Source organism: Dendrobates tinctorius, unplaced genomic scaffold (assembly GCF_039654945.1).
Source record: "Dendrobates tinctorius isolate UK_male_01 unplaced genomic scaffold, ASM3965494v1 ptg000044l, whole genome shotgun sequence".
Classification (NCBI taxonomy): domain Eukaryota; kingdom Metazoa; phylum Chordata; class Amphibia; order Anura; family Dendrobatidae; genus Dendrobates; species Dendrobates tinctorius.
The window spans coordinates 7,293,427-7,437,605 of NW_027361712.1; the positions used below are offsets into that span (position 1 = coordinate 7,293,427).

Genomic DNA, 144,179 nt, shown 5'->3' on the forward strand with positions numbered 1-144,179 from the left:
ATGGCCACAAGCGCAAGAATCTCAAAACTGTGCATTGCCTTTTAGCTGCTCAAAAGAAAAATTTGGGGAGTGTATGATCAACTCTACAGCTTATATTGACTAAAAATAATCACACAGAAAAATAGATATATAAAAAAACCTGTGCAAAACAAAGCAGAAAGGAGAGATCAGGTCAAAAAGGCATTAGTAACAGAAGTGTTTTTATCCCATATAAACCTGCTATTTTAGAATCCCTTTCTATTAGAGCAGAACACAATCTAAACAGTAGTGTGTAAAATCAATTACTCTCTAGCCATTTCTTCATAAGAGAAAAAAAAAAAAATGATTTCAAGATGTAATTTGCATGTAACAACTTGGCATAAAAAAATAAAAATCAAGTACTGCCAAAATTTATAGGTTTTTTTCTATTTTACTACTAACTTCATGAAACTCGCATGCTTGTCTAAGGCTGTAGATTGAAATTCTGTTTTAGGAGTGTGGGAAAAAAAACACGCAGCGGTAACTGGAATAATGTCATGTCATAAGAGCCACCTATTTTAATTTCAAAGAAGTTTTTTTTCCTTTTAGGATTATGGATTAAAAAAAAAAAAATTAAGAGGTCACAATGATCATAGCACTTGAAATGGAAGTCAAACAGCAGCAAGTGACAACAAAAAAAAAAAAAAAAAATCTATAGCCAAACAGATAAAGTGGAGGTAAAAAAACATAAAAGTTAAAGAAAGAAAAAAATAGTGGGAAGCCGTGACACTTCTCACTCACAAGACAGACGTAACACTGGAAATATATTTTCAACGCACTTCAACTAGGTGCAGAATTGCCTAACGACCTAAGACAACATGTCCAGGGTAATGCCAAAAGTTAGGAAATGTTATGTCTTTATTGTTGTATCAATACATTTTTCTCTCATACACAGCTGCACCAGTGTTGCCATATTTGATGTGGCGTTTCAGGCCAACTTACAGCCCATGAACATCCCACAGATACTCAACTGAATTGCGCCAAATGCTTGGCAAAATGTTGGTGTGAACCGTAAGTCAATACTTCACAGTGCAATGTTTTGCTGAAACTCACAGCACAAGTATCACTTACCCCTACTGCCTTTAACAAAGACACTGGAAGCTAAAATAATGGACACCTATTTTACGGAAGTTAGACATACCAAACAGTTCTCGGTAGAGTAAGGAATGGGTGCTTAAGAAGTACAATTGTCCCAATATTTCTCATTCTGCGTGGCTGGCCTTATCTTTGCGCTGTGATACCTCCTGCTTTAAAAGATTTGTATTCAAAAACTTAAGTTTGCCCAAATCCAAACGCGTCAATAATGGAGAGTGGTTTGTTCCTTTGTCAGAGAAGAGACGGATAAGCAGGTTGTTCAGACAAAATAACTTTTCCCTTTCTTTTGGATGCAACACCAGGGATTGTGGGTTCGCTGGAATATCTGAAAGCAATGAGTCTTTCTACAAATTTTACATTTATTTAGATCCACAAGTTTGGCAAGGGTGTCCACAATCCCACTTAGGATGTCTTCACCAAATCGTAGACATAAATATGGAAATCGTCATCAAACTTTATGAAGTAAACAGATGGTTTGGCCTCAACTTGATGGATAACCATGCCAGTCCTTTTTGAGCCATCTTCTTTGGCATATTCCACTTGTTTCCCCACCAGACTGTCAACAACCTCGCCTGGTTCTCTTTCAGCTGGAGGAGAATCATCTAATAGCAAGCATAAATGGAGAGGAAAAAAAAACAGAAAAAAAACAAAAAAAAAAAAACCAAAATTAGTGCAACAAGATTTTTGCTTTCCGAAAGTACATTGAAACCTTATAAGTCATTTAAGCTGATAAGCCATATCTAAACGTCCCATTATTATCAATTGAAGCAGGGGTGTTCAGCCTCTTAGTCAATGGTCTCTAAAGGCCTTAATAAAACTTAAAAGGGTGTTACCTTTTGAAATGTTTAAGGCATATCAACAGTACAGCTCGGGCAAAAATTAAGAGACCACCACATCAAAACCCTGTCATGGGCAGCCCATTCGCCAGATCTGAACCCCATTGAAAACCTCTGGAATGTAATCAAGAGGATGATGGGTTGTCACAAGCCATCAAATAACTACTTAAATTTTTGTGCCAGAAGCTGTGTGAAAGACTGGTGGCAAGCATGCCAAGGTGCATGAAAGCTGTGATTAAAAATCATGGTTATTCCACAAAATATTGATTTCTGAACTCTTCCTGAGTTAAAACATTATCGTTGTTGCTAAAGGATTACAAACTTGTTTTCTTTGCATTATTTGAGGTCTGTCTTTTTTTTTTTTTTTTTTTTTAATATGACCATTTTTCTTAGTCAGAAAAAAAATACAAAATTTATTGCTTGGAAATTCAGAGACATGTCAGAATATTGTAGGCTAAAAGAACAATTTACATTTTATTCAGAGAAAAATCAGACAAACTGAACATTTGAAAGTGGTCTCTTAATTTTTTCCAGAACTGTAAATGCCATAAATGTCTAAAAGACACAGGTTCCATTAGCAAGACTCATACCTGTAGAATGGGGGATAGTCTACCCACAATTAGCACCCATATAACTCTCTATTAATGGTGTATGGGTGTTGTAGTTGGCTGCATTTCATGTTTCCCTCAATATACAGTAGTGGGAGCTACTGCTGAACTCCTATATGCCCTTCTGGGGTGCTAAACAGCAGCAGCAAGAAAGACTAGGACTCAAGTCTAGTTACAGAGTTTGTGCTTTGCCATCCACGCACATTAACAGTGGGTTAGGGCCATTTCACGGAGTTTTCTCCTACGTTCAGTGGCCCCATCAGAATTTGGGTCACACCTCTCGCAAACTGGGATTGGGGCGTATGTGTCAACAGGCCATTGACTATAATGGTACAGATGGAGTCATTGTGCGCGCTGTTGTGCAGAATTTTCAGCTGTATAGGGCAAATACTCTTCTTCCCTCTGACATTGAAAGTACTGTACCGAGAAGGTTGGGGGCCGCACAAAATGGCATGATGGGACCTGTAGCCACCCAGCTTTAAGTTGTGCATCCCTGATCTACAGAATTATTAAGCCTTAGATCCGTTTCCTTCTCTAGAAAATACATTATATTACTAAATATGGAGGAAAAAAAAAAAAACACAAGCGATTTTTGTTAGATTGACTCAAGACACAAAATCACATTCTTAAGCAGAACAAAATTCAAGAGGCTTTCATTAGATAAAGAATGACTGACTGAGATGATGAGGAAGAGGTTAATAAAAGCACAAAGTTAAAACCGCCAATCATCTGTGTAAATATAAGGCATAATGCACCCCAAGGAGAGGAGTTCTAGAAAAGCATGAAATATAAAGGCCACCATCCATTACCTTCTAGTAAAGCTGCATACACCTGAAGTGCACAATTCCTTATAATACATGAGTAGTAGTTGTTGGACAAAGAAATAACAGCAATAAGTGTGTCATATATTTCTCTCTCAAATGATGTATTATATTGTAGGAAATATAATCAAGTTAACACCCAGCTTTTCGGCAGATGGGACACTGCTGACTCTGGGTGCATTTCTCAGTGTAGCACAAATACACAAAATATATAGCTTATAAAGAGCCTTAATAATGTATAGAAATAGGAACAAATGTAAAATGTATTACCTTTGTTTTTCTTTGTCATGGATGAAGACTGTCCTAATAGGTATAATGATATAATTAATATATATTGGCAAAGGAGAACAAAGAAATAAGATTGTCATCCAGTGATGGTGACAGACTGAAGCAAGGATGCAGGTCATGGCTGCTTATGGATTTGCACCACTCATGTATTATACCAGGAATAAAAGGAGATCCAGACATACAAATCAAATGACAAAATTAAAATAGGCGATTTATTCCCTTCCGATATAAAACAAAATATCATATACATATAGGTTCTATTTTCCACATTGTTAAAGCGCAACTATGGTCTCAGGAGCACTTGCAGCAGAGTGTGTGTCTGCCTCTAGCGCCTCCCCTTCTCCATAGACTATGAGGAGCAGCAACTCATCTTCTACCTCAGTAATGGGAAAGGCTGCATTCACTGATGTTTGCTCCTGAATTGAATTATCAGGCCAAGTGGAGAGAAACAATCTCCCTGATAAGATAATATCAACTGTGTCATTTTATAAATATGAAAAAAAATAAAAGTTGCAAATCTATCAATATATTGCAATCATGTTATATAGTAAACTGTGCCGCTAACTATAGACCTGTCTCTAATCTTCCCTTCATCTCTAAACTCCTGGAACGCCTGGTCCACTCCCGTCTTATCCGCTATCTCTCAGAAAACTCTGTTCTCGACCCTCTCCAATCCGGTTTCCGCTCTTTACACTCCACTGAAACTGCCCTCACTAAAGTCTCTAATGATCTGCTAACAGCTAAATCAAATGGTCATTACTCCATGCTAATTCTCTTGGATCTCTCTGCAGCATTCGACACTGTGGATCATCAGCTCCTCCTCACTATGCTCCATTCCATTGGCCTCAAGGACACCGTTCTCTCCTGGTCCTCCTCCTATCTCTCCGACCGCTCCTTTACTGTTTCTTTTGCCGGTTCCTCCTCCTCTCACCTTCCCCTTACTGTTGGGGTTCCTCAAGGATCGGTTCTAGGCCCCCTCCTCTTCTTGTACACTGCCCCTATTGGTCAAACAATCAGTAGATTTGGTTTCCATTACCATCTCTATGCTGATGACACCCAATTATACGCTTCTTCTCCTGACATCACGCCAGCCTTTCTAGAAAACACTGGCGATTGTCTAAACGCTGTGTCTAATATCATGTCCTCACTATATCTGAAACTGGACCTGTCAAAGACTGAACTCCTTGTGTTTCCTCCCGCTACTAATGTACCTACACCCGACATTGCCATTTCCGTCTGTGGTTCCACTATTACTCCCCAGCAACATGCCCGCTGTCTTGGGGTCATACTTGATTCCGAGCTTTCCTTTGCCCCCCACATTCGATCACTGGCTCGCTCTTGTCATCTGCACCTCAAAAACATTTCTAGAATTCGACCTTTTCTTACTTTTGACTCTGCAAAAACTCTTACTGTTTCTCTTATTCATTCTCGCCTCGACTATTGTAACTCTCTTCTAAACGGTCTCCCTCTTACAAAACTCTCCCCTCTCCAATCTGTCTTGAATGCTGCAGCCAGGATCATATTCCTCACCAATCGTTACACCGATGCCTCTACCTTGTGCCAGTCAATACACTGGCTACCCATCCACTCCAGAATTCAGTATAAACTTATTACCCTCACCCACAAAGCCCTCCATGGCTCAGCACCACCCTACATCTCCTCCCTTGTTTCAGTATACCACCCTACCCGCGCCCTCCGTTCTGCTGATGACCTGAGGTTAGTATCCTCAATAGTCAGAACCTCCCACTCCCGTCTCCAAGACTTTACACGTGCCGCGCCAATTCTTTGGAATGCACTTCCCAGGTCAATACGATTAGTCCCCAATCCCCACAATTTTAAGCGTGTCCTGAAAACGCATTTATTCAGACTGGCCTATCGCCTCAACACATTAACCTAACCTATCCCTGTGTGGCAGAGCCAAAAGTTTTACCATAACCAGGTTCCCAGCATCATGTTCCCACATGCTTTATGCATCCATTAGCCCTCTGTGTCTGTACTGTTACACACTTAACATTATGGCTGGTCCATACAATCAGGGCAACTGTTACCACCCACCTTTCGTGTCTACCTCTTTCCTCATAGACTGTAAGCTTGCGAGCAGGGCCCTCACTCCTCTTGGTATTTGTAATAATCTACTGTATGTGATTGTTATGCTGTAATGTCTATTGTCTGTACAAATCCCCTCTGAAATGTAAAGTGCTGCGGAATATGTCGGCGCTATAAAAATAAAATTTATTATTATTATTATTATTATTATTATTATTATTATTATTATTAGTACTGTGAGAGCAGCATGATTATGGATCAGGGACCCGGATTACAGTGTTGTGTCACTTACTGGGCTGTGTTTTGCCATTTTAAAGGTTTTACCAGAAGGAGATCACCATTATAGGACAACTGGTCTTGTGCCTCCCGGTCCTCACCCCCATCCCAGCACTCATTAGTAGCTGTCAGAAGACCATGTACACACAGAATGCTGTGATGTGGGGTTGAGTTATACAGAGCTCAATAACGGAGCTCTGCAGCAGAGAAAACTACGACTATCATAAGTGTTGCACCCGATAAAGTAAGCAATACACAGCTGAAATCAGAGTCTTTCCCTACCTCATCGTCCTGTCAGATTACTTACCAAAAACCTGCTGACATTCCTTATAGTTATGTTTAATAATGAGATTACTTCATTTCAACATACAAAAGAACAAAACTAAAAATTTGAACTATGAATTTGATCCTAATCACATGACTCGGGCCAACTTCTTTAAAAAGACCAAAAAAAAAAAAAAAAAAAAAAAAAAAAATCGGGGTATATTTATCTTCCGACGTCCCGCGCTGTATTCCCGGGCCACAGCGTTCCCAGTAATGCCTTGCGGCAAGGTCCTGTGATGACGTGGTCTCGCAAGATCGCTATAGTAACGCGAGACCAACGTCATCACAGGTCTCGCAAGGCATTACTGGGAACGCTGTGGCCCGGGATGGCAGCGCGAGGCGTCAGAAGGTAAATATACCCCGATTTTTTATTTTTTTTATCATTTTTAACATTTTACTATTGATGCCGCATAGGCGGCCTCAATAGTAAAAAGCTGCTCACACTTGTCAAACACTGTTTGACGAGTGTGACCAACCTGTCAATCACTTTCCAAGCGATGCTACAAATCGCTTGGAAAGTGCTTGAGAAAATTGCAGCAAAATCGCGAACAGAATCGCGGTAAAATCGCGGTGAAAAACTGCGCGATTTCTGGGAAGGAGTCCGGTTTTAAAACGCTACGTGGGCCCATAGCCTTAAAGTTTTTAAGACAGAACACTACAGCTGATGTCATGTCAAGAAAGTGCTCTGGGGAGCAGCGGCGTCAATAGGTGTCTGGGCAAGCAATGTTTATATTGAAGGTCTTTCAAGCATTACCGACTTGTGGCTATTCCCCCCCTTTTCATTTTAAGTGGACAAGCTCTAGGCCCATTAAGAAATATGCTTACATTAACCACCTAGGCATATGGCACAATAGAGTTGAGAGAGCTTTTCATGAGTTTTCGGAGAGTGTGCGTTTTAAATGGGCTCTGTCTCCTATATGTAGTGACAAAATTTGGAGCCACACCAAATTTGCAAGCCAATTTTCCAAAGGGATAGTCACAAAGACAGTTTTATTCATGGCAGAACTTTGTAAATGGAAAGCCAGGCACAGATTTCAATTTCTGACACATTGACAAACAAAGATGCACCAAATTTAAGAGCTGTGCACATATTACTCAAGGGCTGCTCAGTTTGAGAATGGCTCACAAGACGACAGGCTTCATATACTCCACTGCTCTCCTCTATATAGCCAATACCGGTCTGTTCTGCTTATAAAAAACTGAATAAATAGGACTTACTTGAATCCGGCATAATGCGAAGATCCCCTTCTTTGTAGTCATCTAAAAGCTGATACATGTACAAGACCGGGTCCTTTTCATAGGTTATATAAAACCACGTGTTCATTATGGGCGCTCGTGCCAAAACCATCCCTCTCCATTCATCCTTGGAGCCATCTTCTGTTTCAAACATATGCTCTACAGCTTTACCAATCATTGTGTCTGCTAAATGAGCATCGCTGATTCGGGTTGATGCTTTAGTAGAAAAATACAAAAGTCATTTCACAGAGATGTTTTAAGCCATAAGACCACAAAGTAAAAATATAAAACCAGTTTGTAAATGATAAAGCCAAAACCAGAAAAGGTCACTGAAAAGGTTTTTAAAATTTCTGGTTGGGAGTTACACCACTTACAGCTATAAGACGTACACTCCTAGTTACTCTTTGTGTGAGGGGAGAGCCTGTGCTCCTTTAGATTCACAATATGTAAGGAGAATGAAACCATTGATTGAGGTGACACAGGCAACCTTAGCTGTATGCACCAGAAGCTAAAATGGCCCTCCAAACCCCATTTGGAAAGTAATAAGATAGCTCACCTCAAATTACTCAACTTTTTCAGACTAAAAAGATGCACCATAAAACACAATTAGTAGTATAATAAAAACAAAGCCCATGGAAAAAATCAGTTGCTCTGAAACAAAACCATGTGGTAGGACCAGAAGACCTTACCGCGAAGCCTGCCACAACGCCATATTTTACAGCAATCTGTAACGTGGCTGACCAGCGAGCAGACGAGTCACACAACACAATAATTCTGCTGTCCGACAACGTCACAAAGATCTTTGATCACAGAAGCTCAGATTCACCTGCTTGTGAACATCGGCAGCTACCTGCTACTGATCGATTAGGCAAACCCCAACACTGCTGGACCATTTATGAGGAAGCAACTACTGGTATTTAAAATAATATACACAGCGTTTAGATTGCGAGTGTCTTGTGGAGAGACCCACCATCTCGGGTTTTTTTATTCTTACATTTAGATTTTTTTTTTTCATCATTGGAATACATCACATACCAAGTAATTACCTTGTCATTTCAAGCTGCCATATGCAAATAGCATTAGTTCACAAGGTCTCTTGTCCAGTAAAAGCAAAAGATTCACTAGTGGAGTTGGTGAAAACTGACTAAGAAGCCGGTCCAACAGCCTAGTCCGCAATCAATGGCCGCTGGATGGGAGCCCTGAGGAATGCCTCTTAACTGACTAAGGCTCTACTTTTGATTAGTCGGCCTGGTGGAGTGTCACATGTGGGTCATGCTGCAACAATTATGTAACACCAGGCTGGCTAATCAAATGAGGAGTCGGTGACGCCATCAGCTACAGGGTACCTGTTATTTTGGATAACTTAACTTACAGATTCATTGTTAATTAAGTCGGGAAAATACATTGAAGAGCGAGCAGTCAAAGTGCAATGGCGAGCTTTCAGTCACTACTTTCAGTGTTGTGAGCGGTGACTGTAGCAGCATTGACCCCTGCATAACCAAAAGCCGTCAGCTCCTGGCAGGAATAAAGTAAATTTTCTCCCGGCTGTTGCACTTTCCTTTCTGATGTGGCACGTGACGTGGAATCTGAGGATCGATTCACACCAAATCTATTGACCAGACATTTTACTGCACTTACCAACTCTATCTGGTAGAACTTCGAGAGCAGACACCCTTTCATCTTTGTGAAGCTCAAGTCCATACACACAGTCAAATCCATCATATTTTATAAGATAAAGTGAAGGGTTGACTGGTACTTGATCCAAAACAGTTCCTTTCCATTGAGTTATTGGACCACTGCCCTCTTTCCAGCCATGCTGTATCCTGCATCCTACAATATTTCTTCTTGGTTGAGAGATTGGTTTACTGGGTCCCATATTACTTCGATGTTTCCTAAAAATGATAGAGGCTATTACAACATGGCACAATATTCTGTGAAGCACCATGCATTTAAAACCCTGCCACCATGGCCGGTTTTGGTGCTTTCATTATTTTCCACAATATCTTCCAAAAGTCATAACTTTTTTCCTTGACAACATAGCTTGTTGTGGAATCAGCTGTGGCTGTGAATGACACCACACACTATTATGTAATGTATGGGGGAATTAAAAATTCACCAAGTTTGGTTTGTGTTGCTAATTCGAGACTAGTAAATTTATTTTGCCATTGATGGGGACGTATGAGGGCTTGTTTTTATGCAGGGCACTTGTGAAGGATGACATCAGAGAGATCCCGCAGAATCCCTCCGCTGCCACCACACGTGACGAACCTGCACCTCGCCTGACGTCACTATTACACCAGCAAGATCATGTGGCAGGGTCTCCTCACTTGAAAGGTGACGTTCTGCACGACTTGGGGACACGTAAAGTCAGCTTGGCGCAGTTTTACGTACATGCACGCATCCAGGGAGGCACAGGGAGTGAGGGGTTGTGGCCCACGCAGTCACTGACATGGCACCACACTCACAACCATGACAGGCTGAGAGGCCCATTCCACTACCACCAATGAAATAGAACACTGCCAGCCTGGTAGGACTGCCACCAGTTCCTCGTTAGATATAAGCCCAGTCTGTTAAAATTAAATTGGGTCAGAAACCAGTCACGGTATCATAGAAAGTTAAACCGAGAAACGGACAAGTGGATCGAGATGAAAACAGCCCAGGGTTAACCTATTTAATCACCTTAAGGGCACACTGGTTACACATAAACAATAGTCAGATATGCATTCAAGATAGTGGTAGGACAAAAAACAAGCAGACTATATACCAATTATCGGGTGCGCAGGGCGACAGGGGGGCATGGGCTGTCAGCTGTCTCCTTGGTCTCTTCTCAGCACGTGACTCGATGCAGTCCGCACTTCTGAAGTGGATCACATGTCTCACAGAGAGAAGGACCGCACTAGCCTTTGTCCCCTTTGGGTCACCTCCTGCCCCCTGGACTGATCCTAAATACCCTTGCTTCCTCCAACTACAAAACCTTTGAAAGCTCATAACTCCTTTCTGGTCGGTCCTAGGGCAGCAGTTCTGGCACTATCGGATAGAGCCAGGCCCCTGATACGTGTTAGACCAAACAGAGCTATACTATATGGTTTCTACTGGCTGTTCTATGTAACTCTTTACCCCTGGGTGCTAGAATGGGTCGAGACCCATCCGGGCCCTTGTCAGGTTATGGAAACCTCAGAAATATACAAGATATATGGCTAGGACGTAGCATATCTTCATAACTCCTTATGCAATCATAGCTAACTCAATCAAGCAGTTTAGACCGTATGGTATCCACATGGCCAGCAAGACTTGTTCTGCTCTGAACTGACTCAAGGTGTGAGACCTGTCACTCATAGCTTTTGAGGCTTGACCCCCCAACCCCCACTGAGCTAGCTAGTTTTATAATCCCATGCCACCAAGGATACAAACTGTTGGCAGGAAATTCTCTAATATTCTTCACAGCACTTTTCATAGTTTTATTTTTTTAATGAGGGAGATTTGAACTTTTTTTTATTCAGATTTTTCATTACATTTTTTATGTTTTTCCAGTCTCCCTAAAGTACTTGAATTGCTGAACACACTGAAATGCATTACTTCATAGGAGTAACATGGCAACCACAAAGCCTGCAGTAAGCCACCAGTTTTCATGACAATACTATTGCACCCGGTGATAGGGTTTTATAATGTGTCAGTCAATGGGCCACTCACCCATTCCTCAAACCTAATCAACCTAGCTGTCACCAGGTAGGTTGCATTAAATCTGAAGCTCTGCAAGAAAAGAAAAAAGTAATCACAAATATTCCACTCTTAGTGTATATACTCACTTGTGAGAAGTCCTTTTCTTCATCATATTTGCAGAGACGCCTGCATGTGCTGGCAGACAAGAAAAACAAGGACGAAGATTTGAGCAATGAAACATGAATAAGTACATTTGCAATTATTCATCAGATCATATTAAAACAAATTGTTAGAGAACTAAAAAATAAACCCCATGTGTACTATTATTAGTCAAGGTTAAAGGGTGTTTGTGGGATCTAACACACAAAAAAGTGTCCAGAACGATAGAACAGTAAACATCTTAATATAGTCCGTTCTATAAAACGTCAAGATCCCACTGCCACAGCAAGGTCAGACATTGACACCTATGTACTCACATAAGCATGTGCCCAAAACCACAGGCCACTGTAGAGATCCACCAAACAGATGTCACTACAGACCAGTGCCTAAACAAATGCAAGGGAATGGCTAACCAAACAGCAAGTACGTACATAATGTAATATTTATTGTGCATTAGTTTATTATTTAACATACTTAAAATACTTTAATAATTTTCTGGGCTCAACATAAATATTTACGCTCAGTATATAATAAGCACACAGTCAGGATTTCCCTCTCCAGCTTCAGCAGGCGGTCATGTGACATTAATGCAAATCGCACACTATCATGTGTCAACTAGCAACTGTTTCTCAATCTATGGTCTATTGAGAGAAGAGGATGACAAAAACAGTTGTCATGTCACAAGCATGCGAATAGTGTACTTTTGGTCTTGTGATCGCCTGTCGAGCTTAATAAAGGGACTCCCGAGAGGGTGACTATTGCACATTGGCAGGTGATGGCAATCTGCCGTCACACACTGCAGAAATGTATTCTGTATTACGATCCCAGAAAACGCATTTTAAATCTGAATTTGAAGACTACCAACTCCATCCACAACTATGTCCACAGCTCAGGCTAGGAGGCAACTAGATAGAAAATCAAAAATTGGCTGCCTGTTTTAAAGGTGTTAAAAACTTGTGGCTACATCTTTTCCTGCTCTTCTCCAAAGCCATGCGAGGGCTTGTTTTTCATGTGGCCAAGTAAAGAAAGTGTAGTCAGCTTACCCGTCTGCAATGCAATCCCCAAGCCTGCCAATGCCCATCATGGACTGTGGGGAGCATCCACATCAATTAGGAACAAGAGGGAACAAAAAAAATGATCCAGCTTGAGACGGAGGCGGCTGCAATTTTACAAAGCTTTATTGGACAATTTAAAGATATGCTGGTTCTTTAAAAATCTCTGATAGCAAACACCAAGCACACCAGTGAGGAGGATCAACAATGATCTGACTAAGACTTTAGCTGAAACACGTTGATCCTCCTCACTGGTGTGCTTGGCGTTTGCTATGAGAGATTTTTAAAGAACCAACAAATTTTTAAATTGTCCAATAAAGCTTTGTAAAATTGCAGCCGCCTCCGTCTCAAGCTGGATCGTTTTTTTGTTCCCTCTTGTTCCTTTGTTTTTCATGTGGTGTAGTTTTCAATGTCACCATTTTACCTTGTACCATCCAGAAAAACCAAGGAAGGGGGGGGTTAAGTGTAGACAAAATAAATAAGCAGGCAAAATTATACTCCAAGTCAGTATTAGGCCTCGCTCACACTGGCGTATAACAGTGTTATACAATGTTTTATCAGATGGCACTCGGCCCAGTGTTGTCCGATGGGACAGTGAAGATCTCGGATTCTCTTCTCTTGCCCATTCAGCATAAGAAAACAATTGCTGCATGCTACGACTGCATCAGAGAATCGGATCACACCCACCCATATAGTCTTTGGATACATGTGAAATATCGGACTGCACTCTGATGTCATCGCAGTGCAGTGAGATTCCCGAAGATGCCAGCAATAGAGAAATGACTTTCTCAGTCTCCTCCGTACCTGTGCTGTGATTCTCTCACCGAGAGAACTGGATCACAGCAAGACGACACTCGGCTCACACACTGACAGACTGAGCAGAACGTCATCTGCATAACCAGCACGATTCTCTCGCATGACCTCGGCCTTACAGTGATACCAAAACTATTTTAGCTCTGAACATCGTAAAATAAAAATATATAAAAAGAAAGTTTGTCACAAATTTTTAGATACAACTTTTTATTTCTCTACCAGTGGAGCTGTATGAGGGCTCGTGTGTTCTGGCGCCAGATGAGGTATTTTATCATTTTGGGATACATACAAGGTTTTATTCACTTTGGATTACATTTTGGAGGAAGCAGTTTACCATTATTGGTTACATTTAAATATTATAATTTCTGGATAACTGGTTTAAAGGGAATCTGTCACCACATTTGACCTAACTATTAATATAGGTTATAGACTGTATAGCGCAATGCCTGTGCGCCTCATAGGAAATGCCTGGTTGCGAATAAGTCATCTTTTATCACTATATGTAAATGACCTCTTCCCGGCTCTAGGCAGGACGTTGCCTGGAAGAGAACTCTGCCTCCAGAGATTATTGTACATGAAGGGGGAGTTACCAGTGTGATGGCTGCTCTCTGCTCCCCTGATCTAACTGCAGAGCTGTGTGTGGTCATACCGGAGACATCTGCAGGTTCCTCTCAGCTTCCATCTAACAGGCAGACAAGGCTGCAGTACTGTTGCAATACAACAGAGCTCAAGGAGCTGCAAAAAAATGTGTGTGCAGGAAGATAAAGTTAATTTCTCCTGTTCTGTGTTAGTTCTTTGTCTCACACTGGTAACTCCCCCTTCGTGTACATATAAGCATATGGAGTGAGGCTGCGCCCTCTAGAAGGGCTCTGGCTGGGAGTATGTATACAGCATACACATCCTCCGATCACAGCTCAGAAACAGTTGAATCCTGCAGCGCTTAACAAGCGAGCAAGGGTGTGGGGGCATTCCAAAGTCTGCAGTCTCACAAGCTGCAGACTTATGGATTTGGACCGGACAACCCCTTTAATAGTTGGAAGTCTAATTATTACACAGCCACCTTAAACGACTAGGAATCCTCTAGTATCACTACAGCTCCAAGGGAAGCAAAGGTGTGAGACGGATCAAAGAAAGGGATACGGAAACTTAATCTACAGCCCACAAACTTTTACCTGCATCAGCTCTTGATCGCTGAGCTGCGGCCTTTCCAAATGGAGTCTTCATTCATCTGTGTATGCAAGGGCAGCAATGCTGCCAAACTAGGGTGAAAATTAGTCACTCCAAGTTTGAGGATGTAGTTGCAGTCTACATGAAAAAGATACCCTTCCTTTCCACCTCACGCACAAAGATATTTTCAACCGTGAAGTGCCAAACGGCAGGTTTTCTACAAAACAAAACCAACATATTCATAAGTTGGCTGAGAATAGAGGGAAACAAAGAACAAAACAAAAAAGAACACATGAGGAAAAGTGACAGGAGATAATGGAAGAACAACCCAGTGATTAACAAGGTAGGATGCCATTATAAGAGTGTCACTTTGACAAGTCTTTAAAGATATGGGAAAAATGGGATAAAATACCATACTCCTAAGTAAAACATTTAAAGAACATTTCTGTTAGTAGGATCAACCCTCCTAAGTCATCTGTCTATATGGACATGTAGCTGAATAAAATGATTATCTGTGACCTGATGTCTTAAAGAAATCCATGTTGTTCTTATATATAAATGAGCTTTTCATGACTATGGGATGGACACTGACCTGCACGAGATCATTTTAAATACAAGGGACATTAGCAGTGTAAGACATGTAATGACTGATATTTTGCTTTCATAATCACACACAGCTCTGCAATGAGATCAGAACTAACACAAAAGCAGAAGTGAAATTTATCACAAAAACTTAGTTTTACCTTCATAGTACCGACAGCTCTTCTGCAGAGCCGTGCAATTATAACAGTACAGCAGAGTTTAACCTTGTCATTATAAACACTCCACTGCCTGCGAGATGGAAGCTGAAACACCAGGAGAGGACAATTGTGGCGGTCACTGCAGAGCTGTGTGTAATTAGGAGAGAAAAGTGTCAGTCATTACATGTCTCACACTGGTAATGACCCCTTACATTTAACATAAATAAGCTCTAGAGGAAGATTGTCATGCAGATCAGAGTCAGGCCCACAGATCTTAACAGCTCATTTACATAACTGCATAATATCAAGGTATATTCAGCTTATATGGCTTGTGTGCCCATATCGACATCTTAGGAGGGTTAATCCTACTGACCGACTGCCTTTAAAATCTGCAATTTCATAATTTTGACGATCGAGTGTTTTATACAAGTAGGGGACTTACACATGAGCAATCACACTATTTTGGCCACAGATATGAGTTATAGGTTAAGTTCACACGTTACATTTTTGCGTCTTTTGCGGTGTTTAAAAATTAAAAGCTTTATTTACAGGACCAGCAAAAGCTATAAGAATTCAGAAAGCTCAGGTCCATCCACACTTGTTCTTTTTTTCCCTGACCAAATTGGAAAACTGCAGCAAATCAGTTCTTTCAGTGTTTTTGCATCAGTTTGTCCTCTATAGAAAGCAATGGGTAAATACAAGAACACAGCAAACATGTTCCTTTGAGTAATTGCAGCTTTTTGGTGTGGAGGGGGGGGAAAAAAAAAAAAAAAAAAAAAAAAAAAAAAAAGGTACAGCACAGCAGGATGTGAAACCCATGGTTTCCTCACATGATCATGTATGATAGTATGAGTACAGTGTAATCAAATTAGGCTGGTTTCACATTTGTGCATGGAGGAGCTGCCGAGGGATGTGGACTTCCTCCGTGAAGCTCCGCCTCCGTCGGCATGCGTACCTTATCTTTAGCATTGGGTACGCAGGCCGTGCCGCTGTATATGGATGCGTCCACATGCGTCTTTTTGACGATGCGGCGACTCGCACTAAAACGCGGTACAAGTCACTGGACCGTCAAAACGACGCATGCGGAGGCATCCGCATATAGCGGCACAGCCTGCGTACCCAATGCTAAAGATGGGTACACAGGCCGCATGCTGACGGAGCTTCACGGAGGAAGTCTGCATCCCTCCGCAGCTCCTCCATAAGCAAATGTGAAACCAGCCTTAGCGATATATGTGCAAGTAGACAAGGCCTGACCAATGTGTTAAAGTGAGCAAAGCCCTACTAATGTGTTCAGTAATGCCCAACCAATTGAACTTCCCCTTGCTGATTTAAAAAAAAAAAAAAAAAAAAAAAAAAGGTATGGTTTCACATACATCTTGCAATGATGGCCTAAAACCTTGCAAGGAGTAAGCAAAGCTGAACTTTGGTAACCTGAAAAACAGAGCAAAAAATGTAACAAAACCTGCGACTTGTCTAGAGATTTTTATACTGCTAAGGCCTCTTTCACACATCAGGTTTTCGCCGTCAGGCGCGATCCGGCACTTTTGACAAAAACCGGATCCGGTGAAATGCAATGCCGGATCCGGTTTCCCCCCCATTGACTTGCATCAGCGCCGGATCGGGCCGGATGGCCATGCGTTTCATCTGGTTTTCGCTGGATCCGGCAGTGTGTCGCAATCCTGCATCTGAAAAAAACGGCTACTGTAACGTTTTTTGTCTCCGGCGAAAAAGCCGGACACGCCGGATCCGGCGTGTCCGGCTTTTTCACACAATGAAAGCCTATGAGCGCCGCAATGCGCCGGATCCGTTTTTTTGGGTCTGAGCATGCTCAGTAGCTCTGCCCACAAGACATATATAAAAGCATGAAAGTGGGACCCTCAGCCACACCCAACATGCCACCCAAGACAGCAACCAGGCGCAGAAGGCAGGAGACCACTGCAGCACCATCAGCACCACCACCACCACCCCAAATGGAGCAGCATGCTGAACAACGGGAGGGGAGTACAGCAGCAGATGAGAGAAGGTAATTATCAAATCCCCCATTCCTCAAAACTAGGGCCATGGAATATCAAGATATTCATTGGCCCTTTGTTTCTCTTTATTCAACAGCAGCCCAAGAGATGCAGCAGCAGCAGTGGCAGCAGCAACAGCACCACCCACAGCCATGGAGTCTGGCCAGCAAGAGGACAGCACATCTTCTGGGAGCCCTCCCTCGCATCGTCAGCGTTTGACGGTAAGTTTTTATTTCCAAAATACATCATCTCTGTAATATATGTCTATTCATTGCCTTTTATTTCAAAACAGGAATCACAAGCTGAAGAGGAGCTCCCAGAAGAAGGAAGGGGTGGACAGACACCTGGAGTGGGCTCACAATTGGTAAGTTTTTTGCATCAAACGCAGAAACACAACATCACACTACACACAACACATAGAAAACAATGTTCTGCAGACCACACACAGCAAATAAATGCCAACATCCAAACACAAATTTTTTTCTTTTCTGCTCTAGTCTTCCCAATCTGGTGCTCGGCCAAGAGGTCCTCGCAGTGCCTCCCAGGGTCGTCGGCGACAGCAACGCGGCGGTCACCAGCGTGTAAGTATAATATTTAAGTGAAATTTTGGTACACTTTTTATTTCATGTCTTAAGTGTGGTGCCTAATTTTGCTATTTTTCTCTTTTACTTTAACAGCCTTCACAGCGTGCTCCCGACTCAGACAGTGAGGATGGAGGAATTGATATTGACCATCTCATCGATCTCGTCAGAGAAAGGGAGCCGCTATGGAATATGGCTGACCGCCGCCATGCTGACCTGATCGTTACCCGACAACTCTGGGAGGAAATCTGTTCGCTCCTTGTGGCCCGCTGGGAGGACCTTGATGCTCAGGCCCAGATTAAAGAGCGTAAGTATATACAGTACCGGTTGCTTGATGTAAACCAGTGTTTCCCGAACTCCAGTCTTCGTGGTCTCCACGGATCATGTGTTCAGGATTTCTATTTACTATGGAAATCCTGAAAACATGACCCCTGGGGACCATGAGGACTGGAGTTTGGGAAACACTAATGTTGTATACTAACCACTTTGTCCTTTCTCGTTTCAGGGACAGAATTGTGAAGCGGTGGCGGTCTGTGAGGGATCGTTTCAAGCAGGGCTGTGGAGTCGGTAAGCCAAACCTGCGACTCAGACTCCTCAATTTCCCTTACACCGACTCCAACTCCACCTCCCACACATATTGCTTATATTTAAGTGAAAAATTTATTGTAGTACAATGTGAACCTCAGACATTTAATCATTTTTATGATCCAATAATCAAGATATTTAGATAGAACAGAATATATATTGGTGTACTACCCGGTTTTCATTCTTTTTGGTACAGATACGATATGGATAGACAGATATGGATAAATGGATAGATAGAGCAGATTTCTAATCTGCTTTTGCCATTGAAAACATTATCTATGAGCTCAAAAACCTTTCAGGTGATGCAGTTTTTTTAAAAAGATGATCAGCTTTTGCAGCTGAGAAACGTATCCTCAAAAAACGCTGTGTGTGAATGTAGCCTTAGATCAGGAATATAACAGCCATTTATAGGACATTTCATAACTTTCCCAAACTCCTATGAAAAAATATTCAGCACATCCTGCATTGAACTACTGTACCCAATTTATTATATATTTTAGGAGTCGGTCCATTTTATACCGACTCCAACTCCACCAAAATGAGCTCCGACTCCGACTCCACGACTCCGACTCCACAGCCCTGGTTTCAAGAAGGAGTTCAATAAAGAGATGCAGGCCTCGAGTGGATCTGGAGGACGCAGGAGCAAGTACAAGTACGCACGAGCCCTGTCGTTCCTCCGGGAAACAATGCTCACCAGAAGGTAAATATTACACACATGTGAAAAAGATGTAACTTTTTTTTTTCAGCCAGGGCCATGCCATGTCACTATTTTAATTGTTTTTTTTTCTCTTTATTCCACAGCACGGTGAGCAGTACTCGGGAGCCTGCACGATTGGACCCTTCTGAGGCGATCCCTGTGGAGACCGGCACCGAGGGACACTTCGACCGCCCCGGTACATCTGCACCTTCCCACACATTCGACCCATCTGTCCCATCCACCAGCACAGGAGCCTCGTGGCCGCCTACATTACATGAAGCTGCTGGTGAGGAGATCGCTTTCCCTTTACCCCACCCTTCTGCCCCTGCCACCTCTAGTACACCTGCGGGTACTGGGCGGCAGAGGGGTCAGGAAAAGACTTATGCGCCAGAGTTCTTACATCTGAATGCATCTTTCCAGAACTGTCTAAAAGTCTTGTCAGAGCAAATCTCCGCAGGCTTTCAGCAGATCAACTCCAGCATTCTGGAGGTGAAGACACTTCTGCAAACCATGCATTCAGAAGATCTTCGCCAAACCACACCTTTTTCAGGTCTGTTGTGGAGCGCATGGAAACGCTCTCTCCTACCCAGCAGATGCATGTAATGCATTCATGCCACGGTGCTCTCCAGCACGTTACCTCCCAACCTCCTCCTCCCACCCCAGTAGTTCCTCCACCTGCACCCCCTCCAGCCACTTTACATCCTCCCTCTCCTATTACATACCAGTCACCTCCCCAGTACCAGGAACCTCCCCAGTACCAGACATTTCCCCACTTCCAGCAACCTGCCCCATACCAAACTCCTTCCCCGTACCAAACCTCTTCCCCATACAACTTTCCATCAACATCATCTGCTCCTACAGTCCCTGCCCAACCCTCCACTCCACCGCCCACCACCTCTTCTGCCTCCCACATGTCCACCCATTCTGTAGCTTTTTCCACACCTTCACCTCTAACTGTTCCTTCCCCACCACAATCCCAGTCCTCTCTCCACACTCCCAGTGTCGAAGTGTCCCGCAGCCCCTCCAGCAGTATTTCCACCCCACACTACACAGATTTGTAATGTGTGTTTTTTAATAAAAATGCCCATTGGGTTTAAAACCTTTATTAAAAAAGTTTTTTGCACTTTAAAAACATTTTACAAAAAAAAAAAAAAAATTTAAATAAAAGTTAAATTATCGTTTTACAATGGTTGTCTGTCTTTTCTTTCTGCGGCGAAATATGTTTAAAAAAAAGGTTAAATACAGGGTATTTCAAAGGTAAAAAGGTATTCAAAACCAGGTATATAACTGTGGGTAAATTTTAGCTTTTTGCCACAGTTGTGTTCCTGGTTGTGTTTGAAGCAAAGTATTTCACCTAAAAAGTTGTTTATTGTTGGTGATTTCCTAACAATGTACACAACTTTTGTTAAAAGGTGAAATACTTTGCATAAAACACAACCAGGTACACACCTGTGGCCTAAAGGTAAAAATAGTAAGACCATGACAAGATAGCCAACTTTGGTGGGCAAAGGTATATACTGTTGGTACAGAAGGTACACAAGTTTGGTTAAGGACACAAATCTTTCACACTGTCATCCTGCCAGTGTACTCTGCCTTGAGGTGACAAAGTATAGTGCAAAATTGTCCCTCATTACTGAAACCGTCACAGAACTTCTAGTGGTAATGTCATGGTAATCTTGCAAGGTGGTTTCTTCAGAGGTGTCCTCAATGGAAATGGGTTCCTTGCAGATAACAAAATTGTGGAGTACCACGCAAGCTTTGATCACCTTGTCCACAGTTTCTGTCTTGAGGTTGATCGCAGTCAATAGGACCCGCCATTTGGCTGTCAGAATACCAAAGGTACATTCAACCATTCTTCTTGCTCTTGTGAGGCGGTAATTAAAAATGCGTTTTGTTCTTGACAATCCTCTGCTACCGTACGGTTTCAAAAGGTGTTCTGACAGCTGGAAGGCTTCATTCCCTACACAGACAAATGGCATAGGTGGACCAGATGTTTGCGGCAGCGGTCTAGGGGGGTGGGAACTGGAAGGTGTTTCCGTACAGTTTACGCCCCATGGCAGACAGTTTGAAAACTTGAGTCATTGGAGCGGCCATAGGACCCAATATCAACAGCAATAAATTTGTATTCCACGTCAGCGATTGCCATGAGGACAATGGAAAAATATTTCTTGTAATTGAAATATTCCGATCCGGCTGGCTTTACAATGCGGATATGTTTCCCGTCCACAGCGCCCAAGCAGTTCGGAAACTGAAATCTGTAGAAACTTTTCTGAAATTTCAATCCACCTCTCTGTTGTGGGCTCTGGTAAAAACTCTTCAGCTAAGGAGTCCCACAGTGCACGGCATGTGTACTTCACTATTCCAGATATGGTGGAAATCCCGAGTCTGTACTGGAAATGCAGTGACGAAAGGGATTCTCCAGTTGCAAGAAATCTGTGGGGAATTAAAAAACAATTAGTTTAAAATCACAGCATTACATACCAAAACTCAGCTATAACACTTGGAGATACAAACTACCACCACCAAGATTGCAGTGAAAGTGTGCTCTGATGCGAGGATATCCAATAAATGTGGCTTACCTTAAAGTCACCAGCAGACGCTCTGCGGGTGAAACAGAGAAGCGGCAATAGGTGTCCGATTTTCTTATGAGGTGTGCAATGCGCTCCACCAAGTAATCAAAATTCTCCATTTTCATCCGAACATATCCAAAAAATTTATCCGGGTTTCGTCTAAGGTCCATGCAGAGTGTAGAATAAAACCCACGCGTCATTCTCTTGGCTGTGATGGGGTGGATCCACAAACGTAGTCTACGATGCCTGATGCGCTGCTGTCTCGCTCTCTCCTTCTCCAGAACAATCACCCTCAAACGATTCGCCTCCGCTGTAAAATCCGCCAAATTCTTCAAAATATTTCCATCTTCTTCAACATCCATCTTTGCCAGTAACTTGCTCTTCTCTCCAACCTGCACTTTCTCCTTTACAACCTGTCAAAGAAGGGCTGTAGGAACACGCTATATATAGTTTTTCAGTAGCCAATCCCTTTCGGAAGGCCACAAGGGGCGATTTTAAAAACCGGATCCGGCGTAATCCGTCAAAAAACGGATCGAAAACCGGATGAGACGGATCCGGTTTTGGCTGTCAAGAGCAAGACGAATCCGGCAGAAAACCGGATCCGTCACATCCGGTTTTACTTAACATTTGCCGGATCCGGCGCGACGCCGGAACGCGCCTGACGCCGAAAACCTGATGTGTGAAATTAGCCTTAGAGATCAGCTTTTTTCTGCAGAAAAACAAAAATAAAGAACAGGTGAACATAGCCTTATGCTGGGTAATCAATTATAATATATATCCTGCTAAGGCAACCAGAAATTGTAATACTTAATCAGATTTCAAAAGTTAGGCCTCATTCAGATGTCAGTTTCTCATATACATGAAAAACAGAAGGATTATTTTTGAACAGGACTTTAATCAGACTGTTGTTTGAGTGTCAGTTTCTCTTACTTGGAGAAAAAAAAAAAAATAATTCACCACTTTCTCCTAATGCGACAGTCCGTGAAAATCATGGACATGTGTCTTTCCTCAGCCATTGCTTGCAGACTAATCCTTCATGGGCAGGGTCCTCTCCTCCTGTACCAGTGGCTTGTATTGTTTAACCCCTTACTGCCAGCTGACGGAATAGTATGTCAGCTGGCAGTATCACTCGCTTTGAGGTGGGATCCGGCGGTAAGCCCACCTCAAAGCCGCAACATGTCAGCTGTTTTAAAGGGAATCTGTCACCCTTTTTTTTGCCTATTAGCTGCCGGAATAGACCGAGGGCTTATCTACAGCATGACGCATGAATATGACTGCATAGAACTGATGAGTCAGGAGACAGTGGGTTTTGCACACGTTCATGGAAAAAAAACAAAAAAACAAAAAAAAAGAAAAACCTGTTCCTAATGCGGATTTTGAGTTTTTTGTAGATGGCTCCAGATACCACCAGGATGGACGATTCTACACTGGATATGCAGTATCATCCTCACATGAGGTAATCCGAGCGGAACCACTCTCTCCTCACATGTCGGCGCAGGAGGCAGAGTTGAAGGCACTCACTGAGGCGTGTAGAGCCGCTGCAGGTAAAGTCGCTAATATTTTCACAGATTCAAAGCCCATTAAAAATGCAGAGCTGGTGAAACAATTGATGGAGACATTGATGTTACCAGTCCAGGTTGGCCTTGTCAAGGTAAAAGCACACACAAAGGTGACTCCGTGGAGGTAGAGGGCAACAGAAAGGCGGATGAGGCTGCTAAAGTAGCAGCAAGGCGGCCTAGTGAGCAGTGGACGGTGGCGGGGAGTCAGCGTATTCCAGCCACATTGAGCCTAGATGTCCTGAAACCTCCCAATTCTAAGGCTGAGTTCACACGTGGCGTTTTTTTCGCGTTTCCGCGGCGAAAACGCGAAAAATAAGCATCCCATGCATTCCTATGGGATTCCGCAATGTTGTGCTAATGCTGCGGTTTTTACCGCGGCGGAATCGCTTCGCGGTAAAAACTGCAGAATGCTCATTAATTTGCGGAATCGCGGCGATCCCGCACCCATAGGAATGCATTATTCCGCTGACTTCCCGCATGTGGCTGTGGGTACCATATCCCTGTAAAAAAATAGAATTTAAAAATAAAAAAATATTGTTATTCTCACCCTCCGACGTCCCGCGCAGACTTCCCGCCTCTCTCCACGATCTCGTTCCCAGTAATCCTTTGCGAAAATGCCCGCGATGGCATCCGTTCTCGCGGGATCGCGAAGTCGCGCGACGTCATCGCGAATTACCGCGAGACTTCGCGATCCCGCGAGAACGGACGTCTTCGCGGGCATTTTCGCAAAGGATTACTGGGAACGGATGCGCGGGACGTCGGAGGGTAAGAACACCATTTTTTTATTTTTTTTTATATTCTTTTACTACTGATGCTGCATAGGCGGCCTCAGTAGTAAAAAGTTGGTCACACTCGTCAAACACTGATGAGTGTGACCAACCTGTCAATCAGTTCTCCAAGCGATGCTACAGATCGCTTTGAAAACGCTAGCATTTTGCAGGCTATTTACGCTTGCAAAATGCTAGTTTTTCCGTGGGATAATCTCGGGAATTTAAAATGCGATTTTCCCGCGGACTGGAATTCCGGAATTCTCGCGGTAATTTCCGCGAGAGTTCCGGTACGTGTGCACAGCCTAACTCCAACCCTAACCCCAACACACCCCTAACCCTAATCGGAGCCCTAACAGGAAAATTGAAATACTTTTATTTTTCCCTAACTAAGGGGGTGATAAAGGGGGGTTTGATTTACTATTTATGGCGGTTTTTAGGTTTGGCAGCTGTCACACGTTAAAAGACGCTTTTTATTGTAAAAATAGTTTCTGTATCACCACATTTTGAGAGCTATAATTTTTCCGTATTTTGACCCATAGAGTCATGTGAGGTCTTATTTTTCGCGGGACAAGTTGACGTTTTTATTGGTACCATTTTTGGGCACGTAACTGTTTTGATCGCTTTTTATTCCGATCTTTGGGACGCAAATGAACAAAACCCAGCATTTCATTAATTTCTTTGGGGGGAGGGGGGGTGGTGTTGTTTACACCGTTCCGCGTGTGGTAAAATTGATAACGCGGTTTTACTCTTCGGGTCAGTACGATTACAGCAATACCTCAATTATATCTTTTATGTTTTTGGCGCTTTTATACAATAAGAACAATTTTATATAAAAATAATTATTTTTGCATCGCTTTATTTTGCGAGCTATAACTTATTTTTTCGCTGATGACGCTGTGTGGCAGCTCGTTTTTTGAGGGACAAGATGACGATTTCAGCGGTACCATGGTTACTTATAGCCGTCTTTTTGATAGCATGTTATTGCACTTTTTGTTCGGCGGTATGATAAAGCATTGTTTTTTTAAGGGGTTCACTAAAGGGGTTAACTAGTGGGACAGTTTTATAGGGTGGGTTGTTACGGATGCGGCGATACTAAATTTGTACTTTTGTTTGTTTTTTTATTTACAAAAAAAGAATTAGGGAACTTTTTTTAAAAAAAATTTTTTATTTAGGAATTTAAATAGCAATCTGACAGGCACGGAGGAAGCCGCCACCCTACAGGACCCCAAAGGCCCCCGCAGCCGTATTGGATCCGGGGGCCTGCAGGGAGGAGGCCCTTGGAACAGCGCAATCACATTGCACTGTTCCCAGGGAAGCACGCAGGGAGCCCCCTGTGTGATTCTTCCCTATGCCCCCAGTACACTGTGATCATATTTGATCGCAGTGTACCAGGGGTTAATGTGCCGGGGGCGGTCCATGACCACTCTTCACATAGTGCCGAGTGTCAGCTGACACCCGGTCGCGATCAGCGGCGCTCCCATGAGCGCCGCTGATCGCAGTGACATACTATCCCATCCTCGGTCATACGGGCCCGAGTACCGTGGACAGGATGGTACGTCAGATGTCAGAAATGGGTTAATAGTACGCCCACGTCGGAATCCCTCCCTTTGATGTGGGTTCCAGCCCTGATCCCACATCTTTCCCAGGTACATGTCAGCTATTTTGAACAGCTGACATGTGCCTCTAACAACCGCGTGTGGAATCTCGATCCACCAGCGGCTGTTAACCTGTTAAATGCCACTATCAATCTTTAACAGTGGCATTTAACCTGTGCTTCTGGTAAGTGCGCCGCAAATCCTGCCCATCGGTGACCCAGTCACGTGATCGCGGGTCATCAATGTGTTGTCATGTCAACCAGAGGTCTCCAGCAGACCTCTATGGTTGTCATAGCCGGATTGCTGAGCGCCACCCGGTGGTCAGAACTCATGGAGTGTAAGCATTTCTGCAACATACAGGCGATCTGATCGCCTGTATTTTTTCTTACCACTTAAAAAAAAGAACCTAGACATGTTTGGTGTCATAATGACCTGGAGAATCATAATGGTTGGTCAGTTTTAGCATTTGGTGAACATGGAAAAAAAAAAAAAAAAAAATTGCACTTTTGCAATTTCACAACACTCGGAATTTTTTTTCCCCGTTTTCCAGTAAACGATATGTTAAAACAAATCATGCCATTCAAAAATACAACTTGTCCTGCAATAAAAAAAAAAAAAAAAAAAAAAAAAAAAAAAAAAAAAAAAAAAAAAACACACAAGCCCTCGCATGGCCATTTTAATTGAAAATAGAATTAGACTTACCAGCAATTCGGTTTCTAGTAACCCAACACGACAGCACACCGGAGCATGTTATCCCTTTCCAAATAGCGACATGAAATACCAAAGCTGTTTAATAACCCCTCCCACACCCTCCACTCAGTGTTCTTATAAAAAGGACCTCAGGAGTAAAGGCCCCGTCTCACTAAGCGATCTCTGTAGCGAGATCGCTGCTGAGTCACAACTTTTGTGACAACAGTGATCTCACCAGCGAGATCGCTATGTGTGACAGCGATCAGCCCCCCTGCCGGTATCGCTGATCGCTGGAAGAAACCTCTGGACATTTCTTTGGTCGCTGGTCTCCCGCTGGCCAGCACGCATCGCTGCGTGTGACAGGCGGGAGACCAGCGATCAGGTGTAAAAAATATTGTTATTCTCACCTTCCGACGTCCTGTTCAGCCATCCTGCCTCTCTCCACGCTCCGGTCCCAGTGATCCTTTGCACGAATGACCGCGAGACTTTGTTATCCCTCGAGACCGTGACATCTCACGGTCATTCTCGCAAAGGATCACTGGGACGGGAGCGTGAAAAGGCGCAGGATGGCTCAACGGGACGTCGGAAGGTGAGAATAACTATTTTTTATTTTGATTCTATTTTTTACAGCGATGGCCAGTGATGCCGGGCGCTCGGCATCGCTGTGCTGATCGCTGGTGAAGCTGTCTGTGTGACAGCTCACCAGCGATCACATAGCGACTTACTAGCGATCCTGACACCTTGATATTGGTGTCGGGATCGCTGGTAAGTCGCTTAGTGTGACGGGGCCTTAAGTTATTCTCCTTATCTGACAAAATGCAAAAATTAAGCAAAGTGAGGGAATTACCCGTGCTGTCGTGGGTTATTAGAAACCAAATTACCGGCAAGTCTAATCCTATTTTCTCTAGTAACCCCCCACGACAACATTCCGGAGCAGTACTCAAGAGTAATGTTAGGGATGGACTATAGCCTGGATGACTTTTCTCCCAAAGGCCAAGTCTTTGACAGACATCAGGTCTAGCTAGACTGTAATGCTTGGAAAATGAACGGACCGAAGACCAGATAGCAGCTCTGCATATCTGCTCGATGGAAGCACTGGTTCTCGGCCCACAGGAGACAATACTGTTCTGATAGAATGAGCCATAAATGTATTTGAAGGTAGGAGGCTCTGGATGTGATATGCCTCAACGAGATTGCCCTCTTGATCCAGTTGGCGATCGTGGATCTGGAAGTCTTCACCTTATACTGACTTCGAAGTTAACAAAACAGGTTTTGGTCCTTCCTAGTTTGTTCTGTCTCCTGGATAGTGGAGCACCGCTCTCCGAATGTCCAGAGTGTGCAAATCTTCTTCCTTATGTCTTGATAGAAGGAGGGAAGAATTATCTCTGGGGACCTGTGGAACTTGGAGACCACTTTAGGAAGAAATGAAAGGTCCAGTTGCAGAATAAGTCAGTCCTCTAGGATTCTCATGTATGATTCATTGATTGAGAGAGCCTGTAACTCGCCCACTCTCCTGGCTGTAGTTATGGCTACAACGAAGGCTGTTTTCCAGGAGAGTCCGACTAGGTCTATAGATAAGGGCTCAAAGGGTGGTAGTGTGAGCCCTTTTAGGACAACATTGGAGGTCCCAAAAAGGTCCTAAATCTGTAATTCTTGGACGTAGGCGAGATGCTGCTGTCAAATCTTGTAACCCAGGGTTCCTCAACTCTGGTCCTCAAGGCCCACCAACTGGTCAGGTTTTCATGATTTCCTTCGTACTGCCCAGATGATAATGGTATCACCTGTACAATACATGGGAAATCCTGTAAACATGACCTGTTGGTGGGCCTTGAGGACCGGAGTTGGAGGAACCCTGTTGTAACCCATCGGAGGTTGGCTAACGTCTGGACAAAGTAGGAACTTAGTCCTAGTCCTCTCAAAGTCCAGATGGTGGCTCTGAGACCCTTTTCTAGTCTTCCTTGTATGAAATCCAGGATCCGTGCCATGTTTGGTTGGTGCAGGTCAGGTTGTTCGATTACATTCCATGAGATGAGAAGGCCTTCCATATCTTCTGGAATATAGCATTTGTCAATGGTTTCCTGCTTTTCTGTAGCGTCCCAATAACCCTTTCTGACAATCCTCTGGTCTTCAGAATTGAGAATTCAGAAACAAGGCACTCAGATGTACCATCTTGGGATCCGGATGATGGATTGGTCCTTGGTGGAGGAGGCTTCTGATCGGGGTAGTGATACAGGTCCATCTATACTTGTTGGTCAGGGTACCAAACTAGGCTCCTTTTGGGCCAGAATGGTGACAAATATTTTGATCCCTTCCAATCTTGCTTAGAACTCTTGACAGGATTGGCATTGAAGGAAAAGCGTATACTAGTTTGAATCTCCATGGATGGGCTAACATCTACACGTAAGGATCAGCTGGATCCAGAGAGAAATATTGATCCACCTTGGCTTTCTGACCACTTGAGAAGGGATCTACTTCTGGACAGCCCCACCTACTGGTCAGTATGTGAAAAACTTTGGGGTCTATACTCAATTTCCCCCGGAAGAATCTCTGTTCTGCTGAGAAAGTCGGCTTGTACGATTACTGCCCCTTTTATGTGCAGAGTGGACAGGGAGAGAAAATGTTCTTCTGACCACAAGAACATTCTGGCTAAAATAGGCTTCAGGTCCTCGTGTCTTGTACTTCCCAGGTGACGAAGGTGGGCTACTGTTGTAATGCTGTCGGGAGTAGATCCTGACATGGGTGTTCTGGACTAGGGCTTCTGCGGTTCTGAGTACCTCTTCTACTGCCTTCAGTTCTCTGAAGTTTGAGGATCGTTGGCTTATCTTGTCTGACCAGCAGCTCAGGAATACGTGTTGGGAAACAATGGTTCACCATCCTTTCCCGCTGATGTCTCCTTTTATAGTGATCACGGGCGTTGTGTACAGGGGACCATTATGTGTCTAAATTCTTTTTTAGCCACCAAGTCAACAAGGCTTTTACCCGAGGTGGTATTGGGATTTTTCTGTCTAAGGATTCTGGGGATTCATCCCAGTCTATCAGAATGTGTGTCTGTAGCGTTCTGGTATGTGCTTGGGCCCATGTTACCATCTGGATGCAGGATGTCATGGATCCGAGAACTGACATGGCCCATCTTATTGACACTACATTCTTGCTTTGTAGTATCTTTATTTTTAATTTTAACAGGATTTGTTTTTGTTTTGGGCAAAAAGGATGTTTGACTGTGCGAGTCTAGTAAAACTCTCAGAAATGTCTGTTGTCGTCGCAGGAACCATATCTGATATTTTGTGGTTCACCATCCAGCCTAGTGATAAGTTCCAAGTCGTTATCTGTAGATGTTCCTGGAGTAAGGGCCCTTTTACATTTAGCGATGCACCAGCGATCCGACCCGGTCAGGATCGCTGGTGCATCGCTAAATAATCGCTAGTGAGATGCCACAAAGGCAGACCTCACAGCGATGCAGCAGCGACGCAGAGCACGATACTCACGTTTCACACAGCGATCCTGACGTCCTCCCGCCCGCCTCCACGTGTCACCACAGCAGGAAGCCCCAGCAGGAAGCCGACGACGAGAAATGGAGCCGGACATTCTCGCGCGATCAGTGATGGACAGCCGGGGAGCCGTTCGGAGGCAAGTATCACACATAGCGATATCACTATAACGTCACAAAATCGATGACGTTATAGCGATATCGCTATGTGTAAAACCCCCTTTAGGGTACTGAAGGATCCACCAGCAGAAAATCGTTTAGGTATGGAACCATGTTGACCTCTCATGTATGCAATGACTTTGGACATTATCTTTTTGAGGAATCATGGTGAAGATGATATCCCGAATAGGAGGACATTTAATTGATAATGTACTGTCTTGTTTTCCCTGGACAAATCACAAACCTTAGGAATTTTTGATAAGTTGGATGAATCGGAATGTGGTAGTAAGCATCCTGTAGGTAGATTGGGTAAGATATCGTCATGGTGACAATCAGAGGTACCATTGATCTGACGTATTCCATCTTGAATCTCCTGTATACTACGTATCGGTTCAGGGGTTTCAAGTTGATTATAACCCGAGACAAGTTTTTTTTTTTTTTAATCAGCAACAGATTGGAATAGAATACTCCGGGTCTTTCCCATTTTGGGACTATGGAGACTACTTTTGCAGATAATAGGTCTCACTCCCGCTTTCAAGGTGGACTGTAGCTTCAGAGAGGAGAGTTGCGTCGTTTTTAGTTTCTTTGGAGGATATGCGGCTATTTTTATTCTTTCCCTGACTGAAGTTAGAGTCCATGGGTCTGAACAGATCTTGTGCCACTGAGGTTGGAAGTTTGAGATACAACCTCCTACCGTGTTGGTGTCATGGCTTATTGTGTGAGTGGGGAAGAAAAAGATTCCTGCCTTTTCTCCCCTTTTGTGTAGCTCCAGCAACTTGACTTGCCCTTCCGTTTGTATTGAGGCATAGGTTCCTGTGGAGGGGGCCAAAAGGGTTTCTTCCTAGTATTCGTAGGTTCTGGCAAGGTCTTTAACTTATCTGAAGCTTTCTAGCAGATCGTCAAGGGCAAGACCGAACATGTACTTCCCTTTAAAGGGGATAGAGAATAACTTAATCTTCGAAGTCATGTCCCCGCTCCAAGATCTTAGCCAGAGTGCTAGTCTTACAGAGTTCGATAATCCTGATGATCTTGCTGCTACTCTTACGGATTCTGCAGAGGCATCTAAGAACTCTGTTGCTTTCTGGAGAGGTAGAGAAGCCAAAATGTCTTCCCTAGGAGTACCTGTAGAAAGGTGTTTTTCCCTAGCCAGTGGTACATAGATCGGGCCACACAGGTAGATATGGCAGTGGCATATAATAAGGCCGCCAAAGTCTCCCATGATTTCCTTGGCAGACCATCCATTTTGTTTTCCAGAGGGTCCTTAAACTGTGAAGCATCCTCAAATTGGTAATGTAGCATTTTTGGCTACCCGCACAATCTGGACATCAACCTTCGAAATCTCTGACCAGCATGCCGCTATTTCGTCGTCCACGGGAACCTGTGCATCTCTGTGGGAGTGGTGAGCCTCTTTTCTGGGGATTCCAACTCCTCTAGCACCAGGTCTCAAATTTTGTCATGAATGGGAAACACCTGTTTCTTCCTAGATCAGAGACTCAAACATTTCTTCCTGCACCATCTGAGCAGTTCTCTCCTCAACCTCCATAGTCCTCCTCCTTACTTCCATATTCCCTGAGGAGAAATACTCTCTCCTGTTGGGTGGCCTCTGGGTCTAGAGATAATTCGCTTTCCTCCAGAAGTTCTACTGCAATTGACATTCCATCATAAAAGTCATCATCCACTTCCTCCTCCAGATTAACCTCTTTTTAGCTTCTGTAGGGATAGTGGGAGAGGGTGTGGGCTGGGAAAGGCAGCCAGGGAGGTTTTTATTTCCTGGCAAATTAGGCATTTAATCTCTTCTATTAAGGAAGGTTGTTCTTCCCTGATGAACTTCTCAGTGCACTCTTTACATAATTTTTTTTTATATGAAGGCGCCAGTTATTTTGTACAGACTGCACATTTTCTGGTGTCTTGGACATGTTTCCTAATGCAGGTTTCATGCTCCCCTAAAAGAAAGGGGAGAAGGAATAACAGCGCTATGAACTTGAATGGACATCCAGTGCCAGAGTACTTACTGGGACCGGGAGGGTGCTGGGATCTGCATAGCGAAAGGAAATTTACATCTCCATGCTACCACATACAAGGTTAGCCCTACCTTAACACTAGAACTACTGTACTCGTGACACCTACTAGAACTACTGAATGTAGTCATTTTGACTACTGACTTGTTTTCGTTTATTAGAGTTTCATTTGTGGTTATTTATTATATTTTTTTAATTTATTATTGTGAGAACCAACAGTAATGCTTTGGAATGTTTTTTTTCTGATTTTTCGTATTTTTCTACAGGAAATAACAAAAGTAAACTAAGTAAAACAATAATAGACGTTTTAAAATAATTATTAAAGTGCACACATATAAACAACAACTCAAGATGTTATTGTCATGCCTATTTCTTACATATTTCATTTTTTGTTCATATTTGTTCTATTTAAAAAAAAAAAAAACTTTTTAGGTACAGTAGTTTACATATTTGAGAAGACAAAAATCCTATAGTTCAAAAACTTGACGTGATAGAGAAAAACTGAGATCATTTCTGGATTCAGCATCCAAAAATTAAGGACAGTTGTCTGACCTAACTCCTAAAAAATTGCGTTCCCCAGTGTTATTTATTGCCACAAAATCTTTTTTAACATCCTATTTGAGGAAAAGTCACCGAGTCTCAAGCAGGAATTCCAAAAAATGTAGTCACAGAGGAGAAATACATAGTGCGAAGTAGTCAAAATGACTACATCAGTAGTTCTAGTGTTAAGATGTGTTCCTCATTCAGGGCTCTTATACAGGTAACTGGATCAGCACCTGTCCTCTACTTGAAAAATTGTGTGCATGTGTAACCAAGTGAATTGGTGCTTTGATGGTTTTGAAGACAGAAGGTAGTACCAAGTATTGTAAGTTTCTCTTTTGTTCACTTGCTATCAATTTAAAAAATAAAAAAAAAAAAATAGAGTAATATTTTTCATTTTAAGTACGCAAACGGTTTTAGGGTACGTTTCCACAGTCCGTATTGGCAGCGCTTTGGACGCAGCTAACATTCAATTTAGATACTCAAAAAAAAATTGAAAAAAATCTCTAACTTACAGTAGTAGATTAAAATGAAGGTTGGCCAATTCATTTATGCCCATCAACCACGGCAAGGTGACCTCCCCTTTGATGGGTCCCTGCTCTACTGTATATGCCTTTCTTGGGCCATCAGCCTACAATTATGGACACTCATGTCACTCCCAGGCTAAGCCTACAATTTATGGCGGATTACGGAACCAGATATGCTGCGGATATGATTACGGAACCAGATATGCGGCATCAATAGTAAAAGATAAAATGTTAATGATAAAAAAAAAACAAAAAAAATCGGGGTATATTTACCTTCCGACGTCCCGCGCTGCCATCCCGGGCCTCAGTGTTCCCAGTAATGCCTTGCGAGTCCTGTGATGACGTTGGTCTCGTGTTACTATAGCGATCTCACGAGACCACTAGAGTCACGCGAGACTACGTCATCACAGGACCTTGCCGCAAGGCATTACTGGGAACGCTTAGGCCGGGAATGCAGCGTGGGACGTCGGAAGGTAAATATACCCCGAGTTTTTATTTTTCACAGGGGTATGGTACCCAGGGCCTGGAGGACAGTCTCCTCTCCTCCACACCGTGGGTACCAACCGCACATGAGACGCTTACTTCCCGCATGGTGGGCATAGCCACATGCGGGAAGTAAGCGATTCTCATGCATTCCTATGGGTGCGGAATCGCGGCAATTCTTTGCGATTCCGCACAAAAGAATGATCATGCTGCGATTTTTTCGCGATGCGGTTCCGCCGCGGAAAAAAGCGCAGCATTAGCACAGCATGTGCGGAATGCCATAGGAATGCATGGGGGCGTTCCGTACACGATTTTTAAACGTTTTTGCGCCGAAAATCGCGGCAAAAACGCTTAAAAATCGCATCGTGGGCACACGGCCTTAGGCAGCAAGGTTTTTATTAAGGGGATTTGCAAATGTCAACGTTTTGGACTGAATTTTGGTCCGGTTCAGAAAAAAAGAAAAAAAAAATGAAATGGGATGTTGGAAACCCTGGCTGCAATGTAGGATCTTTCATCCAGCTATTTAGACTACAAAACAGACTCTGGCATTTGCACAGTCTTGAAATATATCCAACATATACAAAGAAAAACAACAAATATTAGACCAAAATGCCTTCTTTCTTTGAGTAGAAGTTGGGCAATAGTGGCAACTAAGGTAAGGAAATTCTGGGGAGAATAGGGCATAGAGATGCTTGATCATTCCCATTATACGCTGCAAGTTAGTCCAGTTACACACATCAGCGCGCTGTCACTTTGAAAGAACAGGCACCTTACTTACTGCCTAGTACTGGCTGTCAGTAGGGAGTATTACTGGATGCTGAGGCAGACTACTAGGTTGCAGCACTTTACTGCTACTAAATTAGTGCGCCAAGCTAAAATGGCATTCGCAGGTATTACTACCATGTAAATATGGCCATGATTCAAAGTGATATCGCCAGTAGCTGGTATAAAACACTTAAATGAATCAGATGGCAATTCCAATGTGCCTAATCAAGACCAGTGTGAACAGCAGCAGTCTTGGTTAATCGGGACCTATAATTTAGTTGTATTAAAAATAGCCCTGTTTTTGCAAGATACTTGGGGGGGGGGACGTCCAGGGAAACGCAGTTAGGGAATACCGACTGTTCCTCCAGTATTATATTTCACATAGTAGCTATAATAACATTTTTATTCCAGCATAAGATTCTAGATCTCTGCCTCAGGGTTTTCAGAAAAGAAAGGACAAATGAAATAGAAGAATGAGAACAAAAGTGTCACTGACTATACCTATATGGTTTCATGTAAAGATAAAAAAATATATATATTTTTTCCTATCTCCATATCCACCAATACTACTATTGGTCACATATACAATACTGTCAATTGGAGCAATGTTTTTTGTGTGGTTATTTTATTTCAACTGCTGTCCCAAGAAATCAGTTTTTTGTTAATTCATCATTCATTCCACATCGGCCTTTGTATGTCACACACCTGGGGAATCCTGTGAGCCACATCTCCATAGAAGAGCCCAGAAACATTACCACCATCTAAAAAGGGGAAAATCTCTGGAACAGTACGGTGGATTTTTAGACACCAGAAATCTCCCGGGAGCAGTGGGAATAAAACAAGACGGCCAGTATGTCTTTTTACTGAACTGAGATACAAGAGAATAGCATCCACCCCACCCCTCCTCGTCAGGAGAAAATGCAGCACCGGTCCATTCTAGCCGACACCCTACTGCATCTGCCACGATTGGTTTGGGCACCAGCGATGGCCTTTTAACCCGTTAGATGCTGCTGTTAATAGTGAATGGTATCTAGATGGTTAATGTCCACCTCATTATCCCCATCAGCATCCTGAGATCACGATTGTAGTCCTGATGGTTGTCATGGAAATTCACAGCCTTAGAGTCTGCCGTTCATAGTGATCTGTTCGGAAGTTACCAACATTTAAATGGTAAAAAACATTTTTTCCCCGTCATGCCACTTTACATTAATTCCAGAAAATCATAAGGATTAATAAACTGACGGCAGTTTTCAATATACTTAGGGAGATGTTTTTAGATGGGGTCACTTTTGGGGGGTTTCCCCAATATACAAATTCCTGAAAATCACTTCAAAGCTGAATAGGTCCCTAAAAAATAAAAAGAAATTGAAAAGAAAAAAATGCCTTGTAAATTTCCTTGACAAAATGAAAAGTTACTTATAAAGTTTTAAAACCTTCCAAGATACCAACACAATAATAAAAAAAAAGGGTACAGATGGTGTTGATGTCAAAGCGGACCTGAGATAATTAAATATAATTTAACTATTTTGTGTGGCATGACTGTCTGGATTAAAAAGGGATCAAAAAGTTTGAAAAATGCTAAATTTTTAGAAATGGCAAATTTCTGATTTTTTTTTTTTATAAATAAACGCAAAACCTATGAACCTAAATTCACCACTAAAAGTATAATGTGTCATGAAAGAATAACCCAAAAACTACTGAGATATGCTGAAACATTCCAGAGTTATTGCTACATAAATGGACACTAGTCAGATTGGGAAATCTTGGCTTCGTCACCAAGGGGTTAAACAGAACTTCTCAAAAATCCATAAAAGTTTAACTAATGGTAGGATAAAGGATAAAATTTCTAAAAAGTTGTGGGATCCCGGCATGCCCCCTCACAGTGAAAGCACATGATCTTACGAGATGTCACATTTTGATCTAAACTAGCGCTGCCACATCATTTACTGAGCGATAACATTAGAGAACACCAAAGCCCCCGTTACACACTGCGATATCGCTAGCAATATCGCTGTAAAGTCACCGATTTTGTGACGTAGCAGCGATATCGCTACATGTGATACTTACCTCCGACCGGCTTCCCCGCTGATTATCGCTGGTCACACGAGAAGGTCCTGGACCGTTTCTCGTCGGCCGCTTCCTGCTGGGCTTCCTGTGGCGCCGACAAGCGACGTGTGGACGCGGGCAGAAGGACGTCAGGATCGCCGCGTCTGACAGGTAAGTAGCGACCCCCAACCCCTGCTATGTCGCTGGTGAGATCTGCCTGTGTGACAGCTCACTAGCGACCACTTAGCGATGCACCAGCGATCCATATCGTTGTCGGGATCGCTGGTGCATCACTAAGTGTAACGGTACCCTAACTGCTGGCCAAGGATGCAGCAATTCAGTTTTAGATCAAAACACAAGATCTTGCAATACACAAGCCTTCACTATGAGGAAGCAATGCACTAAAATAAAAAAAAAAAAAAATTTATATATATATATATATATATATATATATATATATATATATATATATATATATATATATATATATATATATATAATTTTTTTTCTTGGAGGTGCAAAAAAAAAAAAAAACAACTGTCTCTCTCTTAGATAGATAGATTTTTTTTTTTTTTGCACCTCCAAGAAAAAAAAAAAAAAATCATACATTGAGCTAATGCTGCTAGGCAAAAATAAAATAACTAAACATGAAGTTCTTGGGTTAACATTCTTATCAGACCGTATGAATCCCACTGCCATATCATGTTTAACCTCTCAGTGGGTCCTAACTTTTAGGCTATGTGCACACACTGCAGATTCACCTGCGGATTTTTATCTGCAGAACCGCAGGTGAAATACTTGCGGTTTTTCATCTCCACAATGGAGGAGACGGCAAACCGCAGCAGAATCCGCAGAAATAATTGACATGTCAATTGTTTCTGCGGTTTCAAAACCGCAGCTTTTCCGCAGTTAAAAATCCGCAGCGTGTGCACAGCAGAATGTAAATCCCATAGGATAACATGTTACTGTACACTGTCTGCAGAACTGCTGCGGTCAAAACCGCAGCGGAACCGCAGCAAAAACCGCAGCGTGTGCACATAGCCTTATAGCCTCAAAGGAGCGGTGTCGCGAAGCAATGCACCAGCACAACACCGCTCCTTCAAGGAACAAAAGTTAGGACTCACTGAGAGGTTCACCATGACGTGGCAGTGGGATTCATACGGTCTGATAAGAATGTTAAACCAAGAACCTCATATTCAAAAAAAAAAAAATAAATATATTATATATATATATTTTTTTTTTTGCCTGGCGGCATTAGATCATTGTATGATTTTTGGAGGCGCGGTCCATTCACTTTAGCACTTCACTATGAGGAGGGCAGCAGAAGGATCCTACAACCTGGAAGCTCAGACCCTGACGTTTAGGCCTGTTTCACACATGAGTTTTTCACCATCAGCCAAAATTTGAAAATGGCGGATCCGCTTTCCTTGTGGTGGATCCGCCATTTTTCCCCATAGAGATACATTAGTGGCGGATGGTCGTCCGTTACCTCCGCTATTCGGCGGATCCGCCAGATTCCTGGAGGATTCTGTCTGAGGTGAACGGACTTTGCAACGTTTTTTGGCGGCGTCAAAATGGCAGGAGACGGCGGATCCGCCGTCGTCTGCCATGTGGTAGAATGGGCGCCGGATCCCGCTATTTTGCGGAATCCTCTAAATCGCACAGAGCATGCTCAGGAGAAAAAAAAAAAAAAAGATACTTTTCCAGACAGTCCAAAAACTATATAAGGTGGGCTAATTAATCATTGGGCCCAGACATCCGGCACCAGCCAGACTGAAGAGACAGAGCCAGCCAGCAACTGCCCAGCAGAGACCCCCAGCTGAGGAGAGAGACAGAGCCTGCCATAACCTGCCCAGCAGGAAGACCCACAGCTGCAAGACCCCTGGAGCAAGAGGCCTGCCAGCACCAAGCCAGGACGGAGAAGCCTGCTACCAAAGCCTGCAATTGTGTGAGTATTAAAACTATTTGTGTGAGGCGCGTGTGTGTGTGTGTGTGTGTGTGTGTGTGTGTGTGTGTGTCCCCTGCGTGTTTGTTTTTGTTTGTGGCCTCCCAGTGTTGCGTGTGTGTATATATTTTATTATGCTTTTTTTCACACTTTAATTGTTTCTGTTGCATGTGTACTGAATTTTATTTTCATAAAATTTACAGTACTATTTCCATATTTGCAACTGTGCTGTGACTGTTGTGTATTGTATGTGGTGTAACTGTGGTGTTTCTGTTGTATATCACTGTTTTTATTTTTCATTTATTGTGGTATTTGAAGAGCAGAGTAGCTCCTACTTGTGGAAAAATTTTTTTTTTTTAATAAAAACTGTTTATAAAAACTGTCTGTAGTATTATTTTAAAACCAGGTAAAAGTATGGGTATACGTACAAAAAAGGTACATTAAGTGTTGGTTTTTGGCATACAAGTGTGGTTTTACTCTAGTGAGAGATTGAAATTTACACATGCAAACACTTGGGTATACTCTCAGTGAGAGTTCCAGGGTATTACACACATGCAATCACAGTGTGGTTACACTCTCAGTGAGAGATTGTAAGGGAATTTGCACACATGCAAACACTTGGGTATACGCTCAGTGAGAGTTTCAGGGCATTACACACATTAATACCAATGAAGACTTTTCTTTTTAGGTTATTAAAATTCTCTTTATACTTGCAGATACTTTCAGGAAGCACCGCCAGCCAGGCCGCAACAGAGAGCCGCCAGCCAGGCCGCAGAAGAGAACACTAGGCAACCAGTTCTATTTTCCCTGTAAGTATATTGACCTGAAAGCTTTTTCTGATCCTTTGTATAGTAGCTTTACAAGTGTCATTACACTTGCAGATCCGTTCAGGAAGGACCCGCCAGCCACACCGCAGCAGACCGCATCAATGTCTTCTTCTGAGAGCTCCCCCTCACATCATCAGCGAACTGAGGTAAAAAATTTTTTTTTTTTTACCCTATATGCATGTATTATGTTTTCACAGGAAACTGAATCTGAGGAGCTTCCAGGAGGAGACATGCAGGGTGGAGAAATGCAAGGAGGGGGCACGCAGAGTGTAAGTTTAGCAGATACAAAAACTCACATACATACATAATGCTACACCCAACACAAACCTTCATCACAGCACACACAACTACGCATCCATCCAACCCCAAAATTTTAAAATTTATTTTTTTTTTTTTACAGTCTTCAGAATCCGGTGCACGCACTAGAGCGACTCCCAGGACATACCAGCGTCGTCGAGGTGCTGCCTCTGGTGGTCGGCGAACAGTAAGTAAATCTTTATTTGGGTGATTGATTAATGAACCTCATGTGTTTGAATGTAATCATTTTTTTTCTTCACAGGTTTCAGAGCGTGCTCCCCAACGACATGTCGAAGAGGCTCTTGTAATTGATGTCGACCTCCTCATTGAGGTTGTCCAACCACGGGAGCCGCTGTGGAACATGGCAAACCACTTACATGCCGACCAACCAACCACCCGACGGCTATGGGATGAGGTGTGTTCGGAGGTTGTAGAGAACTGGGAGGCAGGGCTGTGGAGTCGGAGTCGTGGAGTCGTGGAGTCGGAGTCGGTGCTCATTTTGGTGGAGTCGGAGTCGGAGTTGGAGTCGGTATAAAATGGACCGACTCCGACTCCTAAAATATATAATAAATTGGGTACAGTAATTCAATGCAGGATGTGCTGAATATTTTTTCATAGGAGTTTGGGAAAGTTATGAAATGTCCTATAAATGGCTGTTATATTCCTGATCTAAGGCTACATTCACACACAGCGTTTTTCCTGTGTTTTTTGAGGATACGTTTCTCAGCTGCAAAAGCTGATCATCTTTTTAAAAAACTGCATCACCTGAAAGGTTTTTGAGCTCATAGATAATGTTTTCAATAGCAAAAGCAGATTAGAAATCTGCTCTATCCATTTATCCATATCTGTCTATCCATATCGTATCTGTACCAAAAAGAATGAAAACCGGGTAGTACACCAATATATATTCTGTTCTATATAAATATCTTGATTATTGGATCATAGAAATGATTAAATGTCTGAGGTTCACATTGTACTACAATAAATTTTTCACTTAAATATAAGCAATATGTGTGGGAGTCTGAGTCGGAGTCGTGGAGTCGGAGTCGGTGTAAGGGAAATTGAGGAGTCGGAGTCGCAGGTTTGGCTTACCGACTCCACAGCCCTGCTGGGAGGAGCTCGATGCGAGGGCCAGGGATTTTGTGCGTAAGTATTCTAATTTCAGTAACTTATATTCCAGCATGTGAAGTGTTGAATACTAACCACTTTTTTTTCCTTCACAGGTGACAGGGTTATCATACTGTGGCGGTCGCTCAGGGATCGCTTCAAGAGGGACTTCAACAAGGAGATGCAGGCCCCGAGTGGATCGGGAGGACGCAGGAGCAGCCGGTATAAATACTACAGAGCCCTGTCGTTCCTCCGGTCAACGATGGTGAGCAGAAGGTAAATATTCCACACACCATTTCTGTAGTCCAAAATGTTTACATGTTTAACCAATTTTTTTTTCAGCAATGTTCAATGAAATATAAAATATATTAATATTTTTTTTCTCTTTTTTTAGCACCGTCTGCAGCACTCGGGAGCCTGCTTCTGAGTTGCCTCCCTCTGGAGGGATCCCTTGTGAGACCGCCACCGGTGACCACATCGAGGTATCCGACCCCTCTCTACCTTCCCTCTTGTCTCGTCCCTCTATCCCCTCCGACCAGCAGGGCAGACTTCATCACATGAAGCTGCTGGTGACAACTTACAGTACCCTTTACCCCACCCCTCTGACACTGCCGCAACATCTCGACCAACTTTTGGTTCTGGCCGGCAGAGTCTGAGATGTCAGGAAAGGATGACCTTGTCTGACTGAGTCTGAACTCATCCGTCCAGAATGGTTTCCACATTTATGGCCAACAGTTAGCTTCTGGGTTGAACATGATAAATCAAAGTATCATGAAACTCAGAAGCTACATGGAACGGATGAATGCAGAGTCAAACCAGATGCCGAGACATATTTTTCAGTCAGTTGTCCGGAAAATGGAAGGTTTAAGTACTCACCAGCAGATACATGTGATGCAAGCCTGACAATGCTCTAGTGGCTGTACTCTCCGAAGCATCCCATTCTACCCATGCACCTATTCCATCGTCCATCCTCTCCTCTGTCCATCCATCCTCCTACCACCATCCATCCTCCTACCACTCCCTCTCCTTTCTCTAGTTCCCCCATTCCATTCTTCCCAGTATCTTCCTTCCCCATTGCATTATACCCCAATTCCCTCACCATACCCACCCCCACACACACCTTCAATGTTCCACAAACCTCCTCTGTCCATCAACTCCCATCCCAACCTCATGTTTTCAACCCCCATTCCACTTCTGATCCTCAGCAACTCCCTTCCCAGTCCTCCACCCCCCCCCCCCCCTCGATGTGGTCAACCCTGTTAACCCCTCCGATGATATCGCCACCCAACAATACAGGCATCTGTAATGATTGCAAAAAATTTGTTAGATATCTAATTTTCTAAAAAAAAAAAAAAAAAAAAAAAAAAAATTAAAACAGTTCTCAAAATTACTAAAATAGCATATAATTTTGAAAAAAAATTGCAAAATAAACATGTTTTTGTTTCAAAAGAACTTTATTGTGTAGTGTCCTTTTTTTCATAAGTTCTTGGTAAAAGGTTGAAAGTACACTGGTGGTGTACAGATACAAATACACAACACATGGTAACATTGCAAAGTACACCGGTGGTGTAAAGGTACAAAAAACACAACACTTGGTAAATTACACTGGTGGTGTACAGGTAATAAAACACAACACTGTTATTATCCACAATTGTTGTAAAGGTATCAAAACTAAAAAAGGAAAACTTACTAAAGTTTTTCTTATCCAAAAAAGGAACCTTGGTAAAAAAAAAAAAAAAAAATTGTACCTTGTCATCTTGCCATTCCACTCTTCCTTCTGATGACAGAAAATAATCCGCAAATGTGTCCCTCATTCTTGACACTGACAGTACTCCGAACACTTGTCTGCTGATAAAATTGTGCAGGATGACACATGCCTTCACCACCTCATCCACAGTCTCAGTTTTCATTTTTATGGCTTTTAACTGTACTCTCCATTTTGCAGTTAAAATCCCAAAAGTGCACTCCACCACTCTTCGCGCTCTTGTCAAACGATAGATAAATATTTTTTTCCCGTGTGTCAATCCATGACTACCATATGGCTTAAGAAGATGTTTGTAGAGTTGAAATGCGTCGTCACCAACACACACAAATGGCATTGGTGGGCCTGTTGTTCCAGGGAGTGGTCTTGGAGGTGGGAATTCAAAATTGTCTCCATACAAACGACGGCCCATTGCGGACATCTTGAAGACCTGAGAATCATTTGAACGACCATACGCACCAATGTCCACCGCAATAAATTTGCATTTGGCGTCTGCAATCGCCATCAGTACAATAGAAAAGAATTTCTTGTAGTTGAAAAATTCTGATCCAGATCCAATGGGTTTCACAATCCTTATATGCTTCCCATCCACGGCACCAACCCAATTTGGAAACTGGCAGATTTGTTGAAAGTTGTCTGCAATCTCCAGCCACCTTTCCTGTGTTGGCTGTGGGATGAACTCCTCCTGTAGACAATCCCACAATGCCCGGTAGGTCTGTTGGACTATTCCAGAGATTGTCGATATCCCAAGATGGAACTGGTAATGGAGGGAGGTGAAGGATTCTCCCGTTGCCAGGAATCTGGTAAAAAATAGGGGAAAAAGTAAAATTAATACAAACTACAAGCCATAACATAACAGTAAAAGTCTGCAGAATCAGAAACCTATTAAAAAATAGATAACTTACCGAAGGGTCACCATCAAACGCTCCGCCGGGGAAATAGAAAAGCGCATGGAGGTGTCCCTTCTCAGTATTTGCGCTCCAACTCGCTCCACGAAAATCTCAAACAGGTCCTGTCTCATGCGCACATAGTTGAACTTTTCCGGGTTATCTTTCAATTCCAGATACAGTGTAGAAAACACACCAAGGGTAAACTTATGTGCATTTATCGGATGAATCCACTGCCGTCGTCTCTTCCTTCTCCAACGCAGGATTCACAGTCTTCTTTTCTCCCTCTGGAGAGCAATAATTGCCATCCCATTGCAGTGAAGATCAAATTCCACACAGAAGCTGTTAATACTCGCAATAACTCCTTCCATCGCTGCCACTAGCTCTAAAACCTTTCAAAGATATTGAATTACAACACCATAGACTTAGTTTCCCCTAGTTTCCAGGATCCAATCACATTTGGGAGCATTTTCCAAGAGCCAATCATATTAGGGAGCAACCCATTTTGGAGGTGGAAAAACGGATCCGTCAGAAAACGGATGGCAAAAACGGATGCCAGCGGAAGGAACGGATCCAGTTTTGGACGGATCCGTACAAAAATCCATATAGCGGATCCGTCAAAAAACAGATCCGTAACATCCGCTTGCATCCGTTTTTACACATTTTTAGCGGATCCGCCATTTTCACTTTTTGGCAGATTTTGACTCATTTGAAAAAACTGGTGTGTGAAACAGGCCTTAGCAATACATATTTAGTAAAACTGTCAGTCTTTGACATGATTGCCCACTAAGAGCAAATAGGGTCTTATCTGGGTAACAAATTAAACAAATGCACAAAATGTGCTCACCTGATTTGGTTGTGTGAGCACAATCACTTATATAGCGCTTAAGGCTACATCAGAGACCCACAAGGAGATGAATGTATAAAAGGAGCAAATGGGTTGTGCTGCGCTGCCGTGAAAGAATGGAGGACGTCAATCCAATATTAAGTGGTTTATTACTCAACGAGTTTCAAAGCATACAGCTTCTTCATCAGGACAACAACTACGATTAAGAAGCGTTGTCTAATAAACCACTTACTGCTGGATTGGCGTTCTCCATTCTTTCATGGCATCACAGAACAGCCTATTTGCTCCTTCTTTTACATAACTTAAAGCTGAATGCATTAATAAGCCTGATGAAGGCTAGTGCACTCAAAATGATAAATTCATGTTTAGTTCCAACAGTGCACCTAGAGAGTTGTGGTGAATGACTGCTACTCGGCATGGTCTGAGGTTGTACAGGCCAGTGCTGGGTCCGCCATTACCGTATTAATGATATAATACAATTGGTTCATTAGTGAGAATTTGTAAGCAATATAGCAAGGAGCATGAAAAATATATTAGTCTGTTTGATTCATAAATCGGACAAAAACTAATGAAGGGTCACAAGTAATTTATGACTCCCTGCATGATAACTGAATATCAAGAAAAAAAAAAAAAAAAATTATAAAATATACACGTGGGAATTCCCTAACAAACAGGCATTCCCCACACGGATTCAGGCTGTCAAGTAGCCGCAAATCATGCAGCTGCGGCGACAAACTAAATCTCTGAGCACGCCAAAATACTCGGAGACCACCCAAGTATCTCGAGTAACGAGTATACTCGCTCATCACTACTAATTAGTAGTGATGATCAAACTTGCTCGGATAAGGTGTTATCAAAGCATGCTCGGGTGCTAACCGAGTGTCTACAGTGTGCTCGAATAATATGTTCGACAGCCGCAACACACGAAGGGTTTGCTTAACAATCTCACTACTAGAAAAGGGGTACCGTATGAATATACTTTTATGCAGGTTAAAGGGGGTTTTACACTAAGCGATATCGCTAGCAATATCGCTAAAACGTCACTGATTTTGTGACGTTATAGCGATATTGCTAGCGATATCGCTATGTGTGATACTTACCAGCGACCGACTCCCCCGCTGTCCATCGCTGATCGCGCGAGAATGTCCGGCTCCATTTCTCGTTGGGCGCTTCCTGCTGAGACTTCCTGCTGTGACGAGCGACGCGTGGAGGCGGGCGGGAGGACGCCAGGATCGCTGTGTGTGAATGGTAAGTATCGTGCGCTGCGTCGCTGCTGCATCGCTGTGAGATCTTTCTGTGTGAAAGCTCACTAGCGATCATTTAGCGATGCACCAGCGATCCTGACCGGGACGGATCGCTGGTCGGATCGCTGGTGCATCGCTAAATGTAAAAGGGCCTTTACCCATTTTCAAGCACTTGTCGGTGAAGAAAATCAAGGCCTGAAGCACAATTGTGCAAAGCCTTCCAAAGCCACTTGTACATTTAAAATATAAAAGGCCGGAGAAAGTAGAGTCCTTTATAATTGTGCAATGAAGGTGGTTAAAGGGAATCTGTCACCTATTTTTAGCCCTATCAGCTGCCGGCACCGCCATCAGGGGCTTATCTACAGCATTCTGTAATGCTGTAGATAAGCCCCCCCCCCCCGATGTAACCTGAAATATAACAAGTTAGATTATACTCAGTGTGTGTCGCGGCCTGACGCCTCCCATCTTCATAAGATGCCGTCCTTTTGCCACGGGTCCTGCGCCGATGTACTTTATCTGCCCTGTTGAGGGCAGACTAAAGTACTGCAGTGTGCAGGCGCTGGGAAAGGTCAGAGGTCCGGCGCCTGCACACTGCAGTACTTTACTCTGCCCTCAACAGGGCACATAAAGTACGCCTGCGCAGGAGTCGCAGCAATAGTAAGAAGGAGTACGGCATCGTATGAAGATCGGAGGCGCCGGACTGGACCGTGACATCCATCGGACCGGACGCCAGGGTGAGTATAGTCTAAAGGCCCCGTCACACTAAGCGACTTACCAGCGATCCCGACACCGATATCAAGGTGTCAGGATCGCTAGTAAGTCGCTATGTGATCGCTGGTGAGCTGTCATACAGACAGCTTCACCAGCTATCAGCACAGCGATGCCGAGCGCCCGGCATTGCTGGCCATCCCTGTAAAAAATAGAATCAAAATAAAAAATATAGTTAGGCTGTGTTCACACACAGCGTTTTTTTAGGCCGGTTTCACATTAGCGCTTTTTAAGCGCACGCACGGCCGGGGGTAGCTCCGCCCCCGAGCCGGCTCTCTGCCCGGCGTGCCCGCCCCTTGCTTATAGCGCCGCCTCCTAGCGGACAGCGGCGCCTGCGATCGGCGCACCCTATCTTTAGCAGGGGCGGGCACGCCGGGCAGAGAGCCGGCTCGGGGGCGGAGCTACCCCCGGCCGTGCGTGCGCTTAAAAAGCGCTAATGTGAAACCGGCCTTAGCGGTTTTTACCACGGTTTTAACTATAAAACCGCTAAAAAAGGTGCACAGTCATTTCTATGCATTTTGCACATTGATGCGTTTTTTACCGCGAAAAAACCGCATCGCGGTAAAAACCGCAGCATGCACATTAATTTTGCGTTTTTTTCCGCGGTTTAGGCTTCTCCCATGCTTTTAGAAACCGCTGCGGTAAAAAACGCATCAAAAACGCATCAAAACACGCGCAAAAACCGCCGCGGAAAAATAGGTGCGGTTTCTGGGAAGGGATTCAGGTTTTTGTGCAGAAATTTTCTGCAACGTGTGCACATACCCTTATTCTCACCTTCCGATGTCCCGTTCAGCCATCCTGCCTCTCTCCACGCTCCGGTCCCAGTGATCCTTTGCGAGAATGACCGCGAGATGTCACGGTCTCGAGGGATAAAGTCTCGCGGTCATTCGTGCAAAGGATCACTGGGACAGGAGCGTGGAGAGAGGCAGGATGGCTGAACGGGACGTCGGAAGGTGAGAATAACTATATTTTTTATTTTTTTTATTTTTTACACCTGATTGCTGGTCTCCCGCCTGTCACACGCAGCGATGCGTGCTGGCCAGCGGGAGACCAGCGACCAAAGAAATGTCCAGAGGTTTCTTCCAGCGATCAGCGATACCGGCAGGGGGGCCGCTCGCTGATCGCTGTCACACACAGAGATCTCGCCGGTGAGATCGCTGTTACGTCACAAAAGATCTACAGAGATCGCCTAGTGTGACGGGGCCTTTACTTGTTTTTCTTATCTTTCAGGTTACATCGGGGGCTTAGCAGCAGCATTACAGAATGCTGTAGATAAGCCCCTGATGGCGGTGCCGGCAGCTGATAGGGCTAAAATGGGGTGACTGATTCCCTTTAATAAGAGGACAAAAAAGGTGTCCTTGCTTTACCCTCTACCCACTTTATCAAGCCAAAGTGCATATGGCAGTGTAATAGAAAATCTGAGAGGCATACACCTAGCTGACCAAAATGTTGAAACCCTGTTGCACAGTCACAAAAAGTAGGCTCTCGAACAAAAAGCTGAGAATTTGTTCCAATTGGCACAATATAATAATGCCAAAGAACTGAAGGACCATAAATGTACTATCAGGAACATTTTTAGGAGGAATCAACTGAGTACAACATCTGGCAATCTTTACTTCTGTAGACAGAAGTCAGCTTTCAAGGCTCCTTTATCAAATACAGAAATATTCTGCATAGAAAACTAATGAATGCAAGCCTAAGCACACCTTGCTGAAGAGAAATCTAGCAGCTCATAAATGCGCACATGAAATAATAGAATTACTTTTTGTTCCAACGGAGTAAGCGCTCATTGGAATTTTCTTGTTCATATAATGTTATTGCAACACATCACTAACCAAGCATGGAAACATATAAAGCAAGAAAAGGCAGATTGAGGGGAAAAAGATGACATCTCTAAAAGGGCTTCACAACACCCGACATCTAGAACATGAATTTCTTTCACAGCTAGCGATCTGGTTTATGTACTACTGAATATGTAGGTTAGCAACTCTAATGTCTCCAATAGCCACAGCGCAAATTACAACTGGTACCGAAACAAAAGGTTATTTCAATTTCAAATTACAACCAAAACAAGTCACCAATACCATCGTAGCGTGCAGGAATGAGATACAGGATGAGTACAGTACAGTATTAATTTACAGCAATTGGGGCACAAGAGCGAGCCACGCCAAAATAACGCCGCCGTACCAGCGTCACAATGCAGTCGTATCACAGCTTTAGGAAAATACAACTCAAGTGCAGATCTTAGGTTCTCTGCAATGGTTTCTAATTTACTGTCACCGCAAAGATCTATGGTGGAATATATGCAATAATACAAGCTAAGGAGGTATTCAGGTTCTATTCAAGTACTTTTGTGAATTTTTTTTAAAGGGAGTAAAAATCTAATTTAAAAAAAATAAGCTCACTTTAAGCAATAATTTTGTTTTTTAAATTAAGTAACAAGAAAAAAAAAAGTAATGCTTGTTTTAAGTGTAGAAGAACTAACCTCGTAGACTTGTAAGGCTATGTTCACACATCCTTTGCAAGTAAAATACACTGCTTTTACAGTACCAGCATTATCAAATCTCTGAAATTTCACACACAGGTTTTTTTCTTTTTGAGCTTGTTCCCAAGGGCACTTTTCACCCATTAACCTCTCACCAACATATGATGTAGTGGTGCGTCATACTCCAACTACCTGTGTCTTTGCTGGAAATACAACCCCTGGCAAAAATTATGGAATCTCCGGCCTTGGAGGATGTTCATTCAGTTGTTTAATTTTGTAGAAAAGCAGATCACAGACATGGCACAAAACTAAAGTAAATTCAAATGGAAACTTCCTGGCTTTAAGAAACACTAAAAGAAATCAAGACCAAAAAATGTGGTAGTCAGTAAAGGTTACTTTTTTAAACCAATCATGGGGGGAAAATTATGGAATCACCCAATTCTGAGGGAAAAAATTATGGAATCATGAAAAACAAACCAACAAAAAACCACTCCAACACATCACTAGTAATTTGTTGCACCACCTCTGGCTTTTATAACAGCTTGCAGTCTCTGAGGCATGGACTTAATGAGTGTCAAACAGTACTCTTCATCAATCTGGCTCCAACTTTCTCTGATTGCTGTTTCCAGATCAGCTTTGCAGGTTGGAGCCTTGTCATGGACCATTTTCTTCAACTTCCAAAGATTTTCAATTGGATTGAGATCCGGACTATTTGCAGACCATGACATTGACCTTGTGTCGTTTTTCAAGGAATGTTTTCATAGTTTTTGCTCTATGGTGGGATGCATTATCATCCTGAAAAATGATTTCATCATCCCTAAATATCCTTTCAATTGATGGGATAAGAAAAGTGTCCAAAATATCAACATAAACTTGTGCATTTAATGAAGATGTAATGACAGCCATCCGCTCAGTGCCTTTACCTGACATGCAACCCCATATCATCAATGACTGTGGAAATTTGCATGTTCTCTTCAGGCAGTCTTCTTTATAAATCTCATTGGAACGGTACCACGCAAAAGTTCCAGCATCATCACCTTGCCCAATGCAGTTCGCAATTCAGCACTGAATATGACTTTCATCCAGTCACCCACAGTCCACGATTGCTTTTCCTTAGCCCATTGTAACCTTGTTTTTTTCTGTTTAGGTGTTAATGATGGCTTTCATTTAGCTTTTCTGTATGTAAATCTCATTTCCTTTAGGCGGTTTCTTACAGTTCGGTCACAGACGTTGACTCCAGTTTCCTCCCATTCATTTCTCATTTGTTTTGTTATGCATTTCCTGCTTTGGAGACATATTGCTTTAAGCTTCCGGTCTTGACGTTTTGAGGTCTTCCTTGGTCTACCAGTATGTTAGCCTTTAACAACCTTCCCATGTTGTTTGTATTTGGTCCAGATTTTAGACACAGCTGAGAACAACCAACATCTTTTGCAACATTGCGTGATGATTTACCCTCTTTTAAGAGTTTGATAGTTCTCTCCTTTGTTTCAATTGACATCTCTTGTGTTGGAGCCATGATTCATGTCAGTCCACTTGGTGCAACAGCTCTCCAAGGTGTGCTCACTCCTATTTAGATGCAGACTAACAAGCAGATCTAATTTGATGCAGGTGTTAGTTTTGGGAATGAAAATTTACAGGGATTCCATAATTTTTTTCCTCTGAATTGAGTGACAATTTTTCCCCTATGCTTGGTTAAAAAAAAGTAACCATTACTGACTGCCACATTTTTTGTTCTTGATTTCTTTTAGTGTTTCTTAAAGCCAGAAAGCTGCCATTTGAAAAGAGTTTAGTTTTGTGCCATGTCTGATCTGCTTTTTTTCTACAAAATTAAACACCTGAATGAACATCCTCCAAGGCTGGTGACTTCATAATTTTTGCCAGGGGTTGTATGATATCATCTCCTGGGGAAATAGTCTTGGACTTCGAAATGCGTTGAGATGGTTTATTCACAATCAACCCTTTTTACAAATTTGCTTGGTCCTCAATCCTATACGGCAGCGCAGAAAATTATCCACGAGATCTCCAGTAATTTATCTACTCCAAAATAGTACAGTGCCGGCAAAAAAAAAAAAAAAAAGTCTTACACTTGCGCAGCAAAAAAAAAAACTTTACATATAAAATCCACCTCATAATTTCACTTTTTAAAAGTGTACACAATGGGGGAGATAAAAAAACTGTCTAATATTAAAGCTAGCTTTGTTGCAAATATCAACCAATCAACGCTCAGTTTTCACTTCTCTGGTAAAGTGAAAGCTGCACTGTGATTGGTTGTTATGTGCAGCTCAGCCAGTTTTGCTATTAGGCAGTCTTTTATTATCTCCCTCAGTTTTTTATTATCTCCCATAATCGGTCGAAAGAAGCTTAAAATGGAAGAGAAATCCCGTGCCTTGGCTCTGCTCGAGAAGGGGGATTCGGTGATGGCTGTAGCTAGAGATCTGGGAGTGTCAAAAGAAACAGTTTATCAACTGAAGTGGTTGGCGGCATCATTGCCTCCTGGGATGGTACCGCAGAGGAAGTCAGGCTCTGGCGCACCTAAGAAGACTTCACCAAGGACTGATAAGCTTCTGAAGCGTGAAGTGATGTCACATCCTTCTATAACTGCTGTTGAACTAAAAAACAAGTACCCTATGCTCCTCCAGAACATCGCAACTTGGACAATTCATCACCGCCTGCAGAAGGACCTGGGTCTACCAAGTTGCCGTGCCGCAAAGAAGCCCCTGCTCACAGAAGCAATGAAGAAGAAAAGGCTTGCCTTTTGTAAGAAATATCAAGATTGGACATCTGAAGAGTGGAAGAAAGTGATGTTTAGTGATGAGAGCACTTTCAGGCTGATCAGGGGAGGTTCAAAGGTTGTGCATCGTCCGAGTACTGTGTCACGGTATGACCCAAAATATACAGTTAAGACTGTTAAATACCCTGACAGTGTGATGGTGTGGGGTGCATTCAGTGGAAGCATGGGCAGGGCAGGTTTGTACTTCCATCCCAAGAATAACTATGAAAGAAAGCAATTATATTACTGTTTTGGAGGAACACAAGCTTACTTGTTGGGTCATACATCAGTGTGATTACTTTATGCATGATGGAGCCCCTGTTCACAAAGCCAAGGCCGTGAGAAAGTTTCTCAGTGACCATAACATTAACATTTTAGAGTGGCCAGGTAATTCCCCTGACCTTAACCCCATAGAAAATGCCTAGAATTTAATGAAAAACAAGGTTCAAGAGACACGACCCAGCAACATCAACAATCTAAAGGAGGTGCTGAAGACACTGTGGGTAAACATGGACTCCACATAGTTAGCCAGCCTTGCTGAATCCATGCCTAAACGACTGCAGATGGTGATAAAATGTAAGGGTGACATGACAAAATACTAATTGTAATAAAATATCCACAATAAAATACTTGAATATTAAGATTTTATGGCTTCATTGAACTTGTAAAGATTAAGATTTTCTTTGCCGGCACTGTAGCAATAAAAAAAAAATATTAAAATGTTACTGTTCTTGGAAAATGGTGACAAGCAAATTTTTTTTTTTTTTTTTTAAAGCAAAAACAAAAAAATAATGGGGAGAATTTTGTTTTTTTCCCCATTTTGCTGTACCTGGCATTTTTATCCTGCGTTCCAGTGCTAAAATTGATAGTCATAGTGACATCACAGAGGGAAGGAACTCCCATCGGCACAACGCAATGCAATCTCGTTATGCCAATGGTCTCCATCGTAAAAACTCTGAGTAAAGTGACGCAAAAATATTTTCTATAGTTTGCGTAAAAGTGCCAAAAAAAAAAAAGACACCAAAATCAATTTCTGAATTGCTGATTCTTGTTCATTCTGCCTCCCAAAAATCAGAATAGAGAGCGAACAAAAAAGTTATGACCGAAAATGGTACCAATAAAAACGTTTACTCATCCCAAAAAACAAGCCCTCACATGACACTCAGCAGAAATAGAAAAATTATCAAAAACATAGTATCACTGTAATCACACAGACCAGAAGAATAAAGCTGTTTTATCACTTCTACCATGCGCGGAACAGCATAGAAAAATATTAATTCCTGAATTGCTGTTTTTTGTTAATTCTACCTCCCAAAAATTGGAATAGAAAGCAATATAAAAAAAAAAAAAAAAAAAAAAAAAAAAAAAAAAAAAATGTAATGTGACAAAAAAACTGGTACCAATAAAAACGTCAACTCGTCCAGCAAAAAAACCAGGCCTCACATGCTTATGTCAGCCGAAATATCAGGCAAAGACTAATACAACAGCTGAAGAATCAAATATTTGATTAGTCTTTGCCTGATGAGACCTAAGTAGTCTCGAAAGCTTGCAATGTGTTACTATCTTTTCAGTAAAGGTACTGTCACACTTTGCGATGCACCAGCGATCCCGACCAGCGATATGATGCGGTCAGGATCGCTGGTGCATCGCGAAGTGGTCGCTAGTGAGCTGCCACACAGGCAGATATCACCAGCGACATAGCAGGGGTTGGGGGTCGTTACTTACATGTCAGGGATCCTGACGTCCTCCACCCGTGTCCACGCGTCGGTCATTGGCGCCACTGGAAGCCCAGCAGGAAGTGGCCGACGAGAAACGGTCCAGGATGTTCTCGCGCGATCAGCGATGAGCAGCGGGGGGAGCCGGTCGGAGGTAAGTATCAGACATACCAATATCGCTGCTGCGTCACAAAACTAGTGACGTTATAGCGATATTGCTTAGTGTGACAGGCCCTTTAGCCATTAAAAGGTATCAACCACAGAGGACTCAATTCTAAACATTTTTCTTTGGTGACCCTTATTGTCAATGGCTGCCATTTGTTGACTGTCTGCTAATTAGCTCTTGAATCTGTCCTAGTATTGTTCTACTATCTGTGGGAAACAAAGGCAATGTTTGTTAAAGGGAATCTGTCACCAGTTTCTTGGGTTACCAGGCAAAAATATTCAATTTAGTGTCCCCCATGCATTAGGCCAGGTTCACATAGCGTTTAGGCAGTCCATTTAACGGATTTCGTTACAAAGCGGCATTAACGCGATGTAACGCATCCATTAACGCTGCCATACACTGCCATTACCGAACGCATCGCCAACGTATGTCATAAGCGGCATGCGCTAGCGATGTGCCGTCAATCTGTGAAGAACCCTCGGACGCGGTCTACAGAGTTCGAGGGTCCGTCACTGCTAGCGCAGATGGAGCATCTGCGCTATCGCTAATGTGATAAGAATGTTAGAGTAGCGTTAGTGCAGTCCGTTTAACGCATGCGTTGAACGGACTGCATTAACGCTATGTGAACCTGGCCTTACACAAGTACTTTTGATACCCTTGACTCCCCACGAATGATCCATAAATACAGTTTTTATTCCTCCCACGCTGTATGTAAATATGCTTGGTCCCGTCCGACTTATGGTCCGTCTCCATCCACCCCCTCCTCGTCTTGCTGTACATATTCATTTCTGTTAATATCACAGTTCGCATAGAGGTTCCATGCATCGCTGAGGCCTGGGGACGCCGGAAGGTGAGAACACCACCATTTTTTATTTTAATTCTATTTTTTACAGGGATATGGTACCCAGGGCATGGTGGACAGTCTCCTCCAGACCCTGGATACCATCTGCACATGATCCGCTTACTTTGCGCATGGTGGGCATAGCCACATGCGGAAAGTAAGTGGAACAATGCATTCTTATGTGTGCGGAATTCCAGCAAAAAGAATGAGCATGCTGCGTATTTTTCCGCTAAGCGATTCCACCGCGGAAAGATACGCAGCATTAGCACGGCATGTGCAGAATGCCATTGAACTCAATGGGTTGCTTGTTTTATGCGTTTCCGTGGCGAAAAAACGCGGCAAAAACGCATAAAATCCACTGGAATTTCGCATGTGTGCACATAGCCTAAAACAAAAAAAGGGCGGATCTGCCTGTGTTTAGAGAGGCTTTACATTACAGTAACCATGGCATCATTGCTCCAACTAAATACAGAGCTGTTCCACTGACCATCACTGAACCTTCAAAGACGTTTAGAGAATCCAGGATGGGACAATCAAGTCACCTGGCCCCATTCATCAACGGACTGTCAGCTTCCTAAGCTTGTCTTTACCCTCTCTCTGTGCTTCCCACAGTTGGAGTAGTCAGTCCTAGAAGCTCAAGTCACAGCTGCTCTAACTCCGGCAAGCCAGCGGAAGGGTGAGACTAATGTGCACCATCTTCGGTATTTGCTGGGACTGTTCAATATGTTATTCATTGTTGGTGGCTCAATAAATTATTGCCACACTGCTTTAATCTCACCCTGTGTTGTCTGAGCAGTATCATGCCCACAGTAAAAGGAGAACTGGCAATCAATGGGATGAGCCCTAGTCCATGGTGCCTCAAGCTAGCGGACAAGAGCACCCATTGACCAACCCCCCCATGTCTTTACATAAGCTCCTCAAAGTCACTTCAGATGTGAAGTGGTCCCTAAAAAATGGTTTTGTAAATTTTCTTGGAAAAATTAGAAATTGCTGGTTAACTCAACTTATTAAAAAAAATATTTTTTCAAAAACTGCTGATGTAAAGTAGACTTGTGGGAAATGTTATTTATTAACCATTTTGTGTGACATAACTGATTAAAGGCATAAAAACTAAAAATTTGAAAATTGCCAAGTTTTCCAAATTTTCAGAAAATTTCTGATATATTCACAAATAAATGCAAGTCATATTGAACAAATTTTACCACCATCATGAAGTACAATATGTCACGATGAAAACATTCTCAGAATCACCATGATCCATGGAAGAGCTCCAGAGTTATAGTAATCACATAAAGAGACTAATCAGAATTGTAAAATTTGGCTTGGTCAGGAAGGTGAAAACATGCCCCGATGAAGGGGTTAATATAGCAAAGATTTCTTCAACATTTGGTCCGCTAAGCAAGGAAGACTTTTCAGGTCACACAGTACCTCAGGACTCTATGTCAGAGGGAACCATATACCAATTTAGTAAATCCACACATATCAACATATTCTGGATTCATGTCCCACTGGTGGTTCTATATACAACATGCGAAAACACTTCCGACTGACAGAGTCAAGGCCCTCATACACAGACAAATGTCAGTAAACCTGCTGGTCCACGTATGGGGCCAGAGTGTGGGGAGGAAGATCTGCATCTGGCATGCCCAATTTTGCACTGCAGATCCTTTTGCTTTCTAGGAGATAAGTCACCATAAAAGATTTGAGGCAGCGGCTCTTAGAGAGCACAGGAGCACTCAGTTATGCTAACACTTCTGTGTAACAGTTTGGCATCAATAGTTTCAGATAAATACCACGTCACAAAAACGTATCGAACGAGTCTACTAAGAGCCACAAAAGTTGCAACCCTTGGGGTCGTTTGTTGGCGCTAGGAGAGCAAATATGTAATGCGCTTGCTCAAATTCATCCATAATGCTTATTTGCTCAACATTTCAAATTGTGGTGGCGACGGATTCACCACCAATTTCTAGTAAATACAGCCATCTTAAAAGGGAACCTGTCAGCAGGATTGTGCTGTGTAACAGAGTTAGGTTGGCGGTGCCGTTATACTGATTAAAATGATACCTTGGTTGATGAAATCCGTCTTGTGGTTGTTTTTTAATCTTTATTTCCAGTTTTGAGTTAATGAACTGCTCGTGCTCCGGGGCATCCATGTGGAGCTCTGCTTACATATCAGTATGGCTTATGACAAGTCACTGATCCCTCATTGACCTGCCCCCTAGTTTACATACTGAATATTATATGTATTGTTAAAAAAAAGTGATCACATTCAGCAGGCAGGCAGCGACTGCGCTGCAGCATGATCACATGTATAATGTGCATTTAATTATTTTATTTGCTGGTATAAATTCAGGTAAAAAAAAAAAAATCTCTAAGGCCTGTTTCACACTTGCTTTTTTTTGCAGCGCGTTTTTCCCGCAAAAAAACGCATTGAAAAACGCATACAAAAGCATACAACTGCTGCGTTTTTTTCAAGCATTTTTATGAGCATGCATGAAAAAAACGCAGCGTTTTTATGCGTTTGTATGCGTTTTTAGTGCGTTTTTACCAACATTAGGTGGCCCCTCACACTAACCCAAACCATGACTTTACTAACCCTAACCCTTAACCAAACCATACTTAACCCTAACCCAAACCCTAACTAACCTTAACCCTAACCCTAACCCTTAACCAAACCATACTTAACCCTAACCCTGACCCTAACCCTAACCCTGACCCTAACCCTTAACCAAACCATACTTAACCCTGACCCTAACTAACCTTAACCCTAACCCTAACCCTGACCCTAACCCTTAACCAAACCATACTTAACCCTAACCCTGACCCTAAACCTGACCCTAACAAAACCATACTTAACCCTAACCCTGACCCTAACCCTAACCCTTAACCAAACCATACTTAACCCTAACCCTGACCCTAACCCTAACCCCCCTTAACTAACCCTAACTCTAACCCAAACCCCTAAATTCCATGGTTAACAAAAAAAAAACGCATGTGCAAAAAAACGCATACATAAGCATGCCAATGCGCATATGCGCACCCATAGACTTATATTGGGTGTCTTGCTGTAAAAAACGCATTGCGCGCGCATGCGTTTTTTTTGAGGCAAATCGGACGCACAAAAAATGCAACAAGTTGCATTTTGTGCGCCCGAGCGCATACCGCAAAAAAACGCATGCGCGGTAAAACGCGTACAAACGCATGTTTATGCGCACATAAGCGCATCCCATGCAAAGTATAGGAAAAAAAACGCATGCGCTATTTAGTGCTAAATTACCGCGAAAAAAAACGCAAATGTGAAACCAGCCTAAATGGTGCCAGCTGCGCCTGCGCAGTAGCATCTATTGGCGATCCAATAGATGCTACTGTGCAGGCGCCACCAAAGCCTTCTTGCTAGAGAAAAAAAAAAAAGGTCTCCTCTAAGATGGCGGCACCTGCGCAGTAGCATTTATCGGATCACCAATAGATGCTACTGTGCAGGAGTGGCCGGGGCGCAATTTTGAGACAATTTTTTTTTTTCCTGAATTTATTTATACCAGCTAATAAAATAATTGCACATTATACATGCGATCATGCTGCAGTGCAGATGTCACCACCTGCTGAAGTTGATTTTTTTTTTTAATACATATAATATTCAGAATGTAAAATAGGGGGCAGGTTTACTGAGGGATCGGTGACCTGTCGTAAGCCATCAGTATGAATAGATAAGCAGAGCACCACATGAAGACCATCCACAGGCCGCCCCGGAGCACAAGCATATCATTAACTGAAAATAAAAGATTAAACAACCAAGACGGATTTCATCAACCAATGTATCATTTTAATCAGTATAACGGTGCCAACCTGACACTGTCTGTAGGTTACTCAGCACAATCCTGCTGACAGGATCTCTTTTAGTTAACCAATGGGCTGTGGATGTACAGTACAGACCCAAAGTTTGGACACACCTTCTCATTCAAAAAGTTTTCTTTATTTTCATGACTATGAAAATTGTAGATTCACTCTGAAGGCATCAAAACAATGAATTAACACATGTGGAATTATATAATTAACAACAAAGTGTGAAACAACTGAAAATATGTCTTAAATTCTAGGTTCTTCAAAGTAGCCACCTTTTGCTTTGATTACTGCTTTGCACACTCTTGGCATTCTCTTGATGAGCTTCAAGAGGTAGTCACCGGAAATGGTTTTCACTTCACAGGTGTGCCCCGTCAGGTTTAATAAGTGGGATTTCTTGCCTTATAAATGGGGTTGGGACCATCAGTTGTGTTGTGAAGAAGTCTGGTGGATACACAGCTGATAGTCCTACTGAGTAGACTGTTAGAATTTGTATTATAGCAAGAAAAAAGCAGCTAAGAAAAACGAGTGGCCATCATTACTTTAAGAAATGAAGGTCAGTCAGTCCGAAAAATTGGGAAAACTTTGAAAGTGTCCCCAAGTGCAGTAGCAAAAACCATCAAGCGCTACAAAGAAACTGGCTCACATGAGGACCGGCCCAGGAAAGGAAGACCAAGAGTCACCTCTGCTGCGGAGGATAAGTTCATCTGAGTCACCAGCCTCAGAAATCGCAGGTTAACAGCAGCTCAGATTAGAGACCAGGTCAATGCCACACAGAGTTCTAGCAGCAGACACATCTCTACAACAACTGTTAAGAGGAGACTTTGTGCAGCAGGCCTTCATGGTAAAATAGCTGCTAGGAAACCACTGCTAAGGACAGGCAACAAACAGAAGAGACTTGTTTTGGCTAAAGAACACAAGGAATGGACATTAGACCAGTGGAAATCTGTGCTTTGGTCTGATGAGTCCACATTTGAGATCTTTTGTTCCAACGACCATGTCTTTGTGCGACGCAGAAAAGGTGAACGGATGGACTCTACATGCCTGGTTCCCCCGTGAAGCATGGAGGAAGTGGTGTGATGGTGTGGGGGTGCTTTGCTGGTGACACTGTTGGGGATTTATTCAAAATTGAAGGCATACTGAACCAGCACGGCTACCACAGCATCTTGCAGCGGCATGCTATTCCATCCGGTTTGCGTTTAATTGGACCATCATTTATTTTTCAACAGGACACTGACCCCCAAACACACCGCCAGGCTGTGTAAGAGCTATCTGACCAAGAAGGAGAGTGATGGGGTGCTACGCCAGATGACCTGGCCTCCACAGTCACCAGACCTGAACCCAAATCGAGATGGTTTGGGGTGAGCTGGACTGCAGAGTGAAGGCAAAAGGGCCAACAAGTGCTAAGCATTTCTGGGAACTCCTTCAAGACTGTTGGAAGACCATTTCCGGTGACTACCTCTTGAAGCTCATCAAGAGAATGCCAAGAGTGTGCAAAGCAGTACAAAAGGTGGCCACTTTGAAGAACCTAGAATATAAGACATTTTCAGTTTCACACTTTTTTGTTAATTATATAATTCCACATGTGTTAATTCATAGTTTTGATGCTATTTTCATAGTCATGAAAATAAAGAAAACTCTTTGAATGAGAAGGTGTATCCAAACTTTTGGTCTGTACTGTATAAAACAACAAAGCTGAAACTTGCATTCCAGGCTCCAGTACCATCTCTCCACCGCTGCAGAAGCCACATGCACCACTGATGTGACATCAACACTTAAAGGACTAGTTACTGCTCCACTTTAATTACACTTCAACAACACCATTGACTAACCCCTTTACACCCCAGCCTGTTTTCACCTGCAGGATGAAGCCAAATTTTACAATTCTGACCAGCATCACTTTATGGAGGTAAAAACTCTGGAACGCATACCAGCGATTCTGAGATTGTTTATTTCAATTTTTGTATCCTTAAAAGTTAAGTCATGCTGTACAAAATAATTAAGCAACATTTCCCACATGTCTACTTTACATCGGCATCATTTTTTTAACAAGTTTTATGAAATTATAAGGGTTCTAAACAGTATAAACACCAGTAAGGTCAAGAACTTCACAAGGACCCTTACAGTAAATATAGATATAGATTAAAAGCTAAACCTTTATTAGAGCCTAAATCAAAGACAAAACAACCACACAGTAACACAAACAACCGTGTCACCTACTGCACCCTACAATGGGGTCCTGATGTCAAACTGCCTAACAACGGAGGTTGGCACCCTAAACATGATCGAGATTGGCGCCCCCGTTCCACGGTGGCTGTACCCTATAGCTCCTAGATAACCCTCAATAGGTGCCACATGCAGTCACTCAATCAGGAAAGAAGTCACAGGTCCGGGTCCTCCCATCTTATTGCGATGATGTCCCCTTACTTGCTTCCTGGAGCGGCTCCTGCGCAGGTGTACTGATTTGTCCTGTTGAGGGCAAAGTAAAGTACTGCAGTGTACAGGGCCTCTCTGACCTTTCCCAGCGCCTGCGCACTGCGGTACTTTGCTCTGAGGGCAGAGAATTACACCTGCGCAGGATCCGCACCAGGAAGCAAGGAAGAGGACGTCATCGCCTGAAAATGGAGGTGCCGAACCTGGACCCACGACACCCATTGGACAGGACCGTCCCCGGGTGAGTATAATCTAACTTGTTTTTCTTCTCTTTCAGGTTACAGAAATGCTGTAGATAAGCCCCTAATGGCGGTGGCTGCAGCTTATATGCGAAAAAATGAGGTGAGTTTCCCTTTAAACCGCAACTGCCACCTTTTGGCCCAAGTTTCCAACTTATCCAGATCCAACTGTAGCAGAATACTATCTTCTCTTCTACTGACTGCTTTATATAGTTTTGCATCATCTTGAAATAGATATTTTACTGTGTAAACCTTCTACCAGATCATTAATATGTTGGAGAATAATAGGTTCCAACACCGACCTCTGCGGTACCCCACTGGTCACAGCGACCCAGTTAGAGAATATACCACTAATAACCACCCTCTGCTTTCTATCACTAAGCCAGTTACTTACCCATTTACACATAAATCCTTAAGCTCCTCTTGATTATTTGCGACATCATTGTTGTGTTATGACACACACAGTATCAAGCTGGCTAATCAGGAGAGATTGGGATGACAGCAAACAGGAGACTGTTCGCAGGGCTCCTGCTGAACCTACACTGAATAATGATGTGGCCACTGGACCAGGTTCCTGCATATCGAGGGGCAGCACGGTGGCTCAGTGGTTAGCAACATAACCTTACAGTACTGGAATCCTGGGTTGAACTGCCACCAAAGACAACATCTGCAAGGAATTATGTTCTCCCTGTGTTTGCACGGCTTTCCTCTGGGTACTCTGCTATCCTACTACACCACAAAGACGCAACGATAGGGTATTTAGATAGTGAACCCCATTAAAACAGTAATTATGTTGTCTTAAAAGTGCTACGGAATTAATGGCACTATACAATTAAAATATATAAGTAATCGATACACATCTTTAGATACAAGCAGTTTTTATTTTGTCCAATGCATCTAAAACAAATCAACTTCCTCTCCGGACATCACGCCAGCCTTTCTAGAAAACACCGGCGATTGTCTAACATCATGTCCTCACTATATCAGAAACTGAACCTGTCAAAGACTGAACTCCTTGTGTTTCCTCCTGCTACTAATGTACGTATACCAGACACTGCCATTTCCGTGTGTGGTTCCACTATTACTCCCCAGCAACATGCCCGCTGTCTTGGGGTCATACTTCGAGCTTTCATTCACCCCCCCACATCCAATCACTGGCTCACTCTTGTTATCTGCATCTCAAAAACATTTCTAGAATTCGACCTTTTCTTATCTTTGACTCTGCAAAAACTCTTAGGCTATGTGCACACGCTGCAGATTCACCTGCGGGTTTTTCTGCGCGGATCCGCAGGTAAAACCGCAGGTAAAGTGACCTGCGGTTTTCCTGCAGATTAGCCTGCGGTTTTGCCCTTCGGTTTCACACCTCTACTATGTTAAAGGTGTGAAACCGCTGTGGAATCCGCCCAAACAATTGACATGCTGCGGTTTGTAAACCGCAGCAAAACCGAGCGGAAAAAAACGCAGCATGAGCACAGCGGTTTTGAAACGCCATAGGATAACATGGTACTGTACCATGTCTGCGGAACTGCTGCGTTTACGCAGGGCCAAAACCGCTGCGGAAACGCAGCAGAATCCGCAACGTGTGCACATAGCCTTACTGTTTCTCATTCATTCTCGTCTGGACTACTGTAACTCTTCTAATCGGTCTCCCTCTTACCAAACTTTCCCCTCTCCACTCTGTCTTGAATGCTGCAGCCAGGATCATATTCCTCGCCAATCGTTACACCGATGCCTCTACCTTGTGCCATTATTAGAACAAAACCGTTGGCACAACCCTGGTAAACGGAGGTGGTGCACAAGTAGGATCCCAATCCGTGAACTTCAATTTAAATAGACTTGGCACACACCAAAAAGATTCTGATGCAGAAAGGTGGTTTTAATGAATTGCAGTACATACATACAGACGTTTCGGTCTAGGACCTTCATCAATGTACAATAAGTTGTACTGTGAGCTCTTAGTGACCGGGCTTTAAGGGAGACACCAATACTGCAAGGAGGCACCTGCGGCCGTCCCACGTGGTTCTATATAACAAGTAGACGCAGTATCCACCGCGAATCCAGTATCTACCTTGTGCCAGTCATTACACTGGCTACCCATCCACTCCAGAATCCAGTACAAACTTATTGCCCTCACCCACAAAGCACTCCATAGCTCAACACCACCCTACATTTCCTCCCTTGTTTCAGTCTACCACCCTACCTGTGCCCTCCGTTCTGATGACCTGAGGTTTGCATCCTCAATAATCAGAACCTCCCACTCCCGTCTCCAAGACTATACACGTGCTGCGCCAATTCTTTGGAATGCACTTCCCAGGTCAATACGAGCAGTCCCCAATCCCTACAATTTTAAGCGTGCCCTGAAAACTCATTTATTCAGACTGGCCTACCGCCTCAACACATTAACCTAACTATCCCAGTGTGGCACAGTCAAAAGTTTTACCATAACCAGGTTCCCCGCATCATGTTCCCACATGCTTTATGCATCCATTAGCCCTCTGCGTCTGTACTGTTACACACTTAACATTATGGCTGGTCCAAACAATCAGGGCAATTGTTACCACCCACCTTTCGTGTCTCCCTATTATTTTCCTCATAGACTGTAAGCTTGTGAGCAGGGCCCTCATTCCTCTTGGTATCTGTTATGATCTATGTGATTGTTATACTGTAATGTCTATTGTCTGTACAAGTCCCCTCTGAAATGTAAGTGCTGTGGAATATGTCAGCGCCATAGAAAAAAAAATATATTATTATAACTCCCAAATTGTGAGACTTCCTCCTACCTCTAAGTATCTCCATAGTAACAGACTGTAAACTGTATCGTCTGATCCTACAATCATATTGCTATTAGTTTCCTACGTCTTCATAATATATATTTGGTAAGTTAGGAAGTAAAATATGGAAGGTAATATACAGACTATACAGATGTTGTATAGTCTTATACAGTCCGATTGCAGCTCAGAAAACAAGGATTATTTTTATTATGACTATCTGCAAAATTGCTTTATTGTTACACACAATAATTCCCGTTCATGTAATTATTTAAATACTGGACAATCCCCGTACTGGTCATTTCAAGTGTGTGCATGAGAAATGGTACTGTCACACTAAGCGATGTACCAGCGATATGAAGCGGCCAGGATCGCTGGTACATCGCTAAGTGGTCGCTAGTGAGCTGCCACACAGGCAGATCTCACCAGCGACATCGCAGGGGTCGGTACTTACGTGTCAGACAAGGTGATCCAGACGTCCTCCCGCCCGCCTCCACGCGTCGCTCGTCGTCACAGCAGGAAGCTGACGACGAGAAACAGTCCTGGACGTTCTCGCGCGATCAGCGATAACCAGCGGGGGAGCCGTCGGAGGCAAGTATCAGACATAGCGATATCGCTATAACTAGAGTTGAGCGACATTGGTCGGATCGGGTTTCATAAAACAAAATTTGTTTCAGATGAAACTGGTCCGATTAGGGCAAAAAAAGTCGGAGTTTCGTCCGAAACCCGCCCCCAATGCAAGTCAATGGGGAATAAAAGTCAGCATTGAGTGGATCTATTGGGGGTCGGGTTTCGGACGAAACTCCGACTTTTTTTGCCCTAATCGGACCAGTTTCATCTGAAACAAATTTTGTTTCATGAAACCCGATCCGACCAAAGTCGCTCAACTCTAGCTATAACGTCACAAAAACCAGTGACGTTATAGCGATATTGCTAGCGATATCGCTTAGTGTGACAGGCCCTAAACACCACCATTTTTATTATAGAACTTGTATTTTTCACCAGTTTTTCCAATACAGACTTCATCTCTAGTTTTCAGCTGCCTCTGATCTAGTGTGTGAAGATGACCTGATCTGTTTCCTCTATACACAGATGCAGAGATTACTACTCTGTCTATGTATAATTATACAACAGTACTGAGCAGTGTAGTTCTGAATCCATCTCTACGGTGAGGGGGGAGACAGAAGACAATTTGTCCTAGCCTATTTCACGCTGATCCTATCCTCTCCAGCTGTACTCTGACCACCAGTAAACTGGTAGTCCATCTTGTTATGACTAAAGATTTTGAAGACTTTTTTCAGTGGAGGAGTTCAAGAAGCAAGTAGAGAGTCACTTTGTCCAGGGCTGTGGAGTTGGTGTCATGGAAGTTGAAGAGTAGGAGGTTTGGCTTAAGGGCCTGTCACACTAAGCGATATCGCTATAACGTCACTGGTTTTTTTGACATTATAGCGATATTGCTAGCGATATCGCTATGTCTGATACTTACCTCCGACCGCTCCTCCGCTGGTTATCGCTGATCGCGCGAGAACGTCCTGGTCCTCTTCTCGTCTGCTTCCTGCTGTGGAGACGAGCGACGCGTGGACGTGGGCGGGAGGACGTCAGGATCGCCTCGTCTGACAGGTAAGTAGCGACCCCCGTCCCCAGCGATGTCGCTGGTGAGATCTGCCTGTGTGGCAGCTCACTAGCGACCACTTAGAGATTTACCAGCGATCCTGACCGCGTCATATCGCTGGTACATCGCTAAGTGTGACAGCACCTTTACTGACTCCACAGCCCTGACTGGCATAGTGCTGTCAAGAGAGGAGAGAATAAAGCTTTTTTTTTTTTTTTTTTTTTATTATTATTTCATTGGCGTCAAACATTGAGATAGAAAAGGGGTTGTCCTAGCAGTGACCAATCCTTTTAACTTCATTTAACCAATCTTTTTGCAAAACAATTTTTGTGCATGAAACAGTCTCTTGAGTTTCATGAGCATCTGTCTTAACCTTTTCCTTCAGAATTTGCTGATCTAATTCAGAACTCATTCCTCCAACACAGATGTAGAAAAGCAGGCCCAAACCATGTTATTACAACCATATTTCACAGATGTGTGAACAACAAGCTTTAGTTCAGCGCTTTTTCTCTCTAAACATAATGCTTCTTATTTTAACCAAAAAGCTCTATTTTGGTCACAACCATCCACAAAAGATTTATCCAACAGCGTTCTGGCTTGTCCAGGTGATCTTTAGAAAACTGCACATGGGCACCAATGTTCTCTTGGGAGAGCTGCAGCTTTTTCCTTGTAATCCTACCATGAACATCATTGCTAATTGATATCATCTTGATTGTGGACTCAGGAACAGTAAAAAAGCTAACGTGAGAGACCTTTAGTTGCTTAGAGGTTACCTTGGGTTCCTTTGAGGCCTTGCAGACAATTATTTGCCTTGCTCTTGGAGTGATCTTTGTTGGTCAATCGCAGATTGGTGGAGAATAAACTCTTTAGAGACTTGTTTTATAACCTTTTCTAGCCTGCTGAGCATCAACAACTCTTTCGGAGGGCCTCAGAAATCTCCTTAGCTCATGCCATGATACACTTTCACAAAAATGTGTGGTGTGAAGAGTAGTCTTTGATAGATATTTTTTCTTTAAATAAATCAAGCCCAATCACATTATTTCCACAGCCTGTTGATAGAAAACACCAAACTCCCGATAGCACATTGATGTGATATTGGATTATTTTCCTAATTAAAAAAGACAGTATAATATTTGACATTTTCATTTGATTCTTTATCTACTTTTGGGGATTGTGTGAAAATCTGGAGTTAGAGGTTAAATTTATGCAAAAATAAGGGAAATGCTGAAGGATTTACAAGCTTTCAAGCACCTCTATACTCCACAGAGAGGGAGGAAGAATGAGGCATACCCATTACAGGGAGAGAACGGGCAGATTGAGCTGAAACGTGAAGTAATGGTTTTACCTCACAAGTGCTGGATTCAGTCACACAGCTCAGAACATTTCTAGCTGTATAGTGTCCTCCATTCTGCAGTTTGTCTCAGCTGCTACAGAGAGCAGGAATGCTTCTTGTCTCTGTGTGTACCCGTGTATGGGAGACATAGCAGATAGATGGAGACTACCACCTCCAACTGAAATGGGCGCATTCAAATGGCGAATAATTTGGACCGCAATGCTCGGACTAGTCACAGCTCTCCCGATCTGAGCGTGACAGCTGCATAGAAAGATATAAACCTGTCACACTTGGTCGTGACAGCCTCCAGTCAGCCCATCCAATTTAAATGACCATGTAATAGCACCCTAAGGCCGAGATTACACATACGAGAAACACGGCCGAGTCTCGCATGTTAATACTCGGCACTGCCGCTGACACTCAGGAGCGGAGTGTCCGGCTACATGTATTGCTATGCGGCTGCACGCTAAGATCCAAGTGCCGGGTATTAACACGTGAGACTCGGCCGAGTTTCTCGCATGTGTGATACTGGCCTTAGATTAAAAAAAAAAAAAAATCTGCATAGGAGAAAACTAGAGAAAACTGCAAGATCCTAGTTATATATAAATGACCAGAAATGGTGTTATTGCTCACGCCCACAAAGACAGGCCAATTCTGATAAACTACCTGAAACAAATTCACTTGCACTATACAAGTCTGCTTTTAGGTGGCAACTTGTAAAACGCAGATTAAAAAAAAAAAAAAAAAAAAAAGAATAAGCCTCTGCCAAATACCTCTGGCAGCAGATTACCACAAAAAAGGATCAAGCATTAGAAGTCAACGTGCCCAAAACATGGGAGTTGTGACGCCCTCCTGCACATAGATGCCCTCATTGGATCTACAGTACAGTAATTCCCACCAGATTTGAAGGGGTCGGCCAACATTAAATATAAAAAAAAAAAAAGTATGTGGGGGGGGAGGAATTCTACTTAAATAACTTATCGACTCCCTAGATCCACAGATCAAACCAGAAGAACTTATCAACATGACGGTATCAATAAGCATATAAGGATCAGGCTAGAGAGCGCTATAATGATGAAGTCTAAGGGTGTGTGCACACGCTGCGGTTCTGCTGCGGATTTGGCCGCTGTGGTGTACAGTACCATAATATCCTATGGATATTAAAAACCGCAGTGCAGACGGTGCGGATTTTTCCACGCGGTTTCAAAACCGCAGAAAGAATTGACATGTCAATTCTTTCTGCGGATTCCGCTGCGGTTTGCCATCTCCTCCATTGTAGAGGTGAAAAACCGCAGGGCAAAACCGCACCGTGTGCACGTACCCTAACTCGTGCGATAGAGACTAGCAGCCGTGGGCTTGTTAACAAAGATGCTTACCTTTCCCATATACCCGGCTGATCTATGGTAAAGCCGCGGAGACCAGGAGTGGCTCGTGTCGTGGACCCTGGGCCAGAAAGTTTGACAACTTACAAGACCACTGACCAGCAGCGCAGCCCCAGTACCGGGTGCAGCCAACACCTGACGGCGGTGTATACAGATAATGCACAGTAACAAGCCCCCCCTGCAGCCTTCACAAGGTCACGTGGGAGTCTTTAATAACAGCAATGACAAGGATGGGAGATGGCATTCATTCAGCCAATGTGTGCTCCCATTCTGAGAGGTCTGCCAGCAGCTCCTGGGGCAGCACTCGGCATTCCTATGCTGCCAGTGCACGGGCCTTCTGCCCTGGCAATGCCCCTCGGCTGCTGGGTGGAGGGCACTGCTAGCAGCCAGTGTCAGCCATGTTGGAGAATTTACAAACCTGCAGCAGCCCTGGAGAAGGAGACGGGAGGGGGAGGGGGCCGCAGACAAAGGAAGCCCGAGCCACAGACCACACTCCCCTGGATCCCCGCCTCATGTGTCTGCTGCCTCCCACACGCGGGAGTGACATCACACCGCGAGGATCCCGCCGGGAAACAATGGCGCTCTGACGTCACACCCTCGCCAGCGTGACGTCACTGACCGGAGGGGAACACAGGGACAAAGGCCCGGGGGCCACAGCAGCCCTTACCTTCACGGGGCTCTTCCCTCCCGGTGCCGCCCCCTCCGCCTTTGTCAGACGCCGGGATTTTGTGGCAGCGCAGCTCTCGCCTCACTGTCCGCTCCCTGCGAACTTCTTCCAAGCCCTCCGCTCAGACGCCCCCTCCCCCTTTCACACACTGCCAGATTTAGAGCTGGCTGCCCGTACACACTGCCGTGTATCTCCTGCAAGGACCAGGCCTCGCCTTCCTGCCAAATAATGATTCCATCAGAGTGGGCCCCTCCTCTCTGTGTTGGTGCAGGAGCGAGCTACGCGCACGCGCACTGGGAGCCCGCTCTCCGCCGCGGTACGGCTCAAATGCGCATGTGCGGCCAGAGAGCGCGTTTGTTAAACGGGGGAATCCTAGAACGGCGTTTGGTCACGTGCGGCGGCAGTTTGTAATCGTCTGTGGTGATGAGTGGCAGCTGCTGACGGTCGCTGCAGGCGCGGAGGGATGGCTGAGGCCTTCACCAGCCTTTCTAGAGAGTTGTAGGTCATGTTGCCCTGCCCTCTATGTAGAATGGCCAATAGCCAGACAGTGGAGGCCATTAGGTGATACATTATGCTGGTGTTTGTGGTGTTTTAAACTACGTTAAAGCTGTGTACCCATGTAAGCGGTTTTTCCAGGTAAAAACGCTTCAAAGTCGCTTACAAGAAGCAGCCCATTCTTTTTAATGAATTCCGCAATTTTTGTGCACATGATGCATTTTTACCGCAAAAAAAAACAGCATGTTCATTAAGTTTGCGGAAAAATCTGCATTTCTAGCTATATTCTATGAGCAGGAAGACACTCCTGTAAAAAACGCATTAAAAAACACGCGTTTTTCCTGGGAAGAAGTCTTTTTTTCTGCATATGTTGGCTAAAGGAAAACTCGGCAGGATTTCACCTCCAGAACTGTTTATACGCACATGTAGCTTTTTAAAAGACAAGTCCAGCAAAACCTTTATCTGGCCGCTCTGTTACTGAGAAATAAGGATTTGACTTGATATGCAAATGAGGATGAAGTGCTTCTGGCACGTGGAAGCACTTCCCAAGCCTCTGCTCTCGCTAGTTCTATACCCTCATCTGGCTCTGCCTGTCCTGCTTTTCTGTGTGACTACAAGCACAGCAGCCACAGGAGTAGCCATGAGCGAACCCATCGCTGTTCGGGTTCGACAAACATACAGTAAAAAATTATGTTTGGGTCTGAACTTGACCTCGAAAGCAATGGAGACCCGAACTTGGTGCTTTAAATTGGCTGTAAAATAGTGGGATGCAAGAGAAGGCTAAATTGGGGGTAAGAGCAGGATAATTGCTCTGCAAAAAAAAAAAAAAAGGGATTAGAGAAAGTACGTAAAGGGAATCTATAACCCCCTGCAAGGCATATAACCTATTAATATAGGCATACAGGTGATAGAAATGTTCCTGTATGCCTCATATTTACGTCCCTGCACTCCGCAATAGCGCAATTATACAGTACCCATTCCGCCCTTCTATTGACATTGGCTTCAGTATTCTGCGCAGACCTGGATGGAGAAAAGGAGCTCTCCCCACTTCCTTCCTTCCTGCATAGATAGGAACCATGGCATTGCAAACATAATAAGAGATGAAAAGTGAGATGAGACAAGGATAGTATTAACCCATTTATGACATATGACGTACTATCCAGTCCAGGTGACCCGGGCCCATATGACCGTGGACGGGATAGTATGTCATCGCGATCAGCTGCGCTCACGGGGGGAGCGCAGCTGATTATCACAGCTAACATTCGGCACTATATGCCAGGAGCGGTCAGGGAAGAATTGCGCAGGGAGGGGGCTCCCTGCGTGTTTCCCTGACCTGAGACCCTCAGAACAACGCGATGTGATTGTGTTTTTCCGAGGGCCTCCTTCCTGCAGGACCCCGGATCCAATATGGCCACGGGGTCCTGCAGGGAGGTGGCTTCTTAGTGCCTACTGAGAGCAGGCGCTAAGAAGCCTCCTACACTGCCTGTCAGATCACTGATCTGACACAGTGCTCTGCAAAGTGTCAGATCAGCGATCTGATATAATACAGTGATGTCCCACCCTGTGACAAAGTGGAAAAAAAAAAAACGTGTAAAAATATAAAACAAAAATCCTAAATAAAGAAAAATATATATTCCCCAATAAGTACATTTCTTTATGTAAAAAAACAATAAAAGTACACATATTTAGTAGCGCCGCGTCCATAATGACCCGCCCTATAAAACTGTCTCACTAGTTAGCCCATTTAGTGAACCCCTTAAAAATAAAAAGGCAAAAAACAATGCTTTTCATCATACTGCCGGACAAAAAGTGGAATAACACGCAATCAAAAAGACGGATATAAATAAACATGGTACCGCTGAAAACGTCATCTTGTCCTGCAAAAACGAGCCGCCATACAGCATCATCAGCAGAAAAATAGAAAAGTTATAGCTCTCAGAATAAAGCGATGCAAAAATAATTATTTTTTATATACAATAGTTTCTATTGCATAAAAGAGCCAAAACATAAAAAAATATATAATTGATGTATCGCTGTAATCGTACTGACCCGAAGAATAAAATTGCTGTATCAATTTTACCACACGCGGAACGGTATAAACGCCCCCCCCCCCAAAAAAAGAAATTCATGAATTGCTGGTTTTTGTTCTTTCTGCCTCACAAAAATCGAAATAAAAAGCGATCAAAAAAAGTCATGTGCCCAAAAATGGTACCAATAAAAACATCAGCTCGTCCCGCAAAAAATAAGACCTCTCATGACTCTGTGGGCCAAAATATGGAAAAATTACAGCTCTCAAAATGTGGTGATGCAAAAACTATTTTTTGCAATAAAAAGCATCTTTTAGCGTGTGACAGCTGGAAAACATAAAAACCCACTATAAATAGTAAATCAAACCCCCCTTTATCTCCCCCTTAGTTAGGGAAAAATAATAAAATTAAAAAAATGTATTTATTTCCATTTTCCCATTAGGGTTAGGGCTAGGGTTAGGGTTGGGATTAGGGTTAGGGATGTGTTGGGGTTAGGGTTGGAGTTAGAATAGGGGGGTTTCCACTGTTTATGTTAGGAGTCAGATTCCTGCGTTTACTCAGCAGGGATCCAGATCCTCACATTCTGCACTCTCCTATTTTTCCACTGCAGAGGAGATTGCAGAGGAGATTGCCTTGCAGCAAATCTCTCCTGAGGCTAAGTCCTTCTGTCCTCTTACTGGGCATGCTCATGGGATGATCTCCCATTGGAGATCGGGAGTCATGTGCTCAGGTCCCGCTCCAGTTCTCATTGGTCCATCTCAGAGATCGGAAGCGTGCAGAAGGTCCCGGCTGCTATAAAAGGCGCGCATGGCTGTTCCGCCATGCGCTAGTATAGTCATACTTGCTGCTGTGTGTATGAGGATGGATGCATGATTCTGGTGACTGACTCATTTGAAACCCCTTCCCTCTGATATTACGCATGTGAATAGGGACTGAGTTAGTTTCAGCGCCAGCGCTCCTCTGCTTCATCTTGCACAGCTGCTAGCATCCGACATTGCGCTTGCGCCTTGCCTTTGCCATTTGGCGGCAGTGTCCACGCCGCGCTGCAGTAGCAGCCTCCTTTGCGTTCGCAGTTGCAACGCCGCGCACACGGTAGGTCTAGACGGACGTAGTGCCGCCGTCTTGGGCTACTCCTGTGACCATATACCGTGTGTGCGTTTTTTACTGAGTGCTGTGACTACAACAGGCTCAATTACTTGTGTTTGTACTTTTGGCATCTCCGTGAGTTTAACTGAGATTGCTCTGCGCACCTGGGTGGAGTTTAACCCTGTGTGCAATTCCGCCATATTGCCCCTGCCACCACTTAGCAGCGGTTATTTCACCTACTGCACGGTGGACCCCGAGCGGCGAACGCACTTTATTTATAATTTTATTTAGTGTGTTCCGCCGTTCCTAACAGTTTAGGCACATCAGGGGCTCTCCAAACGCGAATGGCATCTGATCTCAATTCCAGCCAATTCTGCGTTGAAAAAGTGAAAAGATGCTCCTTCCCTTCCGAGCTCTGCCATGCGCCAAAACAGTGGTTTACCCCCACATATGGGGTATCAGCATACTCAGGACAAATTGCGCAATAACTCTTGGGGTCCAATTTCTTCTGTTACCCTTAGGAACACAAAAAAATTGGGGGCGAAAATATCATTTTTGTGGAAAAAATATGATTTTTTATTGCTCTATGTTATAAACTTCTGTGATGCACTTGGGGGTTCAAAGTTCTCACCACACATCTAGATAATTTCCATGGGGGGTCTAGTTTCCAAAAAGGGGTCATTTGTGGGGGGTTTCCACTGTTTAGGCACATCAGGGGCTCTCCAAAGGTGACATGGGTCTAATCTCAATTACAGTCAATTTTGCGTTGAAAAAGTCAAACAGCGCTCCTTCCCTTCCGAGCTCTGCCATGCGCCCAAACAGTGGGAAATGTTACTTATTAAGTATTTTGTGTGACATATCTCTGTGACTTAAGGGCATGAAAATTCAAAGTTGGAAAATTGCAAAATTTTCACCAAATTTCTGGGGTTTTTTTCACAAATAAACGCAAGCAATATCAAAGAAATTTTACCACTACCATGAAGTACAATATGTCACGAGAAAACAATGTCAGAATCACCAGGATCCATGGAAGCATTCCAGAGGGGAAGAGTCCTGAGGAGAGAATTTGCATATTCCCAGTGCCTTCTGGGATAAGTGAAGAGTCTCCGCGAGCTCAACGATCACTGGATTTTTGCCGTTGCAGCTGAAAAGAGGAAATCAGTAAACCAGGGGAAGAGTCCTGAGGAGAGAATTTGCATAGTCCCAGTTCCTTCTGGGATAAGTGAAGAGTCTCCACAAGCTCAATGATCACTGAATTTTGGCTCATTTTTCATCGCTTTGAAATCTCTTTAACAATAACAATATGGAAAGGCCAGGAGCCATTTGGTGAGCTGCATTTCTTGCTACATGTTCACAGACTTACCAGTGGAAAAGCCAAACTTCACATGCCACAAATGCAAGCTTGTGTCCCTGTTGGATGAAAAGTTGCAAAATCTCGAGGAGAGGTTAGCTACATTGAAGATCACTAAGGAAGGTGAAGAGTTCTTAGACAGAGCAGAATTATCTCCATGTTACAGAAAGATAAGAAATTTGAAGTGCACCTGAAGAAACAGAGGAATGGAAACGTGACCCAGAGAAGCAGGAGGATCAGGAGGCAGTCAGCGCCCATACTGCTAAGGAACCAGTGCCAGGCTCTTATGCAAGAGAACAATGAAGAAATACATCAGGATAAGACTTTGCCCACAAACAGCAACGTTGTACGCCTTCAGAATCTTCCTGGATGGAGAAAGAAAAATGTTGTGAAGAAGAAACAGAGAGTGGTGGTCATGGGGGATACCCTGTTGAGAGTAATAGAGGCCGCTATCTGCAGACCAGATATAACCTCAAGAGAAGTGTGCTGTCTTCCAGGTGCAAAAATTAAAGATGTGTCTGACAGGATATCAGGACTCTTCAGACCTACAGATGACTACCCATTCATGCTAATACATGTGGGGACAAATGACACAGCAAGAAACGACCTGGAAACCATCTAAAATGACTTTGAAAACTTGGGTAAGAAAGTGAGAGAACTGGCAGCACAGGTGGTCTTCTCTTCCATCCTCCCAGTGGATGGCCATGGAACAAGGAGGTGGAATAAGATTCTGCAGGTGAACAACTGGCTACGTCGATGGTGCCGACAGCAAGGATTTGGATTTCTGAATCACGGAGTGAATTACCTATACGATGGACTACTTGCTAGAGATGGAGTGCACCTTATGAAGACTGGAAAACATGTATTTGGAAGTCTCCTTGCTACACTCATCAGGAGAGCTTTAAACTAGATGTTAGGCGTCGGGTTCCTGTCGCTGCACAGCGGGAATCCTGAGCCTTGCTTCCGGCGGTCTCCCATTCCTCTCCAGCCGCAGAGGAGGCTGCCCAGCAGACTCGTTGGTCTCAGCGCTCTACCCAGACTAGCTCTGTGGCTTTGGTGGCTGCTGCCACCTCTTGTCCAGCTATAGCAATGCATGCTGGTCAGCAGCGAGCTACTCCAGGGACTAAGTCCTCCTTTCGGTCCACTGAGCATGCCCGTGGGACGATCTCTCATTGGAGATTGGAGGTCACATGCTCAGTTCCTTCTCTAACTCAGATTGGACCATCAGAAAGGTCAGGAAGGTCCCGGAAGGACACAGCTATAAATGGTTTGCATGGCCGCTCGGCCATGCGCTAGTATAGACTGCATTATTAGACTATGAGGAGTGAGTGTCGTATGCATGCATGAATGTCTCTGGTGAATGACTCATTAAGAAACCCCTTCCCTTGGTACGCATGTGTTGTGCAGCTGAGCCTGTTAAGCGCCCAGGCTTAGGTGTAGGTAGGACAGAGTCTGAGACAGGAATCAGTGTCCACGGTGCACATGCTCGACACTCCATAGTCAGCGACTATAGTGGCGTCCGCAGGTGTGACGCTGCGCGCTCAGAAGGTCTAGAGGGACTCTGACCCCGTGTCCTTGGGGCAGTGTTCTGTGACCGCTTTCTGTGCGCTCCATGGCCAGGCTCTGTAAGCTAAACAGTCATCGGCATTTATGTTCTGCGGTAGCGTGGCTCTGTGAGTTAACAGAGTTCGCTTCTGTTCACATTGGGTGACGTTAACCCACGTGTGACCTTTTGTACACCGCTTTATAGTTCCGCCATTACTAAGCAGCAGTTTACCACCCCTGCACGGTGGACCCCGGGCTGCGAAAGCACCTTACTATTATTTTATTATTTGGTGCGTTCCGCTAGCCCTAACACTAGAACAATGTGGGATGGGAAGCAAAAGGCCAGAAAAAGCCATACACCTGACAAATGCTATTGAGAACTCTGCTATTAGAAGTGGAAAGGAAGAACAAAGACAAAAGAATCTAAATAATAAAAATATTGGAGAAAGAGGAACTAATCACAAACTAAAATGTTTCTATACTAATGCACAAAGCATGGGCAACAAGCAAGGAGAATTGGAACTACTAACGCAGGAAAAGAAATATGATGTCATTGGAATCACTGAAACTTGGTGGGACAATACACATGATTGGAATACAAGGCTAGAAGGATACAACTTATTTGCTAGAAACAGACTTGATAAACGAGGAGGAGGTGTTGCATTGTATGTTAGAAATGCGCTTATCTGCACAGAGATTGAAGCGTCAGAGACTGGGAGTTCTTTGGATACTGTTTGGGTAAGAATACAAGGACAGAACAATGGAAAGGACACCATTGTAGGCATTTACTACAGGCCGCCTGTGTAAGCTGAAGATATGGATGAACTCTTTATGCATCAAATTGCCAAGTTCTCCAAAAAATATGACATAGTTGTCATGGGAGATTTCAACTATCCTGATATTTGTTGGTAATCTGAGGCAAAAATAACAGGTCAAGGAAATTCTTATCCTCTCTTGTTGACAACTTTATCTTCCAAAAGGGAGGGGAGAAAACAAGGAGTACTGCTACCTTGGATCTAATCCTTATAAACAGGGAGGAAATGGTTGAGGAGGTAAAAGTGGCCCGGACCCTAGGAGGTAGCGACCATGCTATTTTACAATTTTGGATAACTAGAGGAGGAAGACCTGTGAAGACTCAGACGTCAAGGTTAGATTTCAGAAAGGCAGATTTTAAGGGATTCAGAAAGAGAATTGGAGGGATCCAATGGCTGGATATCCTTAAGGACAAAAATGTCCAGGAAGGATGGGAAATCTAGAAAAATGAAATTCTCAAAGCACAATTGTTAACAATTCCGAAAAGAGGGAAGAATAGGAAGCATTTAAGGAAACCATGATGGATGAACACAGAAGTTAAGCACATGCTAAAAAGGAAGAAAGAAATGTTTATAAAATGGAAAGAGGGAGGCATATCTAAAGAAGAATATCGTGCTGTCTACAGAACTTGCAGGGCACAAATCAGATTACTAAAGCTGACAATGAATTGAGGCTTGCAAGAGACGTCAAAAGCAATAATAAAGGATTTTGGGGATATATCAAAAGTAAAAGAAAAGTCAAAGATGCTATAGGATTTTTACAGGATGAAAATGATGAAATGGTAAGACAGTATGGTGAGAAGGCCGAACTTTTAAATTCCAATTTTGCATCTGCTTTCTCTCAGAAAGGAAATGTAACATCAACTGTTCTTCACTGTCCTATTAAGGGAATAGAAGAATCCAGGATATCTATAAGCAGAAAGATAGTGAGGAAACACTTAACTTACCTAAATGAATTCAAGTCTCCAGGTCCAGATGAATTACACCCCAGAGTACTGAAGGAGATAGCAGAAGAAATTTTTGAACCCCTCTCCATAATCTTTGAAAATTCTTGGAGAACAGGAGAAGTCCCAGAAGACTGGAGAAGAGCAAATGTTGTTTCTATCTTCAAAAAGGGGCAGAAGGTGGACTTGTATATCAGGAACGATCTTTGAACAAATTATTAAACAACATGTATGTGTCATGCCTGTCATGCCGGCCTTGCTGCTTGCGCTGCATGATCCCCATTGTCATGCCTCATTGTCCCAAGGTCCGGGTCCCTGCGGGCACCCCGTAGGTCTCAGAGTGTGCACACACACCTCCTGACTGTTGTGCTGCAAGATGCCTGGAGCAGTGTGCACGTGCACTAAACTATCATGCCCGTTATGTCTTATGCAGCAAGACCCCTGGAAGCAGTGTGCACACGCACCTTGTGACTGTTGTGCTGCAAGATGCCTGGAGCAGTGTGCACGCGCCTCATCTCATGGCTGCCTGCCATTTCCAGTGCGCATGTGCATTTTACCTCATGGCTATACGCCATTGCTTTGTGGCCATCCGTCTCTGCTCTGATTCTGCAATCCTCTGTATTCCTGGAGCCCCTGATCATGTGACATTTCCTATGTTCCAGCACTGTCTGATTCTGCAATCCTCTGTATTCCTGGAGCCACTGATCTTGTGACCTTCTCTATGGTCCAGCCCAGTCTGATCTAGCAACGCTCTCTGTGACCCAGGAGGATCTGAACCAGAAGTTCTTCCCTGATCCTGACCCGGAAGTGCAGGTGCTATGGTGCTATATCAGACCACCCCTTCCTATGGTCAGGGCCTGAGTATCGTGTTGTTTCTCTGCATGGCTGCTTGGTCTGCTTGGTCGCTCCCTGTATTCTGTGCCCCTGCACTCTGCCCTGTCGTGCGTCTCTGCACACGCTCTGTGCTTGTACTCTGTCTCTTGTCTCGTGCCATGTCTTGTGTTGTCTTTCGTGCTGTGTTTGTCATTGCTATGCTTTGCCTTGTAGTACTTCCTCTGTTCTCTGCCTTAGCCTGTTTCGCTATGTCTTGCCTAAGCTTTTCCTTGCCTTGTTGTTCGTCCTATGTTCCGTGTCTAGTCTCAAGGCTCCACCTTGACCCGGCTCTGGGCTTCGGCCGACGCTCCGCTGCTAGACTCTGTCCTATGGTGCTCTCTAGCACACTCCCTGACTAGTCTCAAGGCTCCGCCTTGACCCGGCTCTGGGCTTCGGCCTACGCTCCGCTGCTATTTCTATGTCTCTGTCCTGAACTCTGACCCTGGCGTGCCCCTCTGCACGCGCAGGACCTTGCCTTGAGCTCTGCCCCTGGCGTGCCCTCTGCATGCGCAGGACCATGTCTTGAACTCTGTGTCTAGTCTCCGTTTTTCATGCGCTCTTGCACCTCTCGTACCAGGCTTTGCCGTGCTGTCTCGCACACGTCTCTGTCCTGTACCTTTGCCTAGCCCTGCCTTGTGGCTGCGTGCCCTCTTGCACGTGCCTGGTCGCCCCGTGCCCGCCTGTTGTGCCTCAGCCGTGCGGCCTTTAGTCGTGCCCGCCTGTCTGTGCCTCCAGCCGGTGCCCCAGTCGTGGTTTCCGTGCTCCCTTGCACTCATGCTGTTTCTCGCACTGTGCGTTACGTGCTACTCTTGCACAAGTCTTTTGCTTTCCTTGCTCTGTCCTGAACCTTGGCTCTCTGTCGTGTTCTGAGTTCCATGACCTGTCTTGAATCTTTGTCTTGCTTGTACCTGGCTCTGTGCTCTGCTCTTTGTCTTGAACCCTGACCCTGGCGTGCCCCTCTGCACGCGCAGGACATCTGTCCTGAACTTCAAAGCCCAACGTGTTCTCTAGCACGTGTGGAACCTGCCGCTAACCATGTACCCTGGCATGCCTCTTAGCACGGCCAGGACCATTCTTTGCACCGTGTCCCTGGCGTGCCTCTAGCACGCACAGGACCTTGAATCTTGAATCCTGGTGGCTTTCTTAGCGCGCCCAGGACCTTGGACCTTGAACCCTGGCATGTCCCCCATACACGCACCTTGCCTAGTGTGTTTAACCCTGCCTTGCACCTTGCCTTGGACCCTGGCGTGTCCCTAGCACGCACTCTGCCTTGAACTTTGAATTGGACCCTGGCGTGTTCCTTGACACGCACCATGTTTTGAACACTGTCGTGCCTCCTTGCCTGGACCCTGGTTTGCTTGTCGGATGTCCGGATCCTGCCGATCGCCATCAGAAGTCTGGAACCTGATGACCCTGTTGATCGTTGTCTGCTGTCCGGAGTCCGACGTCATCATGCCTTTGCCTGTACCCAGGCATGCCATCTAGCACGTACCATGCCATGGGCCTTGGCGTGCCTTCGCACACACCTTGCTTTGTTTTCCCTGTGTTTTCACGTCTTGCACCTGATGTTACCCTGAAGTTTTCCTTAATGAAGATACCTTGAACTTACGTCTTGTCGTGTCTTGTTTCCTGCACGTCCCTGGTGGTCAGACACTCACTTTGTGTCTTCCTTGAGCTGGCCATCTGGTCTCTGCAGTCGTGGTGGCTCACCCCCTTGGTCTTGTCCCTGACACTCCCTGTATTGGGGGTGGTTCCTTACAAGGTCAGCTCGCCTCAGTGGGTGGGTGCCTCGACCCAGAGGGTCCTCTCTAAAGAAAAGTTGACTCAGCTAAAACTGACTTGTCACAGAATACTCAGGCCATGGACTCCGCTGGTACCTCGGCCACTGTTCTGAAGAAGAATCAGACCTGGACACTGTTCTGGAGAAGAATCAGACCCGGCTCATGTCCTCCGAACTCGCTTGGAAAATGGCGATATCTCGGCCACCGTTCTGATGAAGAATCAGACCCGGCCTATGTCCTCCGAACTCGCTTTGAGAATGGCAGTACCCTCGGCCACTGTTCTAATGAAGAATCAGACCCGGCCCATGTCCTCTGAACTCGCTTGGAAAAATGTGGCAGCCAGAGAAAGAAGACTTCCTTGTCTACTCACAGTCCTCCCCACTGGATCCCCGTGTCTTCGTCTGCGGCTCCTGTATCTGGACCGGTGCAGGTGTCCATTTCAAGATGGCAGATCAACGTTGTTAGGAGTGGCTTGTACTAAAACTCTTGATTTTACCTAAAAAAATTTTTCCTGGCCCTTGTAAAAAGGGACTTAAAGAGGGGGGTACTGTCATGCCTTTCATGCCAGCCATGCTGCTTGCGCTGCATGATCCCCATTGTCATGCCTGTCATGCCTCATTGTCCCCAGGTCCAGGTCCCTGCGGGCGCCCCGCGGGTCTCGCAGTGTGCACACGCACCTCCTGACTGTTGTGCTGCAAGATGCCTGGAGCAGTGTGCACGTGCACTGAACTATCATGCCCGTTATGTCTTATGCAGCAAGACCCCTGGAAGCAGTGTGCACATGCACCTTGTGACTATTGTGCTGCAAGATGCCTGGAGCAGTGTGCACGCGCGCCTCATCTCATGGCTGCCTGCCATTTCCATGTGCGTTTTACCTCATGGCTATACGCCATTGCTGTGTGGCCATCCGTCTCTGCTCTGATTCTGCAATGCTCTGTATTCCTGGAGCCCCTGATCATGTGACCTTTCCTATGTTCCAGCACTGTCTGATTCTGCAATCCTCTGTATTCCTGGAGCCCCTGATCATGTGACCTTCTCTATGGTCCAGCCCAGTCTGATCTAGCAACGCTCTCTATGACCGAGGAGGAACTGAACCGGAAGTCCTTCCCTGGTCCTGACCCGGAAGTGCAGGTGCTATGGTGCTATATCAGACCGCCCCTCCTATGGTCAGGGCCTGAGTATCGTGTTGCTTCCCTGCATGGCTGCTTGGTCGCTCCCTGTATTCTGTGCCCCTGCACTCTGCCCTGTCGTGCGTCTCTGCACATGCTCTGTGCTTGTACTCTGTCTCTTGTCTTGGGCCATGTCTTGTGTTGTCTTTTGTGCTGTGTTTGTCCTTGCTATGCTTTGCCTTGTAGTACTTCCTCTGTTCTCTGCCTTAGCCTGTTTCGCTGTTAGGAGTGGCGGAAGACACTAAAATAAAAATATAAAAAAAGTGCCTTCGCCACTCGGGGTTCACCGTGCGGTAGATGGAACGACCGCTGCTAGGTGGTGGCAGAGCTATAGGTGGTAGAGTGCACAGGTTTAAGTGCATCACCAAGTGCACTGAATAAACTCTGTTGAGCTCACAGAGCTGTAATTATAAATGGTAACACAAAAAGACGCTGAGTCTGTTCAGGACACAGAATCTCAGCGCAACTCACGCGGTATGCGGTCTCCGGAGAAACACAAGGTAGCGATACTAACTCCGTAAGGACCTACCGGAAACGTGTGCAAGGTGTCGCAACCGCGAATGCCACTAGGAGCTGCAACTGCAGCGCGGCTATAGCAGAGCCGCTGCAAAGACACTGCTGACTAGCAGGCGCAATGCTGACGCTTAGGCTGCGGTAGTATGGAGCATAACGCACTGGCGCTTGGCGCTGGGTACTGGCACTAACACAAACACTCACACATGCGTAGTATCAGAGGGTAGGGGTTTCATAATAAGTCAGTCACCAGTCCATGCATCCATCAACAAACATACAGCAGGAGTATGGCTACATCTGCGCATGGCGGAATGGCCATGCGCACTTTTTATAGCACACGGGACCTTCCGGAAATCTCCAAGAGTCCAGGAAGAGCCAATAGGATCCGGAGCGGGACCTGAACACCTCACTCCCGAAGTCCAATAGGAGCTCGTCCCGTGAGCATGCCCAATAGATGGAATAAAGGACTTAGCCTCTGGAGACAGTTGTTGTGAGACAATCTCCTCAGCAATCCCTTCTGCAGCAGATGGGCAAGAGACTGCAGCATGTGAGAATCTGGGTCTCTGTATAGACGTGTCAGAAACCAGATTCCTAACATTACCCCCCCTCCTAGGGCCCCCCCCCTCCCTGAACCTTCCGATCCATCACCCTGTGCCTAGCAGTGGCACAGGGCTCAAACTCGCCTATAGACGAGCTTGGTGTCCTGGTAGGTGACATGGTAACCTGGGACACATGGAAGGTACCAGCGGAGGCAAGGTCACCCGGTTTCAGGAGGGAAATCTGGGAAATGGCAGGAGCAGGAGTGGCCGTGGCACACCGCCGTGTATCGACGGTCGTCGCCCCACTCCGCCTAGAGAGGCTATGCTGAGCACAAGAGGTACATGCCTGAATAAACCTCTTAACATCCCGAGCCCTTTGAGGCCACCAATATGCTCAGGCCAAGCGCTTCGAGACCTGCATGTAGCCTCGGTGGTGAGACGCATTGGACGCATGCTCCCAAGCGAGTACCTGAGCCCTAAGATGAGGAGGGACAAAGGTCTCGACAACCGGCTCAGACTCAGATCATTGCGGGGAGCTGGCTTCCGGAGAAACCGCACATACGTGGTGACAACCGCAAACAGATTCCTGGTCTGAGTCCGTATTAAAATCGGTACGAGACACCTCCATGGGCGCAGGAGGTAGGACCTCAGGCTCAGGTGGCTCCAGCGGCTCGAAAAATTTGGGGAGCGGAGTACCCTTCCGTTTGAGTGAGCACGCTCTAAGCCGCGCTCCGAAAAACGGAGGTCAATGTGCGAGGAGATGGAAATCAACTCTTCCAAGGTCGTAGGAATCTCTCTGGTAGAAAGAGCGTCTTTCACATGCTCTGCTAACCCTTTCCAAAAGACAGGGATAAGGGCCCTATCAGTCCACTCCAACTCGGACGCCAGTGTGCGAAAACGTACGGCATACTGGCTCACCCATAGAGATCCCTGAGTGAGTGCGAGTAGCTGCAGGGAGGTGTCGTGCGTGATCCGTGGACCGAGGAAAACCTACTTGATGGCCATCAGCAGGTGCGCTGCGGTTCGTATATCGGGATCACCACGCTCCCATAACGGCGTTGCCCATTCCAGGGCCTTGCCCGACAGTAGGGATATTATGAATGCCACCTTGGCCCGTTCCGTAGGGAATTGTGCAGCCAGCAGCTCCAAATGGATCGAGCACTGGCTGACAAAACCCCTACAGGAGGCACCATCCCCGGAAAACTTATCAGGCAACAGGAGGCAGGTAACTGTCGGCCCAAGGGTGGAAATCGACAAACGCGCTACTGCATCCGTTAACGCCTGGACAGCAGCATCAGTGGCTTGAGCAGCAGAGAGAGACTTCTCAAGAGCGGCCACCCAGTCGCCAAGCTGCTTAATGCACTGCAGGAGCTGCTGCTGTTCTGCCATCACTAGCCAGACCCTGGCGCTAGTGTAATGTTAGGAGTGGCGGAAGACACTAAAATAAAAATATAAAGGGCCTTCGCCACTCGGGGTCCACTGTGCGGTAGATGGAACGACCGCTGCTAGGTGGTGGCAGAGCTATAGGCGGTAGAGTGCACAGGTTTAAGTGCGTCACCAAGTGCACTGAACAAACTCTGTTGAGCTCACAGAGCTGTAATTATAAATGGTAACACAAAAAGACGCTGAGTCTGTTCAGGACACTGAATCTCAGCGCAACTCACGCGGTATGCGGTCACCGGAGAAACACAAGGTAGCGATACTAACTCCGTAAGGACCTACCGGAAACGTGCAAGACGTCGCAACCTCGAACGCCACTAGGAGCTGCAACTGCAGCGTGGCTATAGCAGAGCCGCTGCAAAGACACTGCTGACTAGCAGGCGCAATGCTGACGCTTAGGCTGCTGTAGTATGGAGCATAACGCGCTGGCGCTGGGTACTGGCACTAACACAAACACTCACACGTGCGTAGTATCAGAGGATAGGTGTTTCATAATAAGTCAGTCACCAGTCCATGCTTCCATCAACAAACATACAGCAGCAGCATGGCTACACTAGCGCATGGCGGAACGGCCATGTGCACTTTTTATAGCGCACGGGACCTTCCGGAAATCTCCAAGAGTCCAGAAAGAGCCAATCGGATCCGGAGCGGGACCTGAACACCTGACTCCCGAAGTCCAATAGGAGCTCGTCCCGTGAGCATACCCAATAGATGGAATAAAGGACTTAGCCTCTGGAGACAGTTGTTGTGAGACAATCGCCTCAGCAATCCCTTCTGCTGCAGCAGATGGGCAAGATACTGCAGTATGTGGGAATCTGGGTTTCTGTCTAGACGTGTCAGAAACCAGATTCCTAACATTCGCTATGTCTTGTCTAAGCTCTTCCTTGCCTTGTTGTTCGTCCTATGTTCCATGTCTAGTCTCAAGGCTCCACCTTGACCCGGCTCTGGGCTTCGGCCTACGCCCCGCTGCTAGACTCTGTCCTATAGTGCTCTCTAGCACACTCCCTGACTAGTCTCAAGGCTCCACCTTGACCCGGCTCTGGGCTTCGGTCTACGCTCCGCTGCTAGTTCTATGTCTCTGTCCTTAACTCTGCCCTTGGCGTGCCCCTCTGCACGCGCAGGACCTTGCCTTGAACTCTGCCCCTGGTGTGCCCTCTGCATGCGCAGGACCATGTCTTGAACTCTGTGTCTAGTCTCCGTTTTTTGTGCGCTCTTGCACCTCTCGTACCAGGCTTTGCCGTGCCTTCTCGCACGCGTCTCTGTCCTGTACCTTTGCCTAGCCCTGCCTTATAGCTGCGTGCCCTCTTGCACGCGCCTTGTCGACCCGTGCCCGCCTGTTGTGCGTTAGCCTGCCGCCTCTAGTCGTGCCCGCCTGTGTGCCTCAGCCGTGCTCGCCGTCCAGTGCTATTGTGGTTCCGCCTGTCTGTGCCTCAGTCGTGCCGCCTCTAGTCGTGCCAGCCTGTCTGTGCCTTCAGCCGGTACCGCCTGCCGGTGCCCCAGTCGTGGTTTCCGTGCTCACTTGCACTCACGCTGTTTCTCGCACTGTGCGTTTTCGTGCTACTCTTGCACAAGTCTTTTGCTTTCCTTGCTCTGTCCTGAACCTTGGCTCTCTGTCGTGTTCTGAGTTCCATGACCAGTCTTGAATCTTTGTCTTGCTTGTACCTGGCTCTGTGCTCTGCTCTTTGTCTTGAACCCTGACCCTGGCGTGCCCCTCTGCACGCGCAGGACATCTGTCCTGAACTTCAAAGCCCAACGTGTTCTCTAGCACGAGTGGAACCTGCCGCTAACCATGTACCCTGGCGTGCCTCTTAGCACGGCCAGGACCATTCTTTGGACCGTGCCCCTGGCGTGCCTCTAGCACATGCAGGACCTTGAATCTTGAATCCTGGCGGCTTCCTTAGCGTGCCCAGGACCTTGGACCTTGAACCCTGGCATGTCCCCTATACAAGCACCTTGCCTAGTGTGTTTAACCCTGCCTTGCACCTTGCCTTGGACCCTGGCGTGTCCCTAGCACGCACTCTGCCTTGAACTTTGAATTGAATCCTGGCGTGTTCCTTGACACGCACCATGTTTTGAACACTGTCGTGCCTCCTTGCCTGGACCCTGGTTTGCTTGCCGGATGTTCGGATCCTGCCGATCGCCATCAGAAGTCCGGAACCTGATGACCCTGTTGATCGTTGCCTGATGTCCGGAGTCCGACGTCATCATGCCTTTGCCTGTACCCAGGCATGCAATCTAGCACGTACAATGCCTTGGACCTTGGCGTTCCCACGCACGCACCTTGCTGTGTTTTCCCTGTGTTTTCACGTCTTGTACCTGATGTTACCCTGAAGTTTTCCTTAATGAAGATACCTTGAACTTACGTCTTGTCGTATCTTGTTTCCTGCACATCCCTGGTCGTCAGACACTCACTTTGTGTCTCCTTGAGCCGGCCGTCTGGTCTCAGCTGTCGTGGTAGCTCACCCCCTTGGTCTTGCCCCTGACACTCCCTGTAAAGGGGGTGGTTCCCCACAGGGTCAGCTCGCCCTCGGTGGGTGGGTGGCATGACCCAGAGGGTCCACTCTAAAGAAAAGTCGACTCAGCTGAAATTGACTCATTACAGTATGCAAGTACCTGGATAAGAATGAAGTGATTAAACAGAGTCAGCATGGGTTTGTAACTAATAAGTCATGTCAGACTAACTTAATTTCCTTCTATGACAGAATCACTGATTGGGTGGATCAGGGAAATGCTGTAGATATAGTATATCTTGACTTCAGCAGAGCATTTGACAAAGTATCTCACACAATCCTTACTGAAAAAATGGCTAAGTATGGAATGGACAAGGCAACTGTTAAGTGGATTCATAACTGGCTTGATGATGGGACCCAAAGAGTGGTCGTAAATGGCTGCACATCCAGTTGGAAGAATGTCTCAAGTGGGGTACCACAGGGCTCTGTCCTGGGCCCTGTATTCTTCAACATCTTTATCAACGATTTAGATGAAGGAATTGAGGATAAACTGACTAAATTTGCTGTTGTTGACACAAAGCTAGGAGGGATAGCTAATACTAGAGAGGAGAGAGAGAGAGGATTCAAAAATATATAAATAAACTGGAGCAGTGGGCAGCAACTAACAGAATGGTTTTTAACATGGAAAAATGCAAAGTACTACATCTGGGCAATAAAAATGAAAAAAGCATATACAGAATGGAAGGAATAGGACTAAGCAACAGCACATGTGAAAAATACGGGTATACTAATAGATCACAGACTGAATATGAGTCATCAGTGTGATGCAGCAGCAAAAAAGGCAAATGCAATTCTAGGATGTATTAACAGAAGCATACAGTCTAGATCACGTGAAGTCATTATTGCCCTCTACTCCTATTTGATCAGACCTCATCTGGAATACTATGTCCAGTTTTGGGCACCACATTTTAAAAAAGACATCAACAAACTGGAGCATGTTCAGAAAAGAGCGACCAGAATGGTGACCAATCTGCAAACCATGTCCTATGAGGAAAGGTTGCAGGATTTTGCAATGTTTAGCTTGCAAAAAAGAAGATTGAGAGGAGACTTAATAGCTGTCTGCAAATATCTGAAGGGTTGTCACATTGTAGAAGGATCATCTTTACTCTCATTTGCACAAAGAAAGACTAGAAGAAATGGGATGAAACTGAATATAAGGAGATAGATTAGATATTAGAAAAAACTTTTTGACAGTTAGGGTGATCAATGAGTGGAACAGGCTGCCATGAGAGGTGGCGAGTTCTCCTTCAATAGAAGTCTTCAAACAGAGGCTAGACAGACATCTTTCTGGGATGATTTAGTGAATCCTGCTTTGAGCAGGTGGTTGGACCAGATGGCCAAGGAGGTGCCTTACAACTCAACCATTCTATGATTCTTGAAAAGACCCGCAGATGTGCTAACTGTATGTCACTATGATATTTTAGGCTCAATTTGCCTGTCCTCTTCAGTTCGCAGCTGCTAAGCAGTTTGAGACCAGGCAAGTACCGGCATGTGGGACTGGCTGAGGATCCCTGGTCCCGTTGATGTTTTTTTCAAAGCTTTCCCTGCCGAGTTTATTCCTCTTGAAAAGACCCGCAGAGGTGCTAACTGTCTGTCACCAGTCATTCTAGACTAAATTTGCCTGCCCTTGCCAGGTCACAGCTGCTAAGGAGCTTGAGGCCGGGCAAGTACATACAAGGGGCACCTGCTGGGAATCCCTGGTCCTGTAGATCAGGGTTCCCCAACTCCAGTCCTCAAGGCCCACCAACAGGTCATGTTTTCAGGATTTCCTTAGTATTGCCCAGGTGATAATTGCTTCACCTGTATAATACAAGGGAAATCCTGAAAACATGACCTGTTGGTGGGCCTTGAGGACTGGAGTTGGGGAACCCTGCCGTAGATGATTTTTAAAAGCTTTCCCTTCCAAGTTTATTCCTCTTGAAAAGACCTGCAGAGGGGCTAACTGTCTGTCATTGCCCAATCTAGGCTGAATTTGCTTACTCTTGTCAGGTTGTAGCCGCTATGCAGATTGAGGTCAGGCAAGTACCTGCATGGGGCACCGGATGGTAATCCCTGGTCATGTTGATATTTTTTTCAAAGCTTTCCCTTATGAGTTTTTTCCTCTTGAAAAGACCCGCTGAGGTGCTAACAGTTTGTTGCTGGTCATTCTAGACTGAATTTGCCTGCCTTCATCAGATTGCAGCCACTAAGCAGCTTGAAGCCGGGTGAGGACTGGCTAGGAATTCCTAGTCCTGTTGATGTTTTTTTCAAAGCTTTCCCTTCCAAATTTATTCCTCTTGAAAAGACCCGCATAGGTGCTAACCATCTGTCACCGGCCATTCTAGTCTGAATTTGCTATCCTTTGTCAGGTCGCAGCTGCTAAGAAGCTTGAGGCTGGACGAGTACCTGCATGGGGCACCGGCTGGGAATCCCTGGTAGAGTTGATGTTTTTTTCAAAGCTTTCCCTTACAAGTTTTTTCTCTAGAAAAGACCCGCATAGGAGCTAACTCTCTCACACTGGCCATTCTAGGCTAAATTTGGCTGCCCTCGTCAGGTCACAGCTGCAAAGTAGCTTGAGGCCTGGCAAGTATCCGTGTGGGGGACTGGCTGGAAATCCTTGGTCCAAACCATGTTTGTTTCAAACCTTTCCCTTCCAAGTTTATTCCTCTTGAAAAGACCGCAGAACTGCTCAATGGGTGTCTCTGGCCATTCTAGGATGAATTTTCCTGCCCTTGTCATGTTGCAATAGCTAAGCAGCTTGAGGCCAGGCAAGTTACAACATGGGGGATTGGCTGGGAATCCCTCGTCCAGTCAATGTTTTTTTCAAAGCTTTCCCTTACGAGTTTATTATAGTGGTTTGAAAAAAACACTATATTGTAATCCGAACACTGCTAACTTATTCTTATTATTCAGTTGATTTCCGCAAGTAATGCAGCCCGAACCGCTACACGCACAGACTCCGTTGAGGTGTCGTTTCGAAGCCAGCGTCCATGAGTGATGTGCTAAGTATTTTTCGTGTCGATCGGATTTGTAGTTTTTGCGCAATTTGCGTTAGAAATTTTTTTTCCCCGTCATTCGAATGCATTGTCTCAATGCTTTTCAATGGGGAAATGTTGCCACAGACAAAACATGCCCTGAGGCGATTGAAATGGCAGTTAAGCTCATTGATATGCGCAGGCAGACCCAGTTACTATGCCAACGCCTACGAACTTCACATGACGCCCCCAGGACACAGATTCTGGCAGATAATATCAGCTCTTGAAGCGAAACCCACAGCACAAATGCAAATCTAGCTTCATCACATGACGCACGCCCCTGAGAGAGAATGTGCGCCAAAGTGGATTTAGAAGGCCAGTGAGCCAAACTAGCTCTTAAAAGGCCGACGCGCCTAAGTGATTCTTAAAGGGCCGGCGCACCAAAGTGAGTCTTAAAGGGCCGGCGTGCCAAATCGAAAGCTGAGTGACCCCAGGCTCCAAATCGGAGGCTGAGCCACCCCAGCCTCCAAATCGGAGGCTGATCGACCCTGGCCTACAAATCGGAGGCTGAGCCACCCTGGCCTCCAAATCGGACACAGAGTGGCCCCGTTCACCAAATCGGACCCAGAGTGGCCCTGCCCACCAAATCGGACCCAGAGTGGCCCCGCCCACAATCGAACCCTGAGGGGCCCCTCCCACCAAATCAGACCCAGAGTGGCCCCGCCCACAATTGAACCCGGAGGGGCCCCGCCCACTAAATCGGACCCTGAGGGGCCCCGCCCACCAAATCGGACCCAGAGTGGCCCCGCCCACCAAATCGGACCCTGAGGGCCCCGCCCACCAAATCAGACCCTGAGGGGCCCCAACCACAAAATCGGACCCTGAGGGCCCCGCTCACCAAATCGGACTCAGAGGGGCCCCGCCCACCAAATCGGACCCAGAGTGGCCCCGCCCACCAAATCGGACCCAGAGGGGCTCCGCCTACACAAAATCAGACCCTAAGGGGCCCCACCCACAAAATCGGACCGAGGGGCCCCGGCCACAAAATCGGACCCTGAGTGGCCCCACTCACAAAATCGGACCCTGAGGGGCCCCGGACACAAAATCGGACCCTGAGGGGCCCCGCTCACCAAATTGGGCCCAGAGTGGCCCCGGCCACCAAATCGGACCCAGAGTGGCCCCGCCCACCAAATCGGACCCAGAGGGGCTCTGCCCACAAAATCAGACCCTAAGGGGCCCCACCCACAAAATCGGACCGAGGGGCCCCGGCCACAAAATCAAACCCTGAGGGGCCCCAACCACAAAATCAGACCCTGAGGGGCCCCAACCACAAAATAAGACCCTGAGGGGCCCCACCCACAAAATCGGACCCTGAGGGGCCCCACCCACAAAATCGGACCCTGAGGGGCTATACCCACAAAATCGGACCCTGAGGGGCCACACCCACAAGATCGGACCCTGAGGGGCCCCGCCCACTAAATCGGACCCTGAGGGGCCACACCCACAAAATCAGACCCTGAGGGGCCCGGCCACAAAATCGGACCCTGAGGGGCCCCGGCCACAAAATCGGACCCTGAGGGGCCCCGGCCACAAAATCGGACTCTGAAGGGCCCCACCCACAAAATCGGACCCTGAGGGGCCCCACCCACAAAATCGGACCCTGAGGGGCTATACCCACAAAATCGGACCCTGAGGGGCCACACCCACAAGATCGGACCCTGAGGGGCCCCACCCACTAAATCGGACCCAGAGTGGCCCCACCCACCAAATCAGAACCTGAGGGGCCCTGCCCACCAAATCGGACCCTGAGGGGCCCCGCCCACCAAATCGGACCCAGAGTGGCCCTGCCCACCAAATTGGACCCAGAGAGGCTCCGCCCACAAAATCAGACCTTAAGGGGCCCCACCCACAAAAAAGGACCTTGAGGGGCCCCGGACACAAATTCAGACCCTGAGGGGCCCCAACCACAAAATCGGACCCTGAGGGGCCCCAGTCACAATATCAGACCCTGAGGGGCCCCAACCACAAAATCAGACCCTGAGGGGCCCGGCCACAATATCGGACCCTGAGGGGCCCCACTCACAAAATCTGACCCTGAGGGGCCCCAACCACAAAATCGGACCCTGAGCGGCCCCACCCACCAAATCGGACTCTGAGGGGCCCCGCCCACCAAATCGGACCCTGAGGGGCCCCGCCCACCAATTCAAGCCCTGAGGAGCCCAGGCTGCCAAATCAGATCCTGAGGGGCGCCACCCACCAAATCAGACCCGGGGGGCCCCACAGGCCAAAGTGACCCCTGAGAGGCACCCACAGTTAAAACGGATCCTGAGTTGAAAGTCTTGCAGGGGCAGCAGTCAAGTCTCTCTTAAAGGGGCAGCCCGGGCACCATTTCAAAGCACTCTCTGTACTTCCTTCAGGAAATACACATCTAGTTCCTCTTGAAAAGGTCTGCAGAGGTGCTAACTGTCTGTCACCAGCAATTCTAGGCTTAATTTGCCTGCCCTCGTCAGGTTGCAGCTGCTAAGCAGTTTGAGGCTTGGGCAAGTACCCGCATGAGGGACCGGCTGGGAATTCTTGGTTCCATGAATGCTTTCTCTTCCAAGTTTATTTATCTTGAAAAGACCCGCCGGGTTTGCTGACCATCCAGCACCTTCCATTCTAGGCTAAATTTTCTTGCACTCTTTAGGTCGCAGCCGCTAAGCAGCTTGAGGCCAGGCAAAGACCCACGTGGGATACAGTTTGGGAATGCCTGGTCCCGTCACTGTTTTTTTTTTTTAAAACTTTCACTTCCGAGTTTATTCCTCTTGAAAAGACCTGCAGTCACCGTCAGTTTTAGGCTGAATTTGCCCCATGTGGGATCGGTTGGGATTCACTTGTCCTGTCAGTATTTTTTCAAAGCTTTCCCTGCCCAGTTTATTCCTTTTGAAAAGACCCGCAGGGGTGCAAACCGTCTGTCACCAGCCTTTCTAGGATGAATTTGCCTGCTCTCGTCAGGTCGCAGCTGCTAAGCAGTTTTAGGCCTGTCAGGCACGGCTGGGAATCCAAGGTCCCGTCAATGTTTTTTTCAAAGCTTTCCCTTCCGAATTTATTCCTCTTGAAAAGACTTGCAGAGGTGCTAACCGTCTGTCACTGACCATTCTAGGCTGAATTTGCCTGCCCTCGCCAGGTTGCAGGAGCAAAGCAGCTTGAGTCTGGGCATGTACAAGCATGGGGGACCCGCTGGGACTGATTTGGGAAGAATGTTTGCATATTATCTTCCTGAAACCCTTTCCTAATCTGATGCTAAGTATAATGATGTGAAATTGCTTGCTTTACCTGATATCATCATTATCAGATAAATGGTTGTGTCTACAGGTGTAGTAGTACTCAGCCACCTCACTCTGTGGAATTAAATGGCTGAGGAACCCCTAACAGGAGCAAGCAACAGTGCTAAGGGAGATGATGAGATGCATGGGAATCATGATTAAGGTGATGCAGTGCAACTGACCAGTACCACAGAGGAAGGTAACTGCCCTGTATATAGCACTGCTCCTGAGGTGGATGGGGAGGTAGAATCCATAGCAGCACCAGCTGATGAGTCTGTGGAAAACTCTGGGGAGACAGCTTACGTAACCGCTGTCACCCACAGTCAGAGTGCCCAGAATGTAGGTAACACTTTGCCTTCTGGACTCTCCTCAGTCAGAGGATTGACTGAACCAGAGGGTTCCCGTGAGGAAGGAACCTTGATGTCACATCTGGCTGCCTCCAGCCTGGTGTTCCAAGCTCCTCTGCACTCAGATGTGAGCCTGAAGGCCTTGAGAGGCCTCGTGCAGGAGCCCACCTCCGAGTTGGTTAAGGAGAGGATATTCTGGGAACGAGGAAGGTTGTACCGGGAGATGGTTCGCAGTAAATCCCAATAGGAGGGATTGAGGGAAAGACGTACCAATATAGGGGTGAGTTGTTGCAGCTTACCCATGGGATTCCACTCGCTGGACACTTGGGGATCAGCAAAACTAAGGCCTGGCTGTCTCAACACTTCTATTGGCCCAAGATGGAGACGATGTGACAAACTCCTGCCGCTCCTGTATCACCTGTCAAAAAGTTGAGGAGCCTTTCCAGAGGATTGCTGTGGTCATTATGGGCCCTCTGGCCGTTCCCAGCGGATCGGGAAAGGAATACATCCTCACTGTGGTAGACTACGCTACCCGGTACCCAGAGGCAGTGGCTAAGTCTTCAACTGGTGGCGGATGCACTGTTGGCCATCTTTTCACAAGTGGGATTTCCCAGGGTGATGCTTACTGACCAGGGGCCCAATTCATGTCTCGCTTAATGGAGGATCTTTGTAAGAAAATGCAGGTGAAGCGTCTGGTATCGAGCGTGTATCACCCCCAAACCAATGGTTTGTGTAAGCGCTTCAATGGTACCCTCAAAGAGATGCTAAAAATGCTGGTTGTGTTCCAAGGGCGTGACTGGGAGCGGTACCTCCCACACCTGCTATTCGCTTATCGAGAGGTTCCGCACGCCACAACGGGGTTCTCCCCCTTCGAGCTCCTGTACGGCAGGCGAGTCCAGGGAACCCTTGGGTTGGTAAGGGAATCCTGGGAAGAATAGTCAAACCCTTCAGAACTGTCCATGGTGGATTATCTCATGCACTTCCGTGACAAGATGCAGACCTTGGTGTATGACAACATGGCGCAGATCCAGGCTGACCAGGAGCACTGGTAGGACCAGAACGCCCGGGATCGGACCAACCAGGTGGGTCAGAAGGTGTGGGTGCTGGTCCCCGTACCAAAGGATAGGCCCGTTCACTGTACACCAACAGCTCAACCCAATCACCTACATGGTCACTATCGACCACGCTTGGGGTAGGCGCAAGGTCTTTCTTGTCAATATGATGAAGGCTCATCAAGAACATGAAGCCTGTGTCCTACCAGTCTGCAACCTGCCCGAGGACAGGGAGGAAGACCCCCTCCTGGACATGCTTGCCCAAGCTAAGTCCTATGGGTCTATAGAGGACATGGAGGTAAGCGCCTCATTAACCGCACCCCAGCGGTCGCAACTGGAAACCGTGCTGGAACACTTCTGGGATGTGCTTTCCCTTCCGAGTTTATTCCTCTTGAAAAGACCCGCAGCGGTGCTTACTGTCTGTCACTGGCCATTCTAGGCTGAATTTCGCAACCTTCGTCAGGTCGCATTCGCTAAGCTTGAGGCCAGGCAAGTACCTGCATAGGGGACTGGCTGGGAATCCTTGGTCACATCGATGTTTATCATCAAAGCTTTCCCTTCCGAGTTTATTCCTCTTGAAAAAACCTGCAGAGGTGCTAACCAACTGTTACCAGCCATTCTAGGCTGAGTTTGCCTGCCCTCGTCAGGTCGCAGCTTAAGGCTGGGCAAGTACCTGCATGGGGGACCGACTGGGAATCCTTGGTCCCATTGATGTTTTTTTCAAAGCTTTCCCTTCTGAGTTTATTCCTCTTGAAAAAACCTCAGAGGTGGTAACTGCCAGTCACTGGCCATTCTAGGCTGAAATTTCCTTCCGTCGCCAGGTCGCAGCTGCTAAGCAGTTTGAGGACAGGCAAGTACCCGCATGTGGGAGTGGCTGGGAATCCCTGGTACCATCGATGTTTTTTCAAAGCTTTCCCTTCCGAGTGTATTCCTCTTGAAAAGACCTGCAGAAGGTGCTAAGTGTCCGTCACTGACCATTCTAGGCTGAATTTCCCTGCCCTTGTCAGGTCGCAGCCGCTAGGCGTTAAGAGCCCGGGCAAGTACTCGCATGGGGGAGCAGCTGGGAATCCCTAGTCCCACCGATGTTTTTTTCAAAGCTTTTTCTTCCGATTTTATTCCCCTTGAAAAGACCCGCAGAGGTGCTAGCTGTCTGTCACTGACAATTGGAGGCTGAATTTGCCTTCCCTTGGCAGGATGCAGCGGCTAAGCACCTTGAGGCCAGGCAAGTACTTGCATGTGGGACCGGCTGGGAATCCCTGTACCTGTTTATGCTTTTTTCAAAACTTTCCCTTCCGAGTTATTTTCACTTGAAAAGACCCGCAGAGGTGCTAAGCATCTGTCACCGGCCATTCTAGGCTGAATTTCCCTTCTCTCGTCAGGTCACAGCCGCTAAGCAGCTTGAGGCCGGTTAAGTACCCACATGAGAGATCGGCTGGGAATCCCTGGTTCCGTAGATGTTTTTTTCAAAGCTTTCCCTCCTGAGTTTATTCATCTTGAAAAGACTCGCAGAGGTGCTAACAATCTGTCACTTGCCATTCTAGACTGAATAAGCCTTCCCTCGTCAGGTTGCAGCTGCTAAGCAGCTTGAGTCTGGGCAAGTACCGGCATGTGGGACCAGATATGAATCCCTGGGCCCTTTGATGTTTTTTTTCAAAGCGTTCCCTTCTGCTTTTATTCCTCTTGAAAAGACCCGCAGTGGTGCTAACTTTCTATCACTGTCCATTCTAGGCTGGATTTGCCTGCACTCGTCACATTGCAGCCACTAAGCAGCATGAGGCTGGGCAAGTACCTGCATGGGGCACTGGCTGGGAATCCCTTGTCCCGTTGATGCTATTTTCAAAGCTTTCCCTTCTGAGTTTATTCTTTTTTAGACCACCTATAGTGTGCGGTACCATGAACAGTGACAAGGGAGGGGAGCTTTTGTCACAGTGTATGGTGGTCAAGATAAGGACATCCCTTTTGTCCATATGCTTGACCACCAGCATGTTGTCGCTGCATTGAGCTCTTTCACCTTTTCTCAGCATTTGCCCAATTAGTGACTTAGGGAGGCCTTGCTGATTTTTTCACATGGTGCCACATTAAACTGTGCCTCTGACAGAGAGGATCTTGAAGAGCGGGATTCTGGTGTAATTTTTATCATTGCAGAGGTGATAACCCTTATCCAGCAGTGGGTGCAGCAATTCCCTCACAAGTTTCCCACTCATTCAGGGGGTTAATCTGGGTGTCCTTACCCTCGTAGACCCTTAATCTGTGGGTGTACCCTGAGGTACTCTCGAACAGTTTGCATAGATTTATTCCGTACTTAGTCCTCTTACTGGGCAGGTATTGTTGGAATTTTAGCCTCCATTTGAAATGAACCAAAGATTCATCTATAGCGATGTCCCTTTGGGGGTTGTACGCCTCAGCAAATTTTCTGTTGAAGTGTTCAACCGCTGGCCGAAATTTATATAGACGATCAAAGTTTGGATTGTCTCGGAGAGGACTCTGTGCATTATCACTATAATGCAAAAATGTTTGTATCGCTTCAAATCGTGTACTTTTCATGGCCATGCGGAATACCAGTGTACTGTAGAGTATATCAGTACTTCAGTATTGCCAAAGCTCTGGTTTTCGGATTATGTCCATATGCAGCACAATTCCCGAAAATGTCATCATCTCTGCTTTATTTATAGGGGTCCATCTGGCGTATGATGACGTGGGATTTTGGGTAAAAAATTGATGGATATACAAGTTTGTCTGGGCTGCCATAATATTTATTATTTCCTTACTGAAAAAGAATTTGAGGAAGTCAATTTCAGTGAGACCAGTGGTGTCAAACTGGATTTTTGAGCTGCCGATGAAATCTGGAATGACAGGCTGATAATTTTCATGGGGTGCAATCCATATGGGGGGTGCAATCCATATGGGATCAATTGCTGCAAGAGTTGCCTTGGTCCTAGAGCTCCTTGCTGGGGGTCCTTCCTCACTAGATGAGGAGGAGGAGGAATAGATGAATGTGGGATCTTCCTCACTGGTTGAATCCGTGTTGAAGGCTAAGAAGGCGTATGCCTCCTTGTCACGGATGTGGTTTGTGGAACCACTGTGCCACGGACCACGAAGAGCCTGGGGGGGCATAACTAAGCAAACACTGCACTGTTCACTACAGCCTCTGATGGTGAGGTTAGACTTGGCTCCCGATGAATGCCAGGTGCCACTCCAGGGCAGACCAATGGTCGCGCAGCAGCTGGACCCAGAAGGACAGACTGGATGTAGCAGCAGGCAGAGTTTGTATCAGAGTGCTGTAGGTAGAGTTCAAATCAGAGTGCAGCAGAACAAGTTCATATCAGAGTGCAGCAGAGTTTGTGTCAGAGTTCAGCAGACAGAGTCTGCATCAGAGTGCAGCGGGCAGGGTTTGCACTAGAGTGCAGAAGGCAGGGATTGCACTAGAGTGCAGCAGGCAGGATTTTCACTAGAGTGCAACAAGCAGGATTTGCACTAGAATGCAGCAGGCAGGATTTTCACCACAGTGCAGCAGGCAGGATTTTCACCACAGTGCAGCAGGCAGGATCTGCACCAGAGTGCAGCAGGCAGGACTTGCACAACATAGACTGCAAACAGGAAGGTTGCTCAGGCAACTCCCCAGTGGGGAGGAAGCAATATATACATAATGTTCCACAGTCATTGGCTGAGGAGTAAATAGCAAGTGCACGTGCTGACTCTTTAAGGGGGGGAGCGTGTGTGCCCTAAGAACATGGGTAGAGGTCCGGCTGGAAGCATGCAGAGTATGGGAAAGGGAAGAACTGTCCACAGCACAGGTGAGTGAAGTGACACGCCGGAAACCCTGCCTGTGCTAAAACTCCTTTGGTGAATAGCGTTTTGACGAATGGGCCATTCCATTTTTCCAAATCCCGGGGATGTGTGTGTAAGTGCTTTTACACATGTAATATATGGGGCTTGTGTATAGCGTACTATTTATTATAAAAAAAACAGAGAGAAAATGGTAGAGAGAAAAAATGTAGAAAAAACAGAAGAAAAAAATGAAATGAAAAATCAGATGTAAAAAAATAAGTTTGTATAAAAAAAATACAGACATTCACTACACTAATGCCTTCCCTATAAATTTACCCAACACAAATAATTCTTTTTTTTACAAAAGAAAAACGGACGTCACCAACAATGTGACGTATGCTCCCCTAGTGCACTACCTAAAACTTTACTCGATGCAAATAATTCTTTTTTTACAAAAGAAAAATGGACGTCACCAACAATGTGACGTATGCTTCCCTAGTGCACTACCTAAAACTTTACTCGATGCAAATTATTTTTTTTACAAAAGAAAAATGGACGTCACCAACAATGTGACGTATGCTCCCCTAATGCATTAGGTAAAAATTTACTCAACACAAATAATTATTTTTTTACAAAATAAAAACCGACGTCATCAACAATGTGACATACGCTCCCCTCCCTTAATGCACATGAAATTACCCAGTGATAGCAGGGTTTTTTTATGCAAAAAAAAAAAAATGCTACCTCTAAAACTATGCTGTATGATTTTTTTTTCTCTGAAACAAGATCGGTTGTCAATATCACTGTGACGTTGGCTACACTACCTCACTATCTCTAAAACTACTCTGTACTAACTTCCATTATTATTATTTTCTAAAAATATCAGACGTCGCTTACACTGCAATGTCTGCAAAGCCTGACTGATTGAATCTGTGGCCAGGAGTCTTTTATAAAGGTGACTATGTAAGACAGCTGTCTTTAATGCGGGTAACGAGTTGATTAGGAGCGTTCAACTGGTCTTTAGCAGCCAGAACTGGTTGGTAGGGGATCAAATATTTATTTCTCACTGCAAAATGCAAATACATTTATATAACTTATACAATGTACCCTTAATGTTATAGACTTTTCATGCTTTTGTCAGTGGGCAAACTTACAAAATCAGCAAAGGATCACATACTTATTTCCCCCACTGTATATGGTAAATAAAGACGCAGCCAGTATAAAGTGTTTTACTTGAAATAAAACAAAACACTTTTTCTTTTTCATTTAAAAATAACAAACACAGTTATACTCACCTAACACATAATTTCACCGAATCTCTCATCTCCTGTAATAAAACAAAAATAAAAAAACAACATTATTCCTCTCCTGTCCGTCGTTCTATCCCACACTGTAATGTATGTCTGGGTATAAATAGTTTTCAACCTGGACGATGCCAAGATGCGACCGTCCAGTCTGAGAACCACTGGTGAATGAGCTGGCTCGGTGACTAGCGGTGATGTTGTACCAAGGGCAACCGGGGGGTAGTTGTGGTGAGTTATTTAAAGGCACAGTACATAGACAGGGTCCACTGAGCAACGGTCGGTGGGCACGCCCGGTCCCTTGTACATAGATATATGAGACCGACACAGTTTTTCCCCACAGGTTACCTCCTCTTCCACTGGTCACCGCAGTCCAGGCAATTAAACCCCGGGAATGCAGCTGTTCTCCAACAGGGAAAAATAACTTTATTTGAACAAAGATGAAGGATGGACGAAAAAACAATTTCAACACTCGCTTCCTGCTCTCTCCCTGACACTTGCTGTGGCCTTACCCACAACGGCCTTAGCAGCCAAAGTTCGCAGTTAGTCCAATTGCTGGCATCTGGGTGCCTGAGACCCCTTCAGTGAAGGCCCTTCCAAAGTATTAGGGGCCTGTGTTGTAATCCTTCAGTCCGTCTGAATCTTTGATCCGGGGCAACAGATCTCTCCCATCTGGGAGTCTGACAGTACTGCCCTGGCCAACGCACTCGAGCTTTCTGACCTGGAAGCAGCAGCTTCCTTTCCCTTGAGGCTGCAAGTCCAGCCTCCTTAATTAAATAATTCTGTCCCTAACTATGTACAGGCATTAAAGGGGAACATCACAATAGCATGAATAGCTCATACTGTAGTGTTATACAAACAGAGCAATTAATTCAAAAACACATACATTACATTACAGTACCTAAAGTGGTGCACAGGGGGTCACATAAAAGGAGAGGAGGGCGCAACTGAGGGGACCTGATACTCCCTTACAATGTTATCGAGGTTACTGCCAATCACTGAGGCTGCATTCCCAGTGAACTGTGGTGACAGAGGCGAGTTCACCGCAGTTCAAATGCAACGCAGTGAAATTCTGTGGTAAACTCGCCTGTGCACCGTGAGACTTTTTCTCTCGGTGCTAGCAGGGATCTCACTGAGTTCACCGCAGTTCATTGGCCCGGCTGGGAATGCAGCTTCAGTCACTGCTAGTCACTGTTGCTACACTTGCTGCAGCTCATTCACCAGTGGCTCTCAAGCCTAGACATCGCATCTTGGCACCGCCAGGTTGAAAACTATTTATCCCCAGACAATGATTACGGCGTGGGACAGAACAACGGACAGGTGAGGGATATTTTTTTTTATTTTTATTTTTTTACAGAAAATAAGGGATTCAGTGGATTTAGATGTTAGGTGCGTATAACTGTGCTTGCTATTTTTTTATAAAAAAGTTTGTGTGTTTTATTTTATTTCAAATAAAAGACTATTCTTGCTGTGTCTTTATTTACAACTATAGGATTAGTAATGGATAGGTGTCTTATAGACGCCTCTCCATTACTAAGCCGTGTGCTTAATGTCACCTGACAATACAAAGGTGACATCAACCCCACGAATATGAACCTCACTTGCAACCACTACAAGGCAAGTTTGAAGAGCCGGGCAAAGCACCAATTGTCACATCTAATACATGCGCCTTTTCTGGGCGACTTCCGGCTGCTATTTTTAGGCTGGGGGGCCAATATCCATGGCTCCTTATCAGCCAGAGAATACCAGTGCCCAGCTGTCTGCTTTAGCAAAGCAAGTTGTCAACAATGGGGGGACCATATGCCGTTTTTTTAAATGATTTATTTAAATAATTAAAAAATATGGCATGAGGACACCTCTATCCTTGATAAACAGCCTTTCTGAAGCTGACAGCTGAGGGTTGCAGGCCCCAACTGTGAGTTTTGCCTGGCTGGTTATCAAAAATACTTTGGAACCCACGTCATTTTTAAATTATTTATTTACAACGCAGGTGTCAGCTGATGGATACTCCCATCAGCCGCTCCTGCTCTCACTGTTATTAGCGGCAGCAGGCATCAGCTGATGAGAGCAGTAGTCCCATTAGCAGGCGCCAGTGACCAGAGGTAAACTTTATACCTCCGATCACAGCTTCTGGCTCATTCTGTCATTTGACAGCATGGGAACCACAGCTGTTTGATCAGCGGTAATGATTTTATCGCCGATCAAAAGCGCTTGACAGCGTGGAAAACACTGGATGTTCGGGCCCCCCCATTCAAGTGAATGGGTTTTGGGTTTAGGTACTATTCTGGTAACCGAACCCAAAGTTTTTGTAACTGTTCGGCTGAACCCCAACATCCAGCTGTCCGCCCATCTATACTGGCAACCAATTTTTCACTCACTTCGGATTTGTTATGTGTGCACAGTAAGTGATTTTCACAACTGGGGCATTTTTCGCCCTTGCACTTTATCACTTCTGATATATCATCCATACACTCCCTATTGCACTTTAGTATTCATTGTGTATTTTTTCTCACATTCACTTAATTTTGTGCACTTCTCTACATTTACGTTCAAATTCACATTAATCACTCTATTTACGGTATATCACATAATGATATGTTTATTTCTTAATCTTTTTTCATTTTGTATATTTTTTTGTATTATTGCTATGCTACAGACAATCTCCAAATTTAAGAAATATTGTGATCAGAAGCTCAATGTCCTCTGATACACCAAGAGGAAGATATCCTTGCAATGAGAAGAGTTGCAAAACCTTCACTCATGTGATGACCACAGACAGGATACAGATCTGCAATGCACAGCAGGACTATAAGATTCTGGAAACATTCATATGTTCTTCTTACAATATGGTGTACTTAATTCTGTGCACTATATGTCTCACTGGGGGGTCTCTATGTGGGAGAAACAGGACAGAAATTGAGAGCAAGGATAAAGTCTCACTGCCACACGATTACAGACAAAAACCTCATCAACCAGTGGCCAAACATTTCTGTAGTCCAGGACACAACATAAACAATATGAAAGTTGTCATATTAACCCCTTAACGACCAGGGGTATTTTTGGTTTTACATTTTCATTTTTCCCTCCCCTTCTTTGCAGAGCCATAACTTTTTCATTTTTCCGTTTATATGGCCATGTGAGGGCTTATTTTTTGCGGGACGAGTTGTACTTTTAAATGACATCATTGGTTTTACCAAATCGTGTACTCGAAAACGGGAAAAAAATTCCAAGTGCGGTGAAATTGCAAAAAAAGTGCAATCCCACACTTGTTTTTTGCTTGGCTTTTTTGTTAGGTTCACTAGATGCTAAATTTGACCTGCCATTATGATTCTCCAGGTCATTACAAGTTCATAGACACCAAACAGATCTATGTCCTCTTTTATCTAAGTGGTGAAAAAAAATTCCAAAGTTTGCTATAAAAAAAAAAAAAAAAAAATTTTGAGCAATTTTCCGAGACCCGTAGCGTCTCCATTTTTCATGATCTGGGGTCGGGTGAGGGCTTATTTTTTCCGTGCCAGACTGACGTTTTTAAAGATACCACTTTTGTGCAGATACGCTCTTTTGATCGCCCGTTATTGCATTTTAATGCAATGTCTTGGTGACCAAAAAAACGTAATTCTGGCGTTTTGAATTTTTTTCTCGCTACGCCGTTTAGCGATCGGGTTAATGCTTTTTTTTTATTGATAGATTGGGCGATTCTGAACGCGGCGATAACTAATATGTGTATGTGGGATTTTTTTTTTACTGTTTTATTTTGATTGGGGCAAAAGGGGGGTGATTTGAACTTTTCGGTTTTTTTAATTTTTTTTTATTTTTAAACATTTTTTTTTTTTACTTTTGGCATGCTTCAATAGCCTCCATAGGAGGCTAGAAGCTTGCGCAACCCGATCGGCTCTGCTACATATGGGCGATGAGCAGATCGCCCATATGTAGCAGATTTACTGCTGTGCTTTCAGCGCCGACCACCGGGTGGCACTGAAAGCCATATGCCTGGAACAACCATAGAGGTCTCATAGAGACCTCTGGTTGTCCAGGCAACATGACGCCGACCCCCGATCACGTGACGGGGTCGGCGATGACGTCATTTCCGGCGGCCGGAAATGCTATTTAAATGCCCGCTGTCAGCTTTGACAGCGGCATTTAACTAGTTAATAGGCGCGGGCGGACGGCGATTCCACTCGCGCCTATTGTGGGCACATGTCAGCTGTTCATAACAGCTGACATGTCCCGGCTTTGATGCGGGCTCAGCACGTTGCACAGTGTATTTGGTCCTGCGGATCCGCAGCAGAATCTTCTGCGTTGTACAGTACCATTCTATCCTATGTAAAATAAAAAAACGCTGTGCACATGCTGCAGAAAAATCCGCAGCAGAAACTCTGCGGGTTCACTTCCGCAGCATGTCCATTCTGTGCGGATTTCGCAGCGTTTTACACCTGCTCCATTATAGGAATCCGCAGGTGTAAAAACGCAGGTGAAATCCGCCAAAATCTGCAGAAAATCCGCTGTAAATCTGCACTAAATCCGCAGGTAAAACGTAGTTAATTTTAGCTGCGGATTTAGCAAAATCCGCAATGTGTGCACATACCCTAAATCTATCACAAGGATTTATGACTAAGGCCGGGGTCACACTAACCGACGCAAAATACGGTCCATAGTTTACAGGCATAATACGGATGAATGACCCCTAAATAGTGCTCCGTATGTCATCCGTAAGCAAGGTGTGGTTGTGTATTTTGCGCATGTCTGCATCCGTATGTAATCCATATGGCATCCGTATGCAATCCATATGGCGAGATTTTCTCGCCGCCTTGCAAGATGGACATATAATGGAGCCCTATGACAGGGTTTCTAACAGAAACGAAATAATAGATATAGACACATAGAATGCATATATATATATATATATATATATATATATATATAAACACACAAGTCATTGAGACAAACATATATATATTTATATTTCACAGAGTTCTTCATAGCAGAATAGCCGCTAATTAAATTGCCGGCTTCTATCAAATCATTCCCCAACCCGGCATGAAATGACACATGGTTTACATTCAGTAAAGCATTTCATTTCATATTTTTTAATATGTCCCTGACTAATAATTAGATGAGGGTTTGTGTGCAAAATTTGTGAGTTGCAGTTGTTATTTTAAGGGGTCATTTCGTTGTTAAAAAATGCGTGGGCTTCCCATTGCCCCATAGTGGTGGCGAGTGGGTTAATCTAACAAAGGGTTAATGTCACCATTCGATTGTAAGAATGATTTGATAGAAGCCGGCAATTTAATTAGCGGCTATTCTGCTATGAAGAACTCTGTGAAATATAAATATATATATATGTTTGTCACAATGACATGTATGTATGTGTATATATATATATACATATATATATATATATATATGTATGTATTCTATGTGTATATATCTATTCTTTCGTTTCTTTATTAAACCTGTCAGTGTGAGTTTACTGTATAGAGCACTGAATTGCCGTCTTTTCTAAAAGACACTGGGTGCGTATTTCTCGCAAGTTACATGTGTGGTCCGTGTGTAATGCGTATTTTTAGCGCACCCATAGACTTGCATTGGCGTTTTATGGGCGTAGTACGCTGACAATCGCAGCATGCTGCGATTGGCACGGACTGTAGAATATGGACGAGAAATATACGGCTGTTGAGAGCAAACCCACAGAGAATAATTTGTCCGTGTGTAATGCGTGCTTTTAACGCCACTCACTCGTCCGTATTCCTCGCCAGTGTGACCCTGGCCTTACTACAAAATCTGAGGAATCTGGTCCGGCATCAGGTCTCGGATCTTAGGGCTCATACTCACTGGTGTGAAAATCGGATGAGTGCAATCCGATTAAAAATCGGATTGCACTCTGACCAATGTTAGGCAATGAAAATAAAAAGCAAAAAAGCACAAATATCCTGAAATAAAAAGTAAAAAATAATGCATAAAGGTAGTAATAATAATAATAAGGCTGTGTGCCCATGATGCGATTTTTTTAAGCGTTTTTGCCGCGATTTTCGGCTCAAAAACGGTTAAAAATCTTGTACAGAACACACCGCATGCATCCCTATGGCATTCCGCACATGCTGTGCTAATGCTGCGCTTTTTTCAGCGGTGGAATCGCATCGCGGAAAAAATCGCAGCATGCTCATTATTTTGTGCGGAATCGCAAAGAATTGCCGCGATTCCGCACCCATAGGAATGCATGAGAATTGCTTACTTCCCGCATGTGGCTATGCCCACCATGTGCGAAGTTAATGGTCTCATGTGCAGTTGGTACCCCCGGTGTGGAGGAGAGGAGACTGTCCTCCAGGCCCTGGGTACCATACCCCTGTAAAAAAAAGAATAAAAAATCGGGGTATATTTACCTTCCAACGTCCCGCGCTGCCTTCTCGGGCCACAGCGTTCCCTTTAATGCCTTGCGGCAAGGTCCTGTGATGACGTAGTCTCGCGTGACTCTAGCGGTCTCGTGAGATCGCTATAGCAACGCGAGACTAACGTCATCACAGGTCTCGCAAGGCATCGCTGGGAACGGGAGCGTCGCTGAGACTGCGCGGGACGTCGGAAGGTAAATATACCCCGATTTTTTATTTTTTAATTATTTTTTACATTCTTTCTTTTACTATTGATGCCGCATAGGCGGCCTCAATAGTAAAACCCTGGTCACACTTGTCAAATACTATGTTTGACGAGTGTGACCAACCTGTCAATCACTTTCCAAGCGATGCTTCAAATCGCTTGGAAAGTGCTTGAATATCGCACGCGAAAATCGCGGCAAAATCGCGAACAAAATCGCGGTAAAATCGCGCGGGGAAAAAAACGCTCGATTTCTAGGAAGGAGTCTGGTTTTCAGCGTCCAGATTTAAACGCAACGTGGGCACATAGCCTTAGGGTATTTAGTAAACATAATTTTGATCAAAATAATGTACAAGCCATCCCGCCACGTCATGGCAACCCTTGTGGGACAGTCCTATTCTAGTATTTAAAACCTTTTCACTTGGCAAGTGACGTGAATGTGAACAAGGATCGAGGGACTGACCCACTAGTAAAAGTATAGGCCAGACTGGATGGCTTTCCCAGCTCAGAAAGAGGGCGGTCACACCCTTAAATGCACTGAATGCACAATGAAATGAATAAAAAAAAAAAAAATTGGGGGGGGAAAAAGTGCGTCTTATGGTCCGAAAAATACGGTATGTATATATATATAGAGAGAGAGAGATGTCATTGACAAATACAATTAGTATAGTGTTGCTGTCTCTAAATTATAGGGGGACCCCATGCCATTTTGTTCCTTGAAAAAATCATTTAATTAAATACATGTCCACAATTTAGAAACATCACTAGACTAATTGTATTTGTCACTAACATATATATATATATATGTATTTGATATATATTATATTTTGATTATATTTATATTATATATAGAGTTGAGTGACATAAAACATACTATAACATAAAATAGAGGTGTCAATTAGACACCGATCCATTATTAACCCTAGACTATGAAAGGGTTAAAAACAAACACAGACATTAATGAGAAAGTCTTTTAATGAAATAAAGACACTTAGTTTTTGACCACATTTTATTACTCTGGTAATCCATAAATAAACTATGACCTGCAAAAAAGATAACATAAAATAGCAACCATATCCTTACCTCTCTGCCATTCAGTCATGTCCAACGCAGCAATCCTTCACAAGGGGTTAAATAGTTTACAATGAGGAACGGTGCTAATGCTACCAGCCCCATTGTAATCTACTGCCAGAATGACTTAGTTCGGCTCTTTGCAGCCTCACTGGCTGCCTGGAGATGAACTAATTAGTGTGGGAAAGTTTCTGACTTTTTTCCCACGCTCATTATTTCACTTCAGGTCAGCCATGGGACTCCCCGCAGCCTCAGTGACGTCAGAGGGAGTCCCCGGCTGGCCTGAAGTGAACGGATGAGCATGGGAAAAAGCATATAGTATGTAGTATGTATGTAGTATGTATGTATGTTGTATGTATGTATTCTGTATGAATGTAGTATGTATGTATGTATGTTGTATGAATGTAGTATATATGAAGTATGTATGTAGTTTGTAGTATGCATGTATGTTGTATGAATGTAGTATATATGTAGTATGTATGTATGTAGTATGTATGGTTTTTTTTTGTTTTTTTTTTACATTCAACACATTAGCCGGATGATGGGACTACTACTGTCCCATCATTGGCTAATGTGTCAATCACTGTCATTGTAGCAGGCATCGCCCGATGGGACTTGTAGTCCCATCGGACGATGCCTGCACACACACACAACCCCCGGCAGCCCTCACAGACCCCCGGCATGCCCGCACAGTCCCCCGGCATGCCCACACAGACCCCCGGCAGGCCCGCACAGACCCCCGGCAGGCCCGCACAGACCCCCGGCAGGCCCGCACAGACCCCCGGCAGGCCCGCACAGACCCCCGGCAGGCCCGCACAGACCGCGTATCATGATGACATCATTTTAGCAGCCAATCACAGCCATGCCATTAGTTAGCATGGCTAACACAACTGGCTCATTGCCATCGATACCCGATATTTGCAGTATCAGAATGCGCAACACTAGTCATTTCATGTCGGGTTAGGGAATGATTTTACAGAAGCCGGCAATTGAATTAGCGGCTTTTGTTCAATCTTACTATGCAATATATATATATATATATATATATATATACACACATTTAATATATAACATACATAATATACATATAAGTAATCTATACATATAATATATATATATATGTCAGAGACATATACAATTATCGTAGTATAGTGTTGCTGTCCATAAATAATAGGGGACCCCACACCATTTTGTTCCTTGAAATAATCATGTATTAAATAAATACATGTCCATAATTTAGAACCAACATTAGAATAATTGTATTTGTCACTAACATGTCTATATATACATGTATTATATATATATTCAATTCAATTCAAAGAAGCTTTATTGGCAGGACTAAATACACATTAGTTTTGCCAAAGCAAGTGTACAAAAGGGAATAGGGATAGGGACTGTAGGGATGTTGGGTAGGGGCTGTAGGAAAGGTGGATGGGGGCAGATCCAGGATGGGGCTATAGAAGTCCATGGCATAGGGAAGGTGGATGGGGGGATGGGGCAGATCCAGGGTGGGGCTAGCTATAGAAGTCCTTGGCATAGGGAAGGTGAATGGGGGGCATGGGGCAGATCCAGGGTGGGGGCCATAGAAGTCCATGGCATATCATAGTTCTCTTTCTCGCAGTCTATGACATTCGCTCACATATTGTGCTGCTATCTCCATTGCTCTTTCTTCTTCACCCAGCAGGATATATTAGATATATATATTAGATATAGGATTATGTATATATATATTTTATTAGATATATTAGACATTTATATATATGCAGTATGCTTGTGTCACTGACATATATAACATATATATATATATGTGTGTGTGTGTGTTTCGAAGGTTTTTTTTTTTTTAAAACGATATGTGCAGTGTTAGTTTACAATGCTATTTTAACATGAGTTTTTACATGGTGAGAACTGCTCTATGTAAAACCTCATGTTAAAATCGCATTGCATACGGATGCCATACTCATGTTATATTGAAAAATCACACTGAAATCGCATGACACTCGCATGACAATTGCATAGAATCGGTCCTTTTTTCCATCCAGAAAACGGACCGTTTTTTTTCTCGCAAATGGGGATGAGCCCTTACATGGCTATTGGGACAATAAAACTTTCACACCACTTATCTAAGCTAATGAAGGATTCATTCTCTGAGCTCTGCTTGTTTGCTTTTTAAAATGTGCATTTATTATGTCATGTCTCTGCTATTTTTGTGCATATAATTGTGTAACTTCAGATGCTTTGGCATACCAAACCTGATGAAGAGACCTAAGACATCTCAAAAGCTTCTTTTGTAGCATCACTTATTTTTTTTTCTTAGCCATTAAAAGGTATCATAACTACAAGATTACATTTTTACTTAATTAACCCATTAATGACCTTTTACGTGTATATACAATAGCGTTCAAAAGTTTAGGGTCACTTACAAATTTCCTTATTTTTTAAAGAAAAGCATTTTTTTTCCAATGAAGCTAACATTAAATGATTCAGAAATACACTATACAGTATTAATGTGGTAAATGACTATTCTAGCTGCAAACGTCTGGTTTGTAATGCAATATGTTCATAGGTGTATAGAGGTTGTGGTACAGTAAAGGGTGTTTTACTGGATGGGAGATACATTTCTCCCAGCAGGTTAATGTTTGGCCGGGATTTTCCCTAAAGACAAGGACCTGCGATGATGTCATGGTCACATGATCAGCCCATGTGATGTCTACCTCACCTGTGGGAGGGGTTATGGGATTTGTAATGGAGGTTGGTATTTGGCACATGGGGAGTGTGTGTGGAAGATACAGGAACTTGGCTGGAGGTAGCCTGAATCTGTTTGTTGGACTGCACGTGCTGCAGAGCTATATCAGCAAGACTCCAAACAAACCCTGGGAATGGCACCTGGCGGATGTCGCTGATCTGGCAGCCGCTTAGTTAAGCCCGTCCCATGCAAGGGTGAGTCTGGGACCAGTGGTTCTCCAAGCTGGAGTATATTTGTGTTTTTTCCATTACTTTCTGTTAACCTGCTGTCTTAAAGTGACATTAAACCACTGAAGTTGGACTCTAAGCCTTTGTGTTGCCTCATTTCTGCATCCCTGCCATTGCCTACCAGAGCAAATCCCTGCAATTGGTGACTTGAATGCGGGCATACGCAGTGAGGCCTGGCTGTTTTTGCTCACTTTTGCTCTGTATTCCAGCTTATGTCCTGGGTGAAAAGAGTGCCGCAGACCCAGGTGGAGAACTTTCCAGAAATGGACACCACAGTAAAAATGCTTATGGAGGCCATGCGACAACAGCAGCAGGCTTTGCAGCAGCAGCAGGAGGCCATGCGGCAGCAGCAGCAGCAGCAGGAGGCCATGCGATAGCAGCAAGAGGCTACACAGCAACAGCTGGTATTTAATCAGCAGCAGCAGGAAACCAATCTGCTGTTGATACAGCATATCACGACAGGGCAGACAACAGGAAATTCCCGATGAATACATGATGTCTGGAAAGCGATTCGTACAGTGGTTCCCAAAATGGAGAAGTCTGATGATGTTGAGACATACCTGGAGATGTTCGAAGGAGTGGCTGAGAGGGAGAAACTTCCTCGTGACCAGTGGGCAGAAATCATCGCTCCATTTCTTGCCCCAGGACCGTTGAAAACATATCAGGACCTACCCACTGAGCAAAGGGCGGACTACTAGATCTTCAAGGGTGAGATTCTGGCACGTCTTGGGGTAAATGTGTTAGTTCGGGCCCAGCGGGTACACCAGTGGGAGTTTACCCCCTCCAAGCCGGCTCGGTCCCAGTATTACGACCTGGTGCACTTGTTACAAAAGTGGTTGCAGCCTGAGGTATTGTCTCCCACGGCCATGCTGGACCGCACAGTGACTGATAAATTTTGGAGGGCTTTGCCCCACTTCCTCCAAACATGGGTCAGACAGGCATCCCCTACTAATGCCCTCCAGATGATAGACCTCATGGAAAGATATGGGGCTACCAAAGAGCTACAGGGAGCGACTGCCCGGAAGGTGGCAGGAAGGTTCCCTAAGTCCCAACATTGAAGGCCGCTCAGGACTTATCTGGGGAAGAAAGGTGCCCCATAATCTGCTGGCGGTGCCAGGAACCAGGTCATGTGAGAGCTGATTGCCACCACCTGGCTGAGCCCATGGACACAAACTTTGGGTACCACCAGTCCCACTATGCCGAACTGATGTGTGCAATGGGCACCCCGAAGGGCCACCATATGGAACATTTGTGTAAGGTTGAAGTGGAGGGCACCCCGGCTGTGGCCCTACTGGAGTCAGGGAGTCTTGTAACCCTGGTACGAGCCAGCCGGGTACAAACCAGCGAGTATACTGGTCGGAAAATTGGGGTGTTGTGTATACATGGGGACTTAAAAGACTATCCTACTGCACTAGTGGTGATAGGGGTGCTAAACACGCCAGCGGGAAGGCAGTGTCACGAGGTGGGAGTTGTGATTAATTTGCATTATGAAGTGATAATCGGAAGAGACTTTCCTTTATTTTCTGTGCTTTGGCCAACTGTTGTCCCACCCACTGAGCAACTGCTGGCACCAGAGGCAACCAGGTTACATTCTCCAGAGGTAGGGCATGAACCTGGTGGCCCAGAGGAAGAAGTGCTGGCTGTTGGTGTTAGGCGTCGGATTTCTGCGTTTACTCCGTAGGGATCCAGACCCTCACATTCTGCAGTCTCCTGCTGTTTATCTACTGCAGAGGAGATTGCAGAGGAGATTGCCTTGCAGCAAATCTCTCCTGAGGCTAAGTCCTTCTGTCCTCCTTCCGAGCATGCTCATGGGACGATCTCCCATTGGAGATCGGGAGTCATGTGCTCAGGTCCTGCTCCAGATCTCATTGGTCCATCTCAGAGATCTGGAAGCTTGCGGAAGGTCCCGGCTGCTATAAAAGGCGCACATGGCTGTTCCGCCATGCGCTAGTATAGACTTACTTGCTGCTGTGTGTATGAGGACGGATGTATGATTCTGGTGAATGACTCATTATAAAACCCCTTCCCTCTGATATTACGTATGTGGTAAGGGACTGAGTTTAGAATCCGCGCCAGCGCTCCTCTGCTGCAACATCCACAGCTGCTAGCGTCTGACATTGCGCTTGCGCCTTAGCCTTGTCGTTTAGCGGCAGTGTCCACGCCACGCTGCAGTAGCAGCCGCCTTTGCGTTCGCAGTTGTGGTGCTGTGCACACGGTAGGTCTAGTCGGACGTAGTGCCGCCGTCTTGGGCTACTCCTGTGACCTAATACCGTGTGTGCGTTTTTACTGAGTACTGTGACTTCAACAGGCTCAGTCTTTTGTATTTGTACTTGTTTGGCATCTCTGTGAATTAACTGAGATTGCTCTGCGCACCTGGGTGAAGTTTAGTCCTGTGTGCATTTCCGCCATATTGCTCCTGCCACCACTTAGCAGCGGTTATATCACCTACTGCACGGTGGACCCCGAGCGGCAAACGCACTTTATTATTATTTTTATTTAGTGCGTTCCACCGTTCCTAACAGTTGGGGTAACCTTCCTACTTCTCCCATAGAAGTATTGGCTGGAGAGGTGGAAGACTTGCCGCCAGGATCTGAATTGTCCAACTTAAATGTATCAGGTGACAATTTTTGTACGGTGCAACTCCAAGACCCTACTTTGGCAGGAGCCAGGGAAAATGTACTATTTGTCAATGGGGAACCCCAACAACCTGGGGCAGCTACAGTGTTGCCACGCTTTGAGCTGAACCAAGATTTGTTGTATCGAGTCGAGAAAATACGGGGGGAAATGGTAGAACAATTTCTGGTACCTCAGACATATCGTAGGCTGGTAATGGACTTAGCGCATGCGCATGTACTCGGTGGGCATTTGGGACAAAAGAAAACCCTAGACTGAATTCTGCAGCAGTTTTACTGGCTAGGTGTCCATGAAGAAGTTAAACGGTACTGTAATTCCTGTCCAGTGTGCCCGGTAACCAGTCCCCAGCCTCACTTTCGTAGTCCTTTGGTGCCTTTACCAATTATAGATGTGGCGCCCCTGAGGCTCAGTCGCCACAGAGGTACTGCACCTTCTCCTAAGGTGTAGTGCCCCACCGCCTAGGTAAGTTGGGAACTCCTTTCCACACTCCAACACCTGCATCCCACACACAGGATAGTTCAGTAGGTCCACCTAGCAGCTTCAGGCTCGGGGTAGCAGAGCACCCTTCGTGGAACCCTGCTTCGTAACACGAGATGTGTTGGGAGGTGGGTGGAGTTAGTATAAAAGAGAGGGAAAGTTGAGGATAGTAGGTCAGTCCGACAGGAGGGCAGGCTGACAGAAGGTCAGTCCAACGGGAGGTCAGGCGTGAGGAGTTCACTTCTGAAGTTAGTTTTGAGTTCAGTTTAGAAAGAGTGCTAAAGCTGCCTCAGTGATCTGAGCCAGCTGGCACGGGAAAGAGAAGAGAAGGAGAAAGACGTAGACCTGCAACCTAAGCTTCCATAAGAGGGAGAAGGAACAGCGCGGAATGAAGGAGTAGGAGAACAGAGAGGAGTTGTGGGTTGGAAAAGGAACCCTGCCTATAGGTTCTCAGCGCAAGGCCGGGGTCCGGTCCCCGAGGTTGTATGGACACTTATGGTTCTGCAGCAGACACCGGTGGAGTAGTTGGCTGTAAATGCACTACTCCCATCCAAGACTTGGGACACAACAGCAACCGATTTGCGAGTCAGGACTCTGAGAGGAGTCCCCGATAGAGGCTACAGCTGTCTGTCATACAAGTAAGGTTCTAGGAGCATCTGACAGGAGGAATTCCAGAGAACTACGGTACTGGAGCTCTTCACATTAAAAGGCGCAATAGAGGAGTCGTTCAGGAAAGGCACATGTTGGCGGAGTGTTGGAGAGGAAAACCCTGACTTGCCCAGAGGTTGATTGAGTCTCTACCCCGGAGGACACGGCACGGAGGCGGGCACCAGTGGGTACCACGAACTGTGAGTAAAGCTTTGAAACTACAAGCCCTGGTGTCCTCCATTCATTCGTCTCTAATACCTTCAGCACCGCTACATCTGGGTACCAGCATCTATACCATTCTGTGCCTCTCCTCATCCATTGCACCCACACTGCCCTGGGACTACAGCTCCACCTGTGGGGAGCTACACCATCTTTGCTGCACCACACCATCAGTCCCAGTGGATCTGCATGCAGCGTTGGATCAACATCTTGCCAAACACCACGGGTGGCGTCACAAACTATCCATATAAACTATTAACATCACCGCCAATGATATTGGGCGCCCAGGGCCACGGACCGGGTCACCGCTGCTGTGACACATCCCCCTGACACCGGCCCGGTACGAGTACCCCGCTGCCCTGGGTGTGAGGGGCGACCCATAGAGGTACCTTTCGAAAGAGTGGCCATGGATCTGGTTGGGCCTGTCAATAAGTCAGCAAGGGGACACAACACATCCTCGTAGTTCTAGATTATGCTACCCGGTATCCTGAGGCCATTCCACTGCGCCACACATCAGCTAAGATTATAGCAAAGGAATTCATGGGTTTGTTTTCGCGAGTGGGAATTCCTCAGGAAATTTTAACAGACCAGGGAACCCCCTTTATGTAAAAAATTATGAAGGAACTCTGTCGCTTGTTAAATGTTAAACAATTGCGCACATCGGTCTATCATCCCCAAACAGATGGTCTGGTAGAAAGGTTCAATAAGACGCTGAAGAGCATGTTAAAAAAAGCAGTTTCCAAAGATGGGAAGTACTGGGATCTCTTATTGCCATATTTGTTGTTTGCAGTGCGGGAGGTGCCCCAGCATCTACGGGGTTCTCGAACCAAAACAGAAAAAAACCCCAATCCAAAGGTCATGAGGCTATAAATGATTTCAAGCTAAAATAGCTAGTGAATGAGGAAAGTCACCACAAAAAAAGAGAGGATTTATTCAAAAATATCAAACTTTATTACACATATATTCTAAAGACATGTACAGTGCTAAGGATGAGGTAGATAGAAATAGAGCAACCAATAAATAATGGCATAATAAATAGTTGACAAATATAGTGCCAGACAGAATAATCGTCTCCAGGCGGCAATCAGCACAAGATCTGTATACAGGTAGCAAGAATAAAGGTTCTAAATATTTTAGTAACAACAGTTATCAGTCAGCATGAAGCAGGCAAAAAAATATATTTTATATATCCCAATATGTAAGACACAATATTAAGGCTACATCGTATATAAACGATTGATTTCAGGAGGTATTATCTGGGCATGCTCAAAATTGCAAAATTAAAACCTGTAATAATGTCCAAAAAATAGTATCATAGTGATTAACTATAATCCTAAAAGATGGTAATAGAGATAATAGGCAATATAATTCTCTATTAAAAGTGCTAGGGCCAATGCTTCTACTTTAAGACAAAAAACATAGACTGAATGGTGATCTCCATCTTATACTGATTTGTGCCTATATATCAGGCTTGAGATGGAGGTGCCATGCAGTCTATGTAATAAAGCCTAATACAGGCTATATGAAGAACTGTGCGACACATAAAGTGATGGTGCTAACTAGACTGTAACATATAAGGAACATACCTTGTGACATGATCGTTAATAAGTGCAGGGACGCCCAAGAGACACTCTGAAGCCCCGACGTGCGTTTCACTGTCCTCGGTTTCGTCAGGAGGCGTGGTTTAGATGTGAAGGGCAGAGGTTTAAGTATAAGTGATGTGGGTCCGTCAGCCAAACAGCGCGCATCCCAACATGATGCGCTGCCCCGTGGAGGAGCGCGCGCGCGCTGTGCATGATGAAAGGGAGGACGTGCGTCATCGCCCGACATCACCACAGCAGCGCCTCCCACCCACAACGCCACGGGCCAGGCACGGCGCATGCGTGGGGCGCGTCTGTGTGACGCCATATGTAGGGACAGATTTTGTAGTAATGTACTTGTAGTAGTGTACTAGTGTACTTCATCAGCTGACATGTGCCCCTAACAGTTGCGGGTGGAGTCGCAATTCACCCACAGCAGTTAAAATGTTGAATGCTGCTATCAATCTCTGACAGCGGCATTTAACATGATTGCGCCAAAAACGCGTCACATGACCGCGGGTCTCTGATGGGTTGGCATGACAACGCGGGGTCTGCAGGAGACCCCTGTGGTTGTCATTGCTGGATCATTGTGAGCACCATCCTGTGGCCTGCGCTCATAGCAGATGATCATTTTAGCTACACATAGCAGGGCTGGAGCCTTGCTATGTGTAGCACAGGTGATCCTATGATCGCAGCTTCTAGTTTCCCATTAAGACTATTGAAAGTGAAAAGTAGAAACATTTTAAAAATATTTAAAAAATATAAAAGTTTAAATCATCCCCCATTCAAAATAAAATAAAAAATACACTTATTTAGTATCGCTGCATTCAGAAACATCTGATCTATCAAAATATAAAAATGATTAATCCGATCAGTAAACGGAATAATGAGAAAGAAAAAAATAAAAACGCCAGAATTGAGTTTTTTTGGTCACCACAACATTGCAAAATAATTAGGCAATAAAAACATATCTACACCAAAATGGTATCAATAAAAATGTCAGCTTGGCATGCAAAAAATAACCCCTTACCCAGCCCAAGATCCTGAAAAATACAGATACTACGGTCTCGGAAAATGGTGCAAATTTTAGATTTTTATTCACCACTTAAATAAAACAAAACCTATTCATGTTTGGTATCTATGAATGCATAATTGTCACAGAAAACTGCAGCCGCAGAACGCGGCCCAGCCTAGCACCGCCACGCAGACAGACCATGATGGTGTGGGGCGGGCATCCCACAGGGACCCAATATGGACCTTCTATACCACAGAAGGGGACCTGGACCTTCGCTGAACAAGAAATGGGCAGCAACCGGGGTTCTGCTGGCAGCTGAGCATGTGGACAAGGAGAAGACAGGTAGGACTTGATTACACCACACAACTTCAGGTATAGAGAAAGTAAATTTTACTTAAGTCAAGTCACACCGTACATAAACCAAATATGACTATGCCAGGCTCCCGATTCCACACCTCCCAGAAGGGTACCACCCAGTGGACCCCAAGGCACCAACGGATCACTGAGGCACACATAGGCGGGACATTAGGACACAGGCAGGACATCAGGGTACACAAGGTCATCAGGACACAAGCAGGACATCAGGGTACACGAGGACATCAGGACAACAGGACACAGGCAGGACATCGGGGTCACCCACAGGACATCAGAGTCACCGGCAGACATCAGACAGGAGTCGTTCTGTTCCGAACATCCAACACGACCTACAGGCACCGCTGCAGTCATCAAGCTCCAGGCTGCAGACAGGGGTCATCAGGTTCCAGACTGCTGTCGTCAGGCTCTTGGCATCGGACCTAGGAAGGAACTCAAGCGTGATGGTGCTAGAACCGCAGGATTGCTGAGCCTGCATGGAGCTAGCACCACATGGTAGTCAGAGCACAGGGTAGTAGATGCTCAGCAGAAACACTGGTTACAAGAGACTCAGAGTCACTGGGTGTGAGGCTCCAGACACAAATGGATTCCAGGAACAGAACACAGCAGACACAGTTCAGACAGGGTCAGGTACAGGACAGGTACTGGGTCAAGGATTCAGGCCTGGATATACCGCCTCCAGGCCAAGCGCAAGAACAGGACAAAACAGGAATCAAGGCAAGGCCTTTGGTACCAAAACATAGACAGGAGAGGTCCAGGAACACAGGCACAAACCACACCTGGCAACATTCAGGAGCTTTGTGAGTAGCTCTTGCCACGCCCAGCAGGAAAGGGGAAGTTTATATAGGAGCTGCCCCTCAGCAATAGGCTGGGGACAGCATTTCAAGTGCACACACCCTGACAAAAGCAGGGAAGGTGTGGCCATGCACGCCCTAACCACACACAGAAGCCATTGCAACACAGCGCAGGAACTGAGGTTTAGAGCACCTGGCTGCGGCTGAAAGCCTAGACACATGTGGAAAGTCATGCACCAGCTGCAAATGACCTCGCAACCCGCTGACAGCATCCACAGCGGCAACCAGAGACCGCACATGCGGATGGTCATGCAGCAGAGCAAAGACCTAACAACACATGCACGGCTACGCAGCAGAGCAGGGAACTGAGCAGGCTCCATACAGGTAACTGCCAACAGTATCCCAGCTCAATTAGGAGGAAAGGAGCAAGGGGTTAAAGCAAAGACATGCATTGAAAATAACAGACACAATTTTACTCACCTAACGCCTAATTCTATTGAAGCCCTCGTCTTCTGTAATAAAACTAAAATAAAAAACAACAATATCCCTCACCTCACCATCGTTCTGTCCCACACCGTAATCCATGTCTGGGGGATAAATAGTTTTCAATTGTCAAAAAAAGCACCAAAAACAAATCCCCTTAAAAATTAACTTTTAATAGAGTCATTAAAACAACCCAACACAGCATGTTGCATTTCGGCAAATGTGAAACCGGCCTAAGGATGCACATTTAAACTTAAATACACTGCAATGCCAGAGAGAATTACTAATATAAATGTGCTCTCTGCATCGTATCAATCATTGGGAAAGCCAAGATATATAGTTGCTCAATCTTCTATGCAATGAAAAAAATGACAATAAATAATAGCCTCATCAGATGTCAACCAAATTCTCTCTCCGCCAAATGATACCAGACGCAGAGGCAGACATATTATTATGCATAGACTATGCAGTGTTGCTTCTAAGAAAAAAACAGGTTTCTCAATGCATCTGTTCAATCATGAGGAATTTTCCCCAGCGTCCATTAATTATCAGTCTGCAAGATATAATGTACAAAAAAGGTACTTATCAGCCATTCAGTCATTGATGGAAACGAAACCCGACGCGTTTCCCCCTCAAAATAGACGAGGCTTCATCAGGGGTCAGAAGAAGGGGGTATCATCACCCCAGGGCATCCGGTCAGTGCGGTATGCAGCTTGCTCAATGCGCGTTCAGCGCTCTCATTTAAAAATTCAGCGCCAATTAAGGAAAGCCCACTTCCGGTCCAATGAATGGCAAGATGAAGATCAAATGGAACGCAGTCTGCGATCCACAGGCCGGAAATGAGTCATGACGGGACGGGGAGGGACAGATGGACTAGATGATGTCCATAAAAGATTACATATCCACGCAGCATCATCGCGGAAATATGTCATAAGGAGGAGGGGAGACGGGGCTGAATCAAATCATTCTATGCCCAGATAGCGTCAGGGCAGAGATGTATTATAGCGGGGAGGGATACAGAGGCTAAATGCATGCCCCTTTTACTCTATGCGATGGCGTGACGTCAGATTGAACGCCCGTCTAAAGGAGCGCACTTTCTCAATTACAAAGTACCGAGAATCCTGCTGTGAAAAATCATCATATACCAAACTCCACCCCCAATAATCTCATGTAGCATTTCTTACAACGAACACATACAGCTATATCAAACCACTAAGATTGTTGACATTGATTGCATTCCACGCCCCGATAGCATAGGGGCGGATGTATATTCTAATGGGGAGGAACACAGAGGCTAAATACATGCCCCCATGACGTCAGGCTAAACACCCATCCCAAGAAGTGCACTTTCTCTGTTATAAAGCATCGACAGTCCTGCTGTAAAGTTCATCATGTAACAACCTCCACCCCCAATCATAACATATTGCCCAGTCATATATTAGAAAAAACCTTATGAGCAGGAAGACAGCATTACTTACAACACCCACATACGGCAGTATTAAACCAACAAGATTGTTTAACCCTTATGGCTATTTTATATTATATACCTCTTAGTTAATTAGCCAAGGGAAATGCTTCATTTTCAAGCTATGTAATCTTAGTATGTAGAGTCTTTTTAAAAATGACCCCAATAAAAAAACCCTAAAAGAGCAAAACAAAATCTGTGTCCAAAAGCAATGATAATTATAATCCTACACCAATAATAGGTGTTATCATCACATAACTCACTAGGAGTAATAGAAGTAGGCTGAAGACATGCGGAACCACATTGATCACAAATAACTGGTGAAACTCAATTGTTCATTTAATCCTTTAGGGCTCTGTGATTCAAGCCAGAAGATCCAGCGTGTCTCTCGCTGTAAGATCCTCCTATCCCAATCTCCCTGTCTAACTGTGGGCTGTACTCTCTCAATCACGCGAAAGGAGATCTGTTTAATGTCACCATGCACCAGGTTGACATGCCGTGCCAGAGGGATATCCCTACAGTGTTTAATGTCACCCAAATGTTCTCCTATACGGACTCTCAACTCACGTTTAGTCTTTCCCACATAATCAAGGGGACATGAGCAAGTACATAAATATACTACACCTGTGGTTTTACAGTTTGCAAAGAATCTCATGTTATAAGTCCTCTTAGTGAAGGAACTACAAAATGTCTGTGAAGGACACACAAATTTACAAAAACTGCAGTGTCCACACCTGAATGTACCTGTCGACCTATTCTGCAGCCATGTGCCTTTATTTCTACGCGGTTCAAGATGACTCTTCACCACTTTATCCTTGATTGACTTGCCCTTTCTGTAGGTCACTGACGGCTTTGGGGTGATGAAATTGCAAACATCTTGGCCAGTCTTAAGAATTGCCCAATGTTTCTTAAGTATACCCAAAACCTTACTAGATTGGTCATCAAAAGTACCTATCAATCTAGTCACATTATTCGAGTTCTCCTTTTCTCTGGGCACCAAAAGAGATGTCCTCTTCACCTGTTTTGCATGTCTGTATGCGGGTTCAATAACCTTCCTGGGTCACCCCCCATTCCTAAATCTACCCCATAGATCTTCCGATTGTGATTCAAAGTCACCCCAGTCTGAACAGTTCCTCTGAACTCTAAGGAACTGCCCCCTGGGGATCCCCCTTTTCAGAGGAGGGGGGTGATAGCTTTCCCACCTCAGGCACCTCAAGCAGGAGGATCAGGAGGCAGTCAGCACCCATACTTCTCAGGAACCAGTACCAGGCTCTCACGCAGGAAAACGATGAAGAAATACATCAGGATAAGACTTTGCCCACAAACAGCAACCTTGTACGCCTTCAGAGTCCTCCTGGATGGAGAAAGAAAAATGTTGTGACGAAGAAACGGAGAGTGGTGGTCATGGGGATTCCCTGTTGAGAGGAAAAGAGGCCGCTATCTGCAGACCGGATATAACTTCAAGAGAAATGTGCTGTCTTCCACGTGCAAAAATTAAAGATGTGCCTGACAGGATATCAGGACTCTTCAGACCTACAGATGACTACCCATTCCTGCTACTACATGTGGGGACAAATGACACCGCAAGAAACGACCTGGAAACCATCTGCAGAGACTTTGAAAACTTAGGCAAGAAAGTGAAAGAACTGGGAGCGCAGGTGGTCTTCTCTTCCATCCTCCCAGTGGATGGCCATGGAACAAGGACGTGGAATAATATTCTGCAGGTGAACAACTGGCTACGTCGATGGTGCCGTCAGCAACGATTTGGATTACTGGATCATGGAGTGAATTACCTATACGATGGACTACTTGCTAGAGGTGGGGTGCACCTTACGAAGACTGGAAAACATCTATTTGGAAGTCGCCTTTGTACACTTGTAAGGAGAGCTTTAAACTAGAACAACATGGGAAGGGAAGCAAAAGACCAGAAAAAGCCATACACCTGACAAATGTTATTGAGAACTCTGCTATCAGAAGTGGAAAGGAAGAACAAAGCCAAAATAATCTAATTACCGTATTTTTGGACTATAAGACGCACCGGACCATAAGACGCACCCCAATTTTCAGTAGGAAAATAGGGGAAAAAAAATAATGTGTCAAATGGGGGTCCGTCTTACAGTCCGAATTCAGCTTACCTGGGAAGGGATCCGGCACAGGTGGAGAAGTAGTCACAGGGGTCATTCAGTGGTCCAGGCTTGTGCGGTGGCAGCTCTGTGCTGGGGCAGGTTGGTTGTGCTGGGGCAGTTGCGCTGGGGTAGGGGCAGCAGTGCTGAGGCAGGGGCAGCAGTGCTGGGGCAGGGGCAGCTGTGCTGGGGCAGGGGCAGCTGTGCTGGGGCAGGGGCAGCTGTGCTGGGGCTGGGGCAACTGTGCTGAGGCAGGGGCAGCTGTGCTGGGGCTGGGGCAGCTGTGCTGGGGCTGGGGCAGCAGTGCTGAGGCAGGGGCAGCTGTGCTGGGGCAGGTGGGCTCTGCAGTGGTGGCAGCAGTGCTGGGGCAGGGGCAGCAGTGCTGGGGCAGGGGCAGCAGTGCTGGGGCAGCTGTGCTGGGGCAGCGGCAGCAGGGCTGGAGCAGCTGTGCTGAGGCAGGGGCAGCTGTACTGGGGCAGGTGGGCTCTACAATGGTGGCAGCAGGCGGCGCTCTGCGGTGCGGTGGTGGCAGCGGGCTGTGCTCCGGTGCAGGGGCCGCGGCTCTGCCGGCATTTCTTCGCAGCCCGGAGGCCCCCGCAGTTCCCTTGCTGGCCGCCGCCATGTTGCGGTGGCCTCCGGGAGCATGGACGCCGGAAAGATGGCCGCCGGTCCGGGGACGGCGCATGCGCGGGATCAGATCTCGTCCCGAGATCTCGGGGGACGAGATTCAAATCTCGGCAACGAGATCTGAAGCTATATATCTTGGTTTTCCCAATGATTGATACGATGCAGAGAGCACATTTATATTAGTAATTCTCTCTGGCATTGCAGTGTATTTAAGTGTGAATGTGCGTCCTTACACATGTGTACTATTTGTGCTGCTGAAGCTTCACAGTCTTCTTATGGTTGATGGGGGATTAAACCCAGGTATTATTTGGTGGCAGCTTATGATGTTTTCTATTACGAGATAAGTTCTATTGGGAGCTGCATCGAGTCTGAATTGTGGTTTAACCCCTTTGTAGACATTTTTTATAAATTATTGAATAGGTTATTTAAGCCCAAGTATTTTTCGTCTACGGCAGCTTGTTGTATTTTTGACTATGAGATAAGTCCCCTTAAAGCTGCAATTTCTCAATTTTTGAGATAAGACTTTATTCATACTACGAGATAAGGTTTACAGCACTATAGCACTTTTCTATTGAGACCTATTGTCTCTCCATTTTTGTTTGTTCTTTTTCGGTACCGTTGGTGTGTGTGTGTTCATTTTTTGTGTCCTATTTTGTATACGCAGGGTGGTCTAGGGCGTAATTAGGGATGCCGACATTGAGCGGGGGCGCCATATTGTCTACAACTAGGGTGCCAACCTCCGCGGTCAGGAAGGGTCACTATAGGGCCTAATAGGGCAATCTAGCTTTTTTGCCCATGTACATATATGGTAAAAAATTTTCTCTATATAAATAACTGACCTTTGACCCCCTGGTATATTCAGATATTTATTTATGGGTTGTTTTAATGACTCTATTAAAAGTTAATTTTTAAGGGGTCTTTGGTGCTTTCTGGTTTGACAATTGATTTTTGAACCCCGATTATTGTGTTTTTGAGGTTTTTTCTGGATAAATAGTTTTCAACCTGGATGGTGCCAAGATGCCACCATCCCGGCTGAGAACCACTGGCGAATGAGCTGCTGCAAGCACAGCATCATTGACCTGCAGTTACGTGGTTACAAATATTCAGTGAGGCCGCATTCCCAGCCAGACTGAACTGCGATGACCTCAGCACTGTGGGAAAAAGTCAGTGCTGATGTCACCGCAGTTCAAGCTCAGTGCGTTCACAGCAGATCACCATGAGAATTTTTCACCATGATTTGCTGTGAAGATACTGAGTTTGGACTGGAAGAACTGAAGCGTGAGTGATGAGTTTAATATTAGGTCCAGGGATCTTAAGTTAGACGCATCACTCCAATGCTGAAGTAAAAAAACATCAGAGTGGTGCATTAAATAATGATGCCACTCAGTTTCTTCTGTGCATCAGTAAAACTCCAGCATATGATATAGCAACATAGAAAAAGGTAGGGAAAGTCAGCTCACCCATTAGTTGTCCAGGACCTGGAGCACGGAGAACTGTGGTGCAGCAGGAAAAGCAATCGATCAGGAATGGTTTGTCCAGCTCCACTTGACCCATACAAACACATTTTATTGAAAAATCCTTAAAATAGTAACAATCTGCATAAAGATGATGGTGACCTTTATGCTGATTGTTACTATTATAAGGATTTTTAAATAAAATACGTTTTTATGGGTCAAGTGGAGCTGGACAGTCCTTTCCAGCATATGATAACAGGCACACTAAGAAAAAGGATGAGCTGCATATTTACTGTTAATGTGTTGCAAGAACTTAGGTCTGACCTTTGGTTTTGCTATCATGCTTCAGTTTTTTTTATTCCATATAGAATTGCTATTAGCAAGCTGTTAGATATTGATGTTCGAAACTACTCCATCCTGCACAAAGTTAATTTCTAGTAAAGGGTATTTAACGTAAAGGTTGAAAACTCCCTTAGGCCCCCCTTCACACATCCTGCTGATTCCTGTACAGGAAAAACCAGCATCGCTGTTATCCGTGGTCCGTTTGCTGCATCCGTGTGTCCATTTATCCAAAGTTCTCACAGCGCTAGCAGTGATCTTATTGAGGTCACCACAGTTCAACGGGCATCTCACAATTAGCTACCCTTGGGAACTTCAGATTCAGTGACCTGCGGTAACCTAAATGGCATCACCGCAGGTCACTGAAGCTGGTCTTTGACCTTCAGCTCAGTTTCTCCTGGATGCCAGGCTGAACGGTCGCATCATGCCACCATTCAGCAAGGCATCCAGATGAAGCAGAGATGGATTATGACATGGGACAAGTGGATTATTGTCGCACAAGTGAGTAATAGAGAAGAGTGACTATGCCTCTGGGAGGGTCAAGTCGGGTTTCGGACCACCCGACTTTACCAAAAGTCGAGTCGAACGAAATCGGCTGACTATCGGCAAAAGTCGGAGTTCCGACTGAAACCCGACCCCAATGCAAGTCAATGGGGAATAAAAGTCGGCAGTGAGTGGAGGACAGTAAACAAACCTACAGTGCCCATTTCAATGACAACGACATCAATTCTTATTACTTAAGCGTGTCAACCTTAATTTACTTTATAATAATAGTAACGCATTGAAAACTGAGGGTTATTTGGCTAAAGTTGTGTGTGGGGGGTACAGCCCAGTTAGGGAGGTGGAAAAACTGGCATATGTTGAGGTGTAGGCTGGATGTTCAGCAGCTGCAAATGGAGGAACTGGAGAAGTCGGAGAAAGAGGAGAAGAAAGCCAGCCATTTTGCTGGCAACCAATGTGTCATCAGGGGAAGGTGGTACAAAATCCTTTGAAACCCAGGCATGGTTCATTTTAATGAAGGTGAGATCACCTACATTTTGGGTCAACAGTCGGGTCCTTCTTTCTGTCGGGACTGATCCAGCAGCACTGAAGACTCTTTCTGATAGCACACTACCAGCAGCGCAAGCGAGCTCCTGTAAGGCATATTGTGCCAATTCAGGCCAGGTATCCAGTTTACAGGCCCAGTAGTCAAAGGGGAATGAACTGTGAGGGAGAACATAGATAGGGGAGGAGAGGTAATTTTGAACCATAGTTGACAACTGCTGTCTCCTGTCTGTTGCAATCGATTCAGTATTAACAGTCGTGTGAGCGGTACTCGAGAAATCAGTCCACAACATGGTCATGAAACCCCTGTCTCCAATGCCACTTCGGCTGTGTGCATCACGAACACCTCTTCCATGTTGCCCAGTATGGCTCGTGGTAGAACCTGCACCGCTGCTGTGTGCTGGGAATGCCTCTAACAAGCGGTTTACCAGAATTGCTTGTTTGTTTGCCAATATTAGCTTTAGGTTCTCCTGTGGCATGATGTTCTGTAATTTGCCTTTATAGCGTGGATCGAGGATGCAGGCCATCCAGTAGTTGTCAACCTTCATAATTTTGGCAATGCGGAGGTCCCTTTTTAGGATCCACAAGAGATAATCACACATATGGGCCAATGTTCCAGGTGTCAATGATGCACTGCCAGTGGTGGGTGGAGGAGCACTTTCTGCCAAATCCACATCCCTCCAGTCACGCACAAATCCTGTACCTGACCTTGGCAAGCCAACATTTTCTCTTGCCTCCTGAGAAGCATCCTCCTCCCCAAAATAATCATCCCCCTCATCCTCCTCCTCTTCTTCCTCCACCTCTTCCAGGACAGTTCCCTGAGCAGACAATGCCTGACTGTCATCAAGGCTTCCCTCCTCCTCCTCCACTGCAGATGCCTAATCCTTAATGTGCGTCAAAGTTTGCATGAGCAGACTCATAAGTGGGATGCTCATGCTTATGATGGCGTTGTCTGCGCTTACCAGCCATGTGGATTCTTCAGAACACTGAAGGACTTTACAGAGGTCTTTCAGCTTTGACCACTGCACACCCGACAACTCGATGTCTGCCCTCAAACTGCCTGCCCGTATATCCTCCCACAAATGCATTACAGCCTGCCTCTGTTCGCACAGCCTCTCAACCATGTGCATGGTGGAGCTCCACCTTGTTGCAACGTCTATGATTAGGCGGTGCTTGGGGAGGTGGAGCAATCGCTGCCGCCTCTGCATATGACTGGAGTCTACGGGCAAGCGACGGATGTGCGAGCGCAGTCTTCGCACCTTATGGAGCAGGGCTGGTAACTCCGGATAATTATTTATGAAGCACTGCACCACCAGGTTCAAGGTGTGATTCAGGCAAGGAATGTGTCTGAGTTTTGCCAGGGCTATGACCGCCACAAAATTACGTCCGTTATCACTGACTACCTTGCCTGGCTCAAGATGTAGACTGCCCAGCCATGACTCAGTTTCTCGCTGCAAGTAGTCGGCCAGTACCTCCGCGGTGTGTCTGTTGTCGCCCAAAGACATCATCTTTAAAACAGCTTGCTGACGCTTACCACTAGCTGTTCGACAGTGGGACACCTCGTGTGCAACACTGGCAGCTGCGGATGGAGTGCTCGTGTGACTGCGCTCTGTCGATGAGCTTTCGCTTCTGGAGGGGGAGGAGGCGGATGGTCGAATGCCTACAGCCAACTGTTGCCTATACAGTGGGCTAGGCAGCACTGTCCCACCGCCGCTGTCCCCTGTGGACCCTGCATCCACCACATTCACCCAGTGCGCAGTGATGGACACGTAATGGCCCTGGCCATGCTTACTGGCCCATGCATCTGTTGTGACGTGCACCTTTCCACTCACTGATTGTTGAGTGCATGGACAATGTGGTCTTTCACATGCAGGTGGAGGGCAAGGATGGCTTTTCTAGAAAAGAAGTGCCGACTGGGTAGGTCATAGCGTGGGACAGCGTAGGCCATGAGCTCTCGGAACGCTGCGCTTTCAACCAAACGGAAGGGCATCATCTCTAATGAGATCAGTTTGGCAATGTTGGCGTTCAAAGCCAGTGTACGTGGATGAGAGGATGAGTACTTTCTTGTCCTACTCAGAGTCTCTGCTAGGGTGAGCTGGACTTGAGAGCTGCATATGGTGGAACTAGCGGTGGACATGGCAGACTGAGAGGGGATTGGTGATAGTGATGTTGGTGGTGGTGATGGCCTAGATGCAGTCTTTCGTTGGAAAAACATTGTGATTCCCTGACTGCTTTGGCCTTGCGACGATACCTCAACATTTCTTGCTGGTGGTGTGCTAACCGGTGGGCTTACAGTGGGGGAAGCGATGTAGCGTTGCTGGCTATCTTCAGTCAGAGCAGGTGCACGTGTGCTACCTGAGGTTTTCTAGTCCATCCACGCTTGCAAGTGCATTGTGTTTACATGTCTAAGCATGCAACTGGTATTCAAATTATGGAGATTTTTCCCTCGGCTAAAGGTCCTTCCGCACTTCTTACTGATAACCTTTGCCTCATCAATAGGATTTTGGTCAAAAAAGTGTCACACTGCACTCTTCCTACTATGGGAAAAATTTTCAGGGCTTGCACGCTGTGCTAATTTGACCGTCTGGCCAAGCTGTCCTGCAACTCTTTTTGTTTTTTTTTAACACGTTTTTGGACTGCTACGGGCCTGCCAGATAACCACAGCTGCAATGTCGATGCCTGCTGCGGATCCTCCTCCTCTTCTGAGCTATTGCCAGTGGCACCCTCTTCCCCCAATGGATGCCAATCTGGGTCAACAACTGGGTCATCCATCACCTCCTCTTCAATTTCATGTGCACCTTCCTCTGTGTCACCGTGTAAGGTGGTATAGTATGCGGGAAGGGGCACCTGAGTTTCATCAGGGTCAGAATCTGGCTCAGTAGACTGCGAGGGCAATGCAGTGGTCTGGGTGAATGTACCAGCAGAATCATATAGCACTGGCTGTGCATCAGTGCACTCCATGTCATATTCATCTTGGACTGGGGAATTCAGGATTTCACTTGATAACTTAGGCATGGTATGCGAAAAGAGCTCCAGGGAGTAATCTGAAGTGTGGCCTGCCGCATCATTCACTTTTGGTGGGGGTGAAGGACACAAGGAAAGGTGTTGTTCCTGACCAGGAGCCTGCACTCACGACTTAGTGCTTGCAGTTTTTGAAACTTCAGAAGAGGAGGCGATAGAGCTGGAGTCTGTTTTGGCAACGTAAGCCAAAACCTGTTCCTGATGCTCCGGCTTTAAAAGCGGTTTACCTACTCCCAGAAAAGGGAGCCTTCCAGGCCTTCTGGAGCCAGATGATGATGCAGGCTCAACACCTCCTGCCTTAGGTGCTATTGTGCTTTTGGCACTACCAGCAGATGCACCACAACCACCATCAGTAATAGCTGGCCCCCCCGCCCACGTCCGTGGCCATTTCCACCATACTTCCTCATGTTTGGGAAAATGTACCAAAAATACCAGCAGATATATGGTACTGTATGAGGAGCGTACAGCTGTATACGGTGTAGGGGAAAATTTAAATCTCCTATTTATTTCCGGAGTCACAGACGCTCAGTATGGATTTGACCGTGATACAAACAGCAGATATACAGTACTGTTTGAGGAGCGTACAGCTGTATACGGTGTAGGGGAAAATTTAAATCTCCGTATTTATTTCCGGAGTCACACACAGATAGTCAGCATGTATTTGTCCGTGATACCAGCCGGTACACGGTAGTATGTGAGAAGCGTACAGCTCTATACGGTGTGGGAAAAAATGAAAAGTCGGTAACTGTGCAGAAAAAAAGATTAAAAGTAGGAGTGCTGTGTAAAAAGCAGTCTGCACAGCAGTGTACACACAGCAATACAGCTATCAGGCAGCCTAATAACCAGCGCTGCTGCACACAATAAAATCCTCCCCTGTCACGGCACACTAACTGTACAGCACAATTGCTATCAGCACAAGCACATAAGAACTTCTTATATCTTTACAGCCCTATCTCTCTCCCTACTGATAAACAGCAACCTCTCCCTACTATTAAGATCGGCAGAAGTAAAATGGAGGTCGGCAGTCAGGGCTTTTATAGACACTATGACGCCCCCCAAAGCAAGCCAATCACTGCAATGCCCTTCTCTACGATGATGGTGGACGCTGCACATGTCATCTCGTTGCCCACAGTGTACGTCCTTGCTCATTGGCTGAAAAAAGGCACCTGCAAGCATTCTAGGGAAATCCGACTTTGGCGCTCGTTTTGCTGACCGCATGGTTGACTTCACGCTATGGTCGGGTTTCGGTCAGCGAAACCCGACTTTGGCATAAGTCGGCGACTTATGAATCTGGCCGACCTGTTTCGCTCAACTCTAGTAAGGAATATTGTGCTTTTTTATTTTTAATGTTACACTAATAAGTAGGTAAAAGATTGTGGTGCGTGTTTATTTAAAATAAAGGAGTCTGTGTCTTTCTTTGAATTAAATGAATTTATTCTGGCTGTGTATTTTTCACAATATGACTATGGGGTAAGTAATGTGGGCATTTTATAGACGCCTCCCGATTACTAACCCCTGGGCTTGTTATCAGCGGCCATAAAAAAGCTGACATCAACTCCAACCTTGTTACCCCACTTGCCACAACACTAGGGCAAGTGGGAAGAGCGAGGCTAAGTATCAGATTTGTGGGGCCGCTGAGAGCTGATGTTATTAGCCTGGGAGGGGAGCCTTTATCCATGGCACCTTTCCTGGCTATGAACCCCTTAACCCCCGAAGCTTGTTTCGGTTTTGCGTTTCATTTTTTGCTCCCATCCTTCCCAGAGCCATAACTTTTTTATTTTTCTGTCAATATGGCCATGTGAGAGCTTATTTTTTGCAGGACGAGTTGTACATTTGAACGACACCATTGATTTTACCGTGTCATGTACTAGAAAACATTAAAAAATTCCAAGTGCAGTGAAATTGCAAAAAAAAGTGCAATCCCACACTTGTTTTTTGTTTGGCTTTTTACTAGGTTCACTAAATGCTAAAACTGACCTGTCATGATGCTCCAGGTCATTAAGAGATCATAGACACCAGACATGTCTAGGTTCTTTTTCATTTAAGTGGTGAAAAAAATTCCAAACTTTGCAAGCAAAAAAAAAAAGCGCCATTTTCCGATACTGTAGCGTCTCATTGTTCATGATCTTGTGTTGGGTAAGGGCTTATTTTTTACATGCCAAGCTCAGCGCTGGAGCCCACATCAAAGGGAGGGAGTCCGACATCGGCATAAATGTACTCCCTATGTCGGAAAGGGGTTAATATCAGCCCACAGCTGTCTTTTTAGCTTTTGCTTGTTAGAATTTATAGAGGGACCCTACATCACTTTTTGTCTGTGGTCCCCCTGTAAACTAACCAGTAAAGGTTAAGCAAACAGCTGTGAGATGTTATTAAAAGCCCTGGAATATTTATTCTTAATGGCCCCTTTCCCAGATTATTAATATCAGACCCCAGTGGCTGGCTTTCCCTCTGCTGGTTATGAAAAAGATGCTTAAGCCCACGCCATATTTTTTAAATGTATTTAAATACATGCTAGACACCATTTGGACACTAACTACAGGGTGGGCCATGAATATGGATACACCTAAATAAAATGGGAATGGTTGGTCATATCATCTTCCTGTTTGTGGCACATTAGTATATGGGAGGGGGAAAACTTTTCAAGATGGGTGGTGACCATGGCAGCCATTTTGAAATCGGCCATTTTGGATCCAACAATATTTTTCCAATGGGAAGAGGTTCATGTGACACATCAAACTGGTTCTAACATAACTGTCATGATCCAGGTTAGATGATGACAGATAAAAGCACATGTAACCTTTTTTTTTCCCTTAAGCTGTGTGCTTAAGTTTGGTTTTGCCCCTGGTGGCCATTAGGGTCATTGCACTGTGTGGTTTCAGTTCTAGTTTTTCCCCTGGTGGCCGTTAGCGTCATTGCACTCTGGTTACTTTAGTTTAGTGCACGTGATTATGAAGCAGGTGTGATTGCTGGCTCTTACCTATAAAAGAGTGTCAGGTTGTTGCAATCACTGTTGGTGACATTGCTCAATTCCAATGAAGAATGGTGAAGGAAGGAACTACAGAGAGCAGCTCAGGGGAGCTCTGGTGTAAAGTCTGATGAAGGAAGGAATTACAGAGAGGTGTTCCTTGCAGCTCTGACAAGCTTGGAGAAGTAGCAGCTATTCTGGAGGAAAGCTGCATTCTGGTGGTGGACTCTGTTGCTGGGGGCAATAGCAACAGAGCAAAGCTAAGTGGTGTTACCCCTGTTTTGTAACTTTCCTTTTGTGTGTTTCAGTGCAGTGGTGGGATTAGTTTCTGCACCGTCCATTTTATTCGAAAGGGCTATGTGCTGGGCGAGCTAGGGTTCTTAGGTTCCAGCCCGGCGACAGGTGCGGAGCCTGTATAGGGACTGTTAGGAGTGTAGAGACTGGCTCAGGGGAGTGCAGGAGGTCTCCACGTCCCCGTTCCCTATCGCAGGGCCCTCAATTGTATCAGTTTCCCTGGTGTTTCCCTTTTTTTAAATTCGCCCTGCTGGAGGCAGTGTATCCAGTTATACGTGTAATACTGAAATTCGCTTGCTGGAGGCGGTGTATCCGGCTGCACGTTATATTATTTAAATTCGCCCTACTGGAGGAGGTGTATTCAGGGTCACGTGTGCCATAGAAATTCGCCCTGCTGGAGGCGGTGTGTCCAGTCACACGTTGACCATCACAGTAACTTTATTCTTTCATGAGTTATTTACAAGTTTCTCTTTGTTTAAAGCCATTGACATGTCACAGAGGTTAACACGTGAGGAGCGGATAGAAATTGTGTTGATGTCTGGTGAACGCAGTACCCAGGTCATTGCAGCAGATTTCAATGCAAGACACCTTAAGCAAGAAAACTGTCACCATTTCCATTTTATTTAGGTGTATTCATATAAATGGCTCACCCAAAAAAGTTTGCATGTTCTGTGTAAACTGAGGGTCCTGTTACAATTTTTGTTTTGCCCATTCTGTAAATTCAGCGTGCCGATCTGGGTCATCCTCGTTGAGATGCTGCAGCAGCTGGATTTTGTAAGGGTGCCATTTGTGAGTAGCTAATAAATGCCAAAGGGATGTTCGACTGATGCCATGGTCACCACCCATCTTGAAAGGTTTTCCCCCTCCCATATACTAATGTGCCACAAACAGGAAGTTGATATCAACAACCATTCGGATTGGATTTTGGTGTATCCATATACATAGCCCACCCTGTACAACTATCACCAGTGTCACGTTCTCTCACTGATTGCAGGGGATAATGGTGAGAGCTGCCTTCAGCTCCCACTGCCAGGGGCAGGTTGAACTGTATGGCTTTTCTCAGACTCCAGTACATGTCACACTTTTGACACACAGATGTGTCCTCAGTGTGCATGTGTGCGGTATGTATTTCGCCCATGGTCTATGGATGATCCACCTCAGAATTTCCATCTGGCTTTGCACTTTCTGCAAAGCCTTTAAGACTGTATAAGGCTGGTTTCACATTTGCATTTTGGTGCGCAGTGTATGATCCGCGTAGACCTGCATGCGTCATGCGTACAGATCTTTAACATGGTGTATGCAGAGATACGCGGCAACATGCGTTTGCATGCGAATACGTATGCATGTGTCATTTCGCGGTGTGCAGCGGTTCTCGGCGAACGCACCTTGTTGTTTTTTGAGGTGTCAAATATGTGCATGCGGATGAGTGCGTCAAAACAACGCATTACTGTCTATGGGAACACATTGGAATGCAAGGACATGCTTACATATACGTTTGAAACACGTGCGCACTTCAGACTGAACATGTCCAGGAAGTTGTTTTCAGCCACACCTCCAAAAAATAAATGGGTATATAAGGTGGTGAGGACACAGCAAGTTCAGTCCTCTCAAGACTCTGGATCCGAGCACAATACACTGGATGTAAGTATAGAAGCTTTGAAAATGTCTGTCTTTGCATTCTGTACTAATTTTTCTTTCTGTTCCTTGTAGATTGTTTGCTGATACGGTCCAGAGCTGCCTTCCTGGTGCTGTCTTCCTGGTTCTGCCTTCCTGGAGCTGCTTTCCTGGTGCTGCCTTCCTGGTGCCGCCTTTCTGGAGCTGCCTTCCTGGTGCTGCCTTCCTGGTACTGACTTCCAGGTGCTGTCGTCCTGGTGCTGCTGTCCTGGTGCTGCCTGACTGCTATGCTCTTGGACTACTGCCTGTAATGTAAGCAGGGGAAGTGTGGAGACCACAGATACCACCAAAGATCCATGAAGTTTCAAACAAATTTTTTTATTAAATATTTCGGACAAACAACTGGGTTCATGAAGAACGCGTGCTAAAACAGGCACAAAGTGCAACAGTGCAAATACAAAAGACGGCCTGCAAAAATACAAAAGCAAATGCAAGAGCCAATTTCAATGACAAATCAAGATAAAGAAGGAAGCTCTCTACTATGATCCATCTTGAAGCTGTGCTGTTTGTCTATATATAGAAATCCCATGAGACACACCCATTGGGTGTCTGGTGTCATATCGAATGCATGCACAAAAACAAGGCAAACGCATTTAAGTGTGGAGACCACAGATACGACCAAAGATCCATGAAGCTTAAAACAAATTTTTTTATTAAATATTTCGGACAAACAACTGGGTTCATGAAGAACGCGTGCAAAAACAGGCACAAAGTGCAACAGTGCAAATAGAAAAGACGGCCTGCAAAAATACAAAAGCAAATGCAAGAGCCAATTTCAATGACAAATCAAGATAAAGAAGAAAGCTCTCTACTATGATCCATCTTGAAGCTGTGCTGTTTGTCTATATATAGAAATCCCATGAGACACACCCATTGTGTGTCTGTTGTCATATCGAATGCATGCACAAAAACAAGGCAAACGCATTTAAAACCACATGCACACGCAGTGTTGGATACGCTGCGGACTCAAACGCTATTGTGAACCTAGCCTTAGTACATCAACTAAACTTTTGTGAACTACATATTTTAGTTCAAAATATTTTATGGACTCAATGACTCGTCCATACAGTTTAACACGGTTATTGTTTCATTACGGTGGTATGTAAAACATACAAAAAGCGTACAGAAATAGTTCAGGATTAGAATTCTCATCCACACAAAATTACGTGCTTTCTGTCACATTTTGGTGAGAGTAGAAAAATAGCTTTTGAAAATTTTGATTTTCTTCACATTTATTACCCATACACTATTCCAAATTCTGGGGTACATTTTTGTGATATATAAGACTAAAAAAAAGCGTTTAAAAATTTTTCTTGGTTATATTTGGTTATATTATATTTCTCAGCCATACATTATTACATGTTATTGGGTGTATTTTGTTGGTATGAAACCTTCAAAAACTTGTTAAAAATTTTACCATTATTATTTGATCACCAATAGACTACTCCATGGTCTGAAGTCCATTTCATTGTTATAAAAGCCTCAAAGCACTTGTTCGAAAATGTATCAGTTTTTTATTGCTCATCCATAGGGTATGACATCTTCTTGGGTACATTTAGTTGCTATATAAGCCTCCAAAAACTTTCAAAAATTTATCTGTATTTATCTGTATTGTAATGCTCACCTGTAGTCTATTCCGTGGTCTGGAGTACATTTTGTTGCTATACAAGCCTCCAAAAACTTATTCCAAATTTATCAGTATCATATTGCTCACACATAGGGTGTTACATCTTCTTTGGTGCAAATGTATCGGTATTAAAATGCTAACCTATAGACTATTTTGTTGTATGGAGTACATTTTGTTGGTATACAACCCTCAAAAAACCTGTTCAATTTTATCGGTATTGTTCTGCCCTCTGAATAGGGCAAAGATGTTTCTATTATGTGCTGGGTTAGTTATAGCACCATCTAGTGGTCTTTGATAGCATTTACAGCCTGCGACTTTAACAGAAGCAATGCTTTGTAGGAAGGAAGCAATGTATTCTGGAACAAAGAAGGTGCCATTTTCTTCTTGTATTTCATAAGGACACACGTATTTATCTGTCCTCTTGTTAACTCTCCAACTTGAATTCATTATCCGGGTAAAGCATATCTGGTAAGCTTAATGTTTTTTTTACAATGCAGTGTGCACAAAGATATTATTAGCTGTATAGCAGTCAGTGCTCAGTAGATGTAATTAGACACCTGTGTTTTTCTATGTAAGTTGCATCACACTGAATACGTCCTGTACTTGTGTTAGCTGTGTGATCATCTGCCCAATACATACTTATGTCATTTGTATTCTTTATAGTTTTACCGCTTTCTCGCATGTTCTATACTCTTCACAAATAAACAAGTTAGACTACAGAGAACAGTCTGCTTATTTTGGAAGACAGAGCCGTGGTTTATGCTGTATGCTAGAGTGCACACCGTGTCAACGTGTATATGTATAGTGAATATGACTTAAGAAGCCGCTTGTACCCACGCCGCACTGCCTGTGGATACTGCAGCGACCGCCATACAGTCACAAGTACCGAGAGTGCAGTCCACCTTTAAGTGCTTCAGCTTTCCCGCCATGCGGAAGCCCGCCACGCATAGACTCTGTTTCTTGCCAGTATACTCAGCAATATGCAACCAAGTACACAATGTCTCGAAACAGCACATCCTCACTCAAAACGAGGTCACAAGCAAGTTCTGGCAGGTCGTCAATAGCAGAGATCGCTGCTGTCGCTCGTGCCGAGGCAGCCAAAGCAAGATCCTACTTCACCGAACGAGGGATGCATCTAAAGCTGAGACAAGTAGAGCACGAGGCAGAGAGAGAGGCCAAAACCGCATGTTTGCGGGCAGAGAGAGAGGCTGAAACTGCACGTTTGCAGGCAGAGAGAGGCCAAAACCGCACGTTTGCAGGCTCAGAGAGAAGCGGAAGCTGTACGCCTGCAGGCAGAGCTAGAAAGACTTCCAGCAGACAAAGAGACAGCAGCTGCATTAGCTAAAGCAGAGAATTTGGATGCTATGAAGAGTCCTGATTCTGAGAGACACAGCAGCATTCTCGGACCAGATCTAGAGCAGCAAGATCCAGCGCAGCAAATTGCAGAGTACGTCCGTCAACATTCCAGAATAGATGTCAACCCTGACGCATCATATCGATCAGCCCATGCCGATTACCAGCGATCCAACCCCGATCTTCACTACCATAGGCGAGGAGACGTCCAGCACACAGATGTTGACCACAGCTACCATTCCACTGAAAAGAAGGTACAGCTCCCATCCCGCCTTAAAGAGACAAAATTCTTCACCGAGAAGGTACCACACAGACTATCCGGAGTCAGAAGCGTCTTACAGATATAGCGATGCACCACACACTAGACATGACTATTACACACCGGCTCGTGCCAGCACTAACAGAGCCATCATGGACTTTGTAAAGTTCTTTGCCCGCCAAGAACTGGTTACAAAAGGACTTGTAAAGTTCACTGACAAGCCCGAGAACTATAGTTCATGGCGAGCCTCGTTCCGGAACGCCATTCATGGTCTAGACTTTTCTTGTAGTGAGGAGTTAGATCTCCTAGTAAAGTGGCTCGGAAGTGAGTCGGTCGAACATGCCAAAAGACTGAGAGACATTAATGTAAAGCATCCTCGCACAGGTCTACATAAAGTGTAGGAAAGACTTGATGAATGCTTTGGGACAGTAGAAGTCATAGAGAATGTTTTATATAAAAGAATTGATGATTTTCCTAAGATAGGTTATAGGTTATCTAAAGCTTAGAGAACTGAGTGATTTATTGAATGAGTTACAGGTTGCCCAGGCAGAAGGAGATTTGCCCGGATTGGCATTCTTAGACAACGCTAAGGGTGTCAATCCGATAGTACAGAAACTTCCTTACAACCTACAAGAAAAGTGGATTACATGTGGTTCACAGTATAAACAAAATCATAATGTATCATTCCCTCCTTTGACTGTATTTGTTGATTTTGTCACGAAACAATCAAGGATTAGAAATGACCCTAGTTTTGACTTTACTCTATCGTGTTCCATTGCCCCCTGGTGTCCACAAAACTAACATTGATTCCACAGGCCCTGCTCACAAGGTGAATGAATACCCTCCGGACGAGAGCAAGCCTCAGGATGTCAGTAAACATTGTCCTCTACACAAGAAACCACATCCTCTACTAAAATGCAGAGTCTTCAGGGAGAAGTCTTTAGAGGATCGCAAAGGTTTCCTCAATAATAATAATAATAATAATAATAATAATAATAATCTGCTTCAAATAATAATAATAATAATCTGCTTCAAATGTTGTGCCACAACCTCTCAGTTTGCCAGGAACTGTGAAGCTAGCGTGAAATGTGCAGAATGCAGCAGCACGGATCACAATACAGCCATGCACCGTGGATCAACTCCATGAGTGTTGTCACAAGCAGAGGAGCACGATGAGAAACAGAAAGACACCGACAAAGACATCCTTGAGGTCAGCTCTAAATGTATGGAAATCTGTAAGGGACTCACAGGAGGAAGGTCCTGTTCAAAAATCTGCCTTGTCCGAGTTTTTTCTGCAGGCCGCAAGGACAAAGCCTTCAAGATATATGCAATCCTGGATGACGAAAGTAACAGGTCTCTAGCCAGGTCCATCTTTTTTAACAACTTCAGCATTGTAGTCCCTGGTTCTCCCTACACCCTGAGGACGTGTTCAGGTACCGTTGAGATGGCGGGGAGAAAGGCAACCGGATACAAGGTGGAGTCCATAGATTGCCAAACCTGCCTATCGCTACCGACCATCCTGGAGTGCAACCAGATTCCTGACAAAGGGTCAGAAATACCTTCACGGGAGGTGTCAACACATCAATCCCATCTAAAGCGTATAGCCCACCTGATACCTGAGATGGATCCAGGAACCCCAATAGCTCTACTTCTGGGAAGAGATATACTACAAGTCCACAAGGCTATAGAATGTATAAACGGCTCCAGGAACGCTCCGTACGCACAGAGGCACGACCTTGGATGGGTCATCATAGGAGACGTCTGCCTAGGAGGAGCACACAAGCTGGCCTTAGTCGACAGCATGCTTACCAATACTCTTGAAAATGGACATCCATCTCTCTTCCAGTCATGTAAGAGTAGCTTCCTGGTAAAAGAGTTGCTCCTCTACCTTGTCCATTAGCTGATCATTCCTGTGAAGACCACACATGTGATGGCGACCAAGATCACATAGAGTGCACAGTTTTCCATAGAACAAGAGAAGACAACAAGGTAGCAATGTCCATAGATGACAGACTGTTTTTGGACATCATGGATCGAGAGATAGTAAGAGATGAGTCAAAGAGTTGGATGGCCCCTCTACCATTTAAACCCCAGAGGCAACGGTTACCCAGCAAAAGAGAACCTGTCTACGGTCAATTTGTCTCCCTCAAACGCAAATTTCAGAAGGCACCTGAAATGAGAGAACACTTCTTTGCCTTCATGGAGAAAATACTTCAGAATGGCCATGCAGAAATTGCATCTGTACTCCAAGATTCCGAGGAATGTTGGTATCTACCCATTTTCGGCGTGTATCATCCTAAGAAACCTGGTCAGATAAGAGTAGTATTTGACTCAGGCACCAGATTGGGTAGGTGTCTCGCTAAATGATTATTATTATTATTTATTGTTATAGCGCCATTTATTCCATGGCACTTTACATGTAGGGAGGGGTATACATAAAAGCAAGTACAATAATGTTGATCAATACAAGTCATAACTGGTACAGGAGGAGAGAGGACCCTGCCCGCGAAGGCTCACAATCAGTGGCGTAGCAACTGTTTGTGGCGCCCGGGGCGGTCGAAAAATTTGCCGCCCCTTTGGTCGTTGAAAATCCGGAAGCATCCGAAGAGCCCACACTACACTCAAAGATCTCTGCTGTTATTATTTCTAAATTTCTAGACTTTCATCTTCTTGCAGTTCTCTATATATATGTATGTATTAGCTTGATGATGCTGGATGAAGACCTAATGGCTTTTTTTATAATAATTTTTAATAATGTGACAGAAAAAAAACAAAGTACAAATTATTTTCGAAACTTGGGTATAGTTGTTTTATTTGTAACAGTCACGTAACACTCACTAACAATTATGATTCATTATTCAGGCCATGTTCAAAATAGTTAATTCGACTACAAAAAGAACTGCTGCAATGTATGAACTCAATGCAAAATTTACAAACAAACTCTTCGTGCTTTCCTTTCGGCAAAGTTTTTGATAACAGTATCAAAATTGAGACCATCAGCAAGCTCCCTCTCTATGGAGAGGATTGCCAAGTCTGTAAGCCTTGTTTGACTCATTGTAGATCGAAGATAGTTCTTTATGAGCTTCAATTTGGAAAAGGAGCGCTCGCAGCTGGCAACGCTAATAGCTCGGGTAAGGAAGATGCGCAGCAAGATAACAATATTAGGGACAGAATCTCCAAGGCGATATCTCTGTATGAAGCTCAAAACTTCAAAAGGTCCGTCGATTCCGTCGTTTCCTGAAGCTTCCACAAAATACTTCAATCTTCTCCTTTCGACCAAGAATTCCTCTTTTTCCACCTCGTCATCAACTTCGCTGAGCTGGCAATCGTAATTATCATCAAGCAGATTTGAGGGTGCAAGGACAGCGTATTTCTTTGCAAGATCATGAACTTGTTGAAATCTGCTGTATATTTCTTCAGTCAGCATGTCTATGACAGACAGCATTTCCCGTCTCAACTCAGCATCAAATGTCATCACTGCATCAGTCGATCCGTCACCATCCATTCGTTTCTTTTTCCGAATTCTACGCTCCATGCTTATCCCCATTTCAGAGCAGAGCTTCTTGGATTTGTGCATTGCACTGTCCACCATTGCTTCCCTATTCTGAAGGAGGTAATCTCTCAACGCTGTGAGCTTGACAGAACTTTGGTGCAGATCCAGCCCTTTTGTTTGAAGATACTTCTGCGCATCATTGATTTCTGGCAGAACAGATTTCCAAAGGCTCAGAAATGACAGAAACGGAAATGACAGTAATGAGGTGAGCATTAAAGATGCATCTGTTCTTGTCGTCACATTTTCTCCTTCTTCTGTGAGCTGTTCTAGGGCCGTGACGACTTCTGATAATTTGTTCGCCACAACATTTACAGCATCTGCTCGACTGCTCCATCTAGTCTCCACAAGCCGTTTGATGCTTAGACCAGTCACCTGAATCAAAACATCCCAGCGATGCGTAGATGCAGAAAAGAACGAAAACAACCGGTCCAGTGTGCCGAAACATGTCACAGAGTAAATCGACACAGAAGCTGCATGTACACAAGCCAGATTCAGGGAATGGTTTGAGCATGGCACAAACAGAGCTTTCGGGTTGATTTCAGAGATGCGCTTCTGGACACCTGATCGATGGCCTGCCATAACAGCAGCATTGTCATAAGCCTGGCCACGGCAATCATCTATCGGAAGCCCATCATTCTCCAGTTCTGCCAATATCAGTCTGGAAATTTCCTCTGCGCTTTTACCCTTTGTCTCAATGAAGCGGAGAAATTATTCCTGCACCTTCACTTCATTTCCGTCCAGTTTCACGTAGCGCAACACCTCGCTCATCTGGTCCTTGTGAGATATATCCGGAGTGCTGTCAAAAATTATGCAAAAATACTTGCTTTCCTTTATCTGTGCGATGATTTTCATTCTCACATGCTCTGCCAAAATGCTCACAAATTCATTTTGAACTTCTGGTGACAGATAAGAAGTAACGATTTTCTTTCCCAGCTTAACTTTTACCAAATGTTCGCGGAGCACAGGGTCATACTTGGCCAACAAATGAACCAATTCCAAAAAATTGCCTCTATTTTCCTGGCCTTCTTCATCTTTGTGGATGTCTTCCCGGTGACCCCGTAGTGCCAAATTCTGCTTGGAGAGAAATCAGACGATATCCAGTAATCTAGCTAGAATTTCTCGCCACTTCTTAGTCTCCTTCTCAATAACACCTTCCATAGCTTTGTTAATTGTCTTTCCTTCAGCAAGCCGGATCTCTAGCTCCTTCCAGTTGAGGAATGCCTGAGCATGTGATGTGCTAACTTCGTGTTCATGTACTTTAGGATTTAATTTTCACCAGTTCCTGAAGCCCTCAGCAGCAGAAAAACTGGACAGCCCAGTTGAAAAAAGTCTGCAGCAAAAGCAGAACAGGGCCTCTTTCAAAGGAGAATACACCATCCATGTTCTCAAACTTTTCTCTCCGTTCCGCAAATCACGAAAAAACCATGTCTTTGTAAGTTTCCTCGTGTCACCTTTTGTTTTAGTTCCTGGTCGCGTTACTTCCTTGAATTCACATTCGAGGTGCTGCACAGCAGCATATCCCTGCCGGACAATCATAGCGCGAATTTCATGGTCAATCTTAACAGGCCACATACCAACATCAGTAAAATCAGTTGGTATGTCCGTTTTCAGACCGACTAGTGGTTGCCCTTCCAATGCTTCAACTTCACGCGCACCATCTTCCGCATCACCGACTGTTTCCGCATCATCGACATGCTCAATGGCGCCTTCGGCAGTATCAACGTTAGCAATATCAACTTCATCTTCAGTCTCAGCATGAATGTCGTCTTTTGCTTCCACCACTTCGGCTGTAGGCGTAGATGTCTTTTGGATGAACTTTAATAGCGCGCCTTTATTCTTTGCTGCCTCCTCTTCTTTGGCTTTTTTCTTTTTACGGAATGCCGCACCGCTCTCTTTTACTCTCTTCATTATGATGCCTTCACTTACAATTCACGCAAAGATTCTTGAAAATTCACGCATAGGCCAAACTAATTTGGCAGGATGTGCATCAACGTTGCCGCAGGGCCGGCTGTGTTTCAACGTTCTGTAATGGCCAGCATGTAAAAAAAACACAAAGAGAAGGGGCGCAATGAGGAGTATGTATAGGGCCAAATGGTCACTCACATATTGGGGTTGTGCTGTGCACCTCTGCTTCTCCCCAGCATTGTGAGTGTGCGGCGGTGTAATTAGAGCACTAGGAGAGCACACCTGGTCACAGAGATTAAGGTCTGTCACTAGATTTGCAGAACTAACTTTTGTTCAGTTCAACATGATATTAATGACATCTGAATTTAATACTGCCCCTATGTACAAGAATATAACTACTATAATACTGCTCCTATGTACAAGAATATAACTACTATAATACTGCTCCTATGTACAAGAATATAACTACTATAGTACTGCCCCTATGTACAGGAATATAACTACTATAATACTGCTCCCTATATACTGTACAAGAATATAACTACTATAATACTGCTCCTATGTACAAGAATATAACTACTATAGTACTGCCCCTATGTACAGGAATATAACTACTATAATACTGCTCCCTATATACAAGAATATAACTACTATAATACTGCTCCCTATGTACAAGAATATAACTACTATAATACTGCCCCCTATGTACAAGAATATAACTACTATAATACTGCTCCTATGTACAAGAATATAACTACTATAATACTGCTCCTATGTACAAGAATATAACTACTATAGTACTGCCCCTATGTACAGGAATATAACTACTATAATACTGCTCCCTATATACAAGAATATAACTACTATAATACTGCTCCTATGTACAAGAATATAACTACTATAGTACTGCCCCTATGTACAGGAATATAACTACTATAATACTGCTCCCTATATACAAGAATATAACTACTATAATACTGCTCCCTATGTACAAGAATATAACTACTATAATACTGCCCCCTATGTACAAGAATATAACTACTATAATACTGCCCCTATGTACAAGAATATAACTACTATAATATTGTTCCTATGTACAAGAATATAACTACTATAATATTGTTCCTATGTACAGGAATATAACTACTATAATACTGCTCCCTATGTATAGAGAATAATATATTTTCTTCAGATGAGCACATTACAGGTAAGTATATATTATATAATGGAATATAACAGGGTTTATATACAGAAATAGAACATGATGTGAGGAGTATATAGGTAGAGGTGTGCGTACACTGGTATATACCACATCTTCTGTATAATACCATGAGTGTTATATAGTGAGATGAATCACACTTTGCCATGTGCATATCCTTTCTATAGGTGGATCTCACATCCCCGGTTGTTTATAGGGGTATATAGCTTCTATAGCTGACTCCCAAGTGTGTATACGGGTATATAGTTTTTGTAGACTACTGCCAGGTGTGTATATAGCTTCTATAGGTGGCTCCCAGGTGAGTATATAGGGGTATATAGGTGTTCCCAGGGGTGTATACTTGTATATAGCTTCGATAGGTGGCTTCCAAAGGTGTATACAGGTGTACATAGCTTCTATATAAGGCTCACTGGTGCCCCCATGACTGGCTTACATGACTGGCATAAAAGATTGGCGTACATGACTGTCTTACATGACTGTGTTACATGACTGGTGTAAATGACTGCCCTCCATGACTTGCATACATGACTGGGTAACATAACTGGCATACATGACTGGCTTACAAGACTGACATAAATGATTTGCAGACATGACTGGCGTAAATGACTGGCATACATATCTGTCTTTCATGACTGTCTTTCATGATGGGCCTACATGACTGGCGTACTTCTGGCATACATGATTGTCTTACATGACTGTTGTACATTACATGACTGGCGTACATGACTGGCGTATATTACATGACTGGCGTACATTACATGACTGGCATACATTACATGACTGGCATACATGACTGGCTTACATTACATGACTGGCGTACATTGCATGACTGGCATACATTACATGACTGGCATACATGACTGGCTTACATTACATGACTGGCGTACATTGCATGACTGGCATACATTACATGACTGGCATACATGACTGGCTTACATTACATGACTGGTGTACATGACTGGCGTATATTACATGACTGGCGTACATTACATTACATGACTGGCGTACATTGCATGACTGGCTTACATTACATGACTGGCGTACATGACTGGCGTATATTACATGACTGGCGTACATTACATGACTGGCTTACATTACATGACTGGCGTACATGACTGGCTTACATTACATGACTGGTGTACATGACTGGCGTATATTACATGACTGGCGTACATTACATTACATGACTGGCTTACATTACATGACTGGCTTACATTACATGACTGGCGTACATGACTGGCGTATATTACATGACTGGCGTACATTACATGACTGGCTTACATTACATGACTGGCGTACATGACTGGCGTATATTACATGACAGGCGTGCATTACATGACTGGCTTACATTACATGACTGGCTTACATGACTGGCATACATTACATGACTGGCATACATGACTGGCTTACATTACATGACTGGCGTACATGACTGGCGTATATTACATGACTGGCGTACATTACATGACTGGCTTACATTACATGACTGGCGTACATGACTGGCGTATATTACATGACTGGCGTACATTACATGACTGGCATACATTACATGACTGGCATACATGACTGGCTTACATTACATGACTGGCGTACATTGCATGACTGGCATACATTACATGACTGGCATACATGACTGGCTTACATTACATGACTGGCGTACATTGCATGACTGGCATACATTACATGACTGGCATACATGACTGGCTTACATTACATGACTGGCGTACATTGCATGACTGGCATACATTACATGACTGGCATACATGACTGGCTTACATTACATGACTGGCGTACATGACTGGCGTATATTACATGACTGGCGTACATTACATGACTGGCTTACATTACATGACTGGCGTACATGACTGGCGTATATTACATGACTGGCGTACATTACATGACTGGCATACATTACATGACTGGCATACATGACTGGCTTACATTACATGACTGGCGTACATTGCATGACTGGCATACATTACATGACTGGCATACATGACTGGCTTACATTACATGACTGGCGTACATTGCATGACTGGCATACATTACATGACTGGCATACATGACTGGCTTACATTACATGACTGGTGTACATGACTGGCGTATATTACATGACTGGCGTACATTACATTACATGACTGGCGTACATTGCATGACTGGCTTACATTACATGACTGGCGTACATGACTGGCGTATATTACATGACTGGCGTACATTACATGACTGGCTTACATTACATGACTGGCGTACATGACTGGCTTACATTACATGACTGGTGTACATGACTGGCGTATATTACATGACTGGCGTACATTACATTACATGACTGGCTTACATTACATGACTGGCTTACATTACATGACTGGCGTACATGACTGGCGTATATTACATGACTGGCGTACATTACATGACTGGCTTACATTACATGACTGGCGTACA

General features: G+C 44.9%; 1 protein-coding gene across 4 annotated transcripts; it reads right to left on the reverse strand.

Annotated features, from left to right (window-relative positions):
- Positions 1-858: 858 nt before the first annotated feature.
- SPIN1 (spindlin 1) lies at positions 859-68,605 on the reverse strand. Of its 4 annotated transcripts, none has more exons than XM_073575318.1 (7): positions 68,156-68,602; positions 14,405-14,616; positions 11,355-11,403; positions 9,187-9,440; positions 7,531-7,764; positions 3,649-3,681; positions 859-1,715 (listed from the first exon to the last, which is right to left on the reverse strand). In XM_073575318.1, exons 2-7 carry the CDS (start codon positions 14,454-14,456, stop codon positions 1,516-1,518), a joined length of 822 nt encoding a protein of 273 aa, XP_073431419.1. In that variant the 5' UTR covers positions 14,457-14,616; positions 68,156-68,602; the 3' UTR covers positions 859-1,515. The 4 variants fall into 4 exon arrangements, with proteins under 4 accessions (XP_073431419.1, XP_073431420.1, XP_073431422.1 ...); XM_073575319.1 differs by lacking the exon at positions 68,156-68,602 and adding an exon at positions 67,907-68,051; XM_073575321.1 differs by lacking the exon at positions 14,405-14,616 and having other exon boundaries at positions 68,156-68,605.
- Positions 68,606-144,179: the final 75,574 nt, after the last annotated feature.

What these genes read in the sequence shown, in the direction of transcription:
- SPIN1 (XM_073575318.1), bottom strand. Translation starts at nt 14,456, where the DNA reads ATGAAGACTCCATTTGGAAAGGCCGCAGCTCAGCGATCAAGAGCTGAT. An exon ending in GCGATCAAGAGCTGATGCAG is followed by an intron (nt 11,404 to 14,404) that starts GTAAAAGTTTGT and finishes CTTGTCTGCCAG; the next exon opens with CACATGCAGGCGTCTCTGCA. An exon ending in TCGCATTATGCCGGATTCAA is followed by an intron (nt 3,682 to 7,530) that starts GTAAGTCCTATT and finishes TATACCTATTAG; the next exon opens with GACAGTCTTCATCCATGACA.